We start from the raw sequence: 133,312 nt of genomic DNA on the forward strand, positions 1-133,312 counted from the left end.
TCTTTTTATGTCTTCAAACATTAAAATACGTAAAACTTGGCTACGTCATAATTATAAATATGTATTAATGTACGTCATTATATAAATTTATTATTATGTATTAATTTTCGTTAAAGAGTAACCCCAGAGTTATAGGAAATACAGCCAAGCACCCATTATAATCAAAACTACTATTCCGGTAAAACCATGGTCAAGTCTGCTAGTAATATACATATAATTAAGTATAAGTCCTAACAAATCTGTGCCTCCTGTGATATCCTGTCCTTGTTGTACTTTTAATTAGAAATCTTGCCCTTTGTATTACATTCTAATGTATATTGTAAAAAAATTGCTAAATTTGTAAAAAAAATGTTTAATACTGAAACAATGTGGGATTTCACAGTATTGTACGTGCTTTGTGTTTTTATTGTTTTTAAAACTATAATTTTGCAAAACTCACAATCTTTGTTTTGTATGACAATAAATTACATAATTTTAATTAGGTTTTTAGGTAACCTTACTTACACTTACTTATTTCTATTATAATGGTCTCTGATCCGGCATTAGAAATATATACCCTCATATGTTTTTAGTGATGATAAATAATATTTACAGAGACACATTATAAAGAGGTTGCCTATTATACTTAAGTTAAAATGATTGTTTTATAATTAATAATTTACAAGGTCAAGTAAAAAAAAAAATAGTAAAGAACTAAGAATATTATGTTGATTCTGTTACACTGTTCTGTCTCAAATTTATTTGTTTATTGAATCCTCATAATGTTATAGAAAAACAATATGTAAGTGATTTTCCACCAGCCTAAAATTTGTATGTACACAATATTTGTAATTTTGGGGATTGTGAATGATAATTACAATTGTAAATAATGTTTTTTTTTTAAAGAGCAACCACTGAGTTTCTTTGCCGGCTCTTAGTAGAATCTGCCTTCCGAACCGGTGGTAGAGTCACTACACAATTAAGAGACAATAACAAAATAAATAGATTTAAATATATTAAAGGCTTTTCTTTTCCTTAAAATCTAACAAGTAAATATAAAATTAGGTGCACTAGTAGTGTAAGAGAAAACCGGAAATTTCTAAAATCGGTACATTAAAAAATCTTCAACAAGTGTGTGTGTTCAGCACTAATTTCTCTAATTACGATTTTTGCACATCCCTAATTTTACTACGATTTATATGCATGTGTTGAATTAGAAAGAGATAGGGCTTTCCCCCCACATTTAATTTTTTCCCAAGTGTAAAAGAGAGGTCCGAGAAATTTATGAATGACATTTTTATACACACATACAAAATTTCTAACCAGCACAAAGCTTTGTTCTGAGTCAGAGGTCTGCTTCATTTGTGGTCTGTGGTCAACTCCTTAGTGAAGTCAATGTCAGTTGTCACTGTCAAACTCAATCGAGAAATTCGAAAAATGAAAATGGCCGAAGGAAAGGAATGAAGCTTTCATTAGTGATAAAATAATTTAATGCAATATGGGTGAAATAAACATTAATATTGAGGGCTATAATGTGAACGGAATATGTGTAGGATGTCTCAATTACAACAGAAAAATGTTTTACAAGGACGAAGTGAAATGGTGCTTCAAGCTTATAGCGAATATCGAGGCAAGTAAATTAATTTAATAGTTATTGTTTTCACTAAAAAAATATTAAGTAAGCAACTAATGTTACTCAATTTGTTGTTAAATTGCCAAAATCAAGTGTTACGCCCATTAATAACACAGTTTTCAGTCATGTTTTTAAGTTTGTAAAGTTGAGAACAAAAATCTATAGAATCGGCCATGATAGAAAAATATATTTGTTTCTTTTTTAAATGATAAACTCGTTTTCATGTGGTTTCAAGGCCGTATTGGGTTGTTATAGTTTTTTATGACAACAATGCATACTCTGCTATATCTTTTGTTTATTAGGATTTCAGGAAAGAATAAGGTATTTTTAAAATGCATTTTTTTTCTACAGTTTTTGTATCTAATTAGATTTTATAATTTAATTTTGGTGAAAATATTTAAATTTTTAATGAAATCTAAAATATTAATTATTTATGTTATTTATCATGGTAGATATATTAAATTGCAATACACACCTTACTATCATCATAAATTCTATAAAAGTTTTTTTTTTTTTTAAACTAACTGATGGTGTAGGGTTAAGGATGTCATCCTCCCCTCCTCTGCTCGTGTTGTTCTCCCTGCCTAGGCAAATCTGGTAAGATCCTATTAGAGCAGCTTTGGATACTCGTTCTAATATAGAACTAGCTGCAGTTCTAGTGAGGCAAAGGTCTTATAAAGCAAGTTATAGAGAGATTTTGCTGGTAATTCTCTCACATCTACTACAGCATACAAACTGACCACATAGCAATTTTTAGTTAGTTCATTAGGTTCACAGATTAATTAATAATATGCAGATAGAATGCACGGAACACGATAGTGTTGTACCCGTCAAAATGCAAAATTAAAAAACAAATACATTATCAAGTCAGTACGACACGAAGCTTTGCATCAGTAATTTTCAATATTATTTAAGAAAAACGTTTTCATATGTTTTTAAATATTTTAAAAACTGTTCACCAAAACTCAAAAAATAGGATGAATTTTTATTGGTAATTATTGATTATTATATTAATTTACATAATTGATGTTAGTGTTAAATTTTGAAATACAAATTATGAAAAAATTTTCCATATGCGGATGTGAAGGAGATGCGTGATGTTTGTTTTTTCAAGGGGTTGACCAGCTTCACAACGCTGCTTGTAAAGACTCACTCTGCATTATTCTCACTCTATGATTAGTTTATAATATTTATAACAAAGATCTGCTTCCAGGTGCCTGATGGTCTGTCAATCCAGGTGTGCTGGGAATGCCTGGCGCGTATACAGAGTATCATCAAGTTTACACAGCAGATTAAAAAGTCCTTTGATATACTCATTGCATATTCTGAGAAGGTTGGTATTTTATGTGCACTTCATAGATGCAAAAATTCACTGCCTACCCTAAGGTATCAATACCCACCGACGTTGCACCACTAGTTGAACAAGGACTTATAGCGCATACCCTTGTTAAAAACCTTGTGCACGCCACTGTATACACTATAGGTACAATATTTGTGTGATGATCATGAACCCACCAAACCCCATTGGAGTAATGTGGTGGGTCTAAATTCCATATCCCCTCTTGTAAGTAGGAAGCCCTGGCCATGTGATGGTTCATTAAAGTAGATATACTTCTTTTATAACAAGATCCCCAAGACTGTGATGGACCTGCCAATGCATAGCTTTAAGCAATGTGTTAAAAAACATTTACTTAGTCGAGGTTACTACAACATTGATGAGTTCCTTAAAGATAAAAGCGCTTGGAGGCCATTGGATCAGCTTCCACTTTCACACAGGAAATAAAACTATAAGAAATTGTAATTGTTATCAATTGTAAATTATAATACTGTATGATTTTTCAAAAGAGCAACTGTTGAGTTTCTTGCCGGTATCTTCTCAGCAGAACCTGCCTTCCGAACCGGTGGTAGAATCTTTACAAATAGTCAACTGACGTGTCAAAAGTGCTTGTAAACTGAGCCTACTTGAAATAAATGATTTTTGATTTTGATTTTGATTTTTGATTTAGATAAATTAGTTCATTAAAGTAGTTCATTATTCATTAATGTAGGTAAGGTAGTTCATTAAAAAGGGAAAACAGGTCATTAAAGTAGGTAGAGTACTTTATTAATGTAAGTAGAGTAGTTTTTTAAAGTAGGGAAATTATTTCATTAACGTAGCTAAAGTAGTCAATTAAAGTAAGGAAAGTGTTAAGTTCCTAAACTTAATCTATTTTTTTTGTTTAAAATTCACTCACTCTCTTTGTTATCATTCTAATTAATCTGGGGGAGAGGGCTGGTTATTCTTAACTCAGATCCATAATATCTAGCTGGGACAGCCAGTTCTTGAACTTGAGAAAAAAAAACCTGATTGTGTGATAAATTAACGATTTATAGTAAGAATGAGAAAGGACCCAATATACTTCCTTGTGTAACCCCAAAGGAGTTAATGATAAAGTAGTTAAAGTAGTTCGTTAAAGTAGGTAAGGTAGTTAATTAAAGTAGCGAAAATAATTCCATAAAGGACCCAATATACTTCCTTGTGGAACCCCAGAGGAGTTAATGATAAAGTAGGTAAAGTAGTTAATTAAAGTAGCGAAAATAATTCCATAAAGGACCCAATATACTTCCTTGTGGAACCCCAGAGGAGTTAATGATAAAGTAGGTAAAGTAGTTAATTAAAGTAGCGAAAATAATTCCATAAAGGACCCAATATACTTCCTTGTGGAACCCCAGAGGAGTTAATGATAAAGTAAATAAAGTAAGGTAGGTAGATAAAGATAAAGTAGGTAGTAACTAAATAATAATAATTTTTGTTTCCGTTTCTATTTCAGCAATCCTTCCTAAACTCACCCACAGATCTATCTAGTCATGCAGTAAGTCGACTATCAGCAAAAACTTTTGAAATCTTCTCTGAACTGCCCCCCAAGTTCGAGCCTCCTGTGGTTCTTGGGGAAGAGGTTAAATGTGAGGTTGACAAAATAGAAGACATTGAAAAAGAGATTGGTAAGAGAATCTGACAAGCTTTTTTAACTACAGACTGTGAAATGGAGGATAGACCTTATGTCACATGAATTTTGTGATTTTTTTACCCTCCAACCACTTCTCAGTCTGTTACATTTGTGAGACCTTCACACATTTATCAATTTTTCGTCTAGAAATCATAAAAATAATACTGCAGTTCAAAAGTCGGTTTTATGTTTATCTAATAGTAGTTTTTGCAGACTCAGAAGTGGATTACAAAATTAAGGAAACCCAATGTCGAACAAAGGTTATCACAATAATTAACAAATCAGACTGTAATCAAAATAAGACCCTAGAATGGCAGAGAATGACCTTGAGTGGAGTCACGCACTTGTGAACGTTGTGTGTAGAGTTAAAGGCGCTTTTGATTATTAATAAAAAAGTATAAACAATAGATAATTAATTTTAAAATTGCAGCGGAAAATGAAATCCAAGAAGTTGAAAACTTGCCAGAAATAGAAGTTAAAGAAGAGTTTGAAGATACACAATCTGACATATTCCAATACAATCTAGATGACTTGTCACAAGATGCGCAGCAGAGTTCCGAAGATGATTTAGTACTCTCACAGTTAAAGACAGAAGATGGGAAAAAGAGGAAACGAGGGAGAAAAAAGAAAGATGACAGTAAAAAAGTTAAACGGAAAAAGGATAAGGTTTGTTGGAATTTTGTATTAAACTGTCCAACCATTTTATAATTGACCTTACTGTATTGTTTCATAATCTACCATTAATTACTGTAGCGTTTCATTACTTACCATTACTGTACTGTTCCATAACATAATGGTAGATTATGTTATGGAACAGTAACAACAATGTACCATTTCATAATCTACTATTATTGTACCATTTTAAAATAATCTATCATTAGAGTATCGTTTTCAAATCTACCATTACTAACTGTTTCATAATCTACCATTAGTGCATCATTTCATAATCTCCCATTTCATTAATCTACCATTACTGTACCCTTTTATAATCTACCATTACTGTACCGTTTCGTAATCTACCAGTCAGTGGCGGATTTTAAACTGCGACTCCAGTATACTTGTTAAATTTGTGCTGTCTATTGTGAAATTCAATAACTTACTTTACTATCATCTCTTCTGGCAATGAAATTGCAACTTTCAATATTTTAGTAATGTACCGTAGGACAATGATGGTCGAATACATTGTATAATATTGTTTATGTATTCAGCAAATAAAGAAATTTAATTGAATCGAATTGACTAAAAAATTTAAATTATCCTTTAATTGTTAAGACTTGGTTTCCTTATTTTATTTAAGATGATTTTGGCTAAATTTATCATCCCGTAAAAACTGCCGCTCTAAGCTATTTTAGACTGCTAAAGTAAATCTGTCACTGCTTACTGTATTAATATATTTTTAGGCTAAAAATAGCAGAAAAATGAAAAACCTTCCCGAAAGCCTGGTGAAGTTGTATAAGATGGAAGAGACAGAAATGCAGTACGTCCGTCAGATGGACGCAGCCAACGAGGCGTTCCTGCGGCTGCGGCACAAGTGCGTCCACTGCCTGATCGGGTTCAACACATCCAAGCAGATGGAGGTCCACATGAACGGGAAACATGCTCCGGTGAGTTCCTTGTTGTACTATGAGACAGAGATGTGCGTCCAGATGGACGCAGCCAACGAGGCGTCCACGTTGATTAGGTATTTTTAGCAGAAGCTTCAAAAGTAGATTACAACAATAAGAAAACCAATGTCGAACAAAGGTCATTTACAATATTTGTCAGGACAACTTAATTAACAAATCAAACAGTAACCAAAATAACACCCTAGAATGACAGAGAATGACCTTGAGTGGAGTCACGCACTTGTGAACGTCGTGTGTAGGGTTAAAGACGTCTTTGACTGTTAACACTCCCCTTTTCCACTCAAGTCACTGTCCCCGCCTACCCCAAGTAACCCATAAAGAATTACACTACATAAAATGTAGACAGCTCGAACACCACGAGCATACTGAAGCCATACGACGACCGCCTTATATCGCAAGTCGTTCCCGCCAACCAATCGCTACCCCTCTCTAAATCCCTACCCTTAACGAAACAAGTCGCGCCACCTAGCTTCGGCACGAGCCAACACGAGATCCAACGACGTCATATTACTTCTATTTCCTACAGTATAGAATATTATGTAAGTCTTCTACCTGTGCTAGAAGACGAAAGACTTCGAACCGTGTTAGCCCAAGATAAGTTAATTTTCCGTGAGTAACTTCATCTTGATGAGACGCACAACTTTTATAATTACGAAAATTCTTGATTCTGGTAGCTAACTGGGTTACCAGGTTTTTTTTTAAAAATTATAAATATACTTAAACAATACACATCACTATCTAGCCCCAAAGTAAGCATACAGAGTAGCTTGTGTTATGGGTACTAAGATAGTTGATATTATAATATTAATATACAATTATATACTACATATAAATACTTATATAATGTATAAATACACACAGACACTGGAAAACACTCATGCTCATCACACAAATATTTTCCAGTTGTGGGAATCGAACCCACGGCCGTGGATGCAGAAAGCAGGGTCACTACCCACTGCGCCACGCGGCCGTCATGGTTTAGACGGCTTCCGTGGCCCAGTGGTGTGCGCGTTGGATTTACAAGCAAATGTCCTGGGTTCGAAGCCTGGCTGGGCCGATTGAGGTTTTCTTAATTGGTCTAGGTCTGTCCTGGGAGTCTTCGGTAGTGGCTAGTTTCTACCCTACCGGCAAAGACGTACCGCTAACGATTGCTTATATGCTCTGATCTAAAATGCTCTTCATAAGTATGTTTTCGTTTACAGAAATCAGAAAACGACTACCAATGCGACATTTGCAAAGCATATTTCATCACCAAGGACAATATTAAAATACACAAAAAGCTGCACCTCATAGCTTACAGGTTGGTTACAACTTAATTCCTCACTTTACTCGGTTTATAAAGTAACTACTTAAGCTGACAAACCCTATATATAAGATAACATACATATAACCTAATCTAGTTACCTTATATAACCCTATATATAAGGTAACTAGATTTATAAAGTGTCAATTCTTTGTATTGAAACCAGCGTACCCAGGGGCGTGGCCTAAATGGCTGTTTAATATTTAGTGAAAAATGAAATATGTCACCCTTACTTTAGAGTTGAATATTATTTATTCCTTTTGTCATAGAACAAAGCAAGACTGCTAGTACATGCGCGGACTCGCTTGCGTTGTTCCGCACACCCGGGTGTACGCGGGCCACGCTCTCTTGATACTTCTATTGCTAAAAGCGTTAGCTTTTAGCGTTGTCTGTTCTGTGCTCTAGGCAACCATTTTTTAATCTACTATTATTTAAATTGTCTTGCAGCCCCTATTATGCAACCATTTTATATTCTTAAATCATTAAACCTGCCTAGTGACCCATATTATTTAACTGTTTCATAATATAAATATTTAACTTGCTGTTTCACGCCTAATTCGTAACCGTGTTAGTCCAGGCTCCGAGGAGCATTTTTATAATTGATTACTATAAGTTAATTTTTCATGAGCTGTTTCATCTTGATGACGCTCAGATTTTTTATTTACGAAAATTCTTGATTTTGGTAAATTGGAGCTACAATTTGTAGGACAATGTGGCTGCTAATTTGTATAACTATTAATTGAACATATGTGAAAGTAACAGTTGGTTAGTAACGATTTTTGATGACCTCTTTAGTGAGACAAGTTGGGAAAAGGGTAGTTGTTCAAAAGTTATTACTAACCAGCTGTTATTTTTACGGTCAGCCACATTGTCCTACAAATTGCGTGGTACGTTATCTCGTTCCGGCGCTCAGAAGTTTTTACTCATGAAAAATTAACTTGATAGTAATCAATTGTAAAAATGCTCCACGGATCCTGAACATTTCATCATTCACTAATAATTTGTCAGATGTCGCAAATGTAACATGCTGACGACGGTGAAGAAGATCATGTTGGCTCACGACTGCGCCAAGTACGCGATAGAGGCGGTCAACGTGTGCCCCGACTGTCCCGACAAGGCGTTCAGGTGAGGCCTTCGTCACTGTGACCTCACTTGATGTCAAGTGACGGTGCACACTGGCACTAGCATTGCTGACTGTATAATATTCGCCGAAGTTCGAATCTACTCTAACATTGCAATTATAATGATTACCTATATATTAATTGAATTGCATTATTACCCCGCGTGGGCTGTTTACGTTTGCTGCGCTGCCATTCGGATGGAGTTCAGAGCAGAATTGAAATTTGACGTGGTATATACTACAGTAGTCATCATCATCATCATATCAGCCGATGGACGTCCACTGCAGGACATAGACCTTTTGTAGGGACTTCCAAACATCACGATACTGAGCCGCCTGCGTCCAGCGAATACCTGCGACTCGCTTGACATCGTCAGTCCACTTGGTGGGGGGTCGAACGCTGCGCTTTCTAGTGCGGGACCGCCATACCAGCACCTTAGGACCCTAACGACCATCGGCTCTTTGAAATTATGTACCCCGCACATTGCCATTTCAGCTTCGCGACACGTTGAGCTATGTCGGTGACTTTGGTTCTTCTGCGGATCTCCCCATTCCTGATTTGATCACTCAGAGATACTCTTAGCATAGCTCGTTCCATCGCCCGCTGTGTGACTAAGACTTCTTATGAGGCCCATAGTTAGCGACCATGTCTCGGAATAGCACTAGCGTTACCGACCGTTTAATATGCGCCGAAGTTCGGGTCCACTCTGACATTGCAACATCGAACTGTACAGCCATTAATACCCCGCGTGGGCTGTTTACGTTTGCTGCGCTACCATTCGGATGGAGTTCAGAGCGGATTCGAAGTTTGGCGTGGTATATACTACAGTAGTATACTATAGTATACTGTATTTATTTATTATATAAAATGTAGTACGAGTAGTTGAATTGTAATGCAACCTGCGCTGAGTACGCAATGTTTTTATTTTGACCTCACTTGATGTCAAGTGACGGTGAACATTGGCAACGTGGTCATCGGCCTTTGCCACCTCTCCCTCCAATAACTTCGTTAGGTCGCTTGTTCTTCATAATTTTCTTCGGTGCGAAATTCAATTTGTCACAAATCCATGAATTTTTCCGGGGTAAAAGTCACATTTATGTTGATCAATACTCTATCTTCTAGTGTAAGACAAATTAAAATCGGTTTAGATGTTCCCAAGATTAGCCCGGACAAACACATTACTCTGACGAAACACTAGTGTGTAGAAACTCTTAGATGCACAACTCTGCAAAGGAGCTCCGTTTAAAAATATAAAAAAATATATTCAAACGCAACCCTTTAATTTGTAACACAAAATTATGTTTTAATTAACAGAAATTGACTAGTAGGTCAGAAAAAGCTTTTGATCATGATACTTTGGGTCACTAACACTTGTTTAATTTAATTTTTTATAACATACATATGTAATTGCACGTTGAGAGACGTGATAGCCCAGTGGATAAGCCTTCGATTCGGAGGGCGTAGGTTCGAAACCGGTCCGGGGCATGCACCTCCAACTTTTCAGTTGTGTGCATTTAAGAAATTATACATCACGTGTTTCAAACAGTGAAGGAAAACATCGTGAGGAAACCTGCATACCAAAGAATATTCTTAATTCTCTAGGAGTGTGGTGGGCTAAGGCCTAACCCCTCTCCTCCTTGAGAGACTTGTGCTCAACAGTGAGGCGAATATGGGTTGTTAATGAAGAATTGCACGTTTCCAGCACGAAGGCGAAGTTGCTGTACCACAGGAGCGTGGCTCACCAGGAGAAACCGCAGTGCGACTGCTGCGGGAAAGTCTTCGCTAACAAGATGACCTTGAAATACCACCTTAAGTAAGTCACTTGTACTACGTAGTATATAAAACTTTAGACAAATAGATAGTTTATGATATTGCTTATTGGCTGTTGGTCTACCTTATTGAGGTCATTAATGAAATTATCGACAACTACATCTAAAGATGGTGTTCGTCCTTTGTAATCAATCTTTCTACCAAGGAATTTAATAATAACTAGCGGACGCCCGCGACTTTGTCCGCGTGAAACTCGATGTAAACTTTCAACTACCTCTACCCTACCCCTACAAAAAAAAATCCTATGTTCTTCTCCTGGCTCTAAACTACCTCCCTGCCAATTTTCAGCTAAATCGGTTCAGTCGTTCTTGAGTTATAAGTGGAGTAACTAACACGACTTTCTTTTATATATATAGATGTCTTATTGGCACACGTAAGAATAGATAAAAGAAGTAAAACGCACAAAGGCGGTTTCATAAGCAATCTATTTTTTAATTTATAAACAATCTCTAGACAACCTGCAGTGAAAACCGATAGTACAATCATATAATGAAAATGTGTAATACTTTACTTGTTTGTTTCTTAAATAGTGTTTAAACATATTTTAATTTTTTTTTATTATAATAAAAGGAAAATTGTTGGCCATATTTTGAAATATTACAAATATGAAATGAAATACACTCGTAAGTAGAAGTCTGAAAGTGGCTCTAGTAACAAAAGTTGAGGAGTAAAAAGGTACCTTGGTATGGACATGTAATGAAGTCACTTTACAATAAGAATGATGAAATTGCAAGTGGAAGGACGAAAGTGGAGTGGAAGGAAGAAAGAAAGCCCAAAGAAGAGATACTTTTAGTGTGTAAAAGGAGTAGATGATTCAATGGAAGGTAATTAATACAAAATATACATTAAAACTAGTAAAATAAATCCATCAAAGATAAAGTTAAAACGCATATTCTTCGCTTTTTTGCTACACCAGTGTATTTTATTTAAAAATGTCTTGGTTATTTTTTGAATAAAAGTATCTTTATCAACGTATCTTTAGAAATAAATAACTAAATACTTACTTTCTTATTTATTTTTCAGAATTCTCCCTCAAAACAAAGATGACAAACCGAAGGAGAAACTATCTATTCCTTGCAAAGGCTGTGATAAAGTTTTCCATTCCAAGAAGAGTTACAGAGCACATGTGTAAGAGTTTTTTTTATAATTGACGGAACAAGTAAATGAATTAAATGACTTAATGGACAAAAAAAGCTAAAGAAACTTTATTGAAGTCGTATACATCAAATATTAAACTAGAACCAGAATAAATAACTTAAAATTAATAAATAAATTAGTTTGTTGTTTGATTGTTGATATAGTTGTTTTACATAATATCTACTATCACCTATTACTACTTAACCCAACTGATCAATCACACTTGATTCAGGTCATTTACATAGGTCAAAAACATAGTCGGACCCAGCATAGCTCCCTGAGGAACTCCAAAATGCTGCATCATTATAGTACGATTATTAATTCCAGTCATTAAAATGACAAGTGCAACTGTCACTGAAATGTTATTTTACTGACTGGAATTAAATCGTACATACAATTAATCTTACTTAAAATTATTGGCATGAGATAAGTTTAAGCGATTTAGCGTTCCGGTACGATGTCGTGTAGAAACCGAAAGTGATGTGGATTTTCATCCTCCTCCTAACAACTTACGCTTCCATCTTAGATTGCATCATCACTTACCATCAGGTGAGATTGTAGTCGAGGACTTTGATATTTTTTTCTTTTTAGTATAGGAGATATCTCAACGTCATCTTATCCTGCTTAATTTAATGCCTGTCATATTACCTTCCAAATACCATTAGTTGTCCAAAAAACAAATTACACCAACACCAATTATTAAAATGATGATGATGATTATGATGATGATGATGATGATGATGATGATGATGATGATGATGATGATGATGACGATGAAGCTGATGAGCCAACGTCCCCCCAGCGTGATCCACGACGGGCTGACGTACCCGTGCCCGGTGTGCGGGAAGCTGTTCCAGTGGAAGCGCAACCTGGCGCGCCACATGCGCAACCACCGCGAGAAGGAGGAGGGCGCCACGCACCAGTGTCGCGAGTGCGGCAAGAGCTTCAGCAGCCGCGACTGCTACAACAACCACATGCGGCTCAGCAAGCGGCACGTGCACGAGAGCACTTACGTGTGAGTGTGTGAGCCGTCACCAGCAGTGATGATGATGGTGATGATTGTGCTGATGATAATGATGATAATAATGATGATGATGATGAGGAGGGCGCCACGCACCAGTGCCGCGAGTGCGGCAAGAGCTTCAGCAGCCGCGACTGCTACAACAACCACATGCGGCTCAGCAAGCGGCACGTGCACGAGAGCACTTACATGTGAGTGAGTGAGTCGTCACCAGCAGTGATGATGATGGTGATGATTGTGCTGATGATGATGATGGTGATGATTGTGATGATGATAATGATGATAATAATGATGATGATGATGAGGAGGGCGCCACGCACCAGTGCCGCGAGTGCGGCAAGAGCTTCAGCAGCCGCGACTGCTACAACAACCACATGCGGCTCAGCAAGCGGCACGTGCACGAGAGCACTTACATGTGAGTGAGTGAGTCGTCACCAGCAGTGATGATGATGGTGATGATTGTGCTGATGATGATGATGGTGATGATTGTGATGATGATAATGATGATAATAATGATGATGATGATGAGGAGGGCGCCACGCACCAGTGCCGCGAGTGCGGCAAGAGTTTCAGCAGCCGCGACTGCTACAACAACCACATGCGGCTCAGCAAGCGGCACGTGCACGAGAGCACTTACATGTGAGTGAGTGAGTCGTCACCAGCAGTGATGATGATGGTGATGATTGTGCTGATGATGGTGGTGATGAGTGTGATGATGATGATGGTGATGAGTGTGATGATGATGATGGTGATTGTGATGATGATGATGAAGATGATGATTATGATAATGATGGTGATGGTGATGATTATGATGATGATGGTAGCGATGATGAAGATGATCAATAAGATACATTATTAATACCACAGCAAATACTCGTAAGCTCGTAATTATTAATACTGTGCGTAAAATCAAATCGCGTATTGCCAATTTTGAATTGTTTGCTTTCTCTGTCGCTATGTATGCTTAATCTCTGTATATTACTGTACCGATTTTGAAAATTCTGTTACGACTAGAAAGCCACGTTATTTGTGAGTGGCATAAGTTATATTTTATCTCCGAATTCTCACTGGGACGGGAATTACGCCAGTGGTGGATATCGATGTATCAAAGAGAAAGCAAAATGTTTGTTATTCTCATCACTAACGACAAGATTTAAAAAGTGTGCATAAATTACGTAGAGTTAGAAGGTTCATGTAATTAATGGGTGTCCCACAGGGGTAAAACTTAGGTCTCTTTTTGTATATATCCTATGTTTATAATACATCTCTGTTTTTTTGTTTTTCAGTCACTCGTGCCATTTCTGCGGCAAAAAGTTCGCCTCCCGCTGGTGTATGAACGACCACATGGACTGGGAGCATCTCAAGATCATCAAGTACCAGTGCTCGGTTTGCTATAAGGTATAAACGTGCATGTATTCTCTCGGTTTCTTCCTATGTTACTCTCTCCCTCATGTCTCTACCTCTCAGTCTTACTGTACTGTACTACTTAAGAGAGGGTCTTACTCCTTTTCTCTCTTCTTCCTTTTCTCCCTTACTCCTTTTCTGAGTATTATGATTACACTCAGAGATAGTGTAGCTTCGCAACAGTCAATGAACTTTTCAAATCGGTTCAATAGTTCCAGAGCACAAAACATACAAATAAACCTTTCCTCTTTATAATATTGCTTGTATAGATAAAATCTTGTAAGGGATTTCTTCAATTTCTTATAATGAACAATTTAAGACCATTTTAAAAAAAGTGTCAACTAGCCTATTAGAAACCTTATGCAGGCCACTGATTATTATTATAAACTAGCGGACGCCCGCGACTTCGTCCGCGTGGAACTCGATGTAAACTTTCAACTACTCCTACCCAACTCTACCCCTACCCTACTCTACCCCTACCCTACCCCTACCTTTTCCTGAATTTTCTTTGCTATAAACCTCACGGAGCCCGAGACCTTTCCAACGAATGCAAAACCGTGGAAATCGGTTCGTGCGTTCTGGAGTTATAGCGTCAGGAAGGAAAACCCGACTTATTTTTATTATTATAAATTGCAGCCGTTCAAGACAGCCAAAATAATGGTGGCACATATGAACAACATCCACGAAGGCAGGAACAAGAGGGAACCAGACGGAGAACATCTGTGCGAGATTTGCGGGAAGTCATATAAGGTATGCATTAAACTAACAAATAGAAAGAAAACAAATTAAATTAAAACGGGGCCCTTAGTCATGAGCTGGTTCGCGTTGCAAGAAACAGTTCATGACTAAGGGCTCCGTATGAGTCTGGAACTAGTCGGGCGTGGTCGTTATCAACCCATATTCGGCTCACTGCTGAGCTCGAGTCTCCTCTCAGAATCAGGGGTTAGGCCAATAGTCCACCACGCTGGCCCAATGCGGATTGGCAGACTTCACACACGCAGAGAATTGAGAAAATTCTCTAGTATGCAGGTTTCCTCACGATGTTTTCCTTCACCGTTTGAGACACGTGATATTTAATTCCTTAAAATGCACACAAGTGAAAAGTTGGAGGTGCATGTCCCGGACCAGATTCGAACCCACACCCTCCGGAATCGGAGGCAGAGGTCATATCCACTGGGCTATCACGGCTCTAGTCTAGTAGAGTCGAGCATACTCCTACCTAATGTCATGTGTTTCATAATCAATTGAAAGATTATTTGATTAAATATTTATTACACAATAAGTACAAAGACATAAAACGAAAGAAATTCTTTGTAATGCCTACGCCACGTGGTGTTACCCGCTTAGTTCTATGATACTCGCGAATAACGTGGCTTTCTATTCGTAAAAAAATTAAGAACTGAGATTTTTTACTGAAAATTTCTTAGAAGAAAAAACTCAGCAGATATTGCAAGACCTGAACCATTTCTATATCAAAAGCTAAAATTATGTCGTGATTACTGCAACAATTTTTCTGTACTTTCGTCTGGTGCGGTACGAGGTTTTTTGACCTCGTACTAGAACTTCATGTGGTCCGGCACGAGGTCAATAGACCTCGTAACTCTTGACGACAATAGACGCACGAGGTCAATAGACCCCGTAACTCTTGACGACTCTAGACGCACGAGGTCAACCTCGTACCGCAGCGAATGTGTTAAATCAATGTTTTCTGTTGTATCACCAACAGACAGTAAAGCGGCTCAAAGGGCACGTATGGGCGATGCACACAAACCGCTCGGAGGCGAAGAGCTTCAAATGCCCGCTGTGTCCCGCCACGTTCAGCTGGCAGACCTCCATATACAAACACATCAAGATGATGCACTACACCAAACGACTCAAGGTACGTGACGCCATTCCAAAACGTGATGCCATTCCAAAACACGCGACGCCATTCCAAATCATGACGCCATTTCCAATCACGACGACATTCTAAAACACTCGACTTCATTCCAAATCATTACGCCATTCTAAAACACGCGACGCCATTCCAAATCATGACGCCATTCCAAATCACGAAAACATTCTAAAACACGCGACGACATTCTAAAACACGCGACGCCATTCCAGATCATGACGCCATTCCAAATCACGACGACATTCTAAAACACGCGACGCCATTCCAAATCATGACGACGTTCCAAATCACACGACGTCATTCTAAAACACGAAGCCATTCTAAAACACACGACGCCATTCCAAATCACGACGATATTCTAAAACACGTGACGCCATTCCAAATCATGACGACGTTCCAAATCACACGACGTCGTTCTAAAACACGAAGCCATTCTAAAACACACGACGCCATTCCAAATCACGACGATATTCTAAAACACGCGACGCCATTACCGAAACTACAGATCTAATACACAGTTTTAATTCGGTATTTGACGAATCCCGCAGGGGATCATTCATAATGCCGGAGGAATTCCGGGATAAAAGTAGATTATATGTTGACTCAATAACCTCCCCTATCTTCTAGTGAAAATGCCATTAAAATTGGTTAAGCCATTCCAAAGATAAACTCAGACAAACAGAGAGACAAAAAAATTATTATGTTTTAGTATCGTTTCAATACTAAGCGCTTAAAAAAACAGAGTATTTTTAAATAGCTACAGAAAAACACTTTTATTTATATATATTGTAGGCATATCTTTTATAATTTTAATTTTTATCTTTAAAATACTGCCTATATTTCCTCTTTTGATGGAAATTGTTTTCTTTTTTTTCTAGCAGCCCCGCGTAGCAGCGAAGAAGCCGGAGCCCTACCCGGGCATTGAACTGGCGAACCGTATGCAGTACTTCCAACAGAACATCGCTAGCAACTTGGCACAGAGCGTCCCCACGCAACTGGATATAGTGCATACTTGAAATTAAAACGATTTCATTAGATGTATAGATTTTTGAGCCTCGATAGCTCAGTGGATATAACCTCTGCCTTCGATTGCAAGGATGTAGGTTCGAATCCGGAAATCCGAAATTATATATCGCCAGTCTCAAACAGAGAAGGAAATCTACATACTTGAGAATTTTCTCAATTCACTACCTGTCTGCCGCATTGAGCGTGGTGGACTATTAGCCTAATCAATCTCATTCTGAAAGGAGACTCGTGCTCAAGTGAGCCGAATATGGATTGTTGATGATGTTAGCGTTTTGTGAGAGAGCTTATCCAGTGAAGAACTACATCCATGTGTTTACATTCATTATATATATTATTAAAAGGAGGTATTTGTATAAAGTTGTTACGACAGTGATAGTATAAATAAAAGGGTATTTGATGATTTGAGTTCAGTTGTTTGTTAGGCAGCGTGAACACCGTCACGCTGCCAGTCGCGTTTGGGATTTTGTGTTGGTAAATATTGATCCATAAATTGTTTAGTGTGGGCAGGGAAGGTAAGGAGGCAGGATGTACCTCCTACTCTTCAGTTGTGTGCATTTTAAGAAATTAAATATCACGTGTCTCAATCGGTGAAGGAAAACATCGTGAGGAAACCTGCATACCAGAGAATTTTCTCAATTCTCTGCGTGTGTGAAGTCTGCCAATCCGCATTGGGCCAGCGTGGTGGACTATTGGCCTAACCCCTCTCATTCTGAAATGAGACTCGTGCTCAGCAGTGAGCTATGGGTTGATGATGATGTATATTCTATTAACTAGTGTATTAGATTTTTTTTTAATTAACCAATGACGGATTAAATAAATTAAAAAAAATCATTTAATACTATCCAGCCTCAATTTTACTAGCCAAGCTATGTGCAAAATGAATATTTTTAATCATTTATTTGTTATATTCATTAAATAACAGATGAGGGTATATATTTCTTATGCTGGATTTCATACTATAGGATGATGGACAGGGTCACTTTGTAGTTTCTCCTTGCATGCTTTTAACACATTCGCTGCGGTACGAGGTCAATTGACCTCGTACGTCTAGCGTCTTCAAGGGTTACGGGGTCAATTGACCTCGTATGTCTAGCGTCTTCAATGGTTACGAGGTCTATTGACCTCGTGTCGGACCACATACAGTTCTAGTACGAGGTCAAAAAACCTCGTACCGCGCCAGACGCCCTGTTTATACTTATAAGACGATGGTTTACTTACCATGAGGTGGACCATTGACTTCAGTCAGATATTGTAAATAGTAATAAATATACTTTTATATACGCCACTTTGGATGTTTTATTTTTTGTTTAAATTCCCTGATACTGTATTGAAAACTCTATTATGAACATCGTACGTAAAGATGTGCAATGCAAAAGTTTAGGTATTACCGGTAACGTAGGCGCGCGCCTATCACCCAAGTTTGCATAGGACTGTAATGAATTTTCCACCACATGAAAGAAAGATGCCTTGAAGAGTGGCATCCCTATGTGGTTCAAAAGTTTCATACCTACTGCATTTTTTTTTTTAGTAATAAGCTTTACGGCTCTGGGTTGGTACTGGTCTGGTAGCCTTTTTGAGCCCGTACCTACAGCAGTTTTCTTGGACCCTAGACTAATTACATAAGGACTAGTATCTCACCCAAATAAAAGAACAAAATTGTCTTTCATTTTGTGACGAAACGAGCTTAGATTAGGTATTGTAGGAAATAGTCTGAGACGGATATGACGTCGCTCGATCTCATGTTGGCTCGTGCCGACGCTAGGTAGCGCGACTTGTTTCCGTAGAGAGTAGGGATTTAGAGAGGGGTAGCCATTGGTTGGCGGGAATGATTTGTGATATAAGGTGCTCGTCGTACGGTCAGCTTCAGTATGTTTGTGGCAGCGTTTGGTTGGCGGGAATAACTTGCGATATAAGGTGTTCGTCGTACGGTCGGCTTCAGTATGTTTGTGGCGTTCGAGCCGTCCACATTTTTTGTCGTGTTATTTATGGGTTACTTGGGATAGGCGGGGAGAGTGACTTGAGTGGAAAAGGGGAGTGTTTGTCAAAGGATCCTTTAACCCTACACACAACGTTCACAAGTGCGTGACTCCACTCAAGGTCATTCTTTTTCATTCTAGGGTCTTGTGAATCATAAACTTTGTTCGACATTGAAAATCCAATTTTATAGCTTCTGCTAAAAGTATATTATATTAAACTAGAAGTTGTTGACCGTTTTTTACACCATTCAACTACACAAAAAGAAATATTTACGGAGCTTTTTAACCAACGAACACAATTACAACTATGAAACATAGATTCTCTAGAGACGGATTTTATAATGGCGTTAGATCATTGATCATATCCTTTTACAGAAAAGTAACGTCTAGCGAGGTTCTTTTGCAATTAGTCTGAGCCTGGAACTGTTAAAGGGTTAAAATAAAATACACTGGTTTACAAAAACAGATGTTTATTATAAAAAAGAACCCAAATTACAAATGTAGAATTTTTAAAGGTCAATACAAGTAAGCAGATTTTTTCGCTATGCAACATTGACTCGTGTCAAAAAATGGATGGGTGACCAATTTTGGTTTTAATCAAAGAATTCGGATTTTGAAATACACAGTTTAATGTCTGACAAATTATGCCTCTAACAGGGAATCTACAGAGACTTTTTACCCACCATGCTACTTTAATGCAGGTTGGTGGGCGTAACTTGATAATGTCAAATTCCCTGTCATGTGGGTGAAAATCGAGTACTATTATAAACAGAGTGCCTTAGTGGACTTTTCAATGTTTTCATACTGTGACTATCGCGTAAACGTAAACGTGAATTTCTATAGAATTGAAGCAGTTGTGCAGTAGTGCTACTAGATGGCGCTGTTTCAATTCCTCAGAAATTCGCGTTTACGTTTACGCGATCGTCATTGTATGAAAACATTAAAAACTCCCACTAGGCACTTTGGACATATATTAAATACAAGCATATCTGTATTCATTCTAGGTGACTTTTTAATCTCAAAAAAAATAAGGAAGGATTTTTTTATATTTTTCAATATATTTTAAGTTTTCTGTAATATTGAAATAGATAAATTAAATTCGCTCAAGAGGCGTTGCAAGTTCATGACTAAGAGCCCCGTATGGGATTGAATACGCCGACAATACTAATGTGAGAAGTTTTTGTTTTTTTTTAATAATTTTTAAAATGTTTATTCAAAGGGTTCCCTTACTACCTTTGCCTTTAATTTTTTTTTATTTCAAAGGGGTTAGTTGACCTTAGCGTGTCTCCCCCCCTTAATGGTGACATCCTTACACATTACTCCTCATTTATTTTGATTCGATAAAATAAGCCACCCAGTAGATTAATCAATATCAAAGGCACTTACAATAATTTAAACATTTATTGCATTTTATATGTACTTATTTATTTTATACGCCCCGCAATTCCCGTAGGAATACACAGACAATATATAGCCAATGTTACTCGCTGATAATGTAGCTTTCTATTAGTAAAAGAATTTTTATAATAATAGTGGACTTTGGTTTGTACATTTTCACGGCTAAACGGCTGATCTGATCAAGATGAATTTTGGTATAATGGTAAATGGGACCTTGGAGCAAAACATAGGTTACTTTTTGACCTTAAAATAAAAATAGAAAGAGATAAAACAGGGGGTTGAAAGGTTGTATGGAAAGTCCTTAATTTTTAGTCACAATTTGTTTATAAATCATGAAAAAAATACGAAATATCATATTATTCAAAAATTTTTAAAATTCAGACCCTAAAGTGGTGAAATAGAATTTGAAAGTTTACATTGATATCCACGCGAAGTCGCGGGCGTCCGCTAGTATAGTTATATTTCAACCATAACCATAGGTTTCAACCATATCCACAGGATTCAACGAATTTCCTGTAACTCGGTTTCTCTTGCTCAATTCAATTAAATTTTTGATTTTATGGCTTGCTGCTGTACCAACTGGTACAATTTACTTCACCAATGTCGCGTGGTAAGGAAGACACACTTTTAGAGGTTGATCGGTGTAAGCTGGGAATCAAGTATTAATTATTATTCAGCTTAATTTTTATAAATAGCCTGCCAATCAAATCAATCAATTATTATAATTAATTTTTATAATAATTGATTGATTTTTATGAATAGCGGATTTTTTTTTTGTTAGTGTGGACATCATAGATCATCATCATCACAATCATCATCATCACAATCATCATCATCACAATCATCATTATTATTTTTGAAGTAAGACATTACGCACATTTTACTTTGGGAACAATGTTGGCAAATGTGTTACGACAAATCGTAATCGTGAGATGCGTGCTGCCATCTACAGGTTATAGTGAAACAGTGTTTGTTATATTGAACTCAGTGTTACCAACTTTCCAAAATATTCATCCCTAAAGTTTGTGTCAAAAACCCCTTAAATCGCCTTAATTATTGAGTTGTCCCCCTAAAAATATAAATTCTTAATAATTTAGAAATTATATGTTGTAATATGTTTCAAAAGTCTATATTTAATACAGACAAAATATTACGTCTTTATCTGAAGATTCACATTTTTTTTAATCATACATGTTGATAATGAGTAAATTTAACATTTTTTTTTATTTGATGAAAAATGCCTGATTGGTTGTAGAATAACGTAATATCGTTATAGGTCTCTAGGTCAAAAAAGAAATATTAAAATTATCATCAATTTAAAAATATTAAAGAGTCAATAAATCCCTGAAAATACCCCTAAAAATTTCAGACCCCTAAAAAAATCCCATTTCACTTATTTGCCCCCTAAATCTGGGGGGAAAACCCCTAAGTTGGGAACCCTGATTGAACTGCCAGTAGATGGCGTTCTTTAAGAACTTTGAAACAAACCCTTTTGTTCAAAAACCTGTTACTATGCAGTTACGCCTGTGGCTCATAGATGGCGCTTTTTTATTTTTGAAAGAAATTTTACTTCAGTGTGCCTAGTGGGAGTTTTCATATTTCGTAAAATTGTTATATAACGTAAAAGCGAATTTACATGGAATTGAAACAGTTGTGCAGCAATGCCACTAGATGGCGCTGTTTTAATTCCTAAGAAAACCGCGTTTACGTTAACGCGATCGTAACAGTATCAAACCGCCACTAGGCCCTCAGTTGTGTGTGTGATGTACAGTAAACTTTATTTTAATTTATAATTATTTTTTTTAAAATTACGATGATTGATATAAACTTTATGAGAATTAGTCGGTAGTCTTTGAACTGAACTGAACATAAAAACTGATGTGGCAGAGGACTTTGTTTATTTTATGTATGGAATATGTACTTCCGTCTTCCATACATATGATTTACATTTAAAAGCTATGCTACACTAATATCCTCAATAGCTCAACGGTAAGAGCGGTCGGACTCATCACTGAAGGGTGGTGGTTCGATCCCCGCCCCGTTGGTCTATTGTCGTACCCACTCCTAGCACAGTCTTTCCCGACTAGTTGGAGGGCAATGGGAATATTGGTCATATTATAAAAGATATGGCAAATATTCTTTTTAAAAAAAAAAAAAAAAATATCATAAAGAGGAAATTTTAATTCTTGTATGTAACAAAAAAAATCAGAAACTACTGGACCGATTTGAATCCATTTTAAAAGCATACATTATCAATGAGTAACAAGGCATACCCATATTCCCACAGAAATGAGAACTACATTGACGAAACAGCGTTCTTACGGCTAATACAGTTATGATTCGACAAACTTCTTACTGTATCCCCGTTTCTCACTGAGCGCTTGCTCCCAGCTCTTGGCCACAGTGCAGTACACTTGCATCACAGCTTTGGCGTCTTCCACCGAGCTGTGCTCTCCGTGCTGGATGTCTATTGATAGAATCTCTTTGGCCAGCCGTTTGAGAGACGGTGTACTGCCCTTCGTTATCTGAAACAACATATATTTTTATAAGCTACTAGAGTGAAACTCGATGTAAACTTTCAATTACCCCTATCCTACCCTACCGCTGCCTTTGCCCCTACCCTACCTCTTTTTTTTTTCGTATCTGCCGGTCAGTACGGAACGGCAGAGCATTTCTTCGTACTGACTTTCTATTTTTCATTTCTCTTTCTCTTTCTTTTCGGCCCGTTCTCTTTCCTATCTCCTTATCATGATAGCTCTCAGCATCTGCGAGTACTTCCTCCATTCCTCCTCGTCTGCTAGCATGCATGCAATGAGGTTTTGTGCTTCCACCTTTCCCATTGGCCCCTGGGCCCCTGGTCTTAGATCAGCGCAGCCCGTAAACTCGAAGATCGCATGTCTCGGGGTGTCCTCCTCGCCGCAAAAATAGCAGTTTTCACCCTACCTCTACCCGTACCCTACTCCTGATGTCGGACCTGCCGTTCACGCGTGTTGGCATAACCAAGGGATATATAGATTTATTTTTATATATATAGACACGATCTAATCGTACGTTAATTTGTGACGTTAGTCACACCTACATTGCTTAGACAACACTGAGTGCTTGTAATTTAATATGAACATTATACAATAACAATAAAGCTTAAATGGATTACGTTTTAGTTAGAAAGCATTAGTATGGGAAAAAGAAAAGGGCTATTTTTATGGTTTTTCTGGCAATTATTCGAATTTTTCTCGCCGTAAAAACCATCCTAGAACAAACATTTAAAAAGAGAATAGGCCAAATTGGTCCAGGCGTTGTTGAATTATACGATTACTAACGCATTTTGCGATTAATTTTTGTATTTATTGTGAGCTATGAGCGCGGCAACCTATTCAAAAAAATTCGTAACGAAAATAAACCTAACACCCCCTACTTTGACCAGCACAGCTGTGGTGGGGTGTTGAAAGGGGAATCGTCTAACGTTCCACTTTGACAGACTTCGGCATGGTGTTTGTGTGCGTTATAAAAAATATTAACAACTGTGAATTCAAATTCTTTTTGGTAATTTGATTTATAATGAAATTAAGGAATTTTCGTTATTTTTTTTCTGTAATGCGATGGCCCCTTTAAATCTATGTCATATTTATAAAAGAAAGAAAATATTTGCAATAATATCTTTTTTTTTGTCTCATTATTCCTGCAATCTGTTGTGACACATTCAGCGGGATTTAAAGTATTTGTATTAAGGCGTGTTAGGTGCAAAATCCAGTGATTTGCCCATATATAATAATGTAGTGTCTATTTCATGACATCTTGTGGTGCCATGAAAAAGGTTTCTTGAGCCTTTTGAAAGTTGTACCAGGTTTCTTCATCATTAGGTTCCGTGCAAGTTGATTTGGATGTTTATGAATACGCTTTAGGTGTATTTTGATTGAGCATGCAACTTCTATCTTTATATATGTATATCTATATCTTTTAAATCAAGAAGAGAGGGCTATGCATTTTTAATAAATTTTTGATATATTGACTGAAAGGTCTATTGTACTTTTAACTGCCATTCTTAGTGGCCAAGTGCGGAGAACACCCAGTAAAGAAGTTAGACTGTACTTACTTTTTTAAATGGTTTGTATCTGGACGTATCTCGTATATTCTTCTTAGGGTGCGACAGGAACAGAACTCCCAGGTCGTTCTTCAGTGAGTGGCCGACCAGTATCCTGCCTCTCAATATCTCTGCCACCTCTTTTTGTACTGTCGCAAAGTCTTCACCGTGAACTAGATCCTCTTTCCTAATGCCACTGTAATGTAATGTATATTTTATTAATTTTTTTTTTATTCAATGACAAGTCAGTCCTTGGCCACAATCTCACCTGACGGTAAGTGATGATGCAATCTAAGATGGAAGCTGAGCTAACTTGTTAGGAAGAGGATGAAAATCCACACTCTTTTTCGTTTCTACATGGCATTGTACCGAAACACTAAATTGCTTGCTATAAAAAGGTGGTACTTCTTTGCCGGTAGGTAACTAACTGATAACTAGCCACGGCCGAAGCCTTCCACCAGCCAGACATAAACCAATCAAAAAAACCTCAATCGGCCCAACCGGGGATCAAACCCAGGACCTCAGTCTTGTAAATCTACCGATGTCGTCGTCAAAAATTCACCTATAAGGAGAGGCCCGGCTTGTAATGGACCGTTAAAATATACTGATAATGATTATACCTTATTTTTGTCCTATAATCTACAACTTCTTCCCGAGGCTTCACAAACTTATCGTATATGCAATCGCCGAATTTATTGACCAACGACACTCTAGCCAGCATGTGGTCACCGCCTTCGAATCCCACACCAACCATTTCACAATCCATAGCAATGAACTTGGTGAGTTTGTTTTGGTTTTTATCGTTTTTTTGATTTTTTATATTAGATTGTTGTTTATTATGATGTGATTCACATTTAATGACTCCGTTCTGTTTTTCCGTGTTATTATTTAATGATATATTATTAATATTAAGGCCTTTTAGATCTTTGGAGTTGGATACATCGGGGTTTTTTTTTCGCGCCCTTCTGAAAATGCCAGTGTAGATTTCTTTCTTTTCTTCAGTTTTCTCGGTTTTCACATCCATTAGGTTGCTAGATAGTAACTTTTGCCAATTTTCATCTATTACTCGTTTTAAAAGTGTTTGGTTAGGTTGGCTTGGTATGTTCCCTTTGCGCTTTTTCGACTTTTCCGTCATATTTACATCTATGAATTGATTTAATATAATTTGTATGATGTATATGGAAAAACTGAGTACACTGTAAATCAAGTTTAACAAAAAATTCACAATAATTAATAGAAAATAACACAAGTCCCTAAACGAAAATATGCCATTGCCCATTTGACAGTTGACACACCAAAGACAAATATTTTCAGTTTTAATTTTCGTTACGGTGGCTTGAGATGCAAAGCTTTTTGTATAAGCATAGAAAAAATCATGAAAATTCCACTAACCAGCTAAAATTTTTAAACACAACAAATTATGTATTTGCAGCACATATACTCATAAATGGAGTGTTTCAGTATATTTTTTAAAACATAAGCTAAGCGCATATTACTTTTTTTTCTCAACCCACACAATAGACAATGAATATTTCTTTTTATGTACTTAATGCTGTGCACTCCTGCATTATCAATCAATATTTCACACGATCGTGTATACTTGCCCTAAAAAATATGTAAATAAACATAGGAGCTGTCATTTGTAAAACCAGCCGACGTGTTTTAATTCAGTTAGTGGTGGGAGAATGGTGAAAATGAACCACAACGAGTCGGCTAGGTACCGCCAGTATATACTTTCTAATCGCCGCGATCGGACTTGATAACGATTAGCGTTGAATTAAGTTCCCGAGCAATGTCGTACGAAGAGTTGCGAACGCGTTTGTCGCTTCACGGCCAGGAACATTTGATCAAATACTGGCCGGAACTGGCCGAAAATGAGCGCGAACAACTGGCCAACGAGATCAACAAGCTGGATTTGGTTGAAATGAACGAAATATTCCATCGGGCGATGGAGTCGACAACAGTGATATCAGAGATAATCGACGACGAACTGAAGCCGATACCACAAGCGCACTACGAATCCGTACCCAGCTTGACAGAGTCCAAAATCCAGGAGTACGAAAACATTGGTTTCAAGGAGATATCTGATAGTAAAGTCGGTGTTTTGCTGTTAGCTGGTGGACAGGCTACTAGACTTGGTTTTGGCCATCCTAAAGGCATGTACAATGTTGGGTTGCCATCTAAGAAAACGTTGTTCCAAATTCAAGCAGAGAGAATCGTCAGAGTGCAGGAAATGGCTGAGGAACACACGGGAAAGTCAGGTAACATAACTTGGTATATCATGACTTCCGAACACACAAGAGCTCCTACTGCAGACTTCTTCAAAAGCCACAACTACTTTGGTTTGAACGAAGAGAACGTTGTCTTTTTCGAACAGGGTCGCTTACCGTGCTTCGATTTTGACGGAAGAATTTTACTAGATGAAAAATATCATCTGTCTACTGCCCCGGATGGTAATGGAGGTATTTACAGATCGTTAAAAAACCAAGGTGTGTTGGAGGATATGGCGAAACGTGGCGTTAAGCATTTGCATGCTCATTCTGTTGATAACATCTTGATCAAAGTCGCTGATCCAGTTTTCATTGGCTACTGTAAAACAAAGAATGCGGATTGCGCAGCTAAAGTCGTGAGGAAATCGTCTCCGAGCGAAGCTGTCGGTGTTGTGTGCAGAGTGAACGGATTTTATAAAGTTGTGGAGTACTCTGAACTGACTGACGAAGCAGCTGAAAGAAGGAATCCAGACGGTAAACTAACATTTTCCGCTGGAAACATCTGTAACCACTATTTCTCTTCCGAATTCCTGGAAAACATATGCAATTATGAGTCCAAATTGAAACTCCACGTCGCCAAGAAGAAGATACCTTACGTCGATGATAACGGTATTAAACAGAAGCCATCCGAACCAAATGGAATTAAGATGGAAAAGTTCATTTTTGACGTGTTTGAATTCGCCAAAAACTTTATTTGTCTGGAAGTGGCTCGAGATGTTGAATTTTCTGCTCTAAAAAATGCTGATGCAGCTAAAAAGGATTGCCCATCAACTGCTAAGGAAGATTTGTTGAGGCTACACAGGAAATATATACGTCAAGCCGGTGGGATTATAGGGGATGACGTCAATGTGGAGATCTCCCCGTTGCTGTCATACGGTGGTGAGAACTTGAGAGACTTGGTAGAGCATGAAGTGTTCACAATATCTCCGTACCACCTGAAGAGCATGCATGAATCCATGAACGGTACAAATGGTACAAACGGTACAAATGGAAAACATTAATTTGGCCCAATATATCAGAAACTACTTTTTTGTGCCAAGCATGTTCATGGAAGATTTGTCAATCCAAATTATTAATTAATAAAACAAAGCAATATAGATCTCTTATACAATATTTTACTCAAGAGGTGTGTAATTAACCAAGAAGTGATTATATAAAATGGTAAGTCTACCATATGATTGTTAATAACATTTAAATAAATAATTAGGACCATACACACATCATATCTAGCCCCAAAGTAAATGTAGCCTGTGTTATGGGTACTAAGATTGCTGATCAACTAATGGAGATCAATTTACCATGAATACCATAAAGATCTATGTTCATCAGACTAAGAGTGTGTACCCTACTTAATTATAATATCTCTTGCTAATTTGTTATTATCATATAAATATATATACACATCACAAGCCTCAAAATAAGTGTGTTATGGATACTAAGATAGCTCATCAACCTAAGGATTACTATAAAGATCTATGTTCATCAGACTATAAGAGTGTGTACCCTACTTAATTAATCTATGTTCACCAGACTATAAGAGTGTGTACCCTACTTAATTAATCTATGTTCATCAGACTATAAGAGTGTGTACCCTACTTAATTAATCTATGTTCATCAGACTATAAGAGTGTCCTACTATTATAATATCTCCTGCTAAGATGTACGAAGAACCTGCAATAGCCATATATACCTTATTTTACTCTCCTCCTATAGTCTACTCTAGGTAACTCCTACCCTAAATACAATGAAGGCAGGTTTCAAGGATCTAGAGTCTAGACCCTCAACCGACCGAGTGAAAGTATATTATTATTTTTATCACCATTTTATGAGAAAATATGTCACCAATCTCCGTTCAAATAGTGACAACCCCTCAAAAAATCAATATAGAGTTATCTGGTGAATTAAGACATATAGAAAATAACAAAAAGTTTATCTATACTAATATTTTAAACAGGTAAATAATAAAATTAATTTGTTAAATATGTACAGTTTCATCACATGTCTATTAATGATTTTTAATCATTATTAATTAATCATTATCTTGCCTAATGTACCCATTGTACATTAACATTACTGTTATCATCACAATCATTATTATTACTATTATTGTAATGAGGCCATTTAATTTTTTGTGTATACATCACAGAATAAAGAATGCCCAGAATGAGTTTACAAGCAGCACGGTAAAGTCGGAGAAATCTGTAAAAAAAATTTTGAATTTTGTATTTGGAACGGCTTGTGTTCTGTGCTCTATTATTCTTAATCTGTGATTTACATGTTATGTATATGAATGTGAATATCTAAACATATTCACACTGGTTGTGCAGTGCTGATACTGAAATTAGAGATGTGAAGTCACTGAAAGTGACATAGACAATACAAATGCATTGAATATGTTGAAGTAGATTTTTTTTGTTGTAGCATTTTGAATTTTTTTTTTTATTCTTTTAACTATTTTAATGTAACTTGTAAAGTTTTATTGCTGTTGTAGCATTTTGAATTTTTTTTATTGTTTTAACCACAGATATAAGAAAAGCGTTAGCTTTCAGCGTCTGTTCCGTGGTTTTAACTATTTTTTTTTATTAATGTAACTTGTAAAGCAGGTTTTAATAGATATATATTATTTTAAATATACAATGCATATGTATCTCAATTAATCAATCTGTATTTTACCATACATTATTCATATCAAAAGTTTCTTTTTTGGTCTGCTGTATATTTTTTAGGTTTTTTTTTTTGTAAATAGTTATAATAAAATTATATTTTGAATAATTTCTATGATTTATCAATTGTTTCAAAAGAAAAATTGTATATTTTTTTGTATATTAATAAGTACCTGATTTAGCAAATTAAAAGACACGCCGTTTACATTTTTGGCGGATTATTTTAAAGAGCAATGTAATTATTAAAATGCACTGTATTATAAAAAAATGCAATAAAAATTATTTTGTAAAAATGCAATAAATGTATTCTAAGTCAATAAAAAACCAAACTAAACTAATTTAATTTAACAAAAATGTTAAACTTTGACGGACTCCGTGGCGCAGTGGTATGCGCGGTGGATTTACGAGACGGAGGTCCTGGGTTCGATCCCCGGCTGGGCCGATTGAGGTTTTCTTAATTGGTCCAGGTCTGGCTGGTGGGAGGCCGTAGCTAGTTACCACCCTACCAGCAAAGATTTAGCGTTCCGGTACGATGCCGTGTAGAAACCGGACAGAGTGTGGATTTACATCCTCCTCCTAACAAGTTAGCCCGCTTCCATCTTAGATTGCATCATCACTTACCATCAGCTGAGATGTAGTCAAGGGCTAACTTGTAAATTAAAAAAAAAACTAATGTTCTATGTATTTTTTTTGTTTATATTACAGTAATTAGTTCTAAAAAAAAAACAAACTATAGCCTGTATGTTAGGCCTATAAGCCAGCCCGTAGCCTATAGCCTTGGCCTTCGTTATCGTCATTTTATAGCAGAAATATTATTCAGAATATCCAGAATCTACTAAAAAATTTTTTAGTAGATTCTGGATCTACGAAACAGTTTTTCATAACTGGCAAAATTTATTGAAGACTAGCGGACGCCCGCGAATTCGTCTGCGTGAAACTCGATGTAAACTTTCAACTATCCCTACCCAACTCTACCCCTACCCTACCCTACCCCTACCCCTTACTTTTCCTGAATTTTCTTTGCTATAAACCTCACGGAGCCCGAGACCTTTCCAACGAATGCAAAACCGTGGAAATCGGGTCGTGCGTTCTGGAGTTATAGCGTCAGGAAGGAAAACCCGACTTATATAGTAGATTATTTTTTGTGTTCTGTTATTTTATCGCACCATCACAATTATTTTATACATTATTATATTATATTCTATGTGTAGTATGTACAGAGGACTGGTGTATATAATAATTAAAAAACCAAATCTATTATTATACAGGGTGCCCGGGAGTATGTGCCGCCAAGCAATTTAGCGTTCCGGTACGATGCCGTGTAGAAACCGAAAGGGGTGTGGATTTTCATCCTCCTCCTAACAAGTTAGCCCGCTTCCATCTTAGACTGCATCATCACTTACCATCAGGTGAGATTGTAGTCAAGGGCTAACTTGTAAAGAATAAAAAAGAAAAAAAAATGTGTCATAACTTCAAGGTGTTGACAAGTCCACTTAAATAAAGGAGCTGAACTGCATAGCCAATTTTTTTTTAACTAAAAAAAACATGTTTTCATACAAAGTAATTCAAATAATTCTGACTATCCATGTAACACACGCCTTTATCTATCCTTGCATTTTAAAATACGTAATCGTAGTGGTAAGACTGTCGATATCAACTGGCACTCTGCACTTCATTAGTAAGCTACTTCATGATATTTATCAATGAATATGTTTGGCTAGGTCATAATATAAGGGACACAAATTAAGATATATTTACAAAAGAAATATATTTTACTCCGAAAATATTCATTTTAAAACGCATGTTCCTCAGACATTTTTAATTAATTTTCTATAAAGAATATAACCCTAGAGTTATGGGAACTACTCCCGAGCAGCCTGTATTTATAGTTGAGCCAATGTTTATTATAAAATTATATCCCTGTATTGTATTAAGTTAGTTTTTATTATTTTATTTTTTTTATTATTTTAAATTTCAAAATGTATCTCATCATTTTTAACCGACTTCTAAAAAGGAGGAGGTTCTACGTTCGGCTGTATGTATGTTTTTTTTTAATTTGTATACTTACTAACAAATATATATTTTTTAAATTTCTATACTTTGCTGGATTGACTTAGTAAAACCTTTTATCCTCAGAAATTAAAAATGTGTTCATACAACCATTCTAAAAAGTTAAACTGGTGGGAGGGTTTTGCTCGTGGCTAGTTATCTATAAATACGTACCTACAAATTTTCATTTAGCGTTCCGGTACGATGTCTTGTGGATTTTATCCTACTCCTAACAATCCTTCCATCACATATTGCATTATCACTTACCATCAGGTAAGATTGTAGTCAAGTACTTGTAAATACTGAATAAAAAAAACTGAGAAGTTAAATTGGGGTTTCCAATACAAAACAATATGCTTTTCTTAAAAAATAATATAAAAAGAGCTTATTTGATTTTTAATTTTATTGATTTATTATTATTATTGAATAGATATCTAATATAATTAATATACATATAGAGCTAATTTCAATAAATTGCAAGTTATTTGTAATAATTAAATGAATTATTGTACTTAAATCTTTTAGTGATATATTTTAGCTAGATTTATAATTAAAATGAGATTATGTTATTTTATAATATGTTCCTTATTCATAAATATAATTTTAATTATTTTTAATTACCTATGTTGTTTTATTTTTTCTATAGTCCAAATGTTGAATGATATCGGTTTTAACCAAATGACTAAAAATATCAACATTTATTAAAAAAAAATCTTGTACGGCAGTCGGCAAGTCCTAGGACTGTAAACAAAATGTGTTGCAAGTGTCATTAAAAAAATTATGAATTTTTAGTTCTGTTATAATAGTCGTTACATCTGTAGGTCGTATTATCGCATTTTTTTTTTAATTTTTCGGTAGATAATAGGAATCTGATAATAGATTAAAAATATCATTATTAGACTTTTATTAAATGGAAATCAATGTAAAGTTTCAACCTCTATTTCATTACTTTTTAGGGGTTGAATTTCAAAAATTCTTGTTTATCATTTTAGTTCGTATTTTTTTCATGATTTATGAAATTTTTAAAACTGTCACTCTAAAAATGAAGGACTTTCCATACAAACTTTCAACCCCTATGTCATCCCCTCCTTATTTTATTTTCGCAATAAAGTCTCAGTTTCAGCGTTATGCCTGATTAACAAAAAATACGGACAGATAAACAAAAAATTAAAAAAAAATATTTTTGGCTTTAGTATCGATTGTTTGATTGCCCTCCAATAAAAAAAAATAAAAAATACATAAATATCTTCAATGTACAGAATTCGATTATTTACATTGCAGTAAAATCAGCTGACTTGAACCTTGCACTGTACAGTACCAGAAATCAATTCAAAGGTCAAGATCATTGTCGGAGTAGAAAAAATCAATTCAAATTGCATTGCATTTCCAATTGTACCGACTATTGTCTTTTTTTATTAAACTTTAAGCAACATAATAAACATTTTTTTTTATTAAATTTAATACTAAACAAATAAGAATAACAATAATGCTATAGAACGTAATTATAAAGAATATTCCGCCATTTTACAAATTAATTTATTATTGTCTATGATTCATAATTGGCGCCATGTTTTGGCGGGTGATAAGACTATTAGACTAAACGACTACGATACGACTTTTAACCAACAGTTTATTGATGATGAAAAGGCATAGGTCATAAAATCAAATTTTAAATCTACATTACGGCCGTACGATTTCATCCGCAGTCAAACATTTTTTTTTTCAAACAATTCAAGTCAAACAATATCTAATTTTAGAGTTCCGTAATCAGTAGGCAACAAGGAACCCATATAGTTTCGCCATGTCTGTCTATCAGGCCGTCTGTCCGTGGTTTTAATCAGAGACTATTACCAGAGTAAAAATCTATTACTACTAGAATGCTGTAATTTAGCATTAGTAGGTATGATGGACATTATGAAGGCCATCAAAGTCGTAAAATAAAATTTTGAAACATATATTTTTGGTGACAGAAATGGAACATGTAGTGGAGATAATTCTTTTTTCTTGTTGGTAATTAAAATTTATGTGATCTCAATTACTTGTAAGTATTAATTTCAGGATCCCAAAATATACTTACAATCGCAGACGCCCCGCGAAACCACCGCGTAAATCCCATTCCCATTATAATAATTTCATGGGAACGCGGCGGAATATAATACCATATGTTACTCGCTGACAATGTAGCTTTTCATTTATGAAATAATTTTTAAAATTAGTTGTATTTTTGAGATAAATTGTACCAAATAAACAAAAAATTTAAACCTTATCTCTTTACAATATTAGTTTAGATAGATATATATTAATAGCTAATGCGATCGTTTAGTATAAAAATGCATAATATTACAACACGCCCACAGCGGGAACGCAGTCGGACCGGTTTCTCAACGTAGCCGCAACATTACGATTATTACAGCAAGCGAAAAATATTACACCATCCCAAAATCACTTTCGGATATTAATATATTTGCGCTAGAACAAAATATTTGCCTACTTTTTTTATAACTTGCTCACCTAGTTAGTAACAACTGACTACGAAGTTAAAAGTGGGTTTTAATTACCATAACTCAAAGAATGTTTTTAATATCACAATTTTTTTATATCGTATTTTTGTTTTCTATGTCCAAAAACGATAAAACGGAACCCTTATAGGATAAAAAGGAATGCCTATCCCCGTTGCTGACCTACCCTAACCACCCAGCAATTTACTTATATCTGAAAATTCATGACAATTCTAATAAAATAAAGAAATAATTACTTTATCAAAAAAAGTAAGCTTCAACTTTTTACGACATTTTAAATTTATCTTAAATAATACGCTATGCTCGTTGTCTATACAGCCTGAATTCACGACATTTTATAAAGACTTATGATTGGTTTGTTTGTTCGTTATCTTGTTTGATATGCTTGGTAACAAAAAAAAATACAGCTTCAAATGTTACTTCGCTGCTTTCTTACACTGGCAAATTTTTGAGCAAGAAAAGTGATAATATAGTTAAGGGCCTAAAAAACTTTATTAGCACTCACAGATATAACATTTACAAACATATATCTGCTTTGCAAACGCTCCTTCAGTTTTACAAATAAACGCGCTTGTCCAATTCCAGTCTGTACACCTAATTCTAATAGGTATTCAAATGAATGAAAACGAAAAAAAGGAAACGAGGAGGAAGTCGACATAGGGAACAGACGCACTTAATATTTACTCCAAGGAGAAGTGTTGGCAGAGGCTGAAAAGTGGGTAATTAGGTACATGGCTGACAAGGAGTGCTACAGGAGAGCTTTTAGCATATACCGGCACCACCCAGGAGGGGAAATCCCTACGGACCCCTGGCCATGAGGGTTATTAGAAAAAAAAAAGAATTTTCAAAATCGGTCTACAAATGACGGAAATATCGCTGGAATATAAAAAAAAACATACATACAGCCGAACGTAGAACCTCCCCATATTGGAAGTCGGTTAAAAAAGGTAAGTATTTTGAATAGTCAGCAAACATTATCAAAAGGTAATTAATTTAAATTAGTTAGCGAATTTGTAAAAATAGCCACATCAAGTTGTAATTAAATAAAGAAACAAGTTCGTTGCATAAAACTACTTAATTTCGCATTCAATTGGGGGCAGGTTCAGTAAGTGGTAACTGGTAACTTGACAATAGATAAGTACCGGTCTTTTTTATCACTTTTTAATTATTATTATTGTGAAATTAAGTCATTACCACTTAATCACCTATTTAATATATTTGTCAACGACGCTTTAGGTATGTCAAACTCCTAAACGGCTGGACTGATTTTTATGTGTGTCCATATCGGGTTGTATCATCTATATTCCAAATCCCTAAATAATTAAAGTTACCCACCCCTCAATATATTTTTTATTTTTATTTTGTATTACCTATATATTTATATATACTCAGAGGCACAATTATCCGCCCACTTTAATATACTCGCGTCATATTAAAGTGGGCGGGTAATCCTGCCTCTAAGTATAAATTAATCTTGAATCTTTTTAAGCGCAAATCTTGAGAACGTTTTAAAACCGATTTCTAATTCTTTTTTAGACTACTCCTTGAAGTACTAGGATGGTTCTTACGGAGAGTTTTTTTTAGGATAGGGGTAGGGTAGGGATACGGTTTTTAACTAGGTCATGCAATATAAGTAAAAATTAGAAAATTCCTTGTGAAACAATGTATTCTGTTGTCCAATAAAGGTTTGTATTGAGTCCTTAGGCAGTGCATTTTGGCATGAATGAAGCGCACGCCACTAGCTAGGAGTAAGGTAGGGGTAGGAAAGGAGTGCACAAAAGTCAAAACGAAGATCAGGTTAGCTAGTAAAAAATAAATTTCTAAATTTTTACTCGTCTACTACCAAACCCTATTTTTAATAGTGTTATGGCAAAACAATGTTTGCTGGGTCAGCTAGAAGTTCTATATGTGTATAGCCGATGGTTTTTTCTTTACTTACCACATCACCAGGCCTGACTATCAATCAGCGCCGGCCTGAAGTAAATTTTACAATGGAGCGAGATCCGATTATGGCGCCTCTCCGGTTTGCTCCAGGCCAATTGTGAGTCCTCTGCAACCAATTGAAAATCAGGCGCAATACCGTTTACGGTCGACTAGGATTTTAGAAGTAGGTTTATTTTTAGGATTTTAGAATTATCAATAACTTCTAAAATCATACTCCCAGACACCGGATGGCGAAGTGATGGCGCCCGCGCACTCTAAATAAAGACAATTGAAAAAAAAGAAATTTCTTTTATTGTTCTTTACCATTTAGGCGCCCTCTATTTAGGATTTGGAGCCTGGAGCGCCTGCTCCCTTCGCCGTATGGACAGGCCGGCCCTGCTATCAATTACCTATTACTATGAAAAAAAATCTTAAAACCTTTAGGCTATTAATAACAAAACCTATTTTTGTGAACGCCAAAGACCTCGGTTAAGCTGTCAAGGTTTTCTAATTTGGATTTCACTTAGTGCCTGAATAAGTAACTGTACTTGCATTTTGTACAGCAATATTTAAGACATTTTGACCTTTGTTATCCTTTCACTTTCCTAATACCTAGTAGGTAGATACGCCTTGTCTGACATTTCAGTCATGCAATGCGTGGATACATATTTGTGAGCCCACGATCCCAACAAAAACCTGGTGAGGATTATTTATTTTGAAAAGGAAATCAATATATTATAACTAAAAGATCAAGAAGAAGGATTCGAAGATCTGTATGACCGGCTGGGCTGCAGTTTTGAAGGTCAGAGCCATTATATATGGGTGACCAAAAAAAGTAGCATTTTTTTTTATTTTTTATTCTTGACAAGTTAGCCCTTGACTACAATCTCACCTGATGATAAGTGATGATGCAATCTAAGATGGAAGCGGGCTAACTTGTTAAGAGGAAGATGAAAATCCCCACCCCTTTAGGTTTCTACACGACATCGTACCGGAACGCTAAATCGCTTGACGGTACGTCTTTGCCGCTAGAGTGAAGCCTCCTACCAGCTAAACCTGGACCAATTAAGTAAACCTCAGTCGGCCTAGTAGGGGATCGAACCCAGAACCTCCGTCTTGTAAATCCACTGCGCCACGGAGGCCGTCATAACTACATAACCAAGAAGAAATATTTGAAGATCTGTATGACCGGCTGGGCCGACGTTTTGAGGGTCAGAGCTTATGTTTGGATGACCAAAAAAGTGCCTATACGCTTTGCGGTATAAACAATTAAGCATGATGGTATTATTTCCTCAATATTTATAGAATTAAACACAATTTTGGCATATTACAACGACAATCGGTATTTTTTTGTACATGATATGCTTGCGTTTGACCATGTTCTCACCTAAATGATGTTAAGTGTCTGTAGATATAGTCAAAGATAGGAAACGCTTGCCTAGAAGTTGCCTATTCACTCTTGTTTTAAAGACATCCAAGTTATAAGAATGAGGAAACTTATGATGGATATTCCAAACCCTAGCCATGTGTATGAGAAAGGACTCCTCAAAGGAAGGCCATCAACCCAAACCCAAGAGATGAAAACCATCCAGGTGTATTGAGGTGTGTTAAATGTCTACATAAAGTGAATTATTTATAGATTAAGATGTCTGAAATAACACCCAGAAGTAAACATAAGGCTTCCGCTATAACTAACTACATTTTTCTTTTTAATTTAAAAGGTTTATAATTTAAATCATTTTCAATAAGTATTTCCTTTCTATTTTTTATTGGAATGCTTATTGTCAAAATAAAGGATCTTATACTACCTACGTTTCTTTTGAATCTCAAATATAAATATGTATTTAAATATCAGCAGACACCACGCGGTTTCACCCGCGTAGTTCCTGTTCCCGTAAGAATACGGGTATAAAATGTAGCCTATGATTCACAAATAACGTGGATTTCTGGTAGTAAAGGAATTCTTAAAATCGGTTTAGTAGATCCAGAGGTTACTACAACACCACAAACACTACCTCTTGATAATATTAAGTTTAGATTATAATCATAAATATTAAAAATCAAAATACCTTACAAAAACTAGACGTCATAAAAACCGTACATTATAAAGAAGTGTTATAAAAAGAAAATATTGTTTATGGTACAAAATAACTTTCGCGCTCTTTTGAAATGTCAACATTGCGGAACGTCTGCGTTTAAATGTCAAGGTCAAATGACGATCTTTTGACATTTTATCGTAAATCGAAATTTGAATAAATTAAACGAATCCGAAGATTCAATACTTTTTTAATACATGATAAAAGCCGTGATATCCCAGTAGATATGACCTCTGCCTCCGATTCCGGAGGGCGTGGGTTCGAATCCGGTCCGGGGCATGCACCTCCAACTTTTCAGTTGTGTGCATTTTCAGAAATTAAATATCATGTGTCTCAGACGGTGAAGGAAAAACATCGTGAGGAAACCTGCATACCAGAAAATTTTCTTCTTTGCGTGTGTGAAGTCTGCCAATCCGCATTGGGCCAGCGTGGTGGACTATTGGCCTAACCCCTCTCATTCTGAGAGGAGACTCGAGCTCAGCAGTGAGCCGTTTAAGGGTTGTTAATGATTATGATTAGAGACAAAAATAAAATATATGTTCTCGATTTACTTAAATTACTTAGGCCTGCATAGAATCATCGTGGTGGGTCACAGTTGCATATACCCTTTCCTATAAGGACGAAGGCCTGGCCCTGTGGGGGTTTATTAGGCCATTAAAATAGGCCATAGTGATGATTAACTGACTTGACAAAAAGTAGGTTATCAATGCTACCCACATATGTAATATTGTTTAAATTACACAGTTTTTGTTTATTTTATACTCGTACCTACCAGCTTTTAAATCTGTGGGCCGAATTTCACAAGTGTGTATATTTGTATGTATGTATTTTTGTTCGCGCATACCTCAAATACCTCCTATACGTCGTATTAAGGAATTTAATGTTATCGCCGTTTAGTGTTGTAAATAGTAGTCTGTGACGGATATGGCGTCGCTCGATCTCGTGTTGGCTTCAGTGTGCACGTGGCGTTCGAGCCGTCCACATCTATTGTTGTGTAATTCTTTATGGGTTACTTGGGATAGGCGGGGAGAGTGCAAGTCACTCTCCCCGCCTATCCGTGGAAAAGGGGAGTGTTTGATATCAGTCAAAGGTACCTTTAACCCTACACACATCGTTCACAAGTACGTGACTCCACTCAAGGTCATTCTCTGCCATTCTAGGCTCTTTTTTGGTTACAGTTTGATTTGCTAATTAAGTTGTCCTGACAAGTGTTGTGAATCATAACCTTTGTTCGACATTAGTTTTCTTATATTTGTAATCACCTTTTAAGTCCTATAATATTAATTATTACTATGTATAGGTGTTTATGTAATCTAACTTAGAGAACTGCAAGTAACCTTTACTTTTAATATCATTAAAATCGATTCAGTAACTGTCGAGATACAAAATTAAGTGTTGCAGATAGAAATACTTTTTTTAAGTTACGTTTTAATGCATCCAAGTATTAGTGAGATGAGTATTTTTTCATTTATTCAATTATTGATTCATGTATTTTACGTAATTATTGTTAAGTGTTAAATTTTGAAATATATATTATGAAAAAAGTTTGTATATGCGGATGTCAAGGAGACGTGACGTTTGTTTTTTTTTTGTTATGGGTTTCAGCGGCTTTACCACGCTGCTTGTAAAGACACTCTGTATGATATTTACTCTGTGGTTGGTACCTAGGGAGACTACCTTTATCTAATAATAATAATCTATGAAGTGCACGCCCCTCCTGATGGTAAATAGTAAACTATCGCCTATGAACTGATTTACAACGTGTGACCCTGAGGCCTAGGTTACTTAAAAATAGAATCTATCTTACTCGCTAATAATATAGCTTTCCATAGGTAAAAGTTTTTTTAATCGGTTCAGTAGATCCAGAGATTATCCCTACAATACAAACTTACAAGCTTTACCTCTTTATTATTTATTTTAGTTGATTTACGTCAAAAATCGTCAGTAAATCTAATAAAACGTTATTTTTATCGTGTTGCCGATAATATTGTTTTGTAACTGGTTTATCAGGATGTAGAACGAAATACGAAGAGTGGACGTGACGTGTGGCGAGTCAAGGACAGTTGGGAAAGGACAAAACACCTTCCTTTTCCTTACACATTAATAAAATAAACGGGACAGTCGACAGAAGTGATAACATAAGCTAATGGGGATGATGACTAGGTTTGAATATATTGATTTTTATGATACATTCGGGTAAATAAGGTCAATGTTAACTCATTTATACATAAAAAGATTGACTGGATATTTGCAAAATAAATGAGATTATAAAATTTCAAAATCTATTAAAAATCTTTTGTAGTAATTAGATGAAAATTCATACAGTTTTAGCTTCCTTATATTAAATGTGACATTTTTATTAAATGAACTATAAACATAAACGCACAAATAACAAAGATATTAGTAATTTTGTTTGAACGCACATACAAATCTAACGGTGATGACATTGCCTACGACGTCATTAGTTCGTACCATTTTGTATGGGGCGTTTTTCAGGGATCCGCGGCAGCGCCGCAAATCTGACCCTTTAAATCCCTGTAGCTCCGAAAGTAATGATCGCAGATACCCTGTTACTTTTACAAAATTGCTTTACTATTAGCATACTCTTAATTTATATACAATTTAAAAAACTGTAATCATCCCTATTCCTTTAATTAATTGAATTTAATTAGGTAATTATTGATTTTTTAAATAAGAATCATCTATTGTCGGAAAGGTATGAGGAACATTTTGATTTTTGACAGCAACCACATAGACTATAAACTTTTAAATAGTTTGTGGTCGTAAAATGAGTCCGAAGTTCGCTCTGTCAAATGCAAGTGAAACGCGCCAACTTCGGATGTAACGTTCAATTTTAGAATGTACTCTATGGCAGCGGTTTTCAAACTTCTTTGGTGACGAAACCCTTTTGGAAGGCGAAATACTTGACGGAACCCTATAATAAAACAATTGTTTTTATAAATGTACGATGTCATATACATATATAATAATAAAGGTACGATGTACTTTAGTATTTTTAACCGACTTCCAAAAAGGAGGAGGTTCTACGTTTTGCTGTATGTATGTTTTTTTTTAGTCAAGTGAGAACGATTTTTGGACGGTAAATCTATTCGTACGCGACTAAAATACTAAAGTATTCCGAACTAGGCATTAGTACGAGTAAGTTACAATATAACAAGTATGTTACCACTAGCCACGGCCGAAGCCTCCCACTAGCCAGAGCTAGACCAATTAAGAAAACCTCAATAGGGATGCTGAGTATACTAATAGTAAAGCAATTTTGTAAAAGTAACAGGGTATCTGCGATCATTACTTTCGGAGCTACAGGGATTTAAAGGGTCAGATTTGCGGCGCTGCCGCGGATCCCTGAAAAACGCTCCATACAAAATGGCACGAACTAATGACGTCATAGGCAATGCAATGATCGTTAGATTTGTATGTGCGTTCAAACGAAATTACCAATATCTTTGTTATTTGTGCGTTTATGTTTATAGTTCATATATTAAAAACTGTCACATTTAATGTAAGAAAGCTAAAAGTGTATGAATTTTCATCTAATTACGATAAAATATTTTTAATAGATTTTGAAATTTTATAATCTCATTTATTTTGCAAATATCCAGACAATCTTTGCTTTTTATGTATAAATTAGTTAACATGGACCCTATTTACCCGAATGTATCATAAAAATCAATATATTCAAACCTAGTCATCATCCCCATTGGCCCAGCCGGGAATTGAACCCAGTCTCTCCGTTGAGGACCACAGATCTGCCAACTGACAAGAGAGGTCTTCAAAATAAAAAAACATAACACTTATAAAAGTGCCCAAGCACTTACAAATTGCGCTCTTTATCGCAACAACAATGCAAAAGATAATTTAGTTAAAGGCTTAAGATAAGGCATTACGAAATCACGATACGATTTATTATACACACGTAATAAACACTAAACTAGCGTTAAATTGCGGTTTTGCTTGCATTTATTGGGTCACAAGAAACCGGACAAAGGTATTCGAAGATCTATATTATTGGTTGATCAAATTAATGATTATTGTAAATTATAATGTTAGATGTTTTTTACTTGCATAAATTAGCTTCACTTGTAAGTATGTAAGAAAATCAAATCTTGGAATCTTAATTTGATCCACTTCCCGGTCTTCGATTATGATGAAATTTTGCACACGCTCTGAGTTCTGATGGCAATACTAAGACTAACTAAAGAAACCAATATGGCGGACTGGCTGTTTGAAGTCCACCCCCATGCTATGGATATCAAATGAAAGGGTTTGCTGTCAGGAATACGAAATAAAATAGTCACGTAACTTAAATTTAGTATTTGATTTTTAGTGCGTCCTAAAACGTGTTTTTTTTTAGTTTTTAAACTATTTAAAGTTAATAAAATGATATTGCAAGCTGTAAGGCGGAATTTGGCGTTTATTTCAATAAGACCCGACTTTAACCAGTAAAGACTGAAAGTATTTTAAAAAAAAGTAAAGACTGAAAGTATTTAAAAAAAAATATTTTGAAAAACACAAAAACAGTTTCCCAACGGTGAAAGAATTTTTCAAATCGGTTCAGGTATCGTTGTAAAAACGGAGTATCTTCTCCCGTTTTCCCAACATTTCACTGCTCTGCTCCTATTAATCGTAGCGTGATGAAAAGTATACTATAACCTGCCCAGGAGTGTAAAGAATAATTGTACCAAGTTTCGTTAAAATCCGTCTAGTAGTTTTTGTTTACACAACGAAAATACATACAGACAGACAAATACTTTACTGATTGCATTTTTGACATCAGTATCAATCACTAATCACCCGCTGATAGTTATTTTGGAAATATATTTCATGTACAGAATTGACCTCTCTACAGAATACAGATTTATTATAAGTATAAAAGACTAGCTGACGCCGCGCGGTTTCCCGTGGGAATACGGGGATAATAATTAGCCTATAGCCTTCCTCGATAAATGGGCTATCTAACACTGAAAGAATTTTTATAATCGGATTAGTAATTCATTAGCACGTTCAAACAAACTCTTCTGCTTTATAATATTCGTATAGATTAGTTTTAAGTAGTATAAATGTATTATTCTTTCCATTTCTAAATTAACCACAATAAATAAAACTATAAAAAAATATGTACATAATACTCGTACCGTTATCTAGTAATAAATCGATATAGACTTGTTCAATGTAATTGTAAGATATTGTTTAATGCTTATTATTTTCATTATCCATGCTTTAATAGCACTTACACTGGTATGAGAAATTAGGACAAACATCGTCAAAGTTAATAGTGTTGTAATCAAAGATTTTGTAATATTAGAAGATGTTACTAACACGCATAGGCGTTTATAGCGGGTAGGCCGGGTGGGCCGGGCCCACCCTAGAATAGTCCAGTGCTCACCCCAGGATACTGGGCTACCGATTTGAAATTCTATGATGAACGCCGAAATACTAATAATTTTACAGAAAATATCATTAAAAAAAATATCAAATAATAACAATTACAACTTACAATAAAGAAAAAAGGGGACTATACCGTTTCAAACAAAAAAAGAATTTTTGAAATCCGTCCAGGCGTCTTTGAGTAATCGGTGTACATACATAAAAAAAAAATACCGGCCGAATTGAGAACCTCCTCCTTTTTGAAGTCGGTTAAAAACCCTTAAGTAATAAATATTTTGAAAATATATTAAGACTTTTTCTGATACCTACCATAGATACAAAGAAAAAATAATAAATAAGTCGAGCCCTTAGGTGCCTTAGATACATAGAGGTGTCGAAGGTCAAGCCGTTTCAGAGGTCTACAAATATTGCTAGCGAAATTTTTAACCGACTTCAAAAAGGGGGAGGTTCTCAATTCGGTCGGTATATATTTTTTTTTTTTATGTATGTACACCGATTACTCAAAGACGCCTGGACCGATTTCAAAAATTCTTTTTTTGTTTGAAACGGTATAGTCCCTATTTGGTCCCATTGCCATCATGTCAAGATCTGATGATGGGATCCTAGAAAAATTGAGGGGAACTTTCGAAAATTATATAGGTGTCTAGTGTGTTGGTAAACTTTTCCATTTAGTACTTTTAAGCACTACAATTTCATGAAGGTTTAAAGTCGATCTGATGATGGAGCCATAAAACAGACGAGGGAACTCATCGGGGATTTACAGCAGTTACCTTGTGTTTGGGCTTGATTAATTTATATTAATGAGGTCTTTCCAAATAAATAGGTTGTGACTGTCATTTAAAGGTTTAGTGATAAAGACCAAGGACAATTAAGGGAACTCCTTAACAGTTTACAGTAACTGTCTTGTGTTTGGCCTTGGTTAATTCGTATTGCTGAGAACTTTCTACCTATATGAGTTGTGTCTGTTATTAGGGGTCTGATGATGAAGACCAAGGTCAATTAAGGGAACTCCTTAACGGTTTACGGTAGCTACCTTGTGCTTGGGCTTGATTAATTTGTATTGCTGAGAATTTTGTACCAAGATGGGTTGTGACTGTCATTAGGGGTCTGATGTATTCGTTTGAGATGAAATTTTACTCTAAAAATGGAAAAATAATAAAAAAAATAATAAAAAAATACAACCGACTTCAAAACCTAAAAACGTACCCATTAAACTGAAAAGCGAAAAATAACATGATAATATGTTCTACCTGCTGATCAGTATGAAGGCGGTGCAAATAAAACCTCCTCCGTTTTATAGTAGGCTAGTACTCGTAACAGACAAGAATTAAAAAAAAATTAGGTAAGGCGCTGATTGTTTTGAAAAAATAATAAAAATCTTTAAATTAGAATGAAATTCAGCGTTCTTGTCTGTGGAATGCGTTAATCTTTTTATTTAATTCTTATCGAGTTGCGAACAGAGTGAGATTTGAAGACATGGGACATGGTACGGTCCTGTACGGTACCTTTTACCTTTGCCTTTTTCTCAGGCTCCAAGATCCCGTTTATCGCTTTTTTTGACATTCGGATCCACAGTCGAAAGATTAACTTGTACATATGTTTTCTGTGGCTATATCAAAATTCATCTCGATAGGTTCAGTGGTTTAGCCGTGAAAAGGTGACAGACAAACATACATACATTCGCATTTATAATATTAGTATGGATATGTATTGATGATAATAAAAAACCCAAGTTACAAGTTACTTAGTCACAAAGCTGAAAGCAGACAAGAGTTAAATCACCTATTACATACAGTTATGTTTAGATAAAATAACATTCCTGAATTTGAATGTGTCAAAGTATATTATTGCAGAAGCGACAATCCACAATAACCTACCTACACGCGGCATACCTTCCTAATGTAGCGTTCCGGTACGATGCCGCGTAAAAATTGTTAGAGGTATAAGTATAAGTTATGTAGATAATAAACTTGTACCTCTGCTAAGTAAACTTGCTTCCATCTTAGACTGTATTGTCGTAATCACCTAACATCAAGTAAGATCGCAGTAAAGGGCTACTATAGTCCATAGCGTTCCGGTTCGATGCCGCGTAAAAACTATCAGAGGTATACGTAGAAGGTATGTAGATAATAAACTTGTACCTCTGCTAAGTAAGCTTGCTTCTTAGACTGTATTGTCACTTAACATCAGGTAAGATCGCAGTAAAGGGCAAGCTTAATTTTTATTGAGAAATAACGCATTATGACAAAGCACTTAAGCTAACTAGCTAAACTAACAGCTAATCTATACTAATATTATAAAGCTGCAGAGTTTGTTTGTTTGTTCGTTTGATTAATTGAACGCGCTAATCTCAGGAGCTACTGGTCTGATTTGATAATTCTTTCAGTGCTAGATAGACCATTTATCGAGGAAGGCTATAGGCTATTTATTTTATCCCCGTATCCCTGCGGGAACAAGAACCATGCGGGTAAAATCGCGCGGCGTCAGCTAGGAGTTATAATAATATATGAAAATTGTGGCAAGAATACGGGCTGATCCTTTTCGCAAAAAATGAGCCACCCCTTCTCTTTAAAATGAGTTACCAGTTGAGACATCTAGCTGCAGTTAAATAATTCGAAGAAACGAGCCCAAGGGTCTCCATGGGTAAAAGAATAAATCATGTAACTAACAACGAGCTAACTTATGATTGATTAAATTAAAAAAACCCTGTTGTAGGTAAGTCATCCTCAATGGTAGACTTACACCATCTGTATTTATAGTCTATGGCAAGTGCATTGACAAGGAAAAGGTCCGGCCGACCTCGGAAGGCGTGTTTTGAAAGTAAATGACCTTAGATCACACGGAATCGATTTTTAGTTACAATCACTTTGTTCAAAAATACATATCAAAACAATATGGTAATTATTTTCATCTTATAGGCTTTATTAAGAGTCGTGATAGCCCAGTGGATATGAATTCTTTATTTTACGAAATTAAATATCACGTGTTTCAAACGGTGTAGGAAAAACATCGTGAGGAAACCTGCATACCTGAGAATTTTCATATTTCTTTACGTGTGTGAAATCTGCCAGTCCGCATTGGGCCAGCGTGTTGGACTTACCCCTCCCATTCTGAGAAGAGACTCGTGTTCAACAGTGAGCCGAATATGGGTTGATGATGAAGGGCTTTATTAACTGCCTTGTTGGTCGAGTGATTCCTTGAACTTTATAATGCCACCATGGTTAAAACTCCATACTTAATTCGCTACCGTGCCTACCTAATCCCCTACCTACCTACCCATCTACCAAAAACCCCATAGCTTAAGACAAACAACCTTTTTTAACCAAAAAGCAAAAAGAGGGGTGTTAAAAGTTTGACGTGTCTGTCTGTCTGTGGCACCATAGCTAACGAACAGATGAAGTGATTTCAATTTAGTTTTTTTTTTTTGTATTAAAGGTGATATATGTGCAAGTGTTCTTAGACATGTTTGATAAAAATCGGTTGAGCTGTTTATAAGTAGTGGAGGGGGAGGGGGAACAGTGGGGAAGAACATAATGTCAAATATACTAGATTGGGCGCCGAGGATTCTCTCGAGAGAATATTTGATGATTTGATCGAAAGTGTAATTAACAGGGTTCCCAACTTTGGGGTTTTCCCCCCAGATTTAGGGGGAAAATAAGTGAAATGGGATTTTTTAGGGGTCTGAAATTTTTAGGGCTATTTTCAAGGATTTATTAACTCTTTAATATTTTTAAATTGATGATAATTTTAATATTTCTTTCTTGACCTAGCGACTTATAACGATATTACGTTATTCTACAACCACTCTGAGGCAACTGGCGGCAATTTTCATCCAATTAAAAAAAATGTTAAAGGATTCATTTTGGGCCCTTTTTAAAAGTGCCGGCCAACGAAAAAAAATGGCACGAATCGTTAGAACTAGCCATTTGGAGTTATAGCTAATATGGCATGAAAATTGTAGTAGGGCTCTGAACCAAGTTATACAGGTTCGAAGATTCGTTATTTCCATACATTTTGTCGATTTTCAAAAGTGCCTGCCAAGAAAAAAAACTGGTACGTATCATTAGAACTACCCATTTAGAACAATAGTTGGTATGGCACAAATGTTGTAGGAGTGCTCTGAACCAAGTTATACAGGTTCGATGACTCGTCACTTCTATACATTTTACTGAGTTTTGTAAGTACCCACCAACAAAATAAATGATACGTATCGTTATAACTAGCCATTTGCAGCAATAGTTACTATAGCATAAACATTGTAATGTAGCTCTGTGTCAAGTTATACAGTTTCGATGGTTCGTCAAATCCATATATCTTATTGAATATTTTAAGTGCCGTTTTACAAAAATATGGTACTTATCGTTAGAACTGTACATTTGGAGCAATATTTAGTATTGCAATAATGATGCAGGATTATTTTGAACCAAGTTATACAGGTTCGATGTCTCAACACTTCTATGTATTTTATTGAATTTTGAAAGTGCCCACAAACAAAATTAATGATACGTATCGTCTCTAGCAATTTTCAGATATAATGGCATAAACGTTGTAGTATAGCTCCGAATCAAGATATACTATTTTGATGATTCATCAAATCCATATATTTTATGGATTTTATAAAATACCGTTCACCAAAAACATATATCGTTAAAACTAGACATTAGGAGCAATAGATAGTAGGACGTTGCACACGGTTCAGAACAATCCGATTTCTGTCAAAGTTAAATAAGTTTCATGATTCGTAACTTCCATACATTGATTTCCGAGATGTTGTTGTCCGACAGTTGGAAAACATAAAACAATAATAAAATATAGAATTAATGATGCTCGTTTTTTGTGCTACATGCAATTCCACGTTATTGTGCAAATGCATTTAAAAATTGTTATGTTATTGTGGATTTTGGGTAGAGTGAAATAAAAACATTTTTGTTAAGTTCTTTCAAGTAATGGTAATTGGTAAAACAAATAATGATGACACAGCAACACTATGATGACATTTATTTCATATTCTTAGTTCCTGCAGTGTATTCATCATTATTATTTTGTTTTTCCTATACAGATATCAACAAAAACAAAGTGACGAATCGTCGAACACAAATAACTTGGATCAGAGCAATCTTACAATGTTTCTGTCAATCCTACCTACTAATTATATTGCTCAAATCGGTAAAATGTATAAATAATAATAATAATAATAATAATAACTTGTCTCACAGCATTTCTACAAAGTGTCTGCTATACTAACCAACTAAATATTGTTCTAAATGACCAGTTAGAATAATACCTATAAGAATTTTATTGGAAGGCAACTTATAAATCAATAAAATGATATAACGAGCCATCAAAACTGTATAACTTGGTTCAGAGCAATTCTACAATATTCGTGTTCTAATAACTATTGCCACAAATGACCAGTTATAACGATTTGTTTCATTAATATTGTTGGTGAGCACAAAACTCAATGTGTCATAGTAAATATTGCTCCAAATGTGCAGTTCTAACGATAAGTACCATATTTTTGTAAAACGGCACTTTAAAAAATCAATAACATGTATGGATTTAACGAATCATCGAAACTGTATAACTTGACACAGAGCTACATTACAATGTTTATGCGATAGTAACTATTGCTGCAAACAGCTAGTTATAACGATACGTATCATTTATTTTGTTGGTTGGCACTTACAAAACTCAGTAAAATGTATAGAAGTGACGAGTAATCGAACCTGTATAACTTGGTTCAGAGCACTCCTACATCATTTGCGCCGTACTAACTATTGCTCCAAATAGGCAGTTCTAACGATACGTACCAGATTTTTTTCTTGGCGGGCACTTTTGAAAATCAACAAAATGTATGGAAATAACGAATCTTCGAACCTGTATAACTTGGTTCAGAGCCCTACTACAATTTTCATGCCATATTAGCTATTACTCCCAATGGCTAGCTCTAACGATTTATGCCATTTTTTTTTTGTTGGCCGGCACTTTCAAAAAGAGCCCAAAAATGTATGGAGCGTGAATGATCTCCTTTATTCATTGTCAACATGTATGATTTCAAAAAATCTGAATCTTCAGATAAAGACGTAATATTTTGTCTGTATTAAATATAGACTTTTGAAACATATTATTTCAGCATATTATTTCTAATTTATTATGAATTTATATTTTTAGGGGGACAACTCAATAATTAAGGCGATTTTAGGGGTTTTTGACACAAACTTTAGGGATAAATATTTTGGAGAGTTGGTAACACTGGTATTTAATAATGTCCAGCGCTCGATGAAGTGAGTGATGCTTGGAGTTTGTTGTGATCGAATCAGAAACGAGGAGATCCGCAGACGAACCAAAGTCACTGACATAGCTCAGTGAGTCGCGAAGCTGAAGTGCCAACATAGTTCGAAGAGCCGTTTTACGTTGGGGTCCCAAGGTGCTGCCCCGTTGGTCTAATGTCGTACCCACTCCTAGAACAGTCTTTCCCGACTATTTGGAGAGGAATGGGAATATTGGTCATATTATAAAAAAAATATATACGGCAAATATTCTTTAAAAAAAAATAAAAATAAAAACAAATTAGCGTTTGATTGGAGTCTCGCCTCCTTGGTATTTCTATTGCTAAAGCGTTAGCTTTTGCGTTCTATGTTCTGTGGTTGATTCAGACAGTTTTCAATTACGTAATTTTTAAAGTTTTTGTTTGTCCGGAAGCGATGGCCGGAAGAATGCAAAACTGACTTGGTTTGAATAATAAATCACAGTACGTAACGTACCTACTAACGGTAAAGTGTATTAAAAGGAACTATGAGATGATAATTTTATTTAAATTGCGTTTTATTTGGACTAATGGTAGACATTTCAAAATGTCAAGGCCCAAAGTGAACGTAATATCGTTTTAATTTCATAGATTTATTCTGAACTTTAATTTAAAATAATTTGTTATTAGTGCTGCCATCTAGTCTGCAACATAGGAAACATTTCAACAACTTTTTTATTCATACGGAGAAATAAAAAAAAAATGCGAATGAGCTATAATTAAATTAAAAAAGTTAATGAAGTTATGATTAATAAATAAAAATAATTATGTACAGTTTCCCTGTTCTAAAAATAACAGGGAAAAGGCGCTCAATAAAATCGTAAACACATGCGCTATCGAACTTCGAGAGCACGTCGACGAAATTAAGATGATCACTTAAATGATTTGCGCACTTACGTTTTCGCTGCCATCTTATTTAGCCGAGTTAGGTTTACTAACTGTATCTGTCTCTTTCTATTACATTAAATTAGCTATCGTTGTCTCTTTTCAAAAAGGCACACATGAAAAAATTAATGGCTGTCGTACTTTGACATTTCGATACAATATTTCTTCGATTTTTCAATTTTTTTGGACTTTATTACAATTTTATGAATAAAATGTGAAAGTAAAATGTAGTTTAGCTCGAATAATAACTAATTTAACATTTCCCGGTTCTCTGTGTGTCGCCAAACCAAAAATAAAATGAGTTTTCTCTAGAAACTAGTCGATAGAAAAATCGCCCTAAATTTAGTTCATTTGTTTTTCTCTAATAAATCAAAGTTTAATATTTAACAATTGTTTTAATTACTTATTATGACTAATTAGTGCTAAAGTGATGTTAAATAAACAAGTTAAGTGTAACCAGTGATTTGCATAGTGAAAATTAACTTGGCAAAATTAAACGTAAAATGTGTAAATATTTTGATATTTCTTCTATCTAATTAAATATTAGGGGATTGATTTGAATAATCATAAGAATAAACAATAAAACAATGCTATTGTACAGTGATATCAAAATTATCGCTATGGATGTATTAAGATAAATTACGTTTGGATTTTTTCGTGTATGATTTTGGAGTGATTTTAAAACTAAAATGGTTACAATGAACTCATCGGAGAAGGCTGCGCAGAAAGCCTGTCAGCAGGGACCGTCCAGGTAATTAAAAAAAAAATTAATCCCACTGCTGGGCCCCGAATTTATAGTATAAATTTACCATAACTCTCTTCTACATCCTCATTGGTACATTATCTATCTCATGCCTTCCATCATGCATATAATTTTTTTTCTGACCTCTTAGTTATGATGTGTGCAACAGGTAGGCAGGTCCACAGAATTGAAGATTTAGAGAGACATAATGTAGCTGGTAGGAAATAGACAGGGAGAGATCTGGTAAAGACATCAGAAGGTTTTAATTAAAACTTCTCCAAATTGGGACTATAATAGAAAATTGTATGTCTTTGTGTATACTAATTTAATAAAGAGGTAAAGTTTGTGGGGAAAAAAAAAGAGATCCTTGATAGCCCAGTGGATATGATTTCTGCCTCCAATTCTGAAGGGTGTGGGTTCAAATCTGGTCTGGGGCACACACCTCCAACTTTTCAGTTGTGTGCATTCTAAGGAATTAAATATCCTGTGACTCAAACAGTAAAAGAAAAACATTGTAAGGAAACCTGAATACCAGAGAATTTTCTTAATTCTCTGTGTGTGCAAAGTCTGCCAATCCACATTGGGCCAACTTGGTGGACTATTGGCCTAACCCCTCTTATTCTGAGAGACTTGAGCTCAGCAGTGAACGGAATATGGATTGATAATGATGATGGGGGAAATCTCTGGATTTTAAAAATCCAGAGATTCTCTGGATTTTAAGAATCCAATTTTAAAAATCCTTTAAGCACTAGAAAGTCATATTATTTGTGAGTGTCATAGGCTATATTTTATCCTCTTATTCTCATGGGAACAAGAACTACGCCAGGCATCAACTGGTTAGTTATATAAAATGTTTCAACATGTTTACAGGGAGAACACAAAATGTGTAAAAGATGAGAAAGAAAAAGATAAAGATAAAGAGAAGGAGAAGGATAAAAAAGATATGATAGCGAACCTCCCGCCCAGCGTGCAGGCTCTGATGTCCACTATACCTTCGCCGGAGGAGTCCCCTAACTATTTAGTGTATAAAAAGGTAATGTGTAATATTTTTAGGGTTCTGTACTTGAAAAAGGATTCATCATAACGTACAAGACATAGTGTATACTGTATGGCCATACAGAGAGCATAAAAAATTTAAACGCTGTGCAATTTAAAGGAAGCATATCATCGTATTGGGGAGTCCCTCAGGCATATTGTGTCCGCGTGATCTCACTTTGCAAACGGTGAATACTAGCATAGACATAATCAGCTAAGATAATCCACCAACAGCTTGCTCTTTGACTCATCGATTCTGAGATGCCTTACTTCTTGAGACGGCGCGTATTTTGAGAAGGTTCCTCACTCTGGAGCCTTGACCACCGGTTGCTTGGTCCCGCAGGGGGACGGTTGATTTTTTTATAAATTTTTAATATTTTGTATTTTATATTTATATTAACATTGTTAAAAATTAAAAATGAGAGAAAAAAATAATATTCTTCATCACCGTCACCTTAAAGTAGAAGAAACATTCTACTTTCTATATTCTGTAATTCAACATTTTTGCGCTTGAATCTCTGAAGTGCCTGAAGATGAAAGTCTTCGAACAGTGCGTGTTGCCAGTGATGACCTATGGTTAAGAGACTTGGTTGCTAACTATAGGTTTTATTAGAAGGCTTAAAGTCACTCCTCCGTGCGTCATATTCCTCATTACTGAGGGTCGTGACCCCTAACACAAGCTTGCTTCTAGACGATTTCGCGCCATGTGGCTCGGCTTTTAGCGTCTTGCAGAGCCTTCTGTACCTTGGTGTCGAGAGTTGCGCGCATTTGGTCTGACCAACGCATCAGGCTACGTCCTCGAGGTCTCTTTCCTACCACTTTGCCAGTGATCACTAGTTTCTCTAAGTCATCTCCTTCTCTCCTGGCAATGTGACTGAAGTACTCGAGGATTCTGAAGACAGGTGGTAGGCAGCCTCTTTGAGATGTTAAGTTGTTTTAGCATTGATATATCGGTTCTATGTTCTGTCCCTGGAACTCAGTGGGCCTTAAAGTTTACAATAAAATAAGTGATTGCTAAATGAATGATGTTACAGATGGAAGCAATAATAGAGAAGATGCAAGACGAGAGCACTGGAGTACCAGTTAGGACTGTGAAGAGCTTCATGACCAAGATACCTTCAGTAAGTACTTGCTTGTATAGCAAACCACATAAATGAGTTGCCCTTGATGTTTGCTGGTGCATTCTTCATTCATACATTAATAGGGTGCTCGGGAGTGTCTCCCATAACTCTTGGATTATATTCTTCAAGGAAAACTAATTAAATATGTCCAAAGAACATGTGTTCTAAAGTGAATATTTTTATTGTAAATAATATTGCTTTTGTTAATAGATCTTGATTTTCATCATCATTAACAACCCATATTTGGTTCACTGTTAAGCACGAGTCTCCTCCCATTTTTTCATCAATTTTAATTTTATTTTCGCTAGTGTGTGAATTTGCTTGAGCTCATTTTTAATATACCTAAGGGGTTTCTTGTATTGGACACGTAAATGTTGCGGTCGCGGGCAAGGCTGACAGATGTTCTTTACATGTTGTACCGCTCTTAAAAAAGTGAATAAACTTATTTTCTTTCTTCTTTCTTTCTTTCTTTCTTTCTCTTTTGTCGCTGCTCTGTGTCGCCTTAACCAGCGACTTTAAACCTTGCGGAGACTCAGCTATGTAGTTTGAATTTCTAATCGTAATATCTGCATTCCAGGTGTTCACCGGAGCTGACCTGGTGGCGTGGCTCAACCGGCACCTCAGCCTGGAGGAGGCGTGGGAGCCGCTACACCTGGGACACCTGCTGGCGGCGCACGGCTACCTGTTCCCAATCGACGACCACTGCCTCACCGTCAAGAACGACAACACCTACTACAGGTGACACCTGATCACACCATCATCGATCAACACTACCACCATCGATCAACACTACCACCACCAATCTACACTACCACCATCAATCAACATCACCACTATTAATCAATATCAGCACAACCACCACCAATCTACACTACCACCATCAATCAACATCACCACAATTAATCAATATCAGCACTACCACCACCAATCTACGCTACCACCATCAATCAACATCGCCACTATCAATCAATATCAGTACTACCACCACCAATCTACACTACCACCATCAAACAACACTACCAACATCGATCAACACTACCACCATCAATCAACACTACCACCATCGATCAACACTACCACCACTAATCAACCCCACCACCATCGATCTACACTACCACCATCGATCAACACTACCACCATCAATCAACACTACCACCATCGATCAACACTACCACCATCAATCAACCCCACCACTATCAATCAATATCAACACTACCACCATCAATCTACACTACCACCATCAATCAACCCCACCACAATCAATCACCATAACCACCATCAAAATATTACAACTACCTACTTTGACTACCTAAAGTTAACTCTTACTACTTATTAACAAAAATAAAAGAAAATGTAATTGTTATTGTTTTAGATTCCAAACACCATATTTCTGGCCGTCCAATCAATGGGAACCAGAGAATACAGACTATGGTAAGTTAACTTATAAAAAATCTTGTATTTCATTTGAATTATCAGTCATTTAATGTGTCAAGACAATGTCTTTGAAATAACTTTTAGCAGACTCAGAAGTGATTACAAAAACAAGAAAACTAATGTCGAACAAAGGTTATGATTCACAACATTTGTCAGGACAACTTAATTAACAAATCAAACTGTAACCAAAATAAGACCCTAGAATGGCAGAGAATGACCTTGAGTGAAGTCACGCACTTGTGAACGATGTGTGTAGGGTTAAATCGTTTGACTGTTAACAAACACTCCCCTTTTCCACTCAAGTCACTCTCCCCGCCTATCCCAAGTAACCCATAAAGAATTACACAACAAGAGATGTGGACGGCTCGAACGCCACGAGCACACTAAAGCCGTCCGTACCACAAGTCGTTGCAACGCGGCGATAACATAACTTATATTAAAAGATTAGTTAAGGAGTTTGGCTCCTATAAGTGGACTCGTCAACACCTTGAAGTTATGGGAAATACTCTCGAGCACCCTGTATAAAAGCACTTTTATTATACACCGTGATGCACACAAATTGTATATACCAGATTAGTTCAATATCCTTTTTTTTATTTTTTTTTTTTACTTTCCAGCTGTGTACCTCTGCAAACGTACAATGCAGAACAAGGCTCGGCTAGAACTAGCCGACTATGAGGCCGAATCTCTAGCCCGGCTACAGAAGATGTTCAGCAGGAAGTGGGAGTTCATATTCATGCAGGCCGAGGCACAGAGCAAGGTATGTGACCTCTGCAAATGTACAATGCAGAACAAGGCTCGGCTAGAACTAGCCGACTATGAGGCCGAATCTCTAGCCCGGCTACAGAAGATGTTCAGCAGGAAGTCATCATTATCATAATCGACCCATATTCAGCTCACTTCTGAGCGCTGGTATCCACTCAGAATTAGAGGGGTAAGCCCATCACGCTGGCCGCAATGGCAGTATGCAGGTTTCCTCAGAATGTTTTTCCTTCACCGTTTGAGACACGTGATATTTAATTTCCAACACCTTCCGAATAAGGCAGAGATCATATCCACTGGGCTAACATGGATCACACAAAAAGTATTCCAATAAAGTGCCCATGTTTGTGCCCAAAGCAAACTATTGACTTTCTTGCCGGTATCTTCTCAGCAGAACCTGCCTTCCGAACCGGTGGTAGAATCTTTACAAATAGTCAACTGACGTGTCAAAAGTGCTTGTAAACTGAGCCTACTTGGAATAAATGAATTTTGAATTTGAATTTAATGTGCTAGTTTAGTAGCCGTGATAGCCCAGTGATATGACCTCTGCCTCAGATTCCGGAGGGTGTGGGTTCGAATCCAGTCCGGGGCATGCACCTCCAACTTTTCAGTTGTGTGCATTTTAAGGAATTAAATATCACGTGTCTCAATCGGTGAAGGAAAACATCGTGAGGAAACCTGCATACTAGAGAATTATCTTGATTCTCTTCGTGTGTGAAGTCTGCCAATCCGCATTGGAACAGCGTGGTGGACTATTGGCCTAACCCCTCTCATTCTGAGAGCAGACTCGAGCTCAGCAGTGAGCCGAATATGGGTTGACGAGGACGTGCTAGTTTACATAGAAGTCTTATTTTTTTGTACAGGTGGATAAAAAACGCGACAAGTTGGAAAGGAAGGTGCTGGACAGCCAGGAGAGAGCCTTCTGGGACGTGCACCGACCCATGCCGGGCTGTGTCAACACCACCGAGGTGGACCCCAAGAAGTTGTCCAGGATCAATGCGCTGAAGGCCAAAAGACTCAAGCAGTGCCAGGAGCTGATACTGCAGCATAACTTGAAGGTTATAATGTTTTTTTTTAAACAACAAAACATGTATTAGTCAGTCATATTATGTCAGTCAGGTCATGTCAGTCAGATCATGTCAGTCAGGTCATGTCAGTTAGATCATGTCAGGTCAGGTCATGTCAGTCAGGTCATGTCTGTCAGGCCATGTCAGTCATGTCAGTTGTGTCATCTCAACCATGTTAGTTACGTCATGTAACTATGTCCTATTCATGCATGTGGATTAGAAACGCGATAAGTCAAAGGGGAAGGTGTTAGATAGTCAGGAGATACCTGGATCAATGCGCTAAAAGCAAAATTTCTCAAGGAGTGTCAGGAGCTGATACTGCAGCATAACTTGAAGGTGCTATTTATTTTTTATAAACAAAAATAACATATATTAGTCATTCAGATCATGTCAGCCGTGTCAGTCGTGTCAGTCATGTCATCTCAACCATGTTAGTTACGGCATGTGGATTAAAAACGCGATAAAGATTTTTTATGTTCTATTTATTTATTTTTCAACAACAGAAACATATCTTTATTAGTCAGTCATGCCTTGTTGGTCGAGTCAGTTATGTATGTCATTTATGTTAGTTACGTCATGTGGATAAAAAGTGGATAAGCTGTAGAGGGGTTGCTACTGCAAAAAATAACGTGTTTTTTTTAACATAATCTTATTACAGGTGGCTAAAGTTTCTATACCTTATTGATTGACTGCGTAACCAATGGGGTGAAGTTGTCAAAGCGAAGCTTGACCGGGTGTGTTAGTAATGTCGTATCATGCATAAAATGAGTCGTGATATGTCAAGTATGTCATGTAATCTCAGGTATGTCATGATAGATCAGGTATGTCATGATATGTTAGGTATGTCATGATATATTAGGTATGTCATGATATGTCAGGTATTTAATGATATATCAGGTATGTCATGATATATCAGGTATGTCATGATATTTCAAATATGTCATGATGTCAAGTATGTCATGATATATCAAGCACGTCAATTGATACCACCTGTAGGTTGCGGTTTGGTTTTTTGCCTACTAGATATTACATGTAACAAGCCATTTTTCAAAAGCAAACCATTTAATTTGCAGAACCCTTTATAACCCTGTTTAAGCAAACCCTATTTTGTCAACAGAACAACCCGATAGTGACCATAACAAACGCACAAGAGAGCGAAGAAGCGATACAGAAGAATGCGGAGAGCAGCCTCAAAGAGAGCACTATCAAAGAGAACGGTTAGTATTAACATTGTACTGTTATTTTGTGGTAGAGGAAACACCTCGAGCAGGTCCCAGGACTTGTGACCTCGTAGGTTTTAAGGATCCCTTTAAAATGCATAAACACTCACCATCCCCGCTTGACATGTTCTCCATGCCCACACTAAACAATAATTACAACTTGAAATTTTATTGCACAAAATCACTAACGTAACTAGCAGCGTGACGGTGTTCACGCTGCCTAACAAACAACTGAAGCTCAAGTCTTCAAATACCCTCTTATTTATACCATCACTGTTGCAATGACTTCGTACATAATAATGTTATAAATAATACCACCTGTACTTGAGGAATTAGTATACTTTTAAGCAAGGTAATATGTGTCCTATTGCTATTTAGCGATAAGGCTGCCTTTTATATGGTGATCTCTTTGTTATGTTCTATACTCTTGTTTTTGTTATTGTGGTATGCACATAAAAAATGTATATATTTTTAGCAGAAGGCTTCAAAATTGGCTTCAAAAAATAAGAAAACCAATGTCGAACAAAGGTTATGATTCACAATATTTGTCAAGACAACTTAATTAACAAATCAAACTGTAACCAAAATAAGACCCTAGAATAACAGAGAATGACCTTGAGTGAAGTCACACACTTGTGAACGTTGTGTGTAGGGTTAAAGGATCCTTTGACTGTTAACAAACACTCCCCTTTTCCACTCAAGTCACTCTCCCCGCCTATCCCAAGTAACCCATAAAGAATTACACAACAAGAAATGTGAACAGCTCGAACGCCACGAGCATACTGAAGCCGACCGTACGACGAGCGACTTATATCGCAAGTCGTTGCCGCCAACCGATCGCTACCCCCTCTCAAACTCCCTACTCTTTACGGAAACAAGTCGCGCCACCTAGCGTCGACACAAGCCAACACGAGATCAAGCGACGTCATATCCGTCTCAGACTACTATTTCCTACAATGTGAATAATAAATGTTCCCAGGTGAAACCTCTCAAGAGTCACCGGACGCGGACAGAGAGAGGACCATGGAACTGCAAATAGAAGCGGCCAAGAGACAGCTGTGCATACTGAAGACTAGACTCGAACGTAGGAACGTGCGTGTCAGCAAAGTTGCTGAGATGTGAGTTTTTATAAGCTTTTATCTACTATTAGATATTATTAGAGCCGTGATAGGCCAGTGGTTAAGGCCTATGCCTTCAATTCCCGAGGCTGTGGGTTTGAATCAGACATGCATCTCCAACTTTTCAGTTGTGTGTATTTTAAGATAATAAATATCACATGTCCCAGACAACATGAAGGAATAACATCGTGAGAAAACCTTCATACTGACAATTTTCTCAATTCTCTGTTGTTGTGTCGTCAGCATATTAAATACATTTATGATTTACAAAAACGGGTAAATCATTAGAATATAATAGAAACAGAAGAGGTCCAAGTATACTCCCCTGTGGAACACCGCAAGAGTTAGTCTTTAGATCTGATGTATATATTTTCTTGTGTTTACCCAAGATCCTAGTTATTTCCAAATACTGTTGTATATCTGTTAGATAACTCTTTACTCAATCATATGAACTACCTCTGATACCATAAGTGTACAATTTACTTAGAAGGATTTCATGTGAGACAGAGTCAAATGCCTTACTCATATCTAGTAATAGAGCCACTGTGATGTTTTTATCATTCAGTCACTCAGTAACAGATGTAATTAAATCAAAACAAGCCGTGACCGTGGAGTTATTTTTCCGGAAACCGTATTGTTGTGGATACAAGAGTTTATACTTAATAAGATAATTATATAATATATTATGGAAAAAATTTCGAACACTTTTGATATAACCGGTATTAGAGTAATCGGTCTATAGTTTTGAATATCTGTTTTTTCATCCTTTTTAAACAAAGGTTTTACTATTGAATATTCGATTTGATTATAATATAGATTGAACAATGTGACCAGCGAATGCTTCTTAGACTTAAGGGTAAAATATACAAAACGGTTGTAAGACCTGTCGTGCTGTATGGATCAGAATGGGTGGTGAAAAAGGACGGATAGTAAACGAATGCATGTGAACGAAATGCGTACGTTGACATGGACGTGTGATGTGATAAGAATAGACAAAATAAGGAATGAGTATTTAAGAGGAAGTCTGAAGGTGGCGCCAGTGACAGAAAAATTGAGGAATAGAAGGTTAGCTTGGTATGGACATGTAATGCGTAGGGAGGAAAGTCACTAGAAAAATGTTGAATGTGCAAGTGGAAGGACATAAAAGGGAAAGGAAGGCCAAAGAAGAGATGGTTGGATTGTGTGAAAGAGGACATGTGTGTAAAAGGAGTGGATGATAAGTTGACGAGTAATAGAGACAAATGGAAAAGACTGACATATTTTTCCGACCCCACTTAAGGGTAAGGAGATGATGTTGATAGATTGAAAAATGTTGTTCATTGCGTCAGGTTCATATCGTACTGCGAGCAGTACGCCGAGTACGACGCGCTGCTGACGCCGCCGGAATGGCCCAACCCCTGGATCACCGACGCCACGGACCTGTGGGACCAGGAGAAGCAGGGGTATGCTATATGTGTCATCAATCAATCGATTTATTTATTTGCAGATACATGCATTATATGTACAGGTGGTCGGTAGATGTAGATGGTAAATGTATCTTGCCAATTTGGCATGCAAATTATTTATTAAGTATTTAATGATTCAAATGACAATTTCACCATTTAAAATTTACATCTTTACAATAATTTTATAAGTAAACATTTTATAATTATATTACTAAAAATATTACTATTATTAAATATCATCATCATCATCACCATCACCATCACTATCATCATTATCATCATCACCATAACCATCACTATCATCATTATCATCATCACCATCACCATCATCATCATCATCATCACCATCATCACCATCATCACCATCACCATCATCACCACCATCACCATCACCATCATCACCATCATCATCATCATTGATACCCTCATTCGTCTCACTGTTGAGCACGGGTCTCCTCTCAACATGACTGGTGTTCCAGCAAGGAGCCGCTGCCGCTGCGTCGCGTGCGGCGCTGGTCGTTCGGTCTGCGCGAGCTGCTGCGCGACCCACCGGGCCGGGAGCACTTCGACAAGTTCCTCAGCAAGGAGTTCAGCGGGGAGAATCTCAAGTGAGACTCATCATCATCATCAACCCGTATTCAGCTCACTGCTGAGCTCGAGTCTCCTCTCAGAATGAGAGGGATAAGGCCAATAGTCCACCACGCTGGCCCAATGCGGATTGGCAGACTTCACACACGCAGAGAATTAAGATAATTCTCTGGTATGCAGGTTTCCTCACGATGTTTTCCTTCACCGTTTGAGACACGTGATATTTAATTTCTTAAAATGCACACAACTGATAAGTTGGAGGTGCATGCCCCGGACCGGATTCGAACCCACACCCTCCGGAATCAGAGGCGGAGAGCATATCGACTGGGCTATCACGCCTCTGTATACTCCTTAGACCATTTAAATAACAGGACCTGCCTCGCTAACCGTTACTCCTCTGGCAAAGATCAAAAATTAATGATCTAACGCGTTTATAAAAACTGTTGCTATAGAATCGATGTTTCATTGTTGTAATCGTTTTCGTCGTGTAAAGAGCTCCTTAAAAATGCAGGTAGTTAAATGGCATAAAAAACGGCCAAAAACTTGTAGTTTAGTAAAAGATGGAGTAACATTTCATTTGATAGTATTTAAACCTTAATTTTTTAATTTATAAATTAATGGTTTAATTTATAATTGTATTTTTGTGTGCAATAAAGTATTTCTTCTTCTTAATTTTATCAAATTTGTAATAAAACAATTTATAAAAAAAATCGATTCTTCTGACGAAACAGCCAAACATCGATCAGTAATCGAATATTCTATGTATTTAATCTGTCGATAGTCTCAGTAATGTTTGTTACTCTGTGTAAAAATTACGCGTGTGTGTATTGCGAGTCAAATTTATAGTTGTGTGTAGTGTATGGACGTAGAATATGTTTTAATGGTGTTAAATATTTTCGATGTGTGAGTTTACCTCGTCCCCCTCAAAAAGACAGACAATTTTGTTCGTGAATTTGATCTCCATTTTCTAATTCCTCTATGACACAGACACATATTCAATAAAATCCCAAATTCAGAGAAAATTCAACCTTAAGTATTGAGTTTAAGGTTGAATTTGCAAATGCGACTACTTGAATTGAGTGCAAAGAAGTTGGTTTTTTACTATTTGATTAATTTCTCTAACTGTATGATGCACAGGTTCTGGGTGGCGGTGCAGGAGTTGAAGGCGCTGCCCATACGGCGCGTGGCTGCTCGCTCCAAGGAGATCTGGAAGGAGTTCCTGGCCGCTGATGCACCTTCTCCAGTCAACATCGACGCTGCCAGCAGGTACCAGCAGAAGCAGATTCTTTTTTTTTTTTTAATTTTTTGACAAGTTAGCCCGGCAGCATTTAAGAAAAAGTGTCAACTAGCCTATTGTCTATATCTTTATTCTAATCTAATCTATTTCTTTACTTATAATAAAACTGGTACTTATAGTAAAATTGGTCGAATTCTATACATTTATTTGCAATTTGAGATTTTACTTATACCATTTGTAACAACAAACGTTACCGTGGCATAGAGTACTACTAGCGCCATCTAGAATCTACACTTATAATACGAATTCTGTAAATTTTGTACATTGAAGATATTTTGAAAATTTTTGTTGGGGGGCATTATATAATAGATACTGAAGCTTAACTTTTGAAGCTACTTTTTATCCCAGAAAAATCCATGGTTCCCCCGGGATTTGTGAAAAACTAAATTTCACGCCTCAAACGATGTAGGAAAACATGTATACCAGAGAATTTTCTCAATTCTCTGCGTGTGTGAAGTCTGCCAATCCGCATTGGGCCAGCGTGGTGGACTATTGGCCTAACCCCTCTCATTCTGAAAGGTGACTCGAGCTCAGCAGTGAGCCGAATATGAGTTGATGACGAACGAATATTGTCACTAATAAAATACAGTTAAGTAGTGTAGAAAGAAAAAGCAAGTTAAAAAAGAAGGACAGTCACAAAAGAGTAATTGAGAAAAAATCAAGTATATTGTAGCCTATTTAAGTATTATCTTCATTAATAAAATAAATATAAAAAGATAGTAATTAAATCTAAAAGTATTAAAATTTTTCTTAAATAAAAATAATATCCAAAATTATTCTATTAAGTCTTTAATATTATAAATGGTTTTAATTAAGTTTATTCAAGTTACTTCAATCAATACTTCAAAAAAAAAAGTATATTGTTAGATATTAGTAATTTAGAATTTTTGTTTTGTTTTTTTTTTTCAGAGAGTTGACTCGAGTGAAGGTCGAATCTGGGACAGCTGACAGATATTGTTTCGACCAAGCGCAGGTAATACATTTTATATTATCAGACGTCACCTGGTTTGACTTGCATACTTCCTGTTACTCGCTGGTAATATAGCTATTAAAGATTTTTTCAAATCTTTTGGTCTAGTAGTTTTTGAGTTTATTCGTTACATATAAAAGTTCGGCCGAGACGGGCCGGATTCGAACCCACACCCTCCGGAATCGGAGGCAGAGGTCATATACACTGGGCCATCACTGCTCATAATATGTTTATAATAGGTTAAAGAAATTAATCAAGGTTGTTTAGTTATAGTTTTTTGACTGTGCAAATTTTAAATTAGTAAAAAAATAACTTGTAAGTAAAAAAATCTTGGAATCTTAATTTGACCCACTTCCCGGTCTTTGATTAAATAAATAAATAAATATACTTAAACAATACACATCACTATCTAGCCCCAAAGTAAGCATACAGAGTAGCTTGTGTTATGGGTGCTAAGATAGTTGATATTATAATATTCATATACATTTATATACTACATATAAATACTTATATAATGTATAAATACACACAGACACTGGAAAACACCCATGCTCATCACACAAATATTTTCCAGTTGTGGGAATCGAACCCACGACCGTGGATGCAGAAAGCAGGGTCACCACCCACTGCGCCACGCGGCCGTCAAGTCCGTCAGTCAAGTTAGGATGAAAGCACACGCTCTGAGTTCTGATGACAATACATGACTAGCTAAGTAACGTCATTACAAATCTAATATGGCGACCTCCCCAAGATGGCGGACTGGCTGTTTGAAATCCACCCCCATGATATGGATATCAAATGAAAGAGGTTGCTGTCAGTTATACGAAAAAAAATGTCACGTGACTTAAATCCAATATTTGTATTTTTAATGCTTGCTAAAAGCGTGTTTTTTTAGTTTTATGTGTGTTAAGTTTGTCATTTGCGTTTTTGTGCGCAACCTATTCTGCGCTCTTTTCACCGTGCGCTGCCGCCAACAGCATGTGACGCATGTGCACGGTGACGGTTGCGCACCTTTCACTTTTCAGGCGTCGTATTGAGACGTACATAGTGTACGCTGCGGGACAACATACACTATTTAGACAGTCGATCTGATAGAGTAAACTCCATACGTGCGTCGGAGCTGACACAGGCTTTTTTTTTACTGAGCCGATTTAGATGTTACTTTTGTATTTTGCCAGGCGCACGTGTACCACTTGATGAAGTCCGACAGCTACTCGAGATATCTGCGCTCCGAGATGTATAAGGACTACTTGAACGGATCCAAAAAGAAGGTAAATTCATAATAGGCTACTTGCCTCTTTTGTAAACAGTGTTTAAACTGAATTATGGAAGTATTATAAGGTATATTTTATTTTGTCCCGTCAATAATAATCAGTGATAAATGAAAAAATATCTACTTGAAATTGTTGCAAGCAAGTGACGTCATTCATAGAGATAACGCGTGATTGGCGTTTGCCGGTGATGTGATATATCACTTCACCGCAAGCGCCAATCACAAACCGATGCCTTGTAGCGAATGACGTCACAGTTTATGATTGGCGTTTGCGGTGACGTGATAAAAATACAATTTTGTTTTTTAAAAATATTACAATTACGAGATTATTTTCACAAATCAAAATGTGATTAGAGTTTCTAGGCATCTAAATTGCCTCTATGCAAAAAATCTTCTTAGTTTTGCACAGCAGGCGAGTAGCCTATTCTAAACTAAAGCCAAATTCGATGTGGAATGTTTATCAACATACAAATTAAAATTAATGTATAAATCGCTAGCCATTTATACTTTCAGTCAGTTAGTAATCATATACAGGGTGTCCCGTAATTAATGGATAAAACGCAAACGGTAGATACATCACCTAATTATCTAAAAGTTATTTGAATAGTTTTCCAAAAATCCCTAGGGTGACCAAGTTATATATTTTATTCCCGGATTTTTCAAATTTTTTTTTATCTTGAATCAGTTATTTCAAAGCTGTAATTATGATTTTAAATATCTCATTTTTGTTATGTTTTCTTGTTCAAAACAATATTTATAAAAATCTTATTGTGCCTTTTTCAGACTTCCGTCAAAGGAATCCGGTCTATAGTCTCTTTCACTGGCAGAAAAGAGACCTCCACTAACTAATAAACACATATTTATATATATATGGAATTATCTACACTCTCTTTAGTTTAATATATAGAAAATATGGAAAAAAGATCTCTATCCAAAAAGTGAGCTATGTCGTGAAATTTGTAATTTTTTTTCAACTTTTAAAGTTGTATTATGGTTGAAAAAAAACCCAAAAAATTAAAATCGTTGGAACCTGAAACACCAGGCAAAAAAACAAGTTGTTTTTGAAAATAAAAAATCTCTAACATAATAAAATTATATAACACATATTTTGAAGATATTATGACTAAGTTTTGAGATGAGAAATGTGTTAGAATATTTTTAACATGATTTTGATTAAAATCTATATTTTAAATACATACATTACATAATAATTTTAAACAATTTCACACAATTCAATACAACTTATGGTGATGATGATTAGGTAGTATTGGATTGTGTTGAAAGTTGTTTTTTTTAATATATTAAGTAAGAAAAAAATGTTTTATAAATGTTTTTTTTTATTGTTAAAAAAACTTTTTCTCTATGTAAATGTCTGTTAGGAAAAATATATAGGTATAATCATTATGTTAAACTTATTTTTAGCTAAGCTTGAAAGAAGTTGTGAATTATAAAAAAAATAGGTTTTTTGGCTTTGAGAAAATGTGCATTATAAAAAAAATCGGATATGTTTTATTTTGACGTGAAGGCAAATATGGTTTTTGTAAAAGAAATGTAACATTTAGGTTATTAGATGTTTTTCCAGTCAATTTTAAGATAATTAAAATTGAAATAACAAATATGCATATATTTTAAGGAATTAAAAAAAAATATTTTTAAATATTTGGTTAAAATTTTTAATGCAAAATTTTTTTTATTAAATTAAAATATATTTTAAGTATGTCCTCACTTGACTGCCAAAATAGGTTATTTTTTAAACTCGTATCTTGTTTTTTTTTTAAATTACAAATCTCTTAAAATATTGCATATGGCAACATTTTCCTATTTATTTAATTTTTCGTAGTCATATTGACTGTAATGGATTAGGCAAAAAAAAAATGTTGAACATTTAGGTGATAGTTATAAAAAAAATTAAATAACAGTATTATTTAAATACTGTTGCGTAGTCAATAAAGTTTCTAATAAGATAAGATATTTCTTTACTATGAAAAAAAAAACTATATCTTTTTAAAAATATTTTCTTAGTTATATAATAATCAATTGAGGGCTTGTATTAGCTAGATCTACGTTATTTTATAAAAGTTGAAAATAAAATATATAAATTAAAACTAAGAATTACACAGTACATTAAATTTAAATTTATTATGAATAAAATAATTATAACAAATACACTCCATCTAATTGTTCACCCATTTTTAATTTATATATTTTATTTGTCATTCTATTGTAGTCAGTAACTTTTTTGTGATTAAAGTTGAAAGTTATAGTTTCGCAAATTCGTTGATAACACTCCCATGATATGCGGGCGACGGGGGGAACGACTGCGTGGGTATGAAATCGTACGTGCGGGGAAGTGAGGTGCATCAGTGGTGGGTTTTTCATTTATCGCTACACGCCCCCCGGCACGCGCGGACCATCGGGAATGTTACGAAAAAGGTTGCCATTTTATAAAAGCTGAAAGTTATAGTTTTGCAAATTCGTTGATAACACTCCCATGATATGCGGGCGACGGGGGGAACGACTGCGTGGGTATGAAATCGTGCGTGCGGGGAAGTGACGTGCATCAGTCGTGGGGTTTTCATTCATCGCTACACGCCCCCCGGCCTGCGCGGACCATCGGGAATGTTACGAAAAAGGTTGCCATTTTATAAAAGCTGAAAGTTATAGTTTTGCAAATTCGTTGATAACACTCCCATGATATGCGGGCGACGGGGGGAACGACTGCGTGGGTATGAAATCGTGCGTGCGGGGAAGTGACGTGCATCAGTCGTGGGGTTTTCATTCATCGCTACTCGCCCCCCGGCTCGCGCGGACCATCGGGAATGTTACGAAAAAGGTTGCCATTTTATAAAAGCTGAAAGTTATAGTTTTGCAAATTCGTTGATAACACTCCCATGATATGCGGGCGACGGGGGGAAAGACTGCGTGGGGTTTTCATTCATCGCTACACGCCCCTCGGCACGCGCGGACCATCGGGAATGTTACGAAAAAAGTTGCCAAGCTATAGTTACCTACCGTACTTTTACTATGATAAGACCCAAGGGCTGATAAAATTTCAGTTTTCATAAAAAGAAGAAGATCTAGCCGTTGCAGGTTCTCAATTCATAAGTCTTAGGCTAACTCCATAATTTACGTGGTATGACTGTAATAACCAAATGTCGTATAGATAAGTAATTTTTTGTAATTTTGTTTTTCTACCTTCAGAATGTTATGTAAATCTCGAGAGAAATCGCACAATACTTAAATGACGTCACTCGCACTTTTATTACTGGAATATATTTTTATTACGTGTATAGTATGGTCTGGTGGTATTCGGTCGTGGCTAGTTCCTACCGTACCGATAGAGACGTGCGGTTTAGCGTTCCGATACGAAGTCGCGTAGAAAACCTTAAGGCCTGTGCACACCACGTTTTTTAAACGCGCCGTTGACGCGTGTTTTAGAAACGTTGCGTCGGTGGCGCACTTCCTACAGAGCAGTTTGTTGTCGTTGTATCGGTTCACACGCGCGTTAACATCGCGTTTATATCGACGTAAAAACGGTACATCGCTGTACCGAATCAAATGTGTGGAGTGTACTAATCCAAGGTATTTTTGTGTCGTAACTGCATCGCGACCGTATCGCGTTTGCATCGTGACTGAATTTGTTTCCGTGGGTGAGGGGCCTACAGGCTGCATCTCACACGCGTGCGTATCGCCACTGTATCGAAAGAAAAGAAAGAAAGAAAAAACGTTTATTTAAAATTGTGTCACAAACCACAATGCCGAAGCACCGATGCAAATGCCTCAACCTCCTGAGCAAGGCAAGACCAAAACTCAAGTAGTAAAAGCACCAAATACTGTCATGTTTGGCACAACCTTGAAAAAGTTATCAGCTCAGCATAGTGCTGCATGATCCAACCAATCGCTGGAGCATACAGCACTGATTTTTAGCTGATATCCTCATCCTGGTGACACCACGGACATACATAGCCACGCAGCGACATAAAACTATTATAAATTTAACTTAAAACAAACTAAAATTAATAAATGTTAAAAAAAAAATAGAACTAAAGTAAAAAAAAAATAAAAGTATTTTACCAAATCTTAGAAACAATAACAATTTCATAATCTATACTAATATTATAAAGCTGAAGAGTTTGTTTGATTGAACGCGCTAATCTCAGGAACTACTGGTCCGATTTGAAAAAAATTTTCGGGTTGAGATAGCCCATTTATCGAGGAAGGCTATAGGCTATATATTATCCCAGATTTCCTACGGGAACGGGAACCACGCGGGTAAAATCGCGCGGCGTCAGCTAGTATTTAGATACATTAAACAACATTTTATATGATTATCGCTATAAACGGGCGTCGACAGCGCGTTTAAAAAGCGTGGTGTGCATAGGCCCTTATACTGCATTGTCACTTAACACCAGCTGAGAATGCAGTCAAAGGCTAACTTATCAAGTGTGACGAACAAATTAAATTATATTCACACTATATTTTTTGTGTAGTCTGTGTAAATGCCAAAGTTTTTACTCTTTTTTTTTGCTAATAATTTATAAGACTGTCAGATAAACTGCCTGATTTAAATCTCCAAATCTCTAGTGACCAATCTCGAGTTGAGATTGACCCTTTGGCCGACATTCGGTAGAGTCATTGAATGCTATTCGGAATTGATTATAAAACTGTATATGTTATAATATAAAATATAAATAATATTTCTTTCTCATTGTGGGGAAAGACATCTGTATTTGGTTTTTTTTTACACATAAATATTTTTAAAGTAACCTAGTCTAGACACTCTTCCATATTAGTTTTTAGTTTATTTTTAACGTTTTTTTGCGTACATATTTCATACAATATTGTGTATAAGAATGAGATACTCTCAGGTTTAAAAGAGCTAGAAGCTAAAGCCAGTTAAAAAAAAAGAATTCCGAGATTCTGTTGTGTCAAATTAATATGAACCTTAAGTACTATGATTTAAAGGCGGATATCTTATACTCCTGTTTGTTATCTTTACTGTTTCAAAAGACTCTTTATTTCTACATTTAAAATTTCGAATTCATGTGTCGATCTATTTTCAAAGTAAAATGGTACTTATGGCTCTGGTTTTAAAGCTCCATTTCGTAATATGTATATATTGTATATACCACTTTAAACTTAAACAACCCTATGGAATTTAATACTTTAAAGTAAGGTACATTAGGTTCATTATCCTCTGACATTAATTAGACCTTTTAGAAATTTCTTAGGGCTAAATGTTTAAATGAAATGATCTGTTAAAATGAAATGGTTGCATGCGATCTGTAGCTGATATTACTGCGTCTGGAGCTGATGTATTGAGCTGAGAACTAGCGGACCCACGCTGGTGACCACCACGTGTGCGGGTGGGTTTCTTCTCTTAAGAAGCACTTCAATCACTGGCACTGATCAGTATCACACGAGTGCGTACGTTCTTTGTGGAATAGGTATATGATACGAAACATATTAAAATATTAGAATATTACAATCAATCAATCAATCAATCAATCAATTTATTTCTTTGCAGATACATGCATTATTTATACAGGTGGTCGGTAGATGTAGATGGTAAATGTATCTTGCCAATTAGGCATGCAAAATATTTATTAAGTATTTAATGATTCAAATGACAATTTCACCATTTAAAATTTACATCTTTACAATTAAAATATGTATGAAAATAACAAGGTAAAATACAAGGTCGCGCGCGCCGGCCGGGCGGAGACGCAGTTCGTTCCGTAATGAAAAATGGCGTCTACTCGTGTTTTGTTTCGTGGCATCGTGCGTGTTTTTTATTGGTTGGCGCGCGCGGTCAGGCGATCACGGCACGCTCAGCGGGAATACGGTACATCGCTGTATCGTATTCGAACGCGTTTGAATTTATACAGGCTAAGATCTACAGGTTGCATCTGACTCGCGTACGTATTGCGATCGCTACAAACGCGCGTCGACAGCGCGTTTAAAAAGCGTGGTGTGCATAGGCCCTTATACTGCATCGTCACTTAACATCAGCTGAGAATGCAGTCAAGGGCTAACTTGTCAAGTGTGACGAACAAATTTAAATTATATTCACACTATATTTTTTGTGTAGTCTGTGTAAATGCCAAAGTTTTTACTCTTTTTTTTTTTGCTAATAATTTATAAGACTGTCAGATATACTGCCTGATTTAAATCTCCAAATCTCTAGTGACCAATCTCAAAAGAGTTGAGATTGACCCTTTGGCCGACATTCGGTAGAGTCATTGAATGCTATTCGGAATTGATTGTAAAACTGTATATGTTATAATATAAAATATAAATAATATTTCTTTATCATTATGAGTCAAGACATCTGTATTTGGTTTTTTATACATAAATATTTTTAAAGTAACCTAGTCTAAACACTCTTCCATATTAGTTTTTAGTTTATTTTTAACGTTTTTTTTTTGCGTGCATAGTTCATACAATATTGTGTCTAAGATTGAGATACTCTCAGGTTTAAAAGAGCTAGAAGCTAAAGCCAGTTAAAAAAAAGAACTGCGAGTTTCTGTTGTCAAATGAAAATGAACCTTAACTACTATGATTTTAAGGCGGATATCTTATACTACTGTTTGTTATCGTTACTGTATCAAAATAGTTTTTATTCTACATTTAAATTTCGAATTCATGTGTCGATCTATTTTCAAAGTAAAATGGTACTTATGGCTCTGGTTTTAAAGCTCCAATTTCGTAACATGTATACATTGTATATATCACTTTAAACCTAAAAAAAAATATGGAATTTAATACCTTAATGTAAGGTAGATTAAGTTCATTATCCTCTGACTCTAATTAGATCTTTTAGGAATACTTTAGGGCTAATTGTTTTACAGAAACGATCTGTTTATATGTTAAAGGATAAAGAACTTTATTGTCTTTGTTTGAAATTCGAATTTTCCATGTACTTTTTATTTCACAGATATTCCACTAGACATAAATTTCACAGACGAATTGGAGCTTTATCACTATGTGAATTAGATTGATTTTAGTTTGGATGTTATGATGTGACCTACTAGGTTTTGACGCATTTTTGCAATCTCAAAATAGTTTCTCCAAAATGGATCTCTAATAAAAACCTAAACCAAAAAATTCACAGACTGTTTTTTAAATTGTGTGTGTGGTGTTTTTATAAAATAAATAAACTGCTTGTCTTATTGAAATTTGTTGGGCCATGTCCGACAAGTTTCGATCTATGCCGGAGTCGTTAATTATAAACCTGTTCGCATAGTTCGCTTTAAGGCAAACTTATTTTAAGGTCGGTATATGCCCGTCAAAGTATGTCGGGCATTTACCGACAAATCATAATATAATGACTCTGATGAGCTGATCCGTTTATTTATTTTATTATTACGGAAACTACACGATAGTTTAAATATTTTTTTTTTCTATTTTTACTGATTTTTCGAAATATTTTTTTAAATTGTATTTATCTATAGTGGTTAGGATAATTAAAGAATAAGTTCTAAAAATGTTCAGCTATGTTTAATTAGACGCGATAGCCTTAAGGATGTGACCTCTGTCTTCGATAAGGAGGGTGTGGGTTCGAATCCGGTCCGGGGCATGCACCTCCACTTTTCAGTTATGTGCTTTTTCAGAAATTATATACTCAGAGGCACAATTATCCGCCCACTTTAATATAATCGCCTCATATTAAAGTGGGCGAATAATTGTGCCTCTGAGTATATATCACGTGTCTCAAACGATAAAGGATAAACATCGTCCTAATGTAATTAGTCAGAGTAAATTACGGACCCCTATCAATCGTAAGGCTCTTCACACTAGCCTCAATTGCGCAATGTAAAAGAGGGCATTTAAAAAATCAAAACTACTTTTTTTTTATTCTTTAAAAGTTAACCCTTGACTACAATTTCACCTGATGGTAAGTGATGATGAAATCTAAGATGGAAGCGGGCTAACTTGTTAAGAGGAGGATGAAAATCCACACCCCTTTCGGTTTCTACACGACATCGTACCGGAACGCTAAATCGCTACGTCTTTGTCGGTAGGGTGGTAGCTAGCCACGGTCGATGCCTCCCACCAGCCAGAAAACCTCAATCGGTCCAGCCGGGGATCGAACCCAGGACCTCAGTCATGTAAATCCACCGCGCATACCACTGCGCCACGAAGGCCGTCAAAGATAGGTGTATCACACTAATATTATAAAGGCGAAAGTTTGTGTGTGTGTATGTTTGTTCCTCCTTTACGTGGCGGCTACTGAAGCGATTTGGCTGAAATTTGGAATGGTAATAGATTTCACTCTGGACTTTTCATCCTGGAAAAATCCATGGTTCCCGTGGGATTTGTAAAAAACTGAATTCCACGCGGACGCATAATTAATAATTTGTCTTCATAGTTGAACATTTCTAGATATAATAAGATTTTGACTATTAACTAGATCTAACATTATAGTACTAAATTGATATGCATTTAGTATAATTAATGATGCCAGTAATGAGTACCACATTGTAGCACGGGTGATTATTGGGCAATGAGACGAATCCGAGTGCTACAATGACTAATTACGTGCAGTGGCATACAATACTTTTTCAACGACCATCATAAAAGAAATAAAATATAATATATATGGCGTTGGGCATGACCTCCTCGATTCTGTCTCGGCATGGTCTCCTAGATTTTTCTTAAAATTAAGCCTGAATTTTGAACTATTTAAAATTCAAAAAAAAAAAATTGTAGCACGGTTTACGGTGTAGTAATGAACATAACCAAACAAACTGAAGGAATGAAAAGTTTTGTGATGTGGTTTAAGGTTTTATATTGTGTAAAATACGAAATGGTAGTAAAAAAAAAGTTTATTATGCCACTGTCATGTAATGGCTAATTACGTGTAGTGGCATACAATTTTTTTTTCTACGACCACTAATGAGTAAAACAAAAATCAGTATTGAACACTAATCACCCCCTGATAGTTATTTTGGAAATATATTTCATGTACAGAATTGACCTCTCTACAGATTTATTATAATTATAAGTATAGATAATTTGCTAAATTTGAAGCCATTCGCATGTCAATTTGTACTATAATGTTCGGTCAAATAATTGTAATAACTATGTATCTATACTAATATTATAAAGCTGAAGAGTTTGTTTGTTTGTTTGTTTGTTTAATTGAACGCGCTAATCTCAGGAACTACTGGTCCGATTTCAAAAATTATTTCTATATTATCATATTCATTTATCGAAGAAGGCTCGTCATCAACCCATATTCGGCTCACTGCTGAGCTCGAGTCTCCTCTCAGAATGAGAGGGGTTAGGCCAATAGTCCACCACGCTGGCCCAATGCGGATTGGCAGACTTCACACACGCAGAGAATTAAGAAAATTCTCAGGTATGCAGGTTTCCTCACGATGTTTTCCTTAACCGATTGAGACACGTGATATTTAATTTCTTAAAATGCACACAACTGAAAAGTTGGAGGTGCATGCCCCAGACAGGATTCGAACCCACACCCTCCGGAATCGGAGGCAGAGGTCATATCCACTGGGCTATCACTGCTCGAAGAAGGCTATAGGCTATATATTATTCCCGCATTCATACGGGGACGGGAACCACGCGGGTAACACCGCGCCCCGTCAGCTAGTTAGTAATAAAATACATCATCCTGTATACTGTATATTACATTTATAAATAAGTATATAACATATAATAAATATTTATTATCAATATAAGTTTTCTTCTAAACTACACTTCAACTAAAACTAAATTAAGTTTTTTTTTTTTAATAAATATACTTAAACAATACACATCACTATCTAGCCCCAAAGTAAGCATACAGAGTAGCTTGTGTTATGGGTGCTAAGATAGTTGATATTATAATATTCATATACAATTATATACTACATATAAATACTTATATATAATGTATAAATACACACAGACACTGGAAAACACCCGTGCTTATCGCACAAATATTTTCCAGTTGTGGGAATCGAACCCACGGCCGTGGATGCAGAAAGCAGGGTCACTACCTACTGCGCCACGCGGCCGTCAAGTTATAATATATATAAATAAATATGTTATATTATATCTATATTGTATAGAAAATATAGAATATTGAGTTGAAATTTTCAATAAATGATAAGTTAGATAAATTGATTAATAAGCTGGTGGGAGGCTTCGGCCGTGGCTAGTTACCAACCCTACCGGCAAAGACGTACCGCCAAGCGAATTAGCGTTCCATTACGAAGTCGTGTAGAAACCGATAGGGTGTGGATTTTCATCCTCCTCCTAACAAGTTAGCCCGCTTCCATCTTAGATAGCATCATCACTTACCATCAGGTGAGGATGTAGTCAAAAGCTAACTTGACTAAAAAAAACATACATACAGCCGAACGTAGAGCCTCCTCCATTTTGGAAGTCGGTCAATAAAATAGTGATGCACCCATGTCTTAAACGGGTGCATCACTATTGACGTTTTTTCACTAATTTTGGGCTTCTTGGAAGAAAAAAACGCTTAAAATAACCGATGATCCTAAGACATAGACCAACCAATGATGCAGAACAGTGAAGACAGCTTTAGTGTTAATTGATTTTCAACTTTATTTCAAAGGCACAACGTCGATATTAGTATGACAGTAAAAACGCGCCTACGTGTTTGGCCCGTAAAGTATGACTACAAGCCCATGGAAAAAATTAACCAACGCGAATAATGCTTAGAAGGCTGTTTACTATACCAGAAATTAACTCTGAGCACTATGCCGTCATTTCTGAGCGGTACATTTCTATAATTATTTATTTAAACAAATATTAACTATAATTTTTGGGCGGCATAATTATTTAAACATTATTGTGCTTGTTTGATTGATAGAACGCGCAAATCTCAGGAACTATTGGTCCGATTTGAAAAATTCTTTCAGTGTTAGATAGCCCATTTACCGAGGAAGGCTATAGGCTATATGTTATCCCCGTATTCCTACGGGAACGGGAACCACGCGGGTGAAACCTCGCGGCGTCAGCTAGTCATCTATACACCTATATGAAAGCCGTACATTAATAATAATAAGTCTTAATTCCTCATTTACCTGTACCAGAGATATTTTATTCACTCGCGTACTCACCTGTACCGCTCAGAAATGACGGCACAGTGCTCAGAGTTATTTTCTGATATAGTAACAGACTTCTAAGCGTAATTTACGTTGGTTCATTTCCCAAGTAAATTTTTTCCAGGGGCTTGTAGTCTAGATCAGTGAAGACAACATTAGTTTTAATTGATTTTCAACTTTATTTCAAAGGCACAAAGTCTATATTAATTTGACAGTAAGAAACTCACCAACGCAATTAGGCCTTAAAGGCTGATATTTTAGTTTTAGTTTAAGTGTAGTCCTATGAATGGAGGGTAGATGTAAAGACAACCATCTTGTATGGGGGACACATTGGCTGGTGGGAGGCTTCGGCTGTGGCTAGTTACCACTCTACCGACGTACCGCCAAGCGATTTAGCGTTCCGGTGCGATGTCGTGTAGAAACCGAAAGGGGGTGTGGATTTCATCCTCCTAACAAGTTAGCCCGCTTCCATCTTAGATTGCATCACCACTTACTACCAGGTGAGATTGTAGTCAAGGGCTAACTTGTAGAGAATGAACCAAAAATTTTTTAGTAATTGGCTACTTAACAGTTTTCGTTCTTGTTGGCTTATTTTATAACTCTTACAAAAATAGTGTTATTTAACGGAATAACTTTAAATAGTTGAAAAAACTAAAAGACACGCTTCTAGCGCGCACTAAAAATTACAAATATTGGATTTAAGTCATGTGACATTTTTTTTCGTATTCCTAACAGCAAACCCTTTCATATGATATCCACATGGGAGTGGATTAGGGATTTATAAGTAATACGCGTAATATCACCAATGAGATATCACTCGAACGCGTACCATTACATTACATATCACTCCGACGAATCAAGCATCACTCCGACGAATCAAGCATCACTCCGCCAAACATTACTCGAAATAACATTACCCGAGACCGACCAAAGTGCTCGTAATAAATTCAATACATTGACGCGCCGATACGAAAGCTTAGTTCAAATCCATATACAAAGCGCGTAATGTATGTAAAAGGTGATGTTTGCAATGGTATGGCATGGCGCGCACATTACATTTGTTATCCCGCTCGCACTTGCACTCTTGTTGCGCTTTGTGCTACTCACTCGGCCGCGCTATGTAATGTAGGTGATGCGGGTAATGTTTGGAGTGGTGTGATATCTCAGAGTGATATTACATTTTCGTAATAGTGATGAGATGTAGCATTACTTTTTGAAGCATTGTTTCGCGCACGTCTAGTGTGGATTTCAAACATCCAGTACGCCATCTTGGAGAGGCCGTCATATTGGATTTGTAATGACGTTTTTTAGCTAGTCATGTATTCATCAGAGCTCAGAGCGTGTGCAAAATTTCATCCTAATCGAAGACCGGGAAATGGGTCAAAATAAGATTCCAAGATTTGATTTTCTTACATACATAGTTACAAATGAAGCTAATTTATGCGTGTTAAAAATAAAATTTAAAACTATAATAAATAAATATGAATAATAATTAATATTCCAAAATTTAAAACTCGCTTATGTGGCTCCGTTATGTCATATGGAATTTCGGATATTTCTATACAAAGATGGTATTCCTTACCTCTACGCTTCAAAGTCCAATGAAAAATCGGTGTCTCCCTTCTGTATTATACCTACCATAGACTAATTTATGTCTATTATTATCTGTGGTCTAGAACGATTGATACTGCAATTCAAAATGGCGGCACATTGTTGTTAACTTGTTAGTTCACAATAAACTTTGCTTGAATACAATTTGAAAAATAAATATTTTACGTTTTAAAAAACAGTATAAAGAATTAATAAAAAAAAAGTATTGTATTTGTTGAATAAAGAGTTTAAAAAATATACATTTCCTTAATGTATTTTCATTAGAAAATGGTATTTTTTTTAATTGTTCAAGGTATAAATTAAAATTTGGCTGACGCACTTCCGAGCGTCTCGATGTGTACCCAACATTTTTTTACGTGCCTACAAAATCACCGCAAAAAGTGATTCGAATTTAGCTACTTCACACAGCGCGCACATCCACAATTTTGTGTTTATTTACATTATATATTTATTTACATATAGTTTTTACACTTCCTGAATACACAACTCGACATTGTAGACGATATTTAGGTATTATTTGTGTAAATAACGTTCGTTGTTGACCACAACTAAAACTGAGATGTGGAAATTTCCTCTTTTGAGCACCTCATTTTTCATGACCTAGTAACACATCTCACAGTATTTAACATAATTGGTTTCAATAGTTTCATTGTTTACTATGATACTAAATTAAATTAAGACAATTAGCCACTTTTGTTCGCCTCAGTTTCGACGCTTTAGTTACATATCTAATAGTACAAAATCTTTGGTTTTGGTTTGTGGCATTATTTTGTATTTCTTTTTACATTTTGAATGACATATTGTATTGTATGTAATCTGTGGTTTCCGAAGCTGGTGTCATAGTTATAATTTTTATTTATATTGCTAATATGATATTATGATTGTGTACTATGATGTTGTTTGTAAGCCCTCAATAAAATAATAAAAAAAAAAACATATGTCTGGCAACCCCTTTGAATTTCGAATGACCGTGACGATAATCTGACGCCATTTTGGATTGCACTCTGCGTTTATCTGTCTGAATATCCTAGAATGTGTTAGATTATGACGTGTTTAGATTAGTTGTACCTACTGTACCAAAGGATTGAAGTACTCAATAAATTATTTTAAACTGTCATTTGTTTTTTATTTATTAGTATGAGTGTTTTTTATACGAGTCTAGTATATGAATATGTCTTTTTTTTTGTTATTTACAAGTTAACCCTTGACTACAATCTCATCTATATTAAGGTCTCCCGCACACGGGCCACCGGCAACAACCACAAAACGCCGCTACCGGCATATTTCTTGTAGTTTTCATACATTTTATAAGGACTCCCCGCACACGGTTGACGACGGTGGCCGCCACACGCTACAATCGTCGCTGCTCGCTTCTTGTGGCCCGCACTGGCCACTAAACGCCGCCACACACCACTCGCGCGATTATGCTGCATGTATGGGTTAAAAAAGTAGCAGCCACTGACCACAAGTCAGTTGGTTGGGGTGGGTGGCGGCTCTCTTAAAAGAGAGCTGTTTCATATATTGGGCTATTGTGGGGAGATCTAGGTCTCTATGTAGATCGTTATTGCCCACAAACCACGGAACGCAAACACTACACTAGCGTAGGTCATTATTGGACGGATGCCGTACCGTCGAGCAATTTAGCGTTCCGGTACGTCCACCTAATGGTGTCTCAGAATAGGTATTGACGTATGTGTGGAAGCCACCTGTGCAAATATTCCATGGCGTCTGTGTATCATATTATATGTATAATGTACTTATTTTGGTTTGCATTTAGAATATTTGAATATTTTTTGAAAATCCTATGCCTTTGGAATTAGCTAGCATTTAGCGTTCTATGTTTTGTGGTATCAGCCATGCCCAAAGATTTTATTCTATTATAGTAGAGGAGCCGAAGAGGGGATTTTTGCAGTTACTCGAGCGCGGCAGATAAACATAAGGGACTATACCTTACACTTTGTCGAGTACCTCCACCGAGTATGAGCCCTTAATATTGGTGGGTACGTTTAGGGCAACCAAAAAAAACTGACTTCATAAATACTCAACCAGCACGTCAGATTAAGTTAAGGTAGGTGAGTTGGTAGCTAAAAACTGCACATTTCGAAGATCTGACGATTTGAGCGTAATGTAATGGAATGGGAGGGTTCCAAAGTTACAAAATTAAACCCTTATATTTTAGTGCTCGAGGTACGAGTGCGATTAATTTTTTACTTATTTTTAAGGAAATAATCTCCTAATTAATCGCTAAAATTTTCTTATAATTTCAGTAAACCAAAGTTTTAAAGCCTGTAGTTTATTTTCCACCGCTAAAAGCGGAAAAAGTAAATAACCATTTATTCTTCCTTCAATTTAATCTACCAAATGTAATCGGTCTCAATGACGCTCGAGTAACTGCAAATTTAGCATCCCGGGCTCCCCTACTATTAGACATGTGGCGCGAAAAAAAGTGGCTAATTGTCTTAATTTCATTAACCTAGTTGCATTGTAAATTTGTAAACAACGAAAGTTATTTACAATGAAGATCACACATAACATCTATACTAATACTAATATACTAATATAATAAAGCTAAAGAGTTTGTTTGTTTGTTTGTTTGATTGATTGAACGCGCTAATCTCAGGAACTACTGGTCCTATTTGAAAAATTCTTTTACTGTTAGATAGCCCATTTATCGAGGAAGGCTATAGGCTATATATTATCCCCGTATTCTTACGGGAACGGGAACCACGCGGGTGAAACCGCGCGGCGTCAGCTAGTCTATAATATAAAATATTTGACCTGCCTGTGAATCCACCCTAATATTAAAAATGCTAATCTGTCTGTCTGTTACCCTTTCACGCCTAAATCACTGAACCGATTTTGATGAATTTTGGTATATCTACTAAATCTTTGTAGGTATGTACCGTACCTACTTATGTATTGGAACTTACAACTGTTTATTATTAATTATAATTAGTAATTATTTCTTTAATTTAATATTATATTATTATTAATTATAATTACATAGTAATTATTTCTATTCTGCACAGTAGTCCATGTTGAAATATTATTTGCCCTTAAGCATAACTTACGAAATCTTCCATAAATACAAGGTACAGCTATCTTGTTAATTTACAAGTTTGCAGATATTTGAACAGCTGTTTCAAGAAAACAAATAATAAAATCATTGATTGTAATATATTTCTTTTCAACTACAAATGTTATTCAGTGGATTTTAAGACTCTTGTCTGGGCCACGCGCGAAATATAAATTAGATTAAATGAATTGGCGGATAATTTTATTGGTGGGCATACTGCACGTAAGTTTTTTTTTTTAAATAATTTCTGAACCCTCAACTGTCATTTTGTTCTGTCCTATAAAAAAAAGTAAACATTGAAAAAAGATAGAGCTATTTTTAGTATGAACGAAATGTGTATATACCTACGCTCAAAGATTACAGTGTATTATTGGAAATAGATAGGCTACTCGAACTTTTTTCGGAACGAATGTGATAGCGCCATCTAGTGACTAGATACGGTATTTTTAGAATAGTAAAAAGTATAAAAATAATAATGCATATTTTTGTATCCTGGAATCTTAAATCTAGGATGTAGATGGCGCTGCTTCATAAAGATTTCACGTTCTTCTAAGTTCCCATGGCATGCCTACGCTTCCAATACGGATATCAATTCAAAAGACCTTGCAAGTGAAAGAATATGGCATACCTAGTTTTATGTTTTTCCTTCAACTTTTTTTACCTAGTTTTATTGTTTTTCTTTCAACCTTACAACAAATCCTTATTCTTTAGGTTTCTTTTCTTGTTAGAATACTGCACACATTTTTTTTTCCTTTTAACGATTTTCTACATTTTAACATTAATAGGTAAGGTACAAAAATAGTTTCGATTTTGAAATTTAAAATAATTTTTTATTTAATATCTTATGGAAATCTAAGCATTAATCTGTGCATAAATAATTGTTAATAATAAAAATTAGTACTTAAATATTTTCATTTTATATTATTATAATAAATCTGTAGAGAGGTCAATTCTGTACATGAAATATATTTCCAAAATAACTATCAGGGAGTGATTTTTACCGGCAATTTTAATAATATCTTATACATTATTTTTTATTTGATTAGGTCTATTCGACGGTTGCAGCCCCCGATCCACGTAAGTGCCAAAATTTTTATTACTAAATTTTGGTGCGTCACTTTTTAATTCAAAAGACGGTGTCTGCTCCCTAGCCAAGTGGCTCGTCGATTCTCTTTCTACGATCGCTAACGCTTCAAAAACTAGAAAAATGTATGGGCATGACAGATTTCGATCACGTGACCCGTCGTTAGCAAATGTCATTCTAGTTTTCGAAAGCGATCGTAGAAAGAGAATGCCACTTGGCTAGGAGACTGGACTTTTAATACGTCTATTGTTATCGCCGCGTTGCAAAGACTTGCGGTACGGACGGCTTCAGTGTGCTCGTTCACATCTCTTGTTGTGTAATTCTTTATGGGTTACTTGGGATAGGGGGAGAGTGACTTGAGTGGAAAAGAAGAGTGATTGTTAACAGTCAAAGGATCCTTTAACCCTACACACATCGTCCACAAGTGCGTGACTTCACTCAAGGTCATTCTCTGCCATTCTAGGGTCTTATTTTGGTTACAGTTCGATTTGACAATTAAGTGGTCCTGACAAATGTTGTGAATCATACCTTTGTTCGACATTAGTTTTCTTATTTTTGTAATCACTGAGTCGACTAAAATCAGAAGTGGAATAAAGAACTTGTGCCGCTAAATACGCTACTTGTCTGTGACGGTGTCTGTAGATATAAACGGACTTTACGTCTATGTACCTACTGGTACTGGTCTGGTCATATGCTCCGCTGCACAAAAGAAAAATGGAGCAAACAGGTGACAGTTTGGTATCCAAGGGATGGTGCTAGGAGCCGAGGTCAGAAAACAAAAAGATGGGAGGATGACCTAAAAATGACTCTAGGACCCCTTTGGATGAGGAGAGCGGCAGACAGAAAACAGTGGAAGGAGTTGGAGGAGGCCTTTGCCGTAAGGCACACTGAAATAAGAGACATTCTATAGTTATAGTGTTGAAATTTTTTCTTCTTAAATGTGTACTTCTATTTTTAAATTATTGTAATGTATTTGTTCACAACTGTGAATATTTCGGAAAATAAAAGGTTTTATTATTATTATTATTATTATACCTACTACCAAATCAACGTTCCAGACAAACGCGATGGTGGGGAGGCAGTGACTCAGTATGAGCATGCTCAGAGCAGTTCTCATCACTCCGCCTCCAGCCAACAGTCGCAGCAGTCCAGCAGTTTCAGCAGCTCTTACAGGTTTGTTCCATCTCTTTAATATCCTTGAAGTTTTACCACAGCACACCATGAGAACGGGTGACGCGTTACCAACTGAGTCGTCGGTGCAATATTGACATTGTTAAATTTTTAACAATGTCAATATAAATATAAAATACAGAATATCATTATGGGTATATACATAAAAAAATCCACCCTCCCGCTGCGGGACATTTGAGTGCCCAAGCAACCGGTGGTCAGGGCTCCAGAGTGAGGAACCTCCTCACAATACGCGTCGTGTCAAGAATCACAGCCTTTTGTATCCGACTCTTGATCCAACAGTTAAGCGAAAGCTTCTTAAGGTGTTGGTCGAAGCTTTTCGCTATAAGACCATTGACTGAAACAACTATCGGAACAATAATAGTTGACTCAACATTCCAAATGGCGGTAATCTCGTGAGCAAGGTCCAAGTATTTTGATACTTTTTCCTTTTCAGCTTTAACCAGATTATCGTCATGTGGAACAGTAATATCAACCACTATTAAACCCAAAAGTTTGTATGGATGTTTGTTATTCTTTTAAGCAAAAATTGCTATTTGCCCAAAATTTGCTATTTGCCCAAAATTTGGAAAGATAGATAATAATATCCTGGATTATCACATAGTTATATCCCCGGAAAAATAGACACACAGACAGATAGAAACATTGTTAGGTGTTGCGGATTTAAATTGACTTCGTCCGCTCGAGTTTTTTTCAAAACCCTCGGGAACCAAAGATTTTTCCGGGACAAAAAGTAACCTAAGTGTTAATCGAGACTATAATCTTTATCTGAGTCAAATTTCAGGTGATTCGGTCCAGTAGCCGAAGCGTGAAAGAGTAACAAACTTTCATACCATCAAAATCATTAGGTTTTCGCAAATCTCGGGAATATATGGATTTTTTCGGGATAAAAAATAGCTCATATGTTAATCCAGAGTAAGATCTATATCCATTCCAAATTTCAGACAAACCTATCTAGTAATAGCGGCGTTAAAGAGTAACAAACATCCAAACATACATCCATACAAACTTTCGCGTTTATAATATTAGTAGGATTAGTCTAAGAATATTTGCTAGTTTTTTTTATATCAAATCATTTATCTATAAACAGTACAGAAGCGAGCAGTACCAATGATCTGAAGACAGAATCAGCATACCAGAAAAGCGAATCGCAATTTTCCAAAAAGGAAAAAGGCGAATACAAAGACGATTACTATGAGGAAGAAAAAGAAGAATGGACGTCCATTGAGACAGATCAGAATTCAGAAGATTTAGATGAGGAAGATAGAAAAGTGAAGAAGGACAAAGATTCTTCAAAAGAATGTAAGTTCGTTTATAATCTGATTATGGTATTCTCTAATGGGGATGATGACTAGGTTTGAATATATTGATTTTTATGATAAATTCGGGTGAATAGGGTCAATGTTAACTAATTTATACATAAAAAGCAAAGATTGACTGAATATTTGCAAAATAAATGAGATTATAAAATTTCACAATCTATTACATTTTTTTTATCGTAATTAGATGAAAATTCATACAGTTTTAGCTTCCTCACATTAAATGTAACATTTTTTAAATACATGAACTATAAACATAAACGCAGAAATAACAAAGATATTAGTTATTTTGTTTGAACGCTCATACAAATCTAACGATCATTACATTACCTAGCGTTAGGCAGCGCCGCAAATCTGACCCTTTAAATCCCTGTAGCTCCGAAAGTAATGATCGCAGATACCTTGTTACTTTTACAAAATTGCTTTACTATTAGCATACTCTTAATTTATATACAATTTAAAACACTGTCATCATCCCTATTGTTTAGGTAGGTACTTGGTAGGTAGCTATATTTATTAATTACGTAGTTTTAGTTTTAATAGTAGGTTAAAAATGGCTTGGATAGCTTCGAGAAAGAAAGAAAGTATAGTACGGCTGTGCCGTTTTTTTGCTCGACTTGCTATATACTAGCTGACGCTCGCGACTTCGTTCGCCATTAGATCTCCTTAATCCGGCCGTCTGGCAAAATTTTCTTAGTGGACATACTCGTCATAATTATCAACCCATATTCGGCTCACTCTTGAACATGAGTCTCCTCTCAGTTTGAGAGAAGTTAGGGCAATAGTCCACCACGCTGGCTCAATGCGGATTGGCAGACTTCACACACGCAGAGAATTAAGAAAATTCTCAGGTATGCAGGTTTCCTCACGATGTTTTCCTTCACCGTTTGAGACACGTGATATTTAATTTCTTAAAATGCACACAACTGAAAAGTTGGAGGTGCATGCCCCGGACCGGATTCGAACCTACGCCCTCTGATTCGAAGGCATAGGTTATATCCACTGGGCTATCACAGTTTTATTTAATAGACGATTAAAAAAAAAACTATCATCCCATTTTTAACAATAATTTATTGTTTTCAGCTGAAGAATATCCTGTAATATCAAGCACTTTGAAAGAAGTCCTCAATATAACAGGTAAATGACGATTGTTATTTCATCATCATAATCATCATCATCATCATCATCATCATCATCATCTTCATCATCATCATCATCATCATCTTCATCATCATAATCATCGTCATCATTATCAGCCGATGGACGTCCACTGCTGGACATAGGCCTCTTGCATGGACTTCCAAACAAAACGGAGGACGGACTTTGTCCGCCCTTTCTACTAAATCTTTGCCCGTCTTTAGACCTCCTTAATCCGGCCCTCTCTAATAAGTTTTTGTCCGCCCTTAGACCTCCTTAATCCGGCCTTCTCTACTGAATTTTTGTCAACCCTTAACCCGGTCTTCTCTACCAAACTTTTATACGCCCTTAGACCTCCTTAACCCGGCCTTCTCTAATAAGTTTTAGTCCGCCCTTAGACCTCCTTAATCCGGCCTTCTCTACCAAGCTTTTATACGCCCTTAGACCTCCTTAATCCGGCCCTCTCTACTAAGTTTTACCTCGCCCTTAGGCCTCTTAAATACGCCCCTCTACTATTTTATTGTCCGCCCTTAGACCTCCTTAATCCGGCCCTATCTACTAAGTTTTTGCCCGCCATTGGGCCTCTTTAATACGCCCCTCTCTACTATTTTATTGTCCGCCCTTAGGACCTCATTAATCCGGCCCTCTACTAAGTTTTGTCCGCCTTTAGGCCTCGTTAATCCGGCTCTCTCTACTAAGTTTTTGCCCGCCCTTAGACCTGCTTAAGCGGCCCCTCTACTAATTTTATTTTCGTTCTCCTCCTCGTTAATCTGGCCCTCTCTACTAACTTTACACAACTTTCAAACCTAATACCATCTTTATACGTCAAACGGTTTTCGATATTTCGTGCTGACTTTTCGTTTTTATGTATATTAGATTTTTTAATATAATATTTTTTTGTAGATCCTCAAGAAATTCAGAACGTGCTGTACGAGCTCACACAAGAGAAAGGTACGTAATACAGTGTACAAGTGTGTACGCAAACACTGGTGCATCTCTATTGGAGTTTATTGGAGTTTACTCCTTAAGAATCGATTTTTTATATATAAGGCGCCCGGTATGAGAAAAATCCGAGGGGTAAAACCAACTGAACTAACGAAAAAGTGTCACGTTTTTGGTGCGCACCTTTAGTGCGCAACTTTCTAATTTATTTTAATGATTATATCATTGTAAGAGTAAAATATATAATGTGAAGTATATTATAAAGTCTATTAGTTATTTTACAATTCTATACATTTAGTCTTCTTTAACATAAGTATTACTAAAGCCCTACTCGATGTGCACTGTTTACCAACAAAAAAAAGTGTGTATGTTAAAAAAAAAAAAGTTAGCTCGAAGCACGACTCAATGCTCGCGCCTTATAAGTGAAAGGTGCGCAACCGAGGTGCAGCAGTCCGCGGCGTGCGCACCCGCCTACAGCGTGCACATGGGTGCGATGTGCAAGTTGTTTGTGTTGCGACGTGCACGTGCGTGCGGACGCGCTAGGCATGTGCACGCTATGGCGGCTACGTACGGTGAAAGGTGCGCAGAATAGATTGCGCACAAAAAACGTAACGCATGTCATTTCATAACTTATTGGAGTTTACTCCTTAACAATCGATTTTTCATTTATACCCCTCGGTACGTTTTTTGTGCGTTACGATTTTCGAATGTTCCCCTCGATTTCTCCAGGATGCCATCATCAGATCCTGACATGAAAAAAATGGGGCCACCCTGGAATCAAACCCTTTAAAACAAAAAAGAATTTTCAAAATCGGTCCCCAAATGACGGAATTATCGCTGGACATACATAAAAAAAAAGAACATACATACAGCCGAACGTAGAACCTCCTCGTTTTTGGAAGTCGGTTGAAAATAAGTAATATTATGTATAGATAAGTATAGATATAAATATATAGATAGGTTAAAACGGCTGCTTACTAAAAAAAATTGTATATTTATCAGCCCGGAGCTGGGAAGTGGTGATATTCACAATAATTGTTATTTTTAACATTGTCACGTATCTACGCAGTTAATTAAACATCTGTACAAACACAATTGTAGACAAATATTAATTATTATATTTTCTAATTGTTCAAATGACGCTCATTGCTTATTAGCTCAGCCCGGCATATAATGACTTACGTGGAAGATTCTTTGTTGTTTAGAATTGCCTACTTATTTGAATTAAAAATACAATAGCACTTAATTTCCAATAAATCAATTATATAGTCAGATAGGAAGCCGTGATAGCCCAGTGGATATAACCTCTACCTCCGATTCCGGAGGGTGTGGGTTCGAATCCGATCCGGGGCTAGTACCTCCAACTTTTCAGTTGTGTGCATTTTAAGAAATTAAATATCACGTGTCTCAAACGGTGAAGGAAAACATCGTGAGAAAACCTGCATACCAGAGAGTTTTCTTAATTCTCTGCGTGTGTGAAGTCTGCCAATCCGCATTGGGCCAGCGTGGTGGACTATTGGCCTAACCCCTCTCATTCTTAGAGGAGACTCGAGCTCAGCAGTGAGCCGAATATGAGTTGATGATGATAATGATGATTCTGATAGTCAGGGATCCGTAAAACATTTTAACACGCTTAAATTAGCTTCTCTTGTAACTATGTATGTAAGAAAATCTTGGAATATTAATTTGACCCACTTCCCGGTCTTCGATTAGGATGAAATTTTGCACACGCTCTCAGTTCTGATGACAATACATGACTAGCTAAGAAACGCCATTACAAATTCAATATGACGGCCTCCCCAAGATGGCGGACTGGCTGTTTGAAATCCACCCCCCATGATATGGGTATCAAATGAAAGAGCTCACTGTCAGGAATACGAAATAAATAGTCACGTGACTTAAATCCAACATGGCGGACATCCAAGATGGCGGACAGGCTATTTGAAATGCGCCCCCGTGATATGGGTATCAAATGAAAGGGTTTGTTTGTAATTTTTAATGCTTGCTAAAAGCGTGTTTTTTATATTTACAACTTTACTATCAATTTAATTTTGAGTGAGTAGTTTCATCTTGTTGACACAATAAACTTTTTATTTACGACAATTCTTGATTCTGGTAGCTAACTGAGTTACCAGGAAATAAATGTCGGATCGAGATAATGTACCACGCAATTTGTAGGACATTGTGGCTGTTAAGTTGTAAAACTATTAATTATTAAGCAACAGTAAAAAAATACATCTGAGCGCGACGACTGAATCAAGAAGTTCCGTAACGAAAATAAACCTAACACCCAAGCCGTTCATCAAGTTAACACATTTCGAGATTATTTTTTTATTGTTTGGTCGCAATTTAACTAGGCAACCTATTTGCAATGTGTCAAAGTGAATATTATGTATTATTTATTTCTAATCACAATTAAATAACAGATGAGGGTATGTATATATTTCTAACTAGCGGACGCCCGCGACTTCGTCCGCGTGAAAGTAGATGTAAACTTTTAACTACCCCTACCCTACCCCTACCCTACCCTACCCTACCCATTAAGCCTGCACACGCGACGGAAGCTTAAAAAATGGAGTAACTTCTCCCGTTTTCCCAACATTTCCCTTCACTGCTCTGCTCCTATTGATCGTAGCGTGATGAAAAGTATACTATAACTTGCCCACGAGTATGAAGAATAATTGTACCAAGTTTCGTTAAAATCCGTCGAGTAGTTTTTGTTTCTATAACGAACATACAGACAGACAGACAAAAATTTTACTGATTACATTTTTAGCATCAGTATCGATCACTAATCACCCCCTGATAGTTATTTTGGAAATATATTTCATGTACAGAATTGGTCTCTCTACAGATCTATACTAATATTATAAAGCTGAAGAGTTTGTTTGTTTGATTGAACGCGCTAATCTCAGGAACTACTGGTCCGATTTGTAAAATTCTTTTAGTGTTAGATAGTCCATTTATCGAGGAAGGCTATAGGCTATATATTATCCCGGTATTCCCACGGGAACGGGAACCACGCGGGTGAAACCGTGCGGCATCAGCTAGTTTATTATATGTATAGATAACGAATCTCGTCCACTGGCTACATACACTCTAGTTTCGATACATAACTTAACTATTTTTCTTTTTACAGACGAGACGAAAGCTATAGAATATTGCAAGAAAGTGACTGGGTTGAAACGTAAGTATATTATTGCATAGCAGTGAAAAATCGTTAAAAGAAAACCCTTATTATTGTTATTATTACCCCAATGTTTATCAATTTATAAAAAAAAAAAAAAAATAGAAGACGCATGTTATTTACATACATACATAATTTATTTATTATTATGTTATTTTTTCATTTTTTTAAATGATATCTATGCTAATATTATAAAGCTAAAGAGTTTGTTTGTTTGAACGCGCTAATCTCGGGAACTACTGGTATGATTTCAAAAATTCTTTCAGTGTTAGATAGTCCATTTACCGAGGAAGGCTATAGGCTATATATCATCCCCATATTCCTACGGGAACGGGAACCACGCGGGTGAAACCGCGCGGCGTCAGCTAGTTAATAGATAATTATTAACTTTATGACCAGCGAATATAAAGTATAGCCAAATTTAATATAGTTTGGCTATAGTATTTTTTATATTTACACTAGCAGACGCATGCGACTTCATCCGCGTCAAATCAATGTAAACTTTCAACCCCTATTTCAAGACTTTAGGGGTTGAATTTTGAAAATTTTTGAATCACATTATATTTCGTATTTTTTTGTGATTTACGAACAAATATTTTAAACTGTAACTCTAAAAATGAAGGACTTCCATAAAAAATTTCAACCCCTATTTCACCCCATTTTATTTTTATTTTAGAGTCAAAAGTATCCTATGTTTTGCTCTAAGGTCCCATTAACCATTATACCAAAATTCATCTTGATCGGTTCAGCCGTTTAGTCGTGAAAAGGTAACAGACAGACAGACTTACTTTCGCATTTATAATGTTAGTATACATATTTTTTATATATATCTACATATTTTTTATATTTCTAGACAACAATCAGGTATACGCCTTCCTGCGAAGTCTGCGAGGCAAGCGAGGATTCCCCTTCTGTATACGTTTCTTCAAACAGATGGAAGGGAATTGCAGTAAGTACTTATCTTTATAACCCCAACGCAAAATGACGACCTCCGTGCCGCAGGGTGTGCGCGGTGGATTTACAAGACGGAGGTCCTGGGTTCGATCCCAGGCTGGACCGATTGTTTAATTTCTTAAAATGCACACAACTGAAAAGTTGGAAGATTTAATCTATCCATGCATCCATGTAAGTTATATGTATACGTTCTTAAAAACCTTTTTCGTTTCAGATATCAAAGCTTTATGGCGACTGTACCAAGTGTTGACTAATGCTAAGGGTAAGTGTTTCTTTTATCAATCATCATCATCATCATCATATCAGCCGATGGACGTCCACTGCAGGACATAGGCCTTTTGTAGGGACTTCCAAACATCACGATACTGAGCCGCCTGCAGCCAGCGAATGTCTGCGACTCGCTTGATGTCGTCAGTCGACCTGGTGGGGGGTCGGCCAACACTGCTCTTTCTAGTGCGGGGTCGCCATTTGGGACCCCAAACTTCCACTTCGCGACACGTAGAGCTATTTCGGTGATTTTGGTTCTTCTGCGGATCTCCTCATTCCTGATTCGATCACTCAGAGATACTCCTAACATAGCTCGTTCCATCGCCCGCTGTGTGACTCTGAGCCTTCTTATGAGGCCCATAGTTAGCGAATAATATAATTAAATATACATATGTCATGTCGAGTTGTGTGTTTATGAACTTTAAAAACTTTATATACCTAAATATGCTCGAGAATATTTCCTATGAGTCTAGGTTTATATTCTGTAACAAAAAATAATTCATAATATTCATGGAACTGGAATAGAAGGAACATGGAATAGAAGGCTCAAAGTCACTCAGCGGGCGATGGAGCGAGCTATGCTTGGAGTTCTCTGCGTGATCGAATCAGGAATGAGGAGATCCGCAGACGAACCAAAGTCACTGACATAGCTCAGCGAGTTGCGAAGCTGAAGTGGCAATGGGCAGGCCACATAGTTCGAAGAGCTGATGGACGTTGGGCCCCAAGGTGCTGGAATGGCGACCCCGCACCGGAAAGCGCAGTGTTAGTCGACCCCCCACTAGGTGGACTGAGGATATCAAGCGGGTTGTAGGGAGCCTCTCGATGCTGGCGGCTCGAGACTGTTGTGCTTGGAGGTCCATGAAAGAGGCCTATGTCCAGCAGTGGACGTCTATCGACTGATAAGGTAGGTATTCATGGAACATGTATTCTAAAATGAATATTTTAGACAGACAAAAATTATTAAAATGTAAATTAAAATTAAAATCACAGAAGCACACAGAAAAAAATATGAAAATTAAAAATAGGAACCTGAACTGATCTAGAGACTAGATCTAGTGACTGATTTAGAGAATGATCGATTCTCTAAATCAGTCACTATTCACAAAGAACTTTGACAAAGTAACGCCTGCTTCTATCTATACCAATATTATAAAGCTGAAAGAGTTTGTTTGTTTGATTGAACGCACTAATCTCAGGAACTACTGATCCGATTTGAAAAAAATCTTTCAGTGTTAGATAGCCCATATATCGAGGAAGGCTATAGGCTATATAATATCCCCGTATTCCTACGGGAACGGGAATTGCGCGAGTGAAACCGCGCGGTGTCAGCTAGTCTTCTATACTATTACTAATATTATAAAGCTGAAGAGTTTGTTTGAACGCGCTAATCTCAGGAACTACTGGTACTGGTCCGATTTGAAAAATTCTCTCATTGTTAGATATTAGATAGTCCATGTATCGTGGAAGGCTATAGGCTATATATTATCCCCGTATACCTACGGGAACGGGAACCACGTGGGTGAAACCGCGCGGTGTCAGTTAGTTTATTTATATTTTTAATGTTTTCAGACCCATCCTCTGCTATGGAGGTGGTCGATAGCATCACAGGACACCCCGACGTGGACGGAGTCATCGAGATGATGCAGAAGATGTCGGGACGGAAGAGTATGTATCATAATCATTAACAAACCATCTATACCAGGGGTTCCTAAAGTACCGTGACCCAGCGGTGGGTCGTCGTCATCAACCCATATTCGGCTCACTGCTGAGCTCGAGTCTCCTCTCAGAATGAGACGGGTTAGGCCAATAGTCCACCACGCTGGCCCAATGCGGATTGGCAGACTTCACACACGCAGAGAATTGAGAAATTCTCTGGTGTGCAGGTTTCCTCACGATGTTTTCCTTCACCGTTTGAGACACGTGATATTTAATTTCTTAAAATGCACACAACTGAAAAGTTGGAGGTGCATGCCACGGACCGGATTCGACAATAGACCAACGGTATTAATCAGTAATTATAAATAATAAAAATTTTAATAAAAAATACAACCGACTTCAAAACCTAAAAACGTACCCACTAAACTAAAAAGCGAAAAATAACATCATAATATGTTCTACCTGCTGATCAGTATGAAGGCGGTGCTAAGCCGATGATGTATTAATTCAAGCTATGTGAGAATATCTTACAGATTTACATTTTGCAGACAGTTTCATGTGGTCCTGTCAGAAATGGCTTAAATTAAGACAACACCGGCTAAGCACCGCCTTCATACTGATCAGCAGGTAGAACATATTATGATGTTATTTTTCGCTTTTTAGTTTAGTGGGTACGGTTTTAGGTTTTGAAGTCGGTTGTATTTTTTTATTAAAATTTTTATTATTTTTCCATTTTTAGTGTAAAATTTCATCTCAAACGAATACACCAGACCCCTAATGACAGTCACAACCCAACTAAGTAGAAAGTTCTCAGCAATACGAATTAATCAAGTCCAAACACAAGGTAGTTACTGTAAACTGTTAAGGAGTTCCTTTAATTGACCTTGGTCTTCATCATCAGACACCTAAATGACAGTCCAACCTATCTATGTGGAAAGTTCTCATTAATACAAATTAATCAAGCCCAAACACAAGGTAACTGCTGTAAATCGCCGAGGAGTTCTCTCGTCTGTTTTATGGCTCCATCATCAGATCGATTTTAAACCTTCATGAAATTGTAGTGCTTAAAAGTACTAAATGGAAAAGTATACGAACACACTAGACACCCATATAATTTTCGAAAGTTCCCCTCAATTTCTCCAGGATTCCATCATCAGATCTTTACATGATGGCAATGGGACCAAATGGGGACTATACCGTTTCTAACAAAAAAAAAAAATTTGAAATCGGTCCAGGCGTCTTTGAGTAATCGGTGTACATACATAAAAAAAAAAAAAAAATACCGACCGAATTGAGAACCTCCTCCTTTTTAAGTCGGTTAAAGACTAGTCTTCTTTTAAGAGTTGTAAACTCCTGTGACAGAAGACTCCGCTCTTCCATAACAAGCAGTAATACAATTTTTTAAATTAATCATTTGTGTATGTGTGTGTATGTGTCTGTGTGTGTTTGTGTTTGTTTTTGTGTGTGTATATGTTAGTTATGAAACATACGATTGACAGATCGGACTAATAGCACTAGCAATAGACTAACTAACAATTTATAAAAACTGTTCCTCATAAAATTGTTTACAAAAAATGTCTCTTGCAGTTTTTCTGTAAAATAAACTGTTTTCAGATTAAAGCACTGAGAAAGAGACTATATTATGACGATGCATTCGTTTCCTCACTACCTTTATTTATTTTTACACTTCCCTTATTATTATTAAGTTACTCTAAACAAAAAAGAAAAGAAGACAAACAAACAAACAAAAAATAAATGTGAAGATATAAAAATAAATAAATCATATCCATTAATAATATTTATGGAACCTAGTCTTAGTACTGCTAATTGAGTCACTGAAGATATCTATACGGTCTCGGACATACCTTCGAGGTAGAATGCGAGGCGCGTTTTCATAATGACCTCTAGTGACCTCCGAGCAATAGGTCGCGAAATATTTGTGAAAAACATACATAGAGCCGAACGCAGAACCTCCTCCTTTTTGGAAGTCGGTTAAAAAACTGATTTTCGTGATATTTTGACGTTTGTAACTTATGTTGCACGATATCGATGTCGATTTTTCACATAGATTTACGAGTCGGTACAAGAACTATTAATTCTATGATTTTTCACATCTTCATAATCATACCGTAATAAAGGTGTAAACAAAAATTTAGTTCAGTAGGATTTTTTCCCCAGATTAGAGTTAAAAATGCCTAAAATTACTGTACTATATATTTTTCTTAAATTTTCAGGTTTGTCAGACGTCATTGACTACTATGACCACGGCTTGGAAGACGCAAAAGGTTAGTTTCAACCTCCATAACTACAAAATATTTAGCTAGAACCGTAAATCAACATATTCTTCTTTTTTATTTTATTATTCTTTACAAGTTACCCCTTGACTACAATCTCAGCTGATGGTAAGTGATGACGCAGTTTAAGATTGAAGCGGGCTAACTTGTTAGGAGGAGGATGAAAATCCACACCCCTCTCGGTTTCTACACGACATCGTACCGGAACGCTAAATCGCTTGGCGGTACGTCTTTGTCGGTAGGGTGGTAACTATTTTTTTTTTTTTATTCTTTACAAGTTAGCCCTTGACTACAATCTCAGCTGATAATAAGTGATGATGCAATCTGAGATGGAAGCGGGCTAACTTGTTAGAGGAGGATGAAAACCCACATCCTTCTCGGTTTCTACACGACATCGTACCGGAACGCTAATCGCTTGGCGGTACGTCTTTGTCAGTAGGGTGGTAACTATCCACGGCCGAAGCCTCCCACCAGCCAGACCTGGACCAATTAAGAAAACCTTAATCGGTCTAGCCGGGGATCGTATTGTATTTTTTAAGTTATAGTTATTTACACTACATTAACAAAAACTATTTTTTTTTAATATTTGTTCGTCTGTCCGTGCGAATCTTTAGCTCGACCGATTTTATTGGGATTTTCACTGGAAGATAGAATAGGCTATTGAGAAACATATATACTATTTTTTTTCCCGGAAAAATCCATGGTTCCCGCGCGATTGGTGGAAAACTTTATTACACACAGATAAAGTAGCGGACAATCAATTCAATTTTTTTACATACCTAATCATGATCTTGTTCCAGGTGTGGAGGGCATTCGTCGTCAAGTGCACATGTTCACAGGTGGAGTGGGTTCGTCCGAGTTCCCCGCTGTGTGCAAAGCGTTGGAGTCTGAGATAGGTGCGTACCTAGCAGCGGCGAAGAGTCCATACAGGTTGATTCCTGCCGGATTACCTTTTAAAAATCCATACATACATATTCATTATTGTAATGAATACATAAGTATGGATATATTCTTTGGGATTTCTTTCGTTCTTTACCTTTGTCAAAATTTCATCCTTCGCCACTGGTACCTAGTGCACAATAGGGTAGTTTGGTGTAGTACATGGAATAAGAGGCTGAAATATATCGATACTAATTAATAGAAGTTAAGGATTTCTTAAAAACTTAATTTAAAAATCATGTTTTTACAAATTTTCCAAACGTAGAAAACGTTGTCGTCCATTTTGTGACGTCACAATGTTACTTGATGTACTAAACGTCAATTTTGACAAACGCTCCGCTTGTGACGTCATGAAACAGTTGAAATAGACCATTATGGCCGACAGGCGTTTTGGCTCGTACTTATTGTCAAAAAAATATTTAAACATTAAAATTTTCATGTAATCACGTCTCAAAATAAATATGATATGGCTATATTTTATCCCCGTATTCTCACGGGAACGGGAACTACGTGGATGAAACCGCGGTACGTCGTTTAGTTTATTCATAACCTGCTTAATGTATGTATGTTTTTCAGATTGGACAGCTACCTTCAACGTTCTTGTGAGTTCTATGAGGTGTAATGGTAAGATCCTTCTATAATTATAATTATAAATTACTATTATATATGTATTTTATTTGCACACCACGACAAAAGCAAGAGAAATAAAAACATATCAAGAAGAGATCAGCATACAAAAGGCGGCCTTATCGCTAAGTAAATATTTTTTTGTCTGGACAATTTTAGTGGCTTTTTTTCATCCACACACAATCAATTAATTGATTAAACTAGTAATCAATTCTCATTTTTTTTAACTGTTATTTCCTGGTGTTGACTTAGCTGCAACGAAAATTTTCATTGGTGAATGTAAATTATGGGAATGTACACAATGAGACTCCTGACTACAGAATCTCTTTTAATATTTGCAGGAGTGCACAAAAGGTGACAAGAAAAACGACTATTTTGAATTTTTACAGCGGAGTGTCTGTTATAGTTTAATTTTGTCTATATATACAGACTTGTCATTAACAATATAGAATAGTTATACAAAACAAGTAATAGTTACAGATAATATATTGATATGAAAATTATTTAAACTGGTACATACCACGATAAAATGACGAGATCTCTATATATATCTCGTCGTTTTATCGTGGTATGTACCCGTTTAAATAATATTCATAATGAACAACCACCAAATAAGTTTAAAATCATTAATATAATTAGATAAAGTCCGCACTGTCAGAATATAGGCCTCGATCGCACTACCAATAAGCCATACTTTGGCGTTAACAATGAATCTAATCACATTTTTTGGATATAAATTTAGCAGGAGGTCCATCGTAACCAGTTAAATTAGAAAGTGGTCTATGAGAAAAACAGTTTGGGAACCTCTGCTTTAGAGCATACCGCGGTTGACGTCAATGTAGACCGATGCTGATCTTGAGCCTCGTGTATATGGTACCATGTGAGAGGTTTATAGTTCAACTCTTACATGACAGCTTCCGAGTTATGGCTAGACGTACGAGTAAAATATTCTCGTAACATGACATTAATATAATTTCCAGATATTGTGGAGGCGGTGGATGCGTTTAAGAAGTTGCTCGGAAAGAAGACTTTCTACGATGCCGTCATTGTCATCAAAAAGTGCACCGGGAAACAACGTAAGTTACATATAAAGCTGAAAAGTTTGTTTGTTTGAACGCGCTAATCTCAGGAACTAGTGGTCTGATTTGAAAAATTCTTTCAGTGTTAGATAGCCCATTTATTGGGGAAGGTTTGTATACTATACAGCAGGGTTTCTTAAAGTGGGGTTTGCGATTTGACGGCAGGGGGATCGCGACAAGATTTACGCAATGGTGGCTTGATAACTGATACTGAGTCAGAATTTTATTAAGGTTAAAATTGTTCAAAATTACTTCTAACATTGAATCCATTTACGACAAAAAACACACCCATCACATTAATATTACTAAGACATATCTTTTGGTACTTTATGTCTTACCTTTTATTCAAAAAAAACCTTATTTTCATCAACAGTCAAATTTATTTTTTTACTTGGGGGGTTCATTAGTTAGTTAGGGGTTCGCTGTCACTTGGAAATGTTAACAGGGGTTCGAGCGAGCGAACAGGAACGGGAACCACGCGGGTAAAACCGCGCGGCGTCAGCTAGTTATCTATACTAATATTATAAAGCTGAAGAATTTGTTTGTTTGTTTGTTTGATTGAACGGGCTAATCTCAGGAACTACTGGTTCGATTTGAAAAATTCTTTCAGTATTAGATAGCCCATTTATCGAGAAAGGCTATAGGCTATATATTATCCCCGTATTCCTACGGGAACGGAAACCACGCGGGTGAAACCGCGTCAGCTAGTTTTTTGGAATACAGGATGCTCGGGAGCAGCAGATTTCACATAACTCTGGAGTTATGTGAAATACTCCCCATGTATACTTTAGGTATACTTTACCAAAAATTAATTAAAAATGTTCAAGGAACATGTGTTATAAATGAATATTTTCAGAGTAATTAATATTTCTTTTCTAATTAGACCTTAAAATGTCTCCCCTAAACGCATCCTTTTATTTATGACGTAGCCAAACTTTTAGATTTTAAAATGCTACGATTGATAACGGCGTATGTTACATGGGTAGTTGGAATTATTTGAATAATTTTGTACAAAAACATAAAAAAAATATGTTTTAGTTGAAAAAATATTAGTTATGCAATAATTCTGCTTCTATAAGTGGATTCGTGAACACTTAATAATACACTTAATAACGTAATACTCCCGAGCACCCTGTATAAAGCTCTCCACCAAACATTTTCTAATCATCAATGTACAGAATGGGGATGATGACTAGGTATGAATATATTGATTTTTATGAGGCATGTGAAAATATGGATAGGAGGGGGCGAAATAGGGGTTGAAAGGGTACATGGATTTTCACCCAGACGAAGTCGCGGCGTCTGCTATGATATAAAAGCTTGTCGATAGTTGAAATAACAGCTTATTAAAATTTTCTTGTTTCAGAACTCAAATATGCAATTGAAGCTCTTTTGGAGGAGACTGCTAGAGTCAGTAAGTGTTATCAAATCATATCAGATTTTGCCTTTGTTCAATATTCATTTTTAACCGATTTAAAAAAAGGGGAAGTTTCAAATTCTAAACGTGTTTTTTTTTATTGTTTTTTATCTCTTAACTTCGTAATTTATTTACCAATTTTGCCTTTGTTCAACATTCATTTTTAACCGACTTCAAAAAAGGAGGTCTTTGTTACCTCATTTGTCATTTTGTTCGAAAGAGTATACTTCCATTTTATTTTCATGAAAATCAGTTCAGTAATGTTGTGTTAAAATCAAAATAACTGAAATATGTCTTTAAAGTTTGTTCCATTTTTTAAAATTCTATGATAAAAATTTTAAATTGGAACGAAATACAGCATTTTGTCTGTGGAATGAGTAATTCTTTTTTCATTTGATTTTTATTGATTTGCGAACATTGAAAACTGTACTAAATTATTTTATTTTCTCGCAATCGTAGTGAAAAGTATAGTGTAACACGCGGGGCTAAACCCATTATAAACTCGATTTCTATTTAGTGACCCTCGCCTACGGCTCGTGCCCTAAAAATACCTCGTATATAATGGGTCTTTTTAGCCCCTTGTATAACAATCTACTATTGTTATAATTTCCAGATCTGAAGGTGGTTGTGGAAACTCTGTACCAGTTGACCGGAAAGTCTAACTTGGAACATGTACAGAGCGAACTGAAGAGACTATTCCATATTGACAGTAAGTATTTAAATAACTTTAGTACTAAATAACGATATCCTGCTAAATTCAAACATACCTTTATTGTTTATTCTTTCAATTACATTTCTGCCTTCTGTATCCGACTCTTGATCCAACAGTTAAGTGAAAGCTTCTTAAGAGTGTGCAATATGTAATTTGGTGGTTACAAATGGTTCTGGATCTCAGATTCTGGAAAAGTTCGGAGCCTGATATTTGGGTAAATGATATTTCAAAGTGTTAGCTTCGTTATGACTATACAAAATACACAATTTGTAAAACTTTTCTCGATAGTTTATTTTTTTGAAAAATACATGTTTTGCTCACATTTTGCTTTCAATGTCAGAAAAAGCAAACTTATTTTCTTAAATTTTTGTTTTGTATAGAAAATTAGGTATATATCTTGAACATGGCCTTTTTTTCGTTATATTGTTTATTTTACTTGCAGTCAGGTAAAAATGGTTTTGGCGCTCACGTCATAAAATTTGCGTCGCGCGTCAATCGCTCCGTGCTTTTCACTCACGTGAAAGTCATAATTCGGCGTCTCGCTTGCGCTTCGAATTTTATCCATATCGTACCGACGCGCTGCGCGCTCTTAAGGTGTTGATCGAAGCTTATCGCTATAAAGCCATTGACTGAAACAACTGTTTGTAATTTTATTACAGATTTAAATAAAAAGGAATAAATAAAACTACATAATTTACATTAATCTGAGCCTTCTTTTCCATAGTTAGCGACCAATTCCAACCATATAGCCTCAATAGCTCAACGGTGAGAGCGGTCGGACTCATCACCGAGGGGTGGTTCGATCCCCGCCCCGTTGGTCTATTGTACCCACTCCTGGCACAGTCTTTGCCGACTAGTTGGAGGGGAATGGGAATATTGGTCATATTATAAAAAATATGGCAAATATTCTTTTTAAAAACCAAAAAAAAAATCACTCTCCTAAAATCTTAATTCCAGACATAGTGAAAGTGATGGCACAGACGAACAAGGTGACAAAGAGACGAGACCCCCTCCTGGTGTTCACTAACCTTCTGGACTTCACGCAGAGCAGCACCCTCAGTGACTGCAGCGCCGTCGTCACCGGCCTCACCTTCCGACAGAGTAAGTGCTTCTGAGAAGTGCCTCACCTTCTACAGAGCAAAAAAAATTGTTAGAAGGACCACTTTTCGACAAAGAAAGTTTAAACTTTTTAAAAGAACTTTCTTTGTCTTCTTTGTTGTACTTCTGAGAAGTACAACAACCTCACCTTCCGGCAGAGTAAGTACCTACTACTGAGAAGTGTCTCACCTTTTACAGAGAGAATACTTGTCTCCTAAGGGCCTCCTTTCGACAGAGAAAGTACTTCTGAGAAGTACCTCACCTTCTGACAGAGTAAGTAAGTACTACTGAGAAGTGCAAATAAATAAATTTAAGAGTATTATAGGTATATTTGTATTGCAGTGACCGCTCTAGAAGTGATGGATGAGATACAGAAGCAGTCGGGATGTACCGACATCCTGGAGTTCTTCCGGAACATGATCACCTACACCAGAACCAAGTGTGAGTTTTTATATTACTTTAATTAGCGTATTCTAATCCAATTGATACCTAAATAGCACAAAAATACGATTTTATTTATAACTTATATTATGTCTGAGTTTTATGAAAACAAAATAAAAAAAAAACATACAGAAACAAATGAGCTGTTGCAAAAAAAGTAGGTAAAGTGCGAGTCGTACTATCGCAAGCTTCTTCCATTCTCATCAATACTTTCAAACAATGACCTTTGATCTTGTTCTTCCAACATTTCCGTTTGCCTTTTTTTGTCTCCTTTAATTCATCCTCTCTACGTGCCCAAGCTGTCTAAGCTAAGATTTTTATTATTACAGATATACAAGTATTAATACACATATACATTTATTAATACGGATATACATTTATTAATACAGATATACATTTATTAATGGAGATTTATATTTATTAATACAGATATACGTTTATTCCAGCGTTGCGGTCTGCCTGGAATGCCATGGTGACTGTGACGAAGAAAAATGGTAAGTATCGATTATTACTTCCCTAAAAACTGTAGATGTTTATAATATTTATTAAAATTTATATATACAGACGAGACATTTTTTACCTGATAACGTCATAAATTCATTTGTTTTTTTTCCTTGTTTCGTGGTGTCTAAATAAATAAATAAAATAAATCGATTAACGCCGTCTGCACGCACGAAAAGTTCTGCTTGAGCCGAGCGTGCAAGCGACGTGAAACAAGTGTTAGATAGGCATGTTCTTAAACTTAATAATAATATAATATTGAGTGCTTTTTATTCTTTACAAATTACCCCTTGACTACAATCTCAACTGGTGGTAAGTGGTGATGCAATCTACGATGGAAGCGGACTAACTTGTTAGGAGGAGGATGAAAATCCACACCCCTTTCGGTTTATACACGGCAACCGGAACGCTAAATCGCTTGGCGGCACGTCTTTGTCGGTTGAGAGGTAACTAGCCTCCCACCAGCCGTATTTTTACTGACATAACTCATGTTTATAGATATCTTCGTCTTGATCGAGACCATGAAAAGGTACACGTCAATGGACGTGATGTATTTCTTCCAACTGCTGCAGCGTATCACCAACACGACCACTATTCGACTGGCTACACTCAAGATGGGGGAATTGCTTAAAACTGTTGGTAAGATATCATCTATACTTATAATAAATCTGTAGAGAGGTCAATTCTGTACATGAAATATATTTCCAAAATAACTATCAGGGGGTGATTAGTGATCGATACTGATGCCAAAAATGCAATCAGTAAAATTTTTGTCTGTCTGTATGTTCGTTATAGAAACAAAAGCTACTTAAGACGGATTTTAACGAAACTTGGTACAATTATTCTTCATACTCCTGGGCAGGTTATAGTATACTTTACATCGCGCTACGATCAATAGGAGCAGAGCAGTGAAGGGAAATGTTGGGAAAACGGGAGAAGTTACTCCATTTTTACAGCGATACTACTGTAAGGGCCGGATTAAAGAAGTCTAAGGGCGGTCGAAGTCGCGGGCGTCTGCTTGTAGGAAATATATAAAAGGAATGCCCATCCCTAACCTAACCACCCGGCAATTTACTTATATCTAAAAATCTAAAAAAAACTTGATAATTCTACTTTAAAAATTAAATTATTACTTTATCAGAAAAAAATTGCTACAATGTTTTACGACATTTAAAATTCATATTGATGTGACAAGCAAAGATCGTTGACCATACAGCCTGAGTTTTACGATATTTTTTTGAAGACTTAATGTTTAATGTTTGTTTTCTTGTTTATTAAGCTTGTTGGTTGTGTTACCTGGCGGCTTTGGTGCACTGGCGAACTTTTTAAGCAAGGATAGTGATAAAAAAATCATTTTTTTTCTTCAAAAAAACCTTCTTTCTTGCCAATTAAGCCAATTGTTTTAACTCAATTCAATTAATTTTTTGTCAACTCAACTCGACTTAAAGACAATTTTTTGAGTCAATTTTGATTTTGATGTTAGGTTTTGAATACTGTGCAATAAAATAAAATATAAATACAACAACGAATAATAAATATACATTTTTCAGGTTTCTTTGAATGGATTGACGTTATTTATCGGATCGTACGCACTGGTAAGTAAACAGAATAGAATACAATTATAATATTAATTTGCTTTAAATGACACATACAGCTCGTGCGGTTTATCTTGACACCTGTTTGAATCGGAAAGATGGTCTAGTTTGGAGCCACGTGTCAAGATGTTTCGCATGATTTATATTTTCTAAAACCTAGTTCAAATATATAGGGTGCTTGGGAGTATTTTCCATAACTTGAGTGTATTGACGAGTCCACTTGTAGGAGCCGAACTGCATATGTTTTTTTAACCAAAACATTAAAAAAAAATATGTTTTCAGTAAGTAATTCTTTTTTTTTATTATCTTCAAGTTAGCCCTTGACTACAATCTCACCTGATGGTAAGTGATGATGCAATCTTATATGAAAGTTCTACACGACATCGTACCGGAACGCTAAATCGCTTGGCGGTACGTCTTTGTCGGTAGGGTGGTAACTAACACGGCCGAAGCCTCCCACTAATTCAAATAATATCGACTATCCATGTAACACACGTCTTTGTCTATCCTTGCATTTTAAAATCATCGATCTCCTATTAAAAAGTGGATGCACAATCAGCGACCAAAAAACGTCCCCACTCAACTCATTGAGTGGGGACGTTTTTTGGTAAACACAACTCCTTGGCACTCAATTCAAGTAGTCGCATTTGCATTTTTAACTTTAAACTCAACACTCAAGGTTGAATTTGCTCCGAATTTGGGATTTTATTGAATGTTGGACCATATAAGGTATAATTTTCTTTACCAATAATCCTAAAACTGCCAAAGCAAAATTGGCCAGTTTTTAATTGAAATTTTCTACATGATTGTGCGTCCTTTTATTATAAGATGTCAATGTTTAAAATACGTAAAACTTGACTACGTCATAATTATAAGGATGCGTATTTTTCATTTTAAGATTTATTTACAAAAGAAATATTATTTACTCTTAAAATATTAATTTTAGAACACATGTTCCTCCAGTACTTTCCGGTGAGGGGTCGTCATTCCAGCACCTTGGGACCCCAACGTCCATCGGCTTTTACAACTATGTGCCCCTTGTTTGTCACTTCAGCTTCGCAACTCGTTGAGCTGTGACACCACAAATATGCCTACGACACTCGCAAATAATGTGGCTTTCTATAAATTAGTAAATTAAGTTGAGTTATTTTTCAGATATGGCGAAATTCCTGGAAGCGTATACAAGCTTGAGTCCCCACTATTGTAAGTATATCTTATTTCTATAATTAAATTTAAATTAATTTTTTAAGAGCCGTGATAGCCCGGTGGATATGACCTCTGCCTCTGATTCCGGAGGGTGTGGGTTCGAATCCAGTACGGGGCATGCACCTCCAACTTTTCAGTTGTGTGCATTTTCAGAAATCAAATATCACGTGTCTCAAACGGTGAAGGAAAACATCGTGAGGAAACCTGCATACCAGAGAATTTTCTTAATTCTCTACGTATGTGAAGTCTGCCAATCCGCATTGGACCAGCGTGGTGGACTGTTGGCCTAACCCCTCTCATTCTGAGAGGAGACTCGTGTTCAACAGTGAGCCGAATATGGGTTGTTAATGATGAGTTAAAGCGTTCATTATCACCCTTAGCCCACCAATTCGCATTGGGGCAGCGAGGTGGGTCTACGCTCTATATCCCCTCTCCCATAAAAAGGCTAATAATGATGATTAATATTATTTCTTTTCAGTAATCGAAGACGCCATAGTTATAAATCAGCAATACACTAAAGTTAAAGGTAAGCTGTATAGGAATTTTAAAGGAAACAGGAAAAAATATAAAATAATTACATTTTATACTTGGATCTTACGTACTTTGCCTGTGTATTGTAAAAAAAAATATAATTTTAAAAAGGCTAACTCAGAGATTACGTTTTTGACACCTGTAAATGTCAATGAGATATTTAAATATCTGTTTTTTATAAGCATAATAACGAGTGATCTATTTAAATAAAAGAAAGTCGGGTTTGTTACAACACTTATAACTCGAGATCTGCTGGACCGATTTGGCCCAAAATTGTTGAAGAGGTAGCTGAGAACAATAAATTAATTAATTCAGCAATCAATCCTCGCTTTATCGAAAACTGATGATTTTGTTGTTTTTTTTGATTGGAAATGAACTGGAAAGCAAATTTTCATAGCCAATATACACATTTTTTCGAATATTGGAAATCGGTAGAAATTGGGAGATTTTGAATGTGGTGTATGAGAAAAAAACAGTTTGGGAACCTCTGGGGTAGGGGTATAGGAGGGTAGGTGTAGCTTGGGTAAGTAGGGGTAGGGTAGGTGTAGGGTGGGAATATGGTAGGGGTAGGGTAGAAGTAAGGTGGGTAGTAGAATAGGAAAGGGGTAGGGAATGAGTCAAAGCGAAGCTTGACCGGATCCGCTAGTAACAATAAAAAATGAATAATTATGCCAATTTAAAATAAACATTACTTTTGGGCTAAAGTTATTAATCTATACTAATATTATAAAGAGGTAAAGTTTGTAAGTTTGTAAGTTTGTAAGTTTGTAAGTTTGTAACAATTTTTTGAAATTGGGTAATCTTCGGAACTACTGGACCGATTTTAAAAATTCTTTCACCAATAGAATGCTACGTTATCGGGGAGTGCTATAGGCTATATTTTATATTTCTATCATATATAACTACTGAGATATCGCGGGTTTTCTCTTACAGGTCAGACCGAAAAACTTACTTATTCGCATGCGCTGCCTCAACCATTGCGTATAACTGAAATAAATGTATGGAGGCTTTTTGAACCTTTAAAAGTTCTACAAAAAAGTCCGCGACACCATATATCTATCTTTTATATTTTAGCAGATATAGTACCTTTAGTACTTTAATAAATTATTTAAATTTTAAATTAAGGTTTACGTCATTATTTACACAACTAAACTTAAATCCTTATCAAAATAAATTATTTAATAATCACAAGGATATTATAGAGATAAGATTTGCCCTTTACAGTATGTTAATTAGTTATATAGTTTCGGAGATAATACAAAATTTCTGAAAGTCGCAGAAATGCCGCTATATGACGCCCCGCGGTTTCAATTACGTGGTTCCCGTTCCCGTATGAATATGAGGACCAAACATAGCCTATGACACTCGCAAATAATGTAGCTTTCTATTGGTAAAAGAATTTTCCAAATCGGTCCAGTAGATTCAGAGATTACCCCCGACAACCACACAAACTGTACCTCTTTATAGTATTAGCATAGAAGTCGCTTGGGAAATTATAGTCTTTTGGTCATTGCACCACGCACAAAAGGCGGGACCAATTTTGCTGAGGGTAGGGATAGGATAGAGGTAGGGAAGGGGTAGGATAGAGGTAGGGTAGGGGTAATTTAGGGAAAGTGTAGGGTAGGGTAGGGTAGGGTACGGATAAGGTAGGAGTAGTGTAGGGTAGGGGCAAGGTAGAGGTAGGGGAAGGATATGGAACGTATAGGGTAGGGGAGGAGTAGGATAGGGGTAGGGTAGGGTAGGGTACGGGTAGGGTAGGGTTAGGGTAGGGATAAGGTAGGTGTAGGGAAGGGTTAGGGTTAGCGGTAGGGTAGGAGTAAGGTAGGGGTAGGGTAGGGGTAGATTAGGAGTAGGGTAGGATAGGGTATGGATAGGTTACGGGTAGGGTAAGGTGGGGGGAGGGAAGGGTTAGCGTTAGCGGTAGGGTAGGAGTAAGGTAGGGGTAGGGTAGGGTAGGGTAGGGTAGGGTTGGGTAGGTTTACGAGCAGGGTAAGGTAGAGGTAGAGAAGTTTACATCAATTTTTACGCGGACGAAGTCGCGGGCGTCCGCTAGTAATTAATAAAATAACAAATATAAAAAGTGACATTCATAGGAAACGCAATCTTAGAGCGGCCGGACTTTATTTTTTTTATTTATTCAGTAAACATGTAAATAAAATATATTTATACATACGGTTTACGTATGAATAAGTAGTAATTTCGAAAATTTTTGAAAAACGAATCAATATTGTTAATAATGAAATGTTTCAGAGCCTATACATGCAATCACTGTTTTGAAGCAGAGGACAAAAACACAAGGTATGAATATATTCGGATTCTTTTTTTTTTGTAAGATATAAGCAATACTAATATTATAAACGCGAAAGTTTGTATGGATGTTTGGATGTTTGTTACTCTTTAACGCCGCTACTACTGAAGCGATTTAGCTGAAATTTGGTATTAAGATATACTATAGCCTGGATTAACACATAGGCTACTTTTTATCACGGAAAAATCCATGGTTCCCGAGAGATTTGTGAAAAACTAAATTCTACGCGGACGAAGTTGCGGGCGTCCGCTAGTACATCTATAAAGTTTAAATGATAAGGAGTTATGGCGGCAAAATCACATGTAGTTTTTAACTTTAACTACCCCCATTATATTACGACATAACTTGACGTTTCAAAAGTGCTTGTAATTAAGCCTAATTGAAATAAATGAATTTGGATTTGATTAGATTTAAACAAGAGTGTTTTAAGTTATTAATTCAATTTTCTCGCTGGAATCTACCAAAAGTTTTAGTAAGTTTTCCTTCGCCTTACTAAAGCATGACATAACTTGATTTAACGGATAGTGATGGTCGGTGGACTATAATTTTTTTTTTAATTCTGTACAAGTTATCTCTTGACTACAATCTCACCTGGTAAGTGATGATGCAATCTAAGATGGAAGCGAACTTATTAAGGAATAGGAAGACAATCCACACCTCTTTCGGTTTCTACACGACATCGTACGGGGACGCTAAATCGCCAAGCGGTACGTCTTTGCCGGTAGGGTGGTAACTAGTCACGGCCGAAGCCTCCCACCAGCCAGACCTGGACCAATTAAGAATACCTCAATCAGCCCAGCCAAAGACGTCCGTCTTTTAAATCCACCGCGAATCTGCCACGGAGGCCGTCAAAATTATTATTTACTAAAGTACATTTTATTTTTTTTAGATATCATAAAAGCCATTGAACACGTGAAACAAACAAACCCAAAAGGACCTCCAGCATCGAAGCCAAAGCCAACCAAAAATCAAAACTACCCTCCAAGTTATGTCCAAAAAGATCCAAGTAACGACGTAAACCCGAGTCAAAACCCACCATCTAAAAATGCTAAACCTAGAAATTATCCATCCAAAAAGGTTGAAAAACAACTTCCAAATCAAACTCAACCAGCTTCAACTAAGATAATTAATACAGACAAAGGAAATTCAAAAAAAGTAAACCCTATAAAGTCAAGTCCTGCTAAAAAGGATCAACCCATTAAACCAGCTCCCACCAAAAATGTTCATTCTCTAAAACCACCGCATACTAAAAAGGTACCCACTACTGACCTTTCTCAAAACGAACCAAGTAAGGAAAGTATATCAAATGAAAATTCTGTGGATATTATTTCAAATGATGAGGTACCGTCGAAAAACGAAGCTACTAATAATAACACCCCGAGCAATAATAAAAACACGTCTGATCCATCGGACGAGGATGAAAACAATATGAAAAATGAGGACTATGACAAAAACCCTAAAATTAATGAAGAGTATATAAATAATAAGCCAGATAATGATAAAAATACATCTGAATCACAGAAATCGAATGCTAATAAAACTCCTAAGCCAACAGAATCAAAAGAAGAAGAATTGGATAAGAAAACAGCTGAAAATGAACCAACTGCCAACAAGCCATCATCTGAAAATAACAATAAAGACAACAACGATGTTGAACCAGTTGACAGCAAAGAGGTTATAGAGAATTTGGTTGAAGATAAGACACCGGTCGCAACCGGAAAACAACAAGATTCAAAGGAAACAACTGATAATAACCAAGAGGAACCAAAGCTGCAAATTGAAGACAAACAGAAGGATGCAACCAAACCAGATGGCGGTAAACTAGTTAATGAAAAAAATTTACCAAAAAGTAAACCAACAACCGCAAATAAAGCTGTCGATGATAAGTCATCAGATGTTGATCCAACTAAAGGCAAAGAAGCAAGTCATATGGAAAAGGATATAACAAAACCAGTTGTCAATAAGCCAAAAGATGCAAATTCACCAATTAGAGACAAAACCAATAAAGATACAAAGATACCAGCTGTAGATAAACCAAAAGATGCAATTATACCAACTGGAGATAAAACCAAGGATACAAAAGAACCAGCTGAAGGTAAACCCGCGGATGCAAATAAACCTACTGGAAACAACCAAAAGAATATTAAAAAACCTGTCGAAGACAAACATAAAGATACAAAGACACCAGCTGTAGATAAACCAAAAGATGCAATTATATCAACTGGAGGCAAAACCAAGGATACAAAAGAACCAGCTACAGGTAAACCAGTGGATGCAAATAAACCGACTGGAAACAACCAAAAGAATATTAAAAAACCTGTCGAAGACAAACATAAAGACGCAAAGATACCAGCTGTAGATAAACCAAATAATGCAATTGTACCAACTGGAGATAAAACCAAGGATGCAAAAGAACCAGTCAAAGGTAAACCGGTGGATACCAATAAACCAACTGGAGACAAAACCAAGGATACAAAAGAACCAGCTACAGGTAAACCGGTGGATGCAAATAAACCAACTGGAGACAACCAAAAGGATATTAAAAAACCTGTCCTAGACAAACATAAAGATGCAAAGACACCAACTGGAGACAAAACCAAGGATACAAAAGAAGCAGCCAAAGGTAAACCGGCAGATGCAAATAAACCAACTGGAGACAACCAAAAGGATATTAAAAAACCTGTCGAAGACAAACATAAAGATACAAAAACACCAACTGGAGACAAAACCAAGGATACAAAAGAACCAGTTAATGGTAAACCGGCGGATGCAAATAAACCAACTGGAGACAACCAAAAGGATATTAAAAAACCTGTCGAAGACAAACATAAAAATACAAAAACACCAACTGGAGACAAAACCAAGGATACAAAAGAACCAGTTAATGGTAAACCGGCGGATGCAAATAAACCAACTGGAGACAACCAAAAAGATATTAAAAAACCTATCGAAGACAAACATAAAGATACAAAGACACCAGCTATAGATAAACCAAAAGATGCAATTATACCAACTGGAGACAAAACCAAGGATACAAAAGAACCAGCTATAGGTAAACCGGTGGATACAAATAAACCAACTGGAGACAACCAAAAGGATATTAAAAAACCTGTCTTAGACAAACATCAAGATGCAAAGACACCAACTGGAGACAAAACCAAGGATACAAAAGAATCAGCCAAAGGTAAACCGGCGGATGCAAATAAACCAACTGGATACAACCAAAAGGATATTAAAAAACCTGTCCTAGACAAACATAAAGATACCAAAACACCAACTGGAGACAAAACCAAGGATACAAAAGAACCAGCCAAAGGTAAACCGGCGGATGCAAATAAACCAACTGGCGACAACCAAAAGGATATTAAAAAACCTGTCGAAGACAAACATAAAGATACAAAGACACCAACTGGAGACAAAACCAAGGATACAAAAGAACCAGCTACAGGTAAACCGGCGGATGCAAATAAACCGACTGGAGACAGCCAAAAATATATTAAAAAACCTATCGAAGACAAACATAAAGATACAAAGACACCAGCTATAGATAAACCAAAAGATGCAATTATACCAACTGGAGACAAAACCAAGGATACAAAAGAACCAGCCAAAGGTAAACCGGCGGATGCAAATAAACCAACTGGCGACAACCAAAAGGATATTAAAAAACCTGTCGAAGACAAACATAAAGATACAAAGACACCAACTGGAGACAAAACCAAGGATACAAAAGAACCAGCCAAAGGTAAACCGGCGGACGCAAATAAACCAACTGGAGACAACCAAAAGGATATTAAAAAACCTGTCTTAGACAAACATCAAGATACAAAGACACCAACTGGAGACAAAACCAAGGATACAAAAGAACCAGCTACAGGAAAACCGGCGGATGCAAATAAACCAACTGGAGACAACCAAAAGGATATTAAAAAACCTGTCTTAGACAAACATCAAGATACAAAGACACCAACTGGAGACAAAACCAAGGATACAAAAGAACCAGCTACAGGTAAACCGGCGGATGCAAATAAACCAACTGGAGACAACCAAAAGGATATTAAAAAACCTGTCTTAGACAAACATCAAGATACAAAGACACCAACTGGAGACAAAACCAAGGATACAAAAGAACCAGCTACAGGTAAACCGGCGGATGCAAATAAACCAACTGGAGACAACCAAAAGGATATTAAAAAACCTGTCCTAGACAAACATAAAGATACAAAGACACCAACTACAGGTAAACCGGCGGATGCAAATAAACCAACTGGAGACAACCAAAAGGATATTAAAAAACCTGTCCTAGACAAACATAAAGATACAAAGACACCAACTGGAGACAAAACCAAGGATACAAAAGAACCAGCCAAACGTAAACCGGCAGATGCAAATAAACCAACTGGAGACAACCAAAAAGATATTAAAAAACCTATCGAAGACAAACATAAAGATACAAAGACACCAGCTATAGATAAACCAAAAGATGCAATTATACCAACTGGAGACAAAACCAAGGATACAAAAGAACCAGCTATAGGTAAACCGGTGGATGCAAATAAACCAACTGGAGACAAAACCAAGGATACAAAAGAACCAGCCAAAGGTAAACCGGCGGATGCAAATAAACCAACTGGAGACAACCAAAAGGATATTAAAAAACCTGTCGAAGAAAAACATAAAGATACAAAGACACCAACTGGAGACAAAACCAAGGATACAAAAGAACCAGCCAAAGGTAAACCGGTGGATGCAAATAAACCAACTGGCGACAACCAAAAGGATATTAAAAAACCTGTCGAAGACAAACATAAAGATACAAAGACACCAACTGGAGACAAAACCAAGGATACAAAAGAACCAACCAAAGGTAAACCGGCGGATGCAAATAAACCAACTGGCGACAACCAAAAGGATATTAAAAAACCTGTCGAAGATAAACATAAAGATACAAAGACACCAACTGGAGACAAACCCAAGGATACAAAAGAACCAGCCAAAGGTAAACCGGCGGATGCAAATAAACCAACTGGAGACAACCAAAAGGATATTAAAAAACCTGTCGAAGAAAAACATAAAGATACAAAGACACCAACTGGAGACAAAACCAAGGATACAAAAGAACCAGCCAAAGGTAAACCGGCGGATGCAAATAATCCAACTGGAGACAACCAAAAGGATATTAAAAAACCTGTCAAAGACAAACATAAAGATACAAAGAAACCAGCTGTAGATAAACCAAACGATACAATTAAACCAACTGGAGACAAAACGAGGAATACAAAAGAACCAGCCGAAGGTAAACCGGTGGATGCAAATAAATCACCTGGAGACAAACAAAAGGATATAAGAAAACCGAGTAAAGATGCACAAACGGACGCAAACACACCATGTGCAGACAAACAAAATGAAGTGCTCAAACCAGTTAAAGATGGACCAAAGGATGAAACGAAACTGCTAGAAGATAAACAAAAAAACACAAAGGAAGCCCTTACAGACAAAACTAAGATCACAAAAGAACCTATTGTAAAGAAGGACAAAGATCCTAAACCATATGGAAACAACCAAAAGGATAGCAAAAATCCCAAGGATAATAAACAAAAGGACTTAAATAAACCTAATAAGGAAATACAGGAACCAGAAAAAGACGCAAAAGAACCAAATAACCAAGCAGATACTAATAAATCAAATGAAACAAAACCAAGTGAGCCAAAAAAAACAGCTGAAGATAAAACAGTAGACAACCAAAAACCAGACACAAAATATAATGTTCCAAAAACCAAAGGCAACAAAGAAGACAAATCTGATCCTAAAACAGAAAGCGATGTTAAAAATAACGAAACACCAAATACTAATCCTAATTCCACAGATGATAATAATAAAAATCCTGATGTCACCAAAACAGAAAATCCTAATTCTAAACCAACAGACGATCAACCAAAAACAGATTCTAAATCTTCAGATAATACCAATAACAATCCAGATGACAAGAAAACAGAAAAACCTAAATCAGAACCAGAAAAACCTACAAAACCTAATGTTACGCCAACAGTTGATCAAAAAACACCAAACACGGAAACACTATCACCAGCTGAAGAGAATCAAACGACGAGTTATCTATCAACTACGTACACTAGTTCTGAAATAAAAACCCAGAACGCAACAGAAGTTAAAACTGAGAACATAACCGAGATTAAAACTCAGAACATAACTGAAGTATCTGGTTCTGGACCTCAGCCTAGCGCTCCTGGTGGTAATACTGCGCCAACGGATGCGAAGGGTAAGTTGATTTTTTTTATACAGTCTAGGAAGAAAATTACAGCAGAGGCTATAATTATCAAAGCGCACGTATGTCATACGTCGTTTTATAACACATTTGCGAGAATACACACTTTCTTTAAACGAATTTGCATCTTTGCCTGTTTTCCATATTTTCCACATTTCGATAAGCTTGTCATTGTCAAATGACACATGTCAAAAACATCCAATATTACTAATAATGTAAATTAATATTTTTATAACACATTCGCTCATAAAATATCTCTTATTGTAAGTTAAGTTAAAGTACCAAACATTAAAATAAAATAAAAAACATACACATCTAATTGAGAACATACTTCTTTTGAAGTCAAAGAAGATATTATGATGCTTTAAAGATTTTATTTTATTTTTCAGACATGCAAAATGCTCTTCAATTGGACGTGAACTTCAAATTGCTAATCCTGCCAAAGGGTCCGAAGAACACGAAGAACTGTTACTGTGCATGCGAGAGCCAAGAACCACCGAAAGTTATACCTCTCAAGGGGTTGCCAGTGGGAATAAATTAATTTTATAATATATAAAAGTCAGGAAAATGGAGGGTAGATTTAAGAGAAACTTGTAAGTGGGATATTTTTGAAGCGTTCATCGGTGATTAGTAAAATTATAATAAACTCGTCATAAAACCTTCCATTAACTGTCTTAGTTCTAGGTATATTTAGATTAAATTTTTCTTTATATTTATATGTGTGTATATTTTGGTATTTCAGAAGAAGATTTTTTCTTAAATATATCTTCTTGTTTAAATATAGTATTTTATTTAAATAGTTATCTTTATTTAAATGTTTCATTCATAAAAAACTTGCTGTGTGCTAAATACGACTCAAGCACAGAAAACATTTATGTATATAAGTAAGTAAAACTTATTTTAAAAAAGCGCTTCTTTTAAATAAAATAAAAAGCATTTTTTGTCTTCAGGGTGTTTTTTTTCATTATCTTTTAATTTGAATGTATTAAAAGTATTTTGATTAGTTGGCTATAGGGATGATGACAGTTTTTTAAATTGTATATAAATTAAGAATATGCTAATAGTAAAGCAATTTTGTAAAAGTAACAGGGTATCTGCGATCATTACTTTCGGAGCTACAGGGATTTAAAGGGTCAGATTTGCGGCGCTGCCGCGGATCCCTGAAAAACGCCCCCATACAAAATGGCACGAACTAATGACGTCGTAGGCAATGTAATGATCGTTAGATTTGTATGTGCGTTCAAACAAAATTACTAATATCTTTGTTATTTGTGCGTTTATGTTTATAGTTCTTATGTTAAAAATGTCACATTTAATGTAAGGAAGCTAAAATTGTATGAATTTTCATCTAATTACGATAAAAGATTTGTATTAGATTTTGAAATTTTATAATCTCATTTATTTTGCAAATACCCAGACAATCTTTGCTTTTTATGTATAAATTAGTTAACATAGACCCTAGTTACCTGAATGTGTCATAATAATCAATATATTTATACCTAGTCATCATCCCCATTATAACTGACTGTGACGTCACGAGGGTTTCAGCTGAAAGTCAGCGCTGGGCATTGCTTTTTTACGATGTACAGCTAATGCTGAGCTGTAAACCCTTTGTTCGGTATCACAGACAGACATCTTAGATAGGATGTACTGTTTGTGACACTAAAAATGAATAAACTTTTCTTTCTTTCTATTAATAAAAGGTCATGCTCAGTGGACATAACTTGTCTTCGATTCGGAAGGTGTAGGTTTGAATCTAGTGGGACATGCACCTCCAACTTATCAGTTGTGTGCATTTTAAGAAATTAAATATCACGTGTCTCAAACGGTGAAGGAATACATCGTGAGGAAACCTGCATACCAGAATTTTCTCAATTCTCTGCGTGTGTGAAGTCTGCCAATCCGCATTGGACCAGCGTGACTATTCGTGACTATTAGCCAAATCCCTCTCATTCAGTAAGGAGACTTGTGCTTAACAATGAGCCGAATATTTTTGCACTGAATTTTCTGTACTTTCCTCTGGTGCAGTACGAGGCTTTTTGACCTCATACTAGAACTTTATGTGGTCCGGTACGAGGTCCATAGACCCCCTAACTCTTGACGACTCTAGACACACGAGGTCAATTGACCTCGTACGCAGCGAATATGTTAAAAATATGGGAGAATAAATAAAAAATCTACTGAATTTGAAAATGAATCTTTATTCGTAACAAAATAATAATTTGACGGTGGACATTGTACGCTGATGATCATTTAAAGCATTTTATCTTACATTTATCCACACCTGATGTAAAATTAAAAGTTACTAATCCATACACAATCAAACCAAAGATTTTATAATATACTAGCTGAAGCGGTTTCAACCGCGTAGTTCCCGTTCCCGTAAGAATACTGGGATAAAATAAGCCTATAGCCTTCCTCGATAAATGGGCTATCTAACACTGAAATAATTTTTCAAATCGGACCAGTAGTTCCAGAGATAAGCGCGTTCAAACAAACTCTTCAGCTTTATAATAGATACACTACCTCGTTAAAACTGAGGCGAACAAAAGTGGCTAATTGTCTTAATTATATTTAGTCGCATTGAAAACAACGAAAGTTATATAACCAAATAATACCTAAATATTGTCTACAATGTCGAGTTGTGTTCAGGGAGTGTAAAAATAAAATATATAGTCTATATGTACATAATATTCAATAAAATCCCAAATTCAGAGCAAAATCAACCTTAAGTATTGAGTGTAAGGTTGAATTTGCAAATGCGATTACTTGAATTGAGTGCCAAGAAGTTGCTTGGCACTCATTGAGTGGGGACGTTTTTTGGTCGCTGATTGTGCATCCACTTTTTAATAGGAGATCGACGTGATAATACAATAAAATAAGCAATTAATATTACATCAGGTATATAATGCTTATAGCGTTTTATCAAAAAAAAAAAAAATTTAAAATCTCTCACACAAATTCCATACAAATCACAATATTATATTCAAGTACGTTATTATTTATAAATACAGTATTTTTTTTTAATCTAGTGTCTGTACTTTGTAAACAAAAAAATAAATCAAATCATTTTTATGTGAAAATTGTTTTTACCTGTACCAACAGATTCATACATTGTTTTCATATATTTTTCAAAAAGTGTTAGCCCTTCTGTGCGAATGACTTTTGGCAATGTCTAGCAAGGCAGGTCCCTATATAATTCGTCTGAGTTTCAAAGACACTAAAGACAGAGTATAGGCAGAGACGTATGAATGTGTTGGCATGGCAGGTAAAAATAATTTATATACAGGATGCTCAGGAGTATTTCCCATAACTTCAAGGTGTTGACGAGTCCACTTACAGGAGCCCAACTGCATAACTAATTTTTTGGGCTATGTCAAAATTATAAGGAAGTATTTACAAAAGCAATATTATTTATTTTTCCCGAAAATATTAATTTTAGAACACACGTTCTTTGAGCATTTTTTTTTATTCTTTACAGGTTAGCCCTTGAGTACAATCTCACCTGATGGTAAGTGATGATGCAATCTAAGATGGAAGCGGACTAACTTGTTAGGAGGAGGATGAAAATCCACACCCCTTTTCGGTTTCTACACGACATCGTACCGGAACGCTAAATCGCTTGGCGGTACGTCTTTGTCGGTAGGGTGGTAACTAGCCACAACCGAAGCCTTCTACCAGCCAGACCTGGACCAATTAAGAAAATCTCAATCGGCCCAGCCGGGAATCGAACCCAGGACCTCCGTTTTGTAAATCCACCGCGCATACCACTGCGCCACGGAGGCCGTCAAAATTAATTTTCGGTATAAAATATAACCCTTAGTTATGGGATACTTCCCAGCATCCTGTATATGAGATGTCAAAATCTCATGATATACAAATTATACAATTCGGCAAAAATAAATCATATATTATCTTGGAACTTAAATAAAATGTATATATAATATACAACAAAGGCTCATAGTTGGATTTGTTTTAAAATATTTCATCAAATCCTAATAAAATGCGACAATAATAAAATAAAAATATTTAATAAACATTAAAAACACTATGTGACAATAGCTCAGACCAATTATAGACCTGCCTCGCTAGACGTTACTTTTCTGTCAAAGTATATGATCGACGATCTAATGCGATTATAAAAACTGTCTCTATAGTATCGATGTTAAATAGTTGTAATCGTGTACGTCGGTTATAAAGCTCCGTAAAAATACCTTTTTGTGTAATTGAATTGTGTAAAAAACGGGCAAAAACTTCTAGTTTAGTATAAGGTATATACCAAATCTAAGCTCATTTTCTTCAGAAAATGACAGACAATTTTGGTACAGGTCCCTCTATAATTGGTCTGAGGACAATAGCTATCACATTTTGATAATCGGTAGTAGATTCACTACAAACAAAATGGTGTTTAATCTACCAAAAATAAGGATTTTACAAAAAAAAAGTCAATTCTAAGTGTAATATTTAAAGAAGCACCTTTTGGTATGATAGTAACAACAATTATGTATTATATTTATAATGTATTGTATTATATTATAATATATTAGGTATATTATTATCGTAGAGTACAAATTATATTTTTAACAGCTTCGAAAATGTTTTATGAAACTAGTTGTAGCAATTTTTAGGTAACAACTAACCGTCTAATTAAAACAATTCATTCAAGTACTCAACAACATGCAAGGTATCCCCCCCCCTTCATAGTAATACTCATCTATACAATACCCTCTTTTAACTAACAATTCATACAAACACAAACCAATTTTTAAAATACGACTAGTAGTTCCAGAGATTAGTCCTTACAAACAAACATACATGGTTTTTCCGCTTTATAATAGTTATATAGTCCAAGTATAAAGTTAATTTTCCGTGAGAAGCTTTATCTTGATGAGATGCTCAACTTTTTTATTTGCGAAAATTCTTTATCCTGGTACCTCACTGGGTTACCAATAATATGTAAGGTAAGTTGTATAACTATTAATTAAAAAAAAAATTTGGTTAGTAAAAACTTACAACAGTTTAAAGTAAGTAAACAGTTTAAAGTTTAAAGTAACAGCTGGTTAGTAACCAGCTGTTTTTTTTACTGTTGCGTTATTAAGAATTATACAACTTAACAGCCAAAATGTCTTACGAATTGTGTGATAAATTATTTTGTTCCGACGCTCAGAATGTTTCATTAGCTGGTAACCCAGTTAGCTACCAGAATCAAGAATTTTCGTTAATTAAAAAGAGATGAAGCTAATCACGAAAAATTAACTGGATAGTTATCGATTGTACAAAATATTTCTAGATTTTTATTAACGAAATAAATAAATACGAAAATTATTGATCCAGAGGGCCTAGTGGCAGTTTGATACTGTTACTATCGCGTTAACGTAAACGCGAATTTCTAAGGAATGGAAACAGCGCCATCTAGTGGCACTACTACACAACTATTTCAATTCCATATAAATTCGCGTTTACTTTAACGCGATAGTAACAGTATGAAAACATTGAAAACTTCCACTAGGAACACTGGTAGCTAACTGAGTTACCAGGCAATAAAAATTTCTGAGCGTCGGAACGAGATAATGTACCACGCATTTTGTAAGACATTCTGACTGTTTAGTCATATAATAGTATAGATATAAAATTGTTGTAACATAAGAACGCATTTTCTAGACAATCCCAGAAATATTTTTCCAAAATTTGGTCTTTTTTTACTTGTTTTCGTTTTCGAAACTCAAAAGTTACGTTAGTTAGTTAGTTTTTAGTTAGTTTTGACTGCAACATAATAAATAATATACAAAAAGTAATTTTCAAAATCGATCCATAAATGACAAGAAAAAAAAACCAAACATACAGCCGAACGTATAACCTCCTCTTTTTTGGAGGTCGGTTAAAGAAGATTCAAAGCTGTCAAAAATATCACATATAATATATTGATTCAACAAATATTTTAGGTATTCATTTGGTATAGGAAACAGTTCGATACAATGCTGTGTTACTTGCAAATTGTGCTTATATTTCACACTGTACGGGAAAATGTAACATAATACAGTGTGACATGTGTTACAGTGTGACATGTGTTACAATTTAACATGTGTTACAGTGTGACATGTGTTACAATTTAACATGTTTTACAGTGTGACATGTGTTACAATCTAACATGTGTTACAGTGTGACATGTGTTACAATCTAACATGTGTTACAGTGTGACATGTGTTACAATCTAACATGTGTTACAGTGTGACATGTGTTACAATCTAACATGTGTTACAGTGTTACATGTGTTACAATCTAACATGTGTTACAGTGTGACATGTGTTACAATCTAACATGTGTTACAGTGTGACATGTGTTACAATTTAACATGTTTTACAGTGTGACATGTGTTACAATCTAACATGTGTTACAGTGTGACATGTGTTACAATCTAACATGTGTTACAGTGTGACATGTGTTACAATCTAACATGTGTTACAGTGTTACATGTGTTACAATCTAACATGTGTTACAGTGTGACATGTGTTACAATTTAACATGTGTTACAATTTAACATGTGTTACAGTGTGACATGTGTTACAATTTAACATGTTTTACAGTGTGACATGTGTTACAATCTAACATGTGTTACAGTGTGACATGTGTTACAATCTAACATGTGTTACAGTGTGACATGTGTTACAATCTAACATGTGTTACAGTGTTACATGTGTTACAATCTAACATGTGTTACAGTGTGACATGTGTTACAATTTAACATGTGTTACAATTTAACATGTGTTACAGTGTGACATGTGTTACAATTTAACATGTTTTACAGTGTGACATGTGTTACAATCTAACATGTGTTACAGTGTGACATGTGTTACAATCTAACATGTGTTACAGTGTGACATGTTTTACAATCTAACATGTGTTACAGTGTGACATGTGTTACAATTTAACATGTGTTACAGTGTGACATGTGTTACAATCTAACATGTGTTACAGTGTGACATGTGTTACAATCTAACATGTGTTACAGTGCGACATGTGTTACAATTTAACACGTGTTACATTGTAACATGTATATATTAAATGTCGTTGTGTTACAAACTACCATAGTAGTAACAAACCACGCTTCAAGTGATCTGTAAATTCAAACTTCAATACCTATGCATGCGTAATGATCTATGAAGTCCATTCATAGATACAATAATTCAATGAATCAACTCATTACGAATCAGCCCCCTAGCCAAATGGCAAGACGATTCTCTTTCTACGATCGCGAACGCTTCGAAAACTAGAAAAATGTATGCGAATGACAGATCTTGATCACATGACCTGTCGCTAACAAATGTCATTCGCATACATTTTTCTAGTTTTCGAAGCGTTTGCGATCGTAGAAATAGAATCGACGTGCCTCTCAGCTACAGGGGCTGGCTCTACAAGTTACACATCAATAGGGTAGTTGACTCATATTATATTTAATATTAAAAATAATTTCGTATAGTACGTATATTGCAACAAGGTTCCGAAATATATCAATACTAGCTGCCACCGCGCGGTTTCACCCGCGTGGTTCCCGTTCCCGTAGGAGTACGGGGATAATATATAGCTTATAGCCTTCCTCGATAAATGGGCTATCTAACACTGAAAGAATTTTTCTAATCGGACCAGTAGTTCCTGAGATTAGCGCGTTCAATCAAACAAACAAACAAACTCTTCAGCTTTATAATATTAGTATAGATTAATTAATAAAAAGTTAATTCTTTACAAGTTAGCCCTTGACTACAATCTCACCTGATGGTAAGTGATGATGCAGTCTAAGATGGAACTTGTTAGGAGGAGGATGAAAATCCACAACCCCTTTCGGTTTCTACACGGCATCGTACCGGAACGCTAAACCGCTTGGCGGTACGTCTTTGTCGGTAGGGTGGTAACTAGCCACGGCCGAAGCCTCCCACCAGCCAGACCTGGACAAATTAAGAAAATCTCAATCTGCCCAGCCGGGGATCGAACCCAGGACCTCCTTTTTGTAAATCCACCGCGCATACCACTGCGCCACGGAGGCCGTCACGTGATATTAGGTCGGAGTATGCCCGACTAGTTTCGGACGTCCAGTTTGGATCGTGCCGCGATGCAAGAACCAGCTCATGACTAAGGGCCCCGTATGGGTCGAAACTAGTCGGGCATACTCAGACCTAATATCACGTGAGTTTTAGCCGTATTTCATAATCAAGTAATTTCATAGAAAACTGAATTTAAAAATCATGTATTTTATGATTTTTTTCCAAACGTCAAAAACGTTGTCGTCCATTTTGTGACGTCACAACTTGATGTACTAACGCAATGAACGTCAAAGTAATAATTTTGACACTAAACCGTTTGGTTAAGATGTAGTGATTACGTGACGTCATGAAATAATAAAATACAGACCATTAAATTAAATAATAACTTTTTTCCATCTAATTACGAGCCGTGATAGCCCAGTGGATATGACCTCTGCCTCCGATTCCGGAGGGTGTAGGTTCGAATCCGGGGCATGCACCTCCAACTTTTCAGTTGTGTGCATTTTAAGAAATTAAATATCACGTGTCTCAATCGGTGAAGGAAAACATCGTGAGGAAACCTGCATACCAGAGAATTTTCTTAATTCTCTGCGTGTGTGAAGTCTGCCAATCCGCATTGGGCCAGCGTGGTGGATTATTGGCCTAACCCCTCTTAGAGGAGACTCGAGCTCAGCAGTGAGCCGAATATGGGTTGATGACGACGACGTTTTATTAGATGGAAAATTTAATGAAAATTTAAGACCATTTACAAAAAGTGTCAATTATCCAATTCTCTTTCTACCAACGTTTATAAAACTAATAAATATTAGGGGGTGATGAAAGAGAATTAATGTGTAACTTTGGGAGATATCCATTTGGTACAATTTTTATTGTGCATACCCTATTTAAAATCATCGTGCACGCCATGTGTATGCGTGCAGTATCTTCGCGGGGTAATCTGTTACACAAGTTACTTCCGTAACAAGTAGCGTTACGCGAAATATATATACTTTCTCAGCTGCCGTCCCATTTGCGTCATATTTGTGCAAAGTTCTTGGTCTCTGGGGAAAAAAAAAAATATTACCACAGATTAATTAATGCAGATGGAGCGCACGGAACATGACGGTGTCGTAACCGTCACAAATACGAATACAATAGTAATTATTAAAAGAAGAGAATTATAATAATTATAATATTAATTATTAATATTATTAATTATATTATTAATTAGTAGAGTCAGATACAAAGTAATTTTCAATAACTATTATTCAAGAAAAATGGCGTCTTATAAACTGTTTACAAAAACTAAAGAAATAAGATGGAGTATTTTTTATACAAATTATGAAATAGGTTTGTAGCGGATGTCAAGGAGACGCGTGAGTTTTTTTTTATGGGTTTCACCGCAGTAGTGGAAACTCACCTCAAATCCCCCCACCCTCCGTTCCCCTTAGTCAACTTCTTGTTGTGTTTAGCCCCCCCCGCGCTGATGGTAGCCGTCACTCTAGAAGGGTAGAAGTATGACTTGGCGTCCTGCAGTAGCTTCTGGACTTTGCTTATCACTGTAGAAGCGTTGCAATTGGATTTCTTATGGTGGAACCCGCTGGAATAAAATAATCGTCATTATCAACCCATATTCGGCTCACTGCTGAGCTCAAGTCTCCTCTCAGAATAAGGGGTTAGGTCAATAGTCCATCACGCTGGCCCAATGCAGATGTCAGACTGGCAGACAGACAGAGATCGACCCACACCCTCCTGAATCGACCCACACCCTCCGGAATCGACCCACACCCTCCAGAATCGACCCACACCCTCCGGAATCGACCCACACCCTCCGGAATCGACCCACACCCTCCAGAATCGACCCACACCCTCCGGAATCGACCCACACCCTCCAGAATCGACCCACACCCTCCGGAATCGACCCACACCCTCCAGAATCGACCCACACCCTCCGGAATCGACCCACACCCTCCAGAATCGACCCACACCCTCCGGAATCGACCCACACCCTCCAGAATCGACCCACACCCTCCGGTATCGGAGGCAGAGTCCATTGGGCTATCACGGCACGGTTGTGATAAAATAAATTTATATTACAACGAGGTCAGATTTGATTGTTTGCTTGCATTTGCATTGAAACTACCTCCGAAACTGCTCCGAAACTACTGAACCGATTTGAAAAATTCTTTCACTGTTGGGAAGCTTCACTATCCCCGAGTGCTATAGGCTATATTTGATCCCTGTATTCCTACGGGAACAAGAATCACACGAAACTGCTGGGGTTTGAACCCAGGACCTCCGCCTTGTAAAACCACCGCGCATACCACTGCGCTACGGAGGCCGTCGATTTTGTAAGTAACTCACCACTCTCCAATATTTTTTTATTTTTATTTATTCTTTACAAGTTAGCCCTTGACTACAATCTCACCTGATGGTAAGTGAGGGTGCAGTCTAAGATGGAAGCAGGCTAACTTGTTAGTAGGAGAATGAAAATCCACACCCCTTTCGGTTTCTACACGGCATCGTACCGGAACGCTAAATCGCTTGGCGGTACGTCTTTGCCAGTAGGGTGGTAACTAGCCACGGCCGAAGCCTCCCACCAGCCAGACCTGGACAAATTAAGAAAATCTCAATCTGCCCAGCCGGGGATCGAACCCAGGACCTCCGTTTTGTAAATCCACCGCGCATATCACTCCGCCACGGAGGCCGTAAAAATGGAATATGGAAGACACGAGGCCCTTTAAACAGTATGACCTTGAACTTCTCCCTCCCCGGCCTGTTCTGGGAGAGGTGCAGCAAGGAATATTGACTCTTAGCCTTCTTTTAAGGCCCAAAGTTAGGGACCAAGTCACAGACTGACTGGTCGTAAAATAAATCTATTATTTTTCGTCTAAACTAATATTACAAGGTAAAATTTAATTTAACAACTCGACTGATTTTTAAAATTCCTTCACCTTTACAAAGTTACAACATCACCGAGTAACACAGGCCATATTTTATCCTAGCATTCCAATGGGAACAGGAACTACGAGTACATAGGATTAACCATAAGGCCTCTGCTAATACTAAGTAGGTAATATAAAATCAAAAAATTAAAACAAATAATTAAATGAAAAACAAAAACCTTCCTATAGACTATAAATGGGAATATTCATATTTAAAGATATGGCAAATATTCTTTTTAAAGAAAAAAAAATTAAAAAAAAAAAAAATAATAAAAAAAAAAAGTTGGTTGATGACTCTCCCATGGTATGCGGGCGACGGGGGGAAAAACTGCGCGTTTTGTTTTTCATTGTGTTTTGTTTCATGTTTCATACATTTCAGTGTTACGAAGTTGCCAAGTTATACTCACCACTCTCCAATATGGAAGACACGAGGCCCCTTACACAGTATAACCTTGAACTTCTCCCTCCCCGGCCTATTCTGGGAGAGATGCAACAAGGAATAGTCCCAATTGTAGTCATCGTATGCACAGAACTGGTCGTGCAGCTCCAGGATATTCTCCCACACCGTCCTATTGAATACCATGCCCATGTTGTGCATACTGGAATGCCATGGGGTTATTTCTACCTGTATATGAAAAAAAAAATGTAGTTTTGTTGACAACTCAAAATGGTTAGAACTCAATACTGTAACAGTTTATGAAAATTTAAAAAAAAAATCTTAGAATTTAAGTGCTACAAACTTTGACACAATGGCCACAATTGGAAGCAACGTCACCGCGATCGCCATTTTGCAAAATATCATACTAAAAAGCACAGAATTAGTCTATGGTCTATAGTTTTGTTCACAACTCCATGCTCAAAATGGCTAGAAGTCATTAAAAAAATAGTTTGTCTATGCTTTTCTTATGCGAGTTGTATAGTGTTTAAAATATTTAAACTTTTAAATATTTTAAAAACTTTAATAAACTGTTAATAAAAAAAAAAGAAAAAAGATGGAGTATTTTTTTATTGGTTATTATTGATTATTATATTAATTTACGTATTGTTGTTTGTGTTAAATTTTGAAATACAAATTATGAAAAAGTTTATAGCGGATGTCAAGGAGACGCGTGACTTTTGTTTTTTTTTTATTGGTTTCACCGGCTTCAGCACGCAGTAAAGACTCACTCTGGTTACTCTGTGACTCTATCTCCGTATTATTCTTTAATCATTATATTTTTGTGAATTCATTATATCAACCCTATTTAGATACATTTAATTTCTTTTTATATCAACACTGCCTTCAAGCTAATATTAAATACTAAAACATTCACTGAAAAATAAAAAAAAAATCGTACAAAATTGATCAAAAATTTTCAGGAAGACTCACTGAAAATTAGAAATAAATTTTGAGTATTTGTAAAAGAAGTCTATGGTCTATTTTTTTACTTTCGTTTAGTTTAATCATGGATGTAGTTCTAAAATCCACATAATCTACGATATTTAAGTTGATTTGCAAATATTTCTACAAAAAAAAAAAGAATAAAGTAATAATTTTGTTCACCGCATTATGATGTTTTTATGTTAGTGGTCATTTAATTATAGCAAACATCAAAACTTTCATAAAATAAACTTAAATTAATGTGTTATTGTTTTAAAATACATGACATAGTGGTATACATGCAAAACTCTGTGCACTTATATATAAAATATATACAGGGTGCTGGGAGTATTTCCCATAACTCAAATTAATTCAAAATGTTCAAGAAACATGCGTTCTAAAATGAATATTTTCAGAGCAAATAATATTTCTTTTGTAAATAGATCTTATAATGTGTCCCTTACACGCATGCTTATAATGACGTATTTATTATCACCTAAAGGCGTATGTTACATGGATAATAGATATTATTTGAATTACACACGATAAAACACTCACGATAGTTTAAATTAAAAAAAAAAATACCAGATTACCTGTGAGTTGAGAAAATTCTCTGGTATGCAGGTTTCCTCACCATGTTTTTCCTTCACCGTTTGAGACACGTGATATTTAATTTCTTAAAATGCACACAACTGAAAAGTTAGAGGTGCATGCGCCGGACCGGATTCGAACCCACACCCTCCGGAATCGGAGGTGCTTATGTACCTATAATTAGGTACTATTGGCTAAAATATACAAAGCAAAACTATCTACAGTGCATGCAACATACAGGAGCTTTAACCAAGTGGCACGTCGACACTCTTTCTACAAACGCTAACGCTTCGAAAACTAACAAAATGTATGGCCATGACCAACGACATTTTATACTATAGACATTTTAAGTGCCTACAAAATCACCGCAAATATACTATGGGGATGATACGAAAAATAAAATCACCAAAAAGACATCCGAATTTAGATACTCCACTGATCGCACAATTCCATAATTTTATGTTTAATTCCATTTTAGATTAATTTAGGTACCTATATTTACGCTCAAAGATCGAAAGCCGCTCAGTGAACTGAAAAATAGCTCGCAACGCTTTGTGGCCGCAGTAAAACATCCACATGGCGAAATTCCTGTTATGGCTCTAATGCACAACGCGTTGTGGCAAACACAGAAAGACCAAATAGCGAAATTCGTGTCGTGGCTGACATGCTATTCGATCTCAACGCGTTGTGGCAGTAAAGGAAAGCCATGAAACGACACGAATTTCGCTAATTGGTCTTTCTGCGTTTGCCACAACGCGTTGTGCGCGTTTTCATTAGAGCCATAACACGAACATCGCCATGTGGATGTTTTGACAACGCGTTGTGAGCTATTTTTCCGCTCACTGAGCGTTTTCGATCTTTGAGCGTAACGTATATACAGTTTTTAAAATTCCTAAACTATTATTTATCTAAATAACTTCCGTTGTTTACTATGCGACTCAATGAAATGCGGTCAATTAGCCACTTTTGTTCGCCTCAGTTTTAGTGACATATCTCTATAATAAAATCTTTAAGCATGACAGGTCTGATCGACAACTTAGTCACGTGACTTGATAGTGAATGTCATTCCGATATTTTTTTTTAATTTTCGAAGCGTTAGCGTTTGTAGAATGAGAATCAAAGTGCCACATGGCTACAAGCTCAGGTTATATAGCTTAGCAGAATGCAAAACAAAACTAACAAATAACAGATTAAATTAAAGCTACTAATATATTTTGTTAACTATTAATTAGATAAATAGGTTTTAAAATGTTGACAACTACTGATTAGTACGAGTTTAAAAAGAAATTCGAAGTTTAAAAACGTTTTTTTGTTTATTATTTTGTTTTATGAATATCAAAATTTCTTATGTTAATAAGAAATTTTGCGTCTAACGTCTAGCTTATAGATACTCGAAGATTATTATTTCATTTATAGTCTAAATTTTAGTTTTAATTTATAGTATTAATTAATGTCGGTATTACTATATATTTTAATTATTTTTTTATATAATATTTTTTGACCTTAACTACTTTTTTTCTATTCTAACTATAGTTAGGTATGTTCTGTATCAAATAAAAATATGTAAAAAAACATGCACATTTATAACGTAATTCGTCATTACCTTTATTAAATTTTTTTTTACACTTTATTTCCTTAATCAATTCCATTTCGACATACAAGTCTTGTATGTACAAAATCACTGGTTTGACAAGGAGCTATTTTACAGAGAGCTCCTAGTAAAACATATTAAAATATATTTACACATTTCTCTGCATTAGTGTATTAAAATATATGTTAATATTTCATAAAAAAATTATGAACTTAAAAAAAAATCATGACATATATCATAATCAATTATTTTAATACACCATTTCCTTCTAAAAGTTATTAAAACTATTTAAAAAATCCATCACAAAATAGCAAAGGGTTATAATATAGCATTCAGGGTAAAAAAGGGGATGCAATTTTGAAAGATTAAAAAAAAAAAAAAACTTTTGAAACATTTTGAACCTTTTGGGTGCTAGCATAGAAATTTGGATACACTTGGTAGTTCCATGTTTGTCCCTCGTGTTGACGCTTCCTTCTCTCTTCGCTGACGGCGCGCACTTGTTGTATGTAGCTCAAGGTAAGGTGTTTCTTTCTCTGTTACGTAGGTGATAAGGTTGAATATCGCTTGCACTTTGGTTATCTATACTAATATTATAAAGCTGAAGAGTTTGTTTGCTTGAACTCGCTAATCTCAGGAACTACTGATCCGATTTGAAAAATTCTTTCAGTGTTAGATAGCCCATTTATCGAGGAAGGCTATAGGCTATATATTATCCCCGTATCCACGCGGGTAAAAGAGCTCGGCGCCAGTTAGTGTATAATATATGGAATATTATGAAATCTTGTCCTAATGTGAATGCACCTTTTATAAATGTATTTAACAAAATATTCTAAAAGAATACTGCAAAATCTAGACATAATTTAAATTTAAATTCGATATGTTTATTTAGTGCAAACAAAAATAATCACAAAAAGCGTGGGCATATACATTTATAATTCAAATATATATTATTATTTGTTTCGTATCAATGTCCGGAATCCATCTAGAGAGAAGCACTCATCTTTCCTTGCCGGATGTCAGCTAAAATCACCTCTCCGATGGTGGCGCCCCCTTGCCGCAACCTATTACCTATGTACAAGTGACCGTAGCGAGCCGAGTGAATGTTCGCCATTAAGCGTCGTTTTTTCACGCCGTTCACATGTCAGCCATTGTGATCACGGAAAAAACAATTTATACCTACATATTAGGTGCACATTTTATATTTTCTGTGTGAATAAACCTCTCCGAAAATGGAGAACGTAAGTGATTTTGTTAAAAGTGAAATTAAAACGTGCACGTTCTCCATCGTCGAGTTCCAGCGGCAGCGGTGGCAGTGATCCTACGAGAAGTAAAGAGCAGAGCATGTAAGGCTTTGCAAACCGTGAGTTACGTACAGTTTAAATTTTATTACAACACGTCAAATTTTCAACAAATCCTATGAATAGAAATAGTGAAAATACGTGTACAATTACAGACTAAGCGACGGTAGTAACGATTGATCTTGGCTGCAAATTAGTACGAAATTGTTGCAACTTTATAATAATCTATTTACTAAAGCGAGTCATAAACCTCATGAATTTATTCAAACATCGTTATAATTACGAGTATTGATAAACTATATATTGTTGATTTTCCCTTTGTTACGACTTTTCTTCACTTAAAAGAAAAATGTGGGTACCCACATTTTATCATTCACACCCGGAGTTAGTATGAAAGAAAACGTTTAGAGGTACATAATTATGAAAGAATTGCATTCAAATATACTGGAATGTTCTTTCGCAGCTTTGTAAAGCTTCTTAAGTTGCCAAATAGTTGTTTTACAAGAAAGCGTGACAAATATTAGTAGACTTTAGTCTTATTACTCCGAAAGGTCATCTATCCATACAAGTACAAAACAATGGTAGGTGAAATGATTTTATCAATTTATTTTTACGTGAAATGGAAATTTTAAATATGATGTTTTGTATAAAATTCCTCCCAAGTGCAAAGCGATTTCAAAACAAGGGGGGGGGGGGGGGGGTGGCTAAAAAACTTACCCTTGATACACTTAGTTCCAGAAACAGAGCAAAACTGTCTTGTTTCTTCATCGTGACATTTCAAGAACAACATCTATTATACTTACCGATAATTCAAGCTAACGTAACGAAAACATTACATTACATTTTAAGACTGATGTTTGATTAAAAAAAAAAAAAAAAAAAAAAAAAAAAAAAAAAAAAAAAAAAAAAAAAAAGATGTGGACCATCAGACATTTTTAAATGGTGCATATCTTCAGACCATATCGTATACCTATTTCAGTTTTAGTTTCTACTCATGCAGCGTTTCAGAAATAAAACGTACACTGTGTATGTATACTCAATACCTATTAACTTTTGCTACACAGGTATACGTAATGTTTATTTTAGAACTGGCGCAACACAGCTTTGTCCATTTTGGTTTTGGTACCAAGACTGAACCAAACATTCCGACCAATCCTAAACTTGACTTAACTTAACTGAACGCAACTGATGGAAAGAGAAAAACCGCTTTCGCCTATGCAACCCATTTTGCACCGCATATTTCAAGGGCTCGATTAGCACTGAAGTTAAGACAAACAGCAGCTACTTCAGCTGGCCTAATTGACATTCGGTCCATAAGCACCTAAAAACCTTTGCAACAAACAACGAATTGGGTTGCACGATTATGAGAAATCGAGGAACAAGTGTACCTTTTCTAGAATACACCCTTTACACTGTAAGTCGATCCTGGTACTGACACAATACCTCGGGATTGTCGGCATAACTTGGATACAAGCAACGTAAAGTCTTTGTAGAAGTCGTATGTGCTTAACGCTATGCAAAACACTTGAGCGACATCTCCTTAAACGTAAGAGGTAAAGCAATGCTAATCTCATATGGACTGGACTGACCCTTTCACAATAAGGACTGTAAACATTAGGATGGATAACCAACTCCAAGAAGTCTGTGCTGACTCCGATACTTTGCCTAGAGTTTCTAGGCAAACTGGGACGCAAGACGCAACGCAAAGTCCCCTTGTCGGAGTCGAAGTGCTTAACGCTACGCAACAGCGCTTCAGCAACAGCTTCTTAGTCGTAGGTGGTCTCTCTGACAAATATCAATCTCTTAAAGAGAGGCTGACCTTTGCGACCTGTGTGTGTTGGGCCACAGTCCTTCGAGCAGCTAAGTCAACAGGTTACGTTTACAACACGCCTGTTGCACTGCCTAGGACGGATAAGCAGGCTACATAGTTGGACAATGCAATACTACAACCGACTGCTGCCGATAAGTCAACATAGGTGGAGCAGGGCGACTATTCCTATACCGTTGTGCCCAGATATAGATTAATAGGTCAAGAATACCTATAGAACACATGGCAAAACACCTATTGGCCATGCCAACACACACTCATATTGGCTTTCAGATGTGGATTGAAAACGCAATTCAATGACATGAAATTCACGATGTCTTGGACGAATGACTCGCATGGTACGCACAACACAAGAAAATGTGCTGAGATATTTTATCAGCATTGTCGATTGCAAAGTGCTTAGATGCTTCTTCAGATCTATAACCGATACGTGGATTGCTTATATAAACAGAACAGAGTTATCTAGCAGTCACATCAGGTCCTAACAAAATTAGACAAATAAAATATTTATATAATAGCTCAATATTTCCTGGACGGGTTTAATACAGAGTTGTCCTCTCGAGTCAGCAAACTTAGTCAGAATGATTTTTCTTTTTGACGTGCAACAGCTATATTAATTCAAGTGTGAGACACGCCCAAAACAAGCGTCTTGTGTAGGAACTACTCATGCTGAATAGCCTTTCGAGAGCAGATGATCAGGACTAGTAAGCCTTATACACAACAACACGTTATGTGTACTAAAGAAGCACATCTGGTTGTCTCTTCCACCAAACCTCATCGTACACGGCCACCGGAATCATTCCAATCATTTCGAGCGGAAAGCTATTTTTTTTAAAAAATTAAAATTTATTTTTTAAATATGGCGATCACACAAACATCACAAAACAAACAGATGCACATGCCCCAGTGATTCAAGATTATAACTACTGAGCCTCACCGATTTTGAGTGACTAGAAATGTTGATCCATTGACCTGATCAAGGGCAGCAGTTATCAATATCCAGCCGGCGCTACAATCATATGATAAAGCCAGTTTGAGACAGATGTAAAGAAATGGTGTATCCCACAAACTATTGAATTTATATTCTACAATGTTGGACAAATAGTTTGCTATCTGTCTTGGATGACAAAAGTATGCCAATACAGAAATCGGTACCTAATATAAAAAATTTACTAATTTGACTAGTAGGTGAGATGGGCTTATATTAATGCTTCTTCACGTTGGTATCGATAGCCAAAGCTATTTCAGTATCGGAAGAGAAGTTAAATTGGCATCCTAAACTTACCACCGTATTATTTAGTTTCACATGATCCTGACAAAATCAATAATTTCTACACCCAGCTTAGCAAGGGCTTCTTCACCGTTGAACATGGATTGTCATAATTTTATCAATCAAGATACTAGTACAATGAACAGCAGTGATGTGCACCTCATACATGCAAAGGATTCGCTTCTACCGGACTCATTTACCGTCATCATAATCAACCGGGCCTGCCTACTTATGGGATATGGAGCTTGAATCCACCATGCTGCTACAGTGAGGTCTATTATTTAAATAAAAGTAATAAAAATTCATTTCTCGCCAGAATGATGAATCTAATGATATTAAATTACATTTCGATGTGGCACAATCTGTCTGATGGGTTGTTGTAAGTAGATTATTTATAGGTACATATCCTAGTTCCTGGGCGTGTCACTGTTGGCTAACATATTTGGACTCTAAAGTGCAGAGTATCATTAAGAAGCAATTCATATAGAGTTTTGAAATATAATCAGTAAAAAATCCAAGTATGGTTTATGGGTTTAAGCCACTGCTTTGTATTGCTGTAACTGAATGACGAAACATAACTAATTTAATAATACTAGGAGCTATGTTACGCATCTTGAACAATAATAGGTTAAATAAAATTGTTTTACAAGATTTGTAAAGCAAATCTTTCATCAGATTCTATCCATTTCTAGAAATTCGGACGGATTTGGAAGTCAGATTTAATTACTAACATCTAGAATTCTAGAAAATCACTGATTATGAATTCCAAAATAGGTATACATAACTGGATTACCTAGGCCACTATCAAATTCCTTAACATACATATTAAGAGTATATTTGTTCTTCAAAATTGAGAATTTTCATTTATTCAAAAATACTTTTCAGTATAACTCACATTAAAGCGTCAACCTTGCGAGCACCAGGTGATAACAAACACTTCACTCAAGATGGATTCCGGACATTGATACGAAACAAATAATAGAGAGTTTTAACTACCAATAAAACTTACCTATTATTTTTTCATCAATGTCCGGAATCCAGGTAAGGCCTACCTGGTGCATCATGAGTATAATAATGGCGAACATTCACTCGGCTCGCTACGGTCACTTGTACATAGGTAATAGGTTGCGGCAAGGGGGCGCCACCATCGGAGAGGTGATTTTAGCTGACATCCGGCAAGGAAAGATGAGTGCTTCTCTCTAGATGGATTCCGGACATTGATGAAAAAATAATAGGTAAGTTTTATTGGTAGTTAAAACTCTCTATTTTTTAA

General features: G+C 36.2%; 6 protein-coding genes across 8 annotated transcripts in view; 4 read left to right on the plus strand and 2 right to left on the minus strand.

The window, feature by feature from the left end:
* The first annotated feature begins 1,392 nt into the window (after positions 1 to 1,392).
* Positions 1,393 to 18,245, plus strand: LOC112053745 (RB-associated KRAB zinc finger protein). 2 transcript variants are annotated; one of them, XM_052890437.1, is made up of 14 exons: positions 1,393 to 1,609; positions 2,826 to 2,945; positions 4,423 to 4,594; positions 5,030 to 5,265; positions 6,000 to 6,203; positions 7,427 to 7,524; positions 8,536 to 8,652; positions 10,351 to 10,461; positions 11,502 to 11,606; positions 12,418 to 12,630; positions 13,923 to 14,034; positions 14,677 to 14,790; positions 15,767 to 15,919; positions 16,816 to 18,245. In XM_052890437.1, the coding sequence occupies exons 1-14, from the start codon at positions 1,478 to 1,480 to the stop codon at positions 16,948 to 16,950; spliced, it is 2,022 nt and encodes a 673-aa protein (XP_052746397.1). In that variant the 5' UTR covers positions 1,393 to 1,477; the 3' UTR covers positions 16,951 to 18,245. The 2 variants fall into 2 exon arrangements, with proteins under 2 accessions (XP_052746397.1, XP_052746396.1); XM_052890436.1 differs by having other exon boundaries at positions 1,395 to 1,609; positions 16,813 to 18,245.
* Positions 18,246 to 19,389: 1,144 nt separating this feature from the next.
* On the minus strand, positions 19,390 to 25,716 carry LOC112053738 (uncharacterized). Its single transcript, XM_024093273.2, has 3 exons — positions 25,036 to 25,716; positions 24,428 to 24,611; positions 19,390 to 22,859 (listed from the first exon to the last, which is right to left on the minus strand). Exons 1-3 carry the CDS (start codon positions 25,692 to 25,694, stop codon positions 22,668 to 22,670), a joined length of 1,035 nt encoding a protein of 344 aa, XP_023949041.2. The 5' UTR covers positions 25,695 to 25,716; the 3' UTR covers positions 19,390 to 22,667.
* A 366-nt stretch (positions 25,717 to 26,082) lies between these two features.
* LOC112053729 (UDP-N-acetylhexosamine pyrophosphorylase) lies at positions 26,083 to 32,017 on the plus strand. The gene has a single exon (XM_024093260.2). The coding sequence runs from the start codon at positions 26,208 to 26,210 to the stop codon at positions 27,684 to 27,686; it is 1,479 nt and encodes a 492-aa protein (XP_023949028.2). The 5' UTR covers positions 26,083 to 26,207; the 3' UTR covers positions 27,687 to 32,017.
* Positions 32,018 to 50,443: 18,426 nt separating this feature from the next.
* On the plus strand, positions 50,444 to 78,412 carry LOC112053721 (regulator of G-protein signaling 7). Its single transcript, XM_052890438.1, has 15 exons — positions 50,444 to 51,287; positions 52,149 to 52,311; positions 53,348 to 53,434; positions 54,012 to 54,172; positions 54,807 to 54,865; positions 55,486 to 55,628; positions 56,494 to 56,688; positions 57,815 to 57,914; positions 58,897 to 59,035; positions 60,364 to 60,477; positions 60,960 to 61,088; positions 62,206 to 62,334; positions 63,275 to 63,338; positions 64,514 to 64,606; positions 65,392 to 78,412. Exons 1-15 carry the CDS (start codon positions 51,226 to 51,228, stop codon positions 65,455 to 65,457), a joined length of 1,704 nt encoding a protein of 567 aa, XP_052746398.1. The 5' UTR covers positions 50,444 to 51,225; the 3' UTR covers positions 65,458 to 78,412.
* Positions 78,413 to 95,728: 17,316 nt separating this feature from the next.
* On the plus strand, positions 95,729 to 113,699 carry LOC112054139 (titin homolog). The gene is made up of 14 exons (XM_052890435.1): positions 95,729 to 95,967; positions 96,951 to 97,046; positions 98,416 to 98,463; positions 99,080 to 99,175; positions 100,136 to 100,279; positions 100,619 to 100,717; positions 101,164 to 101,211; positions 101,717 to 101,857; positions 102,769 to 102,813; positions 103,969 to 104,016; positions 104,498 to 104,545; positions 106,801 to 106,848; positions 107,748 to 113,135; positions 113,531 to 113,699. Exons 1-14 carry the CDS (start codon positions 95,901 to 95,903, stop codon positions 113,680 to 113,682), a joined length of 6,468 nt encoding a protein of 2,155 aa, XP_052746395.1. The 5' UTR covers positions 95,729 to 95,900; the 3' UTR covers positions 113,683 to 113,699.
* A 1,623-nt stretch (positions 113,700 to 115,322) lies between these two features.
* LOC112053667 (alpha-1,6-mannosyl-glycoprotein 2-beta-N-acetylglucosaminyltransferase) overlaps positions 115,323 to 133,312 on the minus strand; it is a 44,663-nt gene continuing 26,673 nt past the window's right edge. Inside the window, exons 8-11 of one of the 2 annotated variants that reach the window (XM_052890439.1) lie at positions 128,045 to 128,176; positions 124,509 to 124,726; positions 122,577 to 122,756; positions 115,323 to 122,217 (exon numbers count right to left, since the gene is read on the minus strand). In XM_052890439.1, coding sequence (XP_052746399.1) covers positions 122,148 to 122,217; positions 122,577 to 122,756; positions 124,509 to 124,726; positions 128,045 to 128,176 — 600 coding nt within the window. In that variant the 3' untranslated portion in view covers positions 115,323 to 122,147. The remainder of the gene's footprint in view (positions 122,218 to 122,576; positions 122,757 to 124,508; positions 124,727 to 128,044; positions 128,177 to 133,312) is intronic. The other variant, XM_052890440.1, reaches the window with a different exon arrangement.

This window comes from Bicyclus anynana, chromosome 27, assembly GCF_947172395.1.
Source record: "Bicyclus anynana chromosome 27, ilBicAnyn1.1, whole genome shotgun sequence".
Taxonomy (NCBI): domain Eukaryota; kingdom Metazoa; phylum Arthropoda; class Insecta; order Lepidoptera; family Nymphalidae; genus Bicyclus; species Bicyclus anynana.

What these genes read in the sequence shown, in the direction of transcription:
- LOC112054139 (XM_052890435.1), top strand. Translation starts at nt 95,901, where the DNA reads ATGTATGTATGTTTTTCAGATTGGACAGCTACCTTCAACGTTCTTGTG. An exon ending in TTATCGGATCGTACGCACTG is followed by an intron (nt 102,814 to 103,968) that starts GTAAGTAAACAG and finishes GTTATTTTTCAG; the next exon opens with ATATGGCGAAATTCCTGGAA. An exon ending in GCAGAGGACAAAAACACAAG is followed by an intron (nt 106,849 to 107,747) that starts GTATGAATATAT and finishes TATTTTTTTTAG; the next exon opens with ATATCATAAAAGCCATTGAA.
- LOC112053729 (XM_024093260.2), top strand. Translation starts at nt 26,208, where the DNA reads ATGTCGTACGAAGAGTTGCGAACGCGTTTGTCGCTTCACGGCCAGGAA.
- LOC112053738 (XM_024093273.2), bottom strand. Translation starts at nt 25,694, where the DNA reads ATGGGCAATGGCATATTTTCGTTTAGGGACTTGTGTTATTTTCTATTA. An exon ending in GATTATAGGACAAAAATAAG is followed by an intron (nt 24,612 to 25,035) that starts GTATAATCATTA and finishes ATTACATTACAG; the next exon opens with TGGCATTAGGAAAGAGGATC. An exon ending in GATACAAACCATTTAAAAAA is followed by an intron (nt 22,860 to 24,427) that starts GTAAGTACAGTC and finishes ATGTTGTTTCAG; the next exon opens with ATAACGAAGGGCAGTACACC.
- LOC112053721 (XM_052890438.1), top strand. Translation starts at nt 51,226, where the DNA reads ATGGTTACAATGAACTCATCGGAGAAGGCTGCGCAGAAAGCCTGTCAG. An exon ending in TACTGCAGCATAACTTGAAG is followed by an intron (nt 56,689 to 57,814) that starts GTTATAATGTTT and finishes TTTTGTCAACAG; the next exon opens with AACAACCCGATAGTGACCAT. An exon ending in TTCAGCGGGGAGAATCTCAA is followed by an intron (nt 61,089 to 62,205) that starts GTGAGACTCATC and finishes TATGATGCACAG; the next exon opens with GTTCTGGGTGGCGGTGCAGG.
- LOC112053745 (XM_052890436.1), top strand. Translation starts at nt 1,478, where the DNA reads ATGGGTGAAATAAACATTAATATTGAGGGCTATAATGTGAACGGAATA. An exon ending in TCATTGCATATTCTGAGAAG is followed by an intron (nt 2,946 to 4,422) that starts GTTGGTATTTTA and finishes TTTCTATTTCAG; the next exon opens with CAATCCTTCCTAAACTCACC. An exon ending in GTGCACGAGAGCACTTACGT is followed by an intron (nt 12,631 to 13,922) that starts GTGAGTGTGTGA and finishes TTTGTTTTTCAG; the next exon opens with TCACTCGTGCCATTTCTGCG.